Raw genomic sequence first — 118,009 nt, forward strand, 5'->3', positions numbered from 1 at the left:
TACTGTGATACATTTAATATGCTGTTATGCCCTGGATCTCAATCATAGGCCAAAACTTTAGAAAAAATTATGAGGCCAAGAAAATGACATTTATTTCTGGCTTGATAGCAGGTAGCTAAGTAAAGGATTTACATTTTTTTGTTGTGTAATACTGCTGAACTAACTGCAGCCACTAAACTCTTCAGTTGTCAATCCACAGGTATATGAAGGGCTCACTAACCACGTACTTGTGCATAAACATTAGAACTATCTGGAAATTTTGAGAAATTTAAAGATTATAGCTATTTAGTTCTTGTGCATTGAGAGTCATGATCCTAATGTGACCTGGAGATATTATCTCTGTAGAGCAGAGACCTCTTTTTGTCTTTGTGACTGCATAGTTGCAGACCCTCCCTCAGTAAAGATCTCCAACGTTCCAAGATTTTTTTAATCTCATTTTGTTAAAATATAATCATCCAATGCCATGAACACACATACAAGCTTTGAAAATAAAAATTATATAACAAAAAATTGAGCCACAGTATAAAGACTGAAAACCTCTCCAATATCTCCAAAAATGAAAATCCCTCCTCAGGCTACCTCCTATGCAGTAAGACCATCCTCCCCTCTCCCCCCAGGAAAAGTCAGTAAAATTACTTTACACAATTTGAAATCAGGAAAAATAATCCTCAAGATGAATTTTCTCTCTAGACAACAGACTCTACCACATGGACCTTCTGGCTTACATATAATAGTGGACATAAAAAACTTAAGTGTCTAGGGTAAACTGTGAGATGTGATATTAAACATAAAACTTTAAAATTTGATATATGGGCTAAAATGTAAGATTTAGAATACATCCACTATAGCAGGATTGCCTCATGGTAGAATTTTGACTTGATCAACCATTTGCTGTTGTTTTTTCAACAAAAGTTTCCTATCTGTATACTATCAAAAGTGTGGTGGATGTCTTATAAACAAGTAAAAAGAATATCTCTGTCTCAAGGAATTTACAGTCTAAGAGAGCCTAATCCTGAAATCTTTATTCACATGAGTAATTTAATCAAGAGTAGTCTCATAGTTCAATAGGCCTACTACTTATATGAATGAAGGTTATTCATGTGAATAAGGGTTATTGACCAGACTTTAAGTAGACAACATGTAAATAAAGGTTAGTCAATGGAAAACAACAAAAGCAATTGAATGAACAGTGTTTGGTAGACATTTTGTCAGGTCTACTGATTTTTTAGTTTGGGGGTATTTTTTGTGGGGAGAGGAAGGATGGTCCAGTGTTTAAGGTGCTAGCCTGGGGCTTTGAAGACCTGGGTTTAAGTCCCTACTCCACCATAGATTTCCCAAGTGACATTGGAAAAGTCACTTAGGGTATGTCTACACTGCAGCAGGGAGCAAGCTTTCCAATCTAGACAGACACTCTCATGCTAGTGGGGCTCAAATCAACACACTAAAAACAGCAGTGTGAACATTGCGCCTTTGGTGGAGACTCTAGTAACCTGAGTTCAGACCCATGGTAGGCTTGAGAGCCCCAATCCACAACGTCCACACTGCTATTTTTAGCACGCTAGTTCAAGCCCTGCTAGTGTGAGTCTGTCTATCTGCACTGGGAAACCCACTCCTAACTGCACTATAGACATACCCTTAAGCCCTGATCATCTGTAGGAGTTAGGCACCTGAATGCCTTTGAGCACCCAGGCCTTTGGCACTATGTGCCTCAGTTCTCCATCTGTAAATGGGGACAATAACACTTCCCTACCTCACAGAGGTGTTGTAAGGATAAATACATTGAAGATTGGGAGGCACATAGCTATTATGATAATGGGAGCCCAGGAGGGTGTAAGGCTAAGGGGGTAACCCCTGACAGAACAGCTCCACTGCTTGTGGGTGAATTCGGGAGAATGTAAGGGTATGAGATTAAACTCAGACAGAAAATCAGGAGTGAAGTCCCTAAGCCAGTCCGGTACTAACATTTTAGTATCTTTCCAGCAACTCCTGCAGCAGATTGGGTACCAGATGTATTGGTACTTCCTCTCCTCTGGACTTCACTGGTGATACCGAGAGAGGGGCCCTGATGCATGGGCAATTTAGGACCTCCATATAATCTGCCCAGGCTTGTGCCCTGGAGAGGTACTCCAGTTTTGACTTGAGCGTCAACACTGAACACATTTATTACCTTTGAGGGCACATACCTATGGTCTCTTGAGATCAAAGGATAGCTACTACTGGGAGCCATATAAGCACCTTAAATAGGCAGATAGATAGCAAAGTTAATCAAAGTTCAGATTAATTTATTAAGTTATTTCTTTAAATAAAAATATGACTAAGTTCTTTAAAAAAAATGCATTACTAAAAACCACTCAGTAGCTACCCACCGCTAAAACAAGCCTGCCTGCCTGCAGTAACAATCCAGTGAGGTAGGAGCAGTGGCAATAAAGAAACGGACAAGGCATTACATTTATTCTAAATTTTCCAGGGCTTACTATAAACAACATGGTGTGAAAAATTATGTATGGAAAGTACGACTGTGTGCTTTCAAATGCCTGGCTTGGACAAAGGAAGGGAAGAGACCATTACCAGGAGCAATGGGGTAAGAGAAAATCCCCATGTGTGTAGAAAGAGAAACATCTTCACTTATTCCATTTGTGTTGCAGTAATGCCAGCCGCAAATGTTCCCAAGTCAAGTTCCAGCAAATCATGAATGGTGACAAAAATCATGAGATTTACACATACTAGCTATTGGGTTCTTTTCATTTTGCCTTCTGGGGCTGGAGCCTTTTGGGTTCCCAGTCAAGCTTTTCTCTGGACCATGGGGGCTGGCAGTTTGTTGGTTTTTAAGGAAAGCTGTGACCTGATTGCAGTAGCTGGGTCTCTAACAAAAACACCCACCGTGGGGAGAGCTGGAAGTGGGGGGCCGGGGGCCGTGCTAAGTGGGTGAGGTTTGGGTGCAGGTGGGGGGTTTGCCAGGGGCTGGAGAGGGGGCACGGGTTGCAGGACAGGGGTGTGGTTTGCACCAAACAGACTCAGTGCAATACAGTGGGATTGTTCCCAGACTGCCCATCCCCACAACACACTCACGCCCCCACAATCCTCCTGCACCAGCTCTCGTGCAGTGGGCAATACACAGTTACCTGCCTCCGCTCCACAAACGGCCGTTGCCCGTTACACTGACTGCACACAGTCCTCCCTCGGCTGTCCCCCCCGCTCCTGACGCCGCCCGCCACTGCCAACCAAACTCCCTGGACCCTCCCTCCTGCCCCCTGGCCTGCGGCTAACCACGACGAGTCCCTCCCAGGGGAGTTGGCACCACCAAGGGAAGCGCGGCTCCTAGCAGCTAGAGGTGCGCGTTGCGGGGGATCTTGTGGCCTCCAGGGGGCGCGCGTGCTTCGGTAGCCTAGAGCCTTGAGCCGCGTCCGCTTCCAGTCCGGGGGAATCGTTACCTGGCAACGCGAACCAGCGGCGGGAGGCAGGCAGAACAGCTTTGCTGCAGCAGTTCGGGTCGGTCTGACAGGAAGAGGCGAGGGCGGCGGGCGCGGGACGAGATGAGACACGGCGGTGGATGTAGTGAGTCACACTCACAGGCTGGGTCGGGGGACTGCTCGGGCGGGCACAGTTACAGAGAATGATTGTTTGCGTTGCAGGGAAGGAGTGCGGGGAGAGCAGTAGCGGGAGCAGTGGCGAGGATGTGGAGCCCGTCCCGCTCTCCGTCTCTAGAGTCCTGTCCATCTGCGAGGAGGCAGGCCCGGGTAAGATTCCTCCTCACCCAAAACGCAGGTACCCATTGGCAACTGCCCCTGGAGGGCACCATGAGGTGCAGTGATGTCATGTCATTGCATCCTCGCTGTGATGTCATCACGTCACCCTGCTCTGACCCCCCCCAATATATTCACCTCCACAGCCAGCTGGGGGCAAATGGGGATCAACCTCTGAACCTGGGGACATGTGGCAGCCTCACCCCGGGTACTAAGGCAGAGGTTCCTATGCAATGAACAGCCCTGCCTGCAGTGGCATAGCTACAGGTGGGCCTGGGCAGGCCATGGTCCACCAGTTTTGAAAGCAGGCCCACCCAAGCGGTTGCAGAAGTTCTGCGATGCTCGGCGTAAGCTATCTTGGCACCTGGAGCGTCAGGCAGCTTAGTTTCTCGGTGGGTCGTTTCCCGAACTTCCTGCTTTTGGTCATGTGGTCAGAAGCCTGACGTTCACGAAGTGCTTGTTTTTCGGTCAGCCCACCCATGTCAACCACAGGCCCTGCCAAAAAATCAGTTCTGGCTACGCCCCCGCCTGGGTGCCACCAAAGCCAGGCTGGTGGAGAGAGACCAGGAGCAGCTCCTGGAGGAGTTATATTATGGGGTTATAGTGATGGAGCTCGGGCCAAATTCCCATGATCACTAGGCATTTTGACCAAAATGGGCAGCAGAGAACAGTTAACAGTGTTGATATTTAAACTGTCATCACTGGTCTTCAGAGTTAACATACCATTGAGATGAAGAGGAGCAGTTCACATCTTTCTCTGCTATTTTTCCAAGCTGCCTGCACACTCAAGAAGGCATTGCTGCATGTGTGGCACAGTCAAAAAGTTTTCTTCGCAACTTAGAATTATTTTTTGTGATGAAAGCTTAAACTCCTCCTTCCTCCCGAAAACCAGTAGAACTTTCCCTGAATACTGGCTCTGTGTGATGTCCTGCGCTGAAGGAATGAGGAACTCATGATGTTTAGGTGCAAATAAAAAGTGAGTGATAACTTAGCAGCCAAGTTCTGAGGAGCATGTTTTGAAGTGACATTCCCCAAGGACTAGAGTGAAACAGGCAAGGGAATTAAAGGTACACTCCCCAGGTTAAAAATATGGTTTTGGCCCCACATTCTCCTGCTGCCCACTGGTCTCACTTGGCCACATGCAATAGGATGAAGTACTCCCCTTCCCTCCCCCCCAGGGAGTAAGCTAACATATTTGTTAATTTTTCCAAGAGAAATTCAGTTAGCATAGAGTGTGGTCTCGGGAGGGTGTCTCACCTTCACCTGATTTGACAGGGGTGGGTTGGAAGGGAGAATCATCCTCTTCCCATCCAAAGGCTAGGAATTTTTTTCTTGTGGAAACAGCCAAACCATCATTAAATCACAGATCTGTGTTCCCTGTTCATGCCAGAGACTAAAATGGCTCTCAGCAGGCCAGAATAGGGAAGGAACAAGCCATTCTTCCTCCTCCCCAGTCTGAGAACCCATGCAAAGATGAATTATCTCTTTCTCATTGCTCTCTGACTAGATATTTTTAAGGTTCCTGCCTGTGAATTATAGATACTATAACTGTAGGGTTTGATGCTTTTTTTTTTTCTCCAGATAATTATACATCAGGAACAGAAGGTCAAATCCAACCACAGTCAGCACTAAAAGTATGCTAATTTGATTGAAATTATTAGCACAAAACACCACCAAGTTTTGAAGCATAATTACTGTAATCTGATTGTTTCAATACATCCATAACTGTATATAGTACTAAAGTTTCCAGCATGAAGACCAATTTGCTGATGTAGTCTGAGGTTATGTAGTTTGCCACTAAATATCTTTTCAACTGCAGTTTTCCTTCAATGATAAGCAGATTTTATACCTTTTTTAATCAGTTATTTGACTATGCCCATGTCTCTTACCTCCTTTTTCCCCTTCTTCCACTAGGTGGGAACACGCTTTCTAAGCAAACTGTACAAATTAGGAACATTTTGCCCAATATTGGTACTTATTCCTGTAGCTCATGCATTCAGTGTATTTGTGAATGCTTGTGATCCAGTTCAGATTCATTCACCCAGGAATTCTTTTTCCAAATGAATCTGAATAGGAAAGGTGTTGGAAACTCCCAACTCATTTCAGATAAGCCACTAAATAGCCATTGGACAGTAAAAACTCTCTCACTAGAACACGAGGCTGGGTACAAACTGGCAAACTAGAATTGAAAAGGAAAATACAAGTATAATAAAGAGAATTGTTTCAACTCATCTCAATCTGTACAAACCCTCTCGACTTTCTATTATTCATTTTTCAAATTTTAGATCCTTCAGCAACAGCTGAAATCATTTCAGGCGCTTCGGCAACAGATGCTGCTGAATGTTAATATGGTAAGTATTGCTAAAATAAAAGGAAAAACCTTTGTTGGGTTTAGAATCAATCTCCTACACCAACTTTTTAGGTACTGATCTGGGTATCTTAACTAAAATCTAAAACCTAACAACTTGTTTTATCAAATTTTGTGCAAAATAAACTAATAGCTCTGTTAATAGTGCATCCTGTGTTAAAAATCAAAGGTTATACTGATTCTCTGAAAACATATTTCCTAATTCTTATAAAATGAATAGACATGACCATTTGAACAGTTTGTATTGCCAATAGCTGAAATATATTTTGTTGTAAGAAACAGGACCCTATTTTTATTATACAGAATTTAAAAAAACACGTTAGAGTTACTTAGCTTATTTTAACTATTGTTATCTTACCGTGCATGTTAAATACATGTATTATCTGCTGAGCATCATACATTAAAATAATTCATAAGATAGTTTATTCTATACATTCTATCTAGGTTCTTGTATTGCACCAATCACAGTGCCAAGAAGGACCTCAAAACAAGCAGTGTTTCAGGGAGAAAGGAGCTGAATTAGAAAAAAAGAGATGGGGCCAAATTCTTCTCAGAGTGGTTTAGCTCCACTGATTTCAAAGGAGTTATTTCTGATCAGTCTAAGAGAGCAGAATTGGACCCACAGTTTTAAAATACCACTTCTCCAAAAATGCTAAGCTACCATTTCAGGAACAGTTTTGTGCCCTTTCAGTCATTTTTAATTTATTTCTAATGTAAAAAAGTTAGGTCATGATGCTGCAAAGACTTGAGAAAGTACTTAACTTTACACACTGTCGTTGACTTCAGTGCAACTACTAATCCCTACCTCTGCCATCCATTTGTATATGCCGGGGAAAAGATGAGTTTAGCCATCTACTCTCTTTTATTCATGTGGAGAGAGTAATCCTTTATCAATAGTGTATCTTCCAGAAATGAAATATTTCTGCATATGCGGAAAGGTGATAAGTAACAGTCAACATGGATTGTCAAGAACAAATCATATCAGACCAACCTAATATTCTTTGACAGGATAGCAAATCTTGTGGATAGGAGGAAGCAGTAGAGATAGATCTCAGGTTTAGTAAGGCTTTTGATACTGTCTCACATGACCATCTCATAAACAAACTAGAGAAAAATTGCCTAGATGAGGTGGGTGCATAATTGGTTGGAAAAGTGTACTTAGAGAATAGCTATCAATGGTATGCAATCAAGCTGGAAGAGCATATCGAGTGGGATCTACCTGGGTCTGGTTCTGTTCAATATCTTCATAAATAATTTGGATAATAGCATAGAGAATACGTTTATAAAGTTCAGGGATGATACCAAATTGGAAGGGGTTGCAAGCACTTTGGATGATGGGATTAGAATTCATAATTATCTTGACAGACTAGAGGAATGGTCTGAAATAAATAGATGAAATTCAATGAAAACAAATGCAAAGTACTAAGTTAGGAGGAGGGAATACAAAATGTGAAATGACGACCTATGAAGGAATACTGCAGAAAAGGATTTGGGGGTTATGGTGGATCACAAACTATATTTGAGTCAACAATGAAATATTTTTTTTTGCTTTTTTGCATCATTCTGGGATGTATTAGCAGGAATATTGTAAGACAGACAAAAGAAGTAATTCTTCCACTCTTCTCAGCAGTAATAAGGCCTTAGCTGGAGTATTGAGTCCAGTTCTGGGCACCACACTTCAGGAAAGATGTGGACGAATTCGATAAAGTCCAGAGGAGAGCAACAAAAATGATTAAAGGTCTAGAAAACATGATCTACAAGGAAAGATTGAAAAAATTGGGTTTGTTTAGTCTGGAAAAGGGAAGAGTAAGAGGGGATATGATAACAGTCTTCAAGTACGTAAAAGGTTGTTATAAAGAGGAGGGTGATAAATTGTTCTCACCATTGAGGACAGGCAAGAAGTAATGGGCTTACATTGCAGCAAGGGATTTACATTAGATATTAGGAAAAACTTCCTAACTGCAAGGTGGTTAAGCACTGGAACAAATTACCTAGGGAGGTTGTGGAATCTTCATCATTTGAGGTTTTTATGAACAGGTTAGACAAACACATAACAGGGATGGTCTAGACCTAGATATTTAGTCCTGCCTCAGTACAGGGGACTGGACTAGATGACCTGTCAATGTCCCTTCCAGTCCTATATTTCTATGATTCTATGCCTTTTTCTGTAGATGTCTTTAAAAGATTAACAATCTCCATATATCTTTTTCAGGTACAATCTGAAATCAGTGAGATACTAAATAAAAATATAATCAACATCAAAACTCCACAGTGTAGCCCAGACAAGCTTCTGATGACCAGCATACCTCCTAATATGGCTATGGTATGTTACTTAACTCTTACCTACAGCTGAGTTGTATATTAAAATATTTTGTTGCACTGCTGTTCCTGAGAATTATATGTTTTCTCTAAAACATTGTAATCAAAGCAAAGGGAAATTCTGGGCACAAAATGTAACCACAGTAATTTCCTTCCTAACATGTCTAATGGTCTTATTTATAATACAAGTTAACCATAATTCTGTTTTAAGAGTACACTAATTGAAGCCTACAAAAACAACCATGTTGGAGGACCTGATTACAAAGGTTGTCCCCCAACATGGTTAAAGCACAGTTCCTTTTTCACTGTAGGTAAGACTTTAACCAGGGCCTCCAGACTATGCTAAAGCTTTGGATTGCATTCAGGGGACAACTCTTGTTGAATGCAGTGGGAAGTGTGTGTCTGTGGGCAGAGTTTGTCTCACTCCTGTGAAGTGCTGAGGAAACAACATTTTACACAGAATTAGCACCAAGTCCTGCTTGCCTTACTAGAGTATAGTCCTATTGAATTCAGTGGGACTAGTTGCATAAGATTTGGCCATTAGCTTGTCTTTCCCCAGCTGCAAATGATCCTAGCGGACTCAACATGCTGAGTTAGCACTTTGAGCCTGATCCAGAGTCCAGAGAAGGCAGTAGAAAGATTTATTGACTCCAGTGTGCTTTGGAACAGGCCTTTTCTAAAATAGCGATTCCTCTCCATAGCTGATAGGATGCTTTGCTTTCTCGGGAAATGGTTAAGCATTGTATGCAATATTAGTAGGCTTCAGGGAGAAAACAGAAGACTGTGACAAGTGACATGAGGCCGATAATACAATTTCTTAAATATGTTGGAGTATTCTGATCTCCCTTTTCCAATTTTCTTGGAAAGATTAACAATCTAAATACAGCTTGCTTTATGTTAAACAGATTGTGCTGGCAGATAAAATCTCTCTCAGTTTTGCATGATATATAGACTTTACAACGAATGTATTGTCTTGTGCAGCCACGTATTGTGAAAATTTACAGCTCTTATAGCATGATTGTTATTGGTTTTTATAGCCTACAGGGAGTCCAGAAACATCACCGTCTAAGAAGAAGCTTCATCTTGATAATAAACTCTGTACCACTCAATCTGTGGAAGCAAATTCTAATATGATCTTTGGAAATGTGTTCAGTGATGTAAATATTTCACATCAGATTTTATTAAAAGCTATCGCAACTGGAAAGATTGAAAACTCATTAGAACCAATTGAAAACAAAACTATGATTGTTCCAAAAAATGATTGTAAATTGAAGGATTATGCCAAATATGAATGTTTTCTACCTTGTACTAATTTGGAGGCTGAAAGTATGGTGCCTTCTAATGAGAACATAATTTTGAATGAATCTAAAGCTCTCATGCCTTTTCTCAAATATGGTGATGAATTTCATTTAATAGACAATTTTGGTTATTTTATCAAGCCATTGAAACAAGAACTTCAAAAGTCTCATGAACAGGAACTAGCACATGCATTTGATTACAGGAAACAGTCTGATGTTCAAAGTAATGTTTTTGATGATATGTCAGAACAAGACCCAGAAAAATCTGCTCTTTTTTTATCAAGAGAGAAATTAAATGTGGACTTAAAATCAAGGGAAATTTCAGAAGACAGTTTGCATATTGGTCTTGATTCCCTTAAAGAAAATAATCTGAGTCTTAGTCAAGAATTTAATAAAGACTCTGATTGTGACAACTCACAGAATTCTGCTCATATAACTTCATGCGATACACAAACAGAAACTGAGAGCAAGAACAAAAACAAAGAAATATACAGCACTGACAGTGGTGTTGACACGTTCCAGAAAAATATATTTTCTAAAATGATAAAAGATAAATTACTAATGCTTGATCACATAGAGAAATTACAGAAAGAAAAAGAACAGCAGCTGCACATCATAAACCAAAGGTTACTAAAGCTTGGAAATCAGAAGTTCTATGAAATCAGAGCTGATGAGTACACTGCAAAAATGGAAGAGTTACAAAATTCCCTGAAAGATTCTAAACTCTTGCAAAAGAAAGTGATGGAACTTGAGAATGAAAGTGTAACTCTCAAGTCAAAAATGAAACCTCTTACTGTTATCATAAAGTCTCTGAGAGAGAGAAATTCACAGTATGAGAAGGAAATTGAGGATTTAGTTGAAGAAAAGAAAAGAATGCAAGTCAGGTTAGTTAAATCGGAAGAAGACAGCAAAGAATGTATTAAAGAAGTGAAAAAGTTGTTAAAGAAATGCAAAGAACTTCAAGACCAAAAGAAAACACTTGAGGGAGAGAGGAGCCAGCTATGTACAGAAAACCAATGTATGATGCAAGCATTAGGTGACTTCAAAATTAATAACCAGAAAGCACAAGAAAATATGATTGCTGTTAGCAGTGAAAAAGATAGGCTCATTGTGGAACTAGAATCTTTGCAAAAGGAATCTTCAGTGTTGCAAGAAGCAAATAAAAAACTAGAGATAAAAACATTCCAGCTTGAAAAAGAAAAGAATTCACTTGAAAAACAACTTGAAAAAAATCAGATTGAAATACAGCAACTGAAAGAAAAAGAAAATGTAACAAAATCTGAACAGGAGACTCTTCTTCACATGATGCAATCACTTAAAGACAAAAAGCTTGATCTTGAAATGACATTGCAGGGATGTGCTAATGCTAGACAAACAATGCAAAAGGAACTTGAGAAGGCCCAGTCAGATAAAGCTTATACAGAGGAGAAACTCTTGACTGAACTTCAAAATACAAAAGCAGAAAGGGATATTTTGAAGACTAACTTGTTGAATATGGACAAAGAATGGGAGAATTTATCAGCAGTAATAGCAAATATAAAAGAAGAGAATAAGGCTCTTAAAAAAGAACTGCAGGAATATAAACAAGATACTTCCAAATATGAAAGTAACATCAGAAGATTGAATGAAGACCACTTACTGATGGAAAACCATCTGCGGACTATAGAAAATGAAAGGGATGTATTGCAGTTTGAACTTCGCCATCTCCATAAGGATTATTTTTATTTAAGGAACCAAATTACTGTTCTGGTCAATGAGCAGCATAAACAGAGTTACATTTCAGGCAGCCAGAAGGGAAAATATCACTCTGAATATGCCACTGAAATTTTTGAAGAAATTTCTGATTACAGGTATACAGCTTTAGAATGCCGTTCACAAGGTATGTGCTGTACTTTGCAACATCTTACTGAACAAGTGTTGTTTTAATTTTAATTTACTCAGTTTGAGCACCAACTAACTTTTTAGGTAAATTATGTCCCAGAACAATTGCCAGGCTGTACATTGGTTTGAGTTCCCTGCTTAGGAAAACTTTAGCTGGCTTCCAGACTGAGCGTGGTAAGTTTATGGAGGGATGGTATGATGGGACAGCCTCATTTGGCAATTAACCCATCTTTGACTACTAGCAGTAAATATGCCCAATGACCTGTGATGAGATATTAGATGGGGTCTTTCCGTGTGTCTGGCTGATGAGTCTTGCCCACATACTCAGGGTTTAGCTGACTGCCATATTTGGGGTTGGGAAGGAATTTTCCCCCAAGGCAGATTGGCAGAGGCCCTGGGGTTTTTCACCTTCCTCTGCAGCATGGGGCAAGGGTCATTTGATGGTGGATTCTCTGATGGATTCTCTGTATCTTGAAATCTTTACACCATGATTTGAGGACTTCAATAAATCAGTCATATGTTAGGGGTCTATTACAGGAGTGGGTGGGTGAGATTCTGTGGCCTGCGTTGTGCAAGAGTTCAGACTAGATGTTCAGACTAGATGGTCTGGCCAAGGCGCTGCTGGGCCCATATAGTGGGAGAGGAGTGGGGGATAGATACGGGGGTGGGAGAGAGAGCAGCCGCTGCTGCGCCACACAATTTGTTCTGCTGCACTACACAGCTTGTTCCGCAACCTTTCCACAGACCATGGGTGGAGCTGGAGAGCCAGATGAAAAGCTCAGACAGGCCATAGTTTGCCGATCCCTGCCTTAAAGTCTATGAGTTTGGGGGGAGGGGAGGTTAAATCTGAGGCCAGTTTAAGTCTTGGTTGCTTAATTATTGAATTTTTTCTCTCCAAAAAAGAGATTCTACATTGTACAGACACAATTTTTATTATAATAAAACAAAACCTCAAAGAGAGCCTGATCCAAAGCCTATTGAAGGCATAGGAGTTTTTCCATTTACTTTAAATGAGCTCTGGATTCAACCCTGCATTGTGCTTGGGTTTTTTTAAATTGTCCTGAAGTGTCTCTTAATAGGAATTACTTCCACTATTTTAAAAAGAAAATTGTCTTTCTTTTCCAGGTAATTCCAGTTAAACTGCAACAGTCTCTTGCTTCAGAGAAATTGTAATAAACATTCTTTCTTTTAAACCAATTACAAATTCTGCTATTCAGTTATTTCAGTTTTCCAGTTAAATCACTTCAACAAAAGTTCTTTTTTTGTTTGAAGTTTCACAATATAAAATTTCCCATATGCTTTTTGGAACACTCGGCCCTTGGCTGTATTTCAGAGATTCATAAGGGCAGTTCCTCAGTAGGTGCAAATTGTCACAGCTCCATTGAAGTCAATGGAGCTATCAGAATTTACCCCAGTTGTGGATCTGCCTCCTCGATTTTAAGACAAAAAAAAGCATTATAATCTTCCAGTCTGACAAACTGCCTAACATAGCCCACAGCATTTCACCCAGTTATTCCTGCATCAGGCCCAATTACTTGAATTTGAATTACATACGCATCTGAACATATTGTTTAGAAAGATATCTAGTCTTGCTTTATGGTTAACTATGACCAACTAATATTTTTAAATAACACTGACTTTGTTTACACCAGATTTGAAATGATTTTTTAAAAATATTTTAGTTGAAACATGTTTTAACATATTTGCTAATAAATTTCACTTTTCCACTGCAGACATATCCCAAGAGAGGGCCATAGATATGTAGGGACAAGGGAGGGGGGCCTGTGGAATTCCATTACTGATGGATACTCTTGTTACCTTAGGGAGTTGTGAGAAGGAAGAGCATCACAGAAATACCACACATAGGCTATTTAAGCTATGGGGTTGACATAGTCTCTGTGTAGTAGTGGCTGTACAACCTGAATGGACTATAGTTTAAATTCTTAACCCATTATACCTTATTTTTTGAGGGATTATTTTTAGTCACCAGTATATAGGGTTCTGTGTAATAAACCCATGAGAGAAAAATAAAGCAAGGTAAATAGAAACTGGAGTCCCCTAAATCCCCTCTAGAGACTCATATTCACCATACTTTTTCCTCATGTGGCGCAAGTTACACTCATTTGTTTCCATCTACCACAACACACAAAAATGAGAGAGAGGATATCTAATGTTCAGTACATGTATCAAGGCAGGTAGTGACCTTTTTTGTGTGAATAGATTTACTTCTCATAAAAATGTGAAATTAACAGATGTGTCCTGAGGTAGGTCCAGTGTAGGCACGTGCTGTAAAATCATAATACAGCCCAGTTACCACAGCTTAATTTGGACCAGCAACACACCTGATAGTCTAATCTGGGCCACTTGTGCAGAGATTGCTACTCATTTAAAATGGTGTGTTGGACAACTGCGGATTAAAGGAAAAAAATATCACAGTCACTTAGGTTGTAAGATTTTCAGGGTAGGGACTATCTTATTTGTTTGTACAGCACAATTAACCCATCCTGATTTGCACTGTTGAGCACAACTATAATATAGATCCTACTAACAATGGTAATCTAAATCAAAGACTCTGAATTTAGGCCACCAGAGGTGAAAGCTAATACATTAACCCAGTGTGCCATTTACCCTGATTTTCCCCATGATCCAAAACTTTAAATGTTGTGCAAGTGCACTGGTGGATAGAGGAAATTGCTTGTTCAGAGAATTCTATTAGAGGTAAGTGTTCGTCGCCACCATTACAACCCAATATTTAGAGCTGAATGTGAAAAAGGAACATTTATATACCTGATTTATAATATTGTACTCTGAATATATTTTAGCATCCTTTTTATTTGTGTACAATATTAGATCAGTTAATTAATGGAATGACTAAGAGGTGGATCAAAGGGTTTGTCTATGCAGTAGGATAATGCACTGTGTAGGGTTGTGGCTTCTAAAATGTACTACTGTGCTGTGCATTAATTAGTCAGTGTAGACCCTGCTTGTGCATTTTAATGTAGTGCTGTTTAAAACAGTACAATGTTAAAACACACTAGAGAACCTTTAGTGCACACCAGCATGGTCTAGACAGACCAATTAATGCACAACATGTTAGTGTGTTTTAGAAATAAGCCCTCCCCCTCACCCTCTGCTACAGCACTTTATCTCAGCACATAGACAAGCCCAAAGTCTTCCTGTTCTGATGTTAACATCTCTAGAACATCATATTTTTAAAAGAAAAGATTGTTTGACCGGTGATAGACAGTGGTGTTATGCCACCATACTGGGGACCCAAATTCAGAAGTGACTTTAGGATTTTCATTCCTTGATCACTGAAATGAAAGGACAATTTTCATTGCAAATAATTCTGTTGAAAATATAGAGTAACTCCATTGACTTCAGTGGAGTTGGTCCAGATTTATAGCTGTGAAATTGAGATCAGAATCTGGGCCAAGTGGTGCAGTAAGTAGGTGACTGGTTCTGTCTTTAATGGGAGGATGCAGAGAAAATGACATTATTATATTATTTATTTGTATTACTATAGCACCTTATGTCTTCTCCATACTAAATAGTTAATGGAGCAATATTTAAAGGCAGCTTCTGAGGAAGTCCTGCATTCCACTAGGGAGTACCATGACACTAGGGAAAGATGAGCTTGTATAATTAGCAGTAGCATACAGAGGGCTTAACCAGAAGTGGGCCCCCATATAGTAGGCAATTAGGAATAACCCATTGTTCTAGGCACAACACAAACACACAGGAACACACATTTCCTGCCCCTGAAGACTTACAACATAAAGGGGAAGTCAGTCGCTCCCATGACAAGCATATGAGCGTGGCCCACATTCTTGACAGCTGTGAAAATCTCTACTAACAAAGTTCAAAAATTAAGCTTTAAAAAGTTTAATTAACTCTTCAATGTTTTCATTTGTTAGAGAATGGAAAGATGGCTGAAATACGAAAGAAGCTAGAAGAGGAAGAGTTACAAAAAGAGAACATGTTAATGGATGAAAAGAAACAATATAGTGCTATTTCAGTCAGCTGCACTACATCTGTAATCGAGTCAAGTTTTAGAGTCAGGAAGACATAAAGTACAATTTGCTCTGCTATCTAGCGATTCTGAATCTAGAGAGTTCAGCAATGATGAATACACCCAAATTACTGGCCATATATCATTCTGATATTTCTTATGAAGATGACAGCAAAACGTCACAGGACAGCACTATCTCTAGTACCGGTTTAATAATATAAAAACTTTGAAATTAAAAAAGAAATAAACCATGATTGGTATTTTTGGACTGGGAAAACACCAAAACTGCCATACAAATTAATATATATAAATACTGGTGCATCCAACCTCACAGCTACTTTGATCTCAATGGTTATTTTGCTTAAGTGAAGACTGAAAGATCTGGCCAATACTTTACTTTTCATTTTCATACTATTAAATGTTGAAAAACATCATGTTTAGTCTGGTTTTTAATTTTTTAGCTATTACTCAGTGAATAACAAAGTGGTAAGATATCTTGAGAATCCCTTTTAGTACTAAAATGAGTCTTCTAAATTATTATATATATAGATAGATAGATAGATACACACACACACACACACAAACATATTTTTGTAACAATTTATATAACTAAATGTTCAATGGATACTTTGTGGATTTTTGTAATAAGTTAGCTTTGATATACTAACATACTATTCTGAATTCCTGGGACCTTATAGAGACAAGATGGTGTTATGCCAGGCACCGCTGATCACAGCTGCCTGCAGGTTCTGGATACCAGGTGAGAAATAAAAACACGCCCACACTAGGTAGGTACACTTATCTTTAATCACGGCTTATGCTCCAAACAGCCACGGGAGACTCTAGGGCACGCTGTGGAGCAGGCTGCTGGGGGATTTTGCCTTGCAATCCAAGTGGATTCATGGCCGAGTCTCATTGCGCAATTTGCATTTCAAGCTTTTATACAGCATTCTCTAGGGAACAGCAAGCATTGGCTAATTTACAGCACCTGACCTTGCTTCCTCACTTTCCTCCTCTTTTGGAACCACAGACAAATTCACACGGCCTTGCACAGCCTGTTTACCAAGCTGAGCAGTGCCTCTTATCAAACCGGTTCTGACCAGGCCCGTCAAGCCCCTATCTCTGTCCAACGCGTCACAAATATCTTCCGCGGCCTACAGATGGGTGAGGTACAGTAATATCTTTTATTGGACCAACTTCTGTTGGTGAAAGAGACAAGCTTTTGAGACGCACAGAAAGCTTGTCTCTCTCACCAACCAAAATTGGTACAATAAAAGATATACCTCATCTGCCTTGTGTCTCTAATATCCTAGGACTGACAGGGCTAAAACTACACTGCATTGGACTTTATACAAATTCCAGATGAAGAATTATGTTAAGAAGGGTTAAAATTTGTGTTTGTGGCCTCAGGTTATAAGAAACTGATTTTTTAAGATGACAGACTTTTTCAGTTTTTTCTTCTCAATGGAAGTGAAGCCAAACTGCCCTCAAGAAAGATGACAGCACCTTATGCTGTCAGGAGGCAGAGAGAGGAGCACCATGAAATGAAGGTGAATGGAGGTGGGGCCATCTTTGCTAATGACAAGTTGTGGCCTCAGTCTCTTTGAGAACAATGGGAGATTATCTATTTTGAGAAGGGCATTTTAACAGACATACTCAAGAGATACCAGGTACTTTTGAAGAAGACTATCCAAATACAATGTGTATTGGCTTGGTTAAGATGAACATCGAGCTTTATAGTTTCTAAAGGGAAATACTGATCAGATCTTTACCTGGGACAATATTTTATCTCTGATTAATAAATGTTGATGTTCATCTCAGAAGAGGTAATTGCTGCTTATTGATGCCACCACCGTACCATTTGTATAAAAACTTAAAATACAAAAGATACTTCTTAGTGTGTATGTTTCATGTATTAACTGCTCCAACAATACAAGTAAACTATAAAATGTCTGTATAAGGTACAGACATATTAATTTGTATCAATATAGTTTAATTTCACACTTTAAACATATATAACTTGTAAATAATTTATGCATTTATTTTGTTTATATATTTGTAAAATATAGTCTCAAACAGGATACAATTAAAATCTGGGTTCACTTATTTGACTGAATTCTATCTTCCACAAAACTTTAATTTACTTCAAATGCCCTTTATACACTGAATTATTACAGTTTACAGAGTCCAAGAAGTATATTCTTTATCCCACTGTTCAAAGCTAATATGACATCAAGTGTGCAGTCTTGTAGTTTACGGCATTTAGTGATCTGAAATTGAAGTGAAAAGAAGCTTCCATTAGACGTGCCAATCAAAAGGATATTCAATCGAAAGATAACTTTTGCTAAAACAAAACTGTGGCTCCAGTACCACAACAGGATCGCTACACCTATGGAAAGTCCCACTGATTTCAGTAGTGCTCTGCACAAGTGCAGGAATCCACGCTAGCAAATCCAATTGTAGGATTGTGATCTAAAAATCAGAGCATTAGCTTTTCAGGTGGAAAAAACAAAGACTTGTAAAGCAATATGAAAGGAGATATTGTGATAAAATATTTCTCATTGCGTTTCTTAATGTTTATGAGTTACAATTTTTCATAGAATTAGTTTGGTCTCACCATTATTTCCCAAAATTCAAGAAAAGTAATAATATGAGAAAATAAATGAGACTGTGTTCTTTAGACTTCTTTAGGATGGAATACATGGGACACAGTTTGAAATACTATATTTCATTTCTCTCTGTGGTGGTTATGTCAGATTTAATAGTTCTTTCTGTCTATTTCGGTATTTCCAAGGAGCCCAATCAATGGCACTACCAGTTACCCATCTTTTAAGTTTGAGGCATAGTCTAAACATGGTCTTTGTAACTGATTTATTATTGTGATTAGGGATTTGACTTTTTACTGAAACAGTTATATTGGTAGAACCCCTAGTGTGAATACAGTTATACTACTAGTATAAAGATGCCTTATACCAGTTTAGTTTATGGAAAGGGGAATAAGATATACTGGTATAAGGCACCTTTATCTAGTAAAACTGCATCCACAGTTGGAAGGAGAGTGGGTATCACTTTAAAGCAGTACAGCTTTTGTGTGTAGACAGGCCTCAGTTTCAATAATTTATAAAGGTAAATGTGGAGCATCAAACCGCTTCGGGTTTGGCCTTATCAGTATAAATATAAACTTAAAACTTGCTCTGCAATGCAACAGGGCTGTTCAGCTACAACATCTGGACAAGGTAGTAAGACAAGGGCAATTGGAAGAGCATTTGGTGGGAGGAAAGGATGGGGAAGAATATTATATACTTTCAATCTGATGTTTAAAAAAAATCTAAATCACAAATGTGAAACACATTCCTATGTGTCAAATTTTCAAGAGTGTACAGATAATCTGGAGCTCCCCTACAATGTTGTACCCTACACAGGTGTGCATGCAAAAGTCATATTTGCATGTGTAGTTAACTGATCTGTATGCAAACGTTAGGTGCTTGCTCTTGAAAATGTTTTGCAATGAGAATCTAAAGAACACAATCTAATTTTTTAATTTACTCCGACTTCTCAAGTTTTGACAAAATGAGAATTGAGACCAAATATATTTTAAATATAAACATAACACAAGAACTTAAAGAAACAGAATGTATATAAACATATGCTAAAAGAATGTTAACGTTGCAAAGTAAAGCACTCATACATTAGTAATTGTCAGACTCACAATTTAAATACCCATTATACCAGGCTGCACTGGCTTTGATTAGCCTTATTACAGGTTTTATGTTGGCCACCAGAGGGAGCCCAGTTTATTCCATATATACAATAGAAACAAAAAAGCTTTATTTTTAATAAGATATGTCCCTGATTCTTTGTATGTTGTAGTTAAATGCAGAGTATGTCAAAAGAATTAGAATACAGCAGATCAATGATATCACATTGTACAGCTTCTTAAAGTCAATAGGTACATTTTAAATTAATCTGAGTATATGAAAGAGTAGGAACAAACTTTCATCTATATGTTTCTTATCCTTTTGTCTAATTGTTCAGAAGGGAAGGGAAAACTACTTATTTGTATTTAATTTCTAATTTATTAATTTTAAAAATTCTTACTATTTTATAAACTATAAACATGAAATATCAAAGTAAATGTAAAGTGCTTACCTTGTGACATTTAAAGCCATTATACTTGTAGATAGTCTGCTTTTTGATCCAGGAGGAGGATGAAAAATCCGTCCTTCTTTATTAGTTGTGACAGGCTTAGAATATTTAACCACGTAAGGATCAGCAGAATGGGAAGGATAAGGATCAAATGTTCCTGCTTTCATACCCCCTGACTTGAGGGGGGAAAAAAGAACATAAAATGCTAATTTACAATATAATTGCTTTTATTTAGTTATTTATTTCATACAAAGATAACCCAGAACACTGCATGGCAAATCACATCCTACTATGTACATATCAGAAACCATGTACCACACAGGTTTAAAGTCAACAGGAAACTGTTAAGAAAATTTAAATAATTACATTGGTGAATTCTTGATCTGAGAAATACTTTTGTATGTATCCTGGACTACGAAGAAAGAATCTTAAAAACATAAAGGGTATTGTAAAAACAAAAACAAAACCATTTTAAATGTAGGGTTTTATTGTGGCAAAAATGGAACCAATAGATCACCACTGGTTCCCATCAGTACAGCTCCAATAGTACCAATAGTGAAAACTGTACCATATGGCAGGGTTGAAGCATTATTATCAGCATGTTGCCTAACCATGCCCAGAGCACTAGACAATATGGTGGTAGAAATACCATTGGCTGGTCTAACCAGCTCTCCAACTAGAACAGCAGTGAGAAGGGCCACCTGTGTCCTAGTGTTCTCAGGGTTGGGGAACCTGAACATTTCTGGGTCCAAAGGAGTGCTGGGGGAGGGATTGCCTCAGATGGGCTACCTTATTTTATTCCTATTCTTATGAGCTGGGTGAAACCTTGCTATGGGTCGAGTTAAAATCTCATTGATATTGATAGGTGTGAACTCACCCTTCATTTACCATAACTGTAAGCATAAACCCCAACCTAAGACAAAAGGTGTGTGTGAACCTGCCCAGGAGCTTTTGGCTGAGTCTTGTTTGGGTAGAGGGTGTGTGGGAAGAGACAGCACACAGAAACGGAGGACAGACAACAACAGAGAGAGATGGAGAGGCAAGAAAGCCAAGTAGGAGCCTGTAAGCACAGCATGACTCTGGAAAAAGCTAGAGAGAGAGCTTTGGGTCTGGTGTTAGCTAAAGAGGTGTGGGGTCGGTAAGCTAAGAAATTGCCCCTTTTGTCTTGGTTCCTTCTGCTTTCAGAAACACAGGATTTTGTACATTCCTTGTAAATAAATAAGAGTGTATCAAGGAAAATACCAGACTACATCAATTTCTATTTCCAATGGAACATCCCCAGGACCCCAAACTTTGACTAGCTGCTCTGGTCGAAAAAGGGCGACACCACTAATAAATTTGATTAACTGTATTTTAACAATTGCTCTGTGCAGATTTTAAAAATAAGCTACTTTCAAGTAATTTGGAATATGGCTATATGACAAAGTGACTCACCAGCCAGTGTGCCACCTAGTGGCTGGATGCAGCATTGTCAGGGTTTTCCTCTCTAAACTTGCTGACCCACCATTCAGATCTGCTTGTATCCTTCTGTAGTTTGGTGACTCAGTCCTTTTTAGCCTCATCCTACTCAGGGATCAGTCAGAGTCCAGTCCCAGTAACAGTCCAACTCTAGGCCCCAGGCCTTATGACCCTTGTCCAGGGCCTTCAACAAGCCTTTCACTGGTGGTCTATAGGGGAACCCAGTCTCAACTTCTACCCTGAGTTACAGTCCAGGACTGTAGCAGGCAGTTAAGTTCTGCTTCTTCAGACCTCCTGTTTCTTCATGGGCTCCTTCCTACTGTTGGCTGCCTTTAGGCCTTCTTCCCCAGCCTTTTTCAGGCCTCAAAAGAAAGGTAACAAAAGAAAGGCACAACACAAAAATAGTCCAAATATTACTCTGGCCTCCTTACTTTCAGGAGATACCTGACAAGCCATAGCCTGGCTCAGTGTCTTCAGGGCTATTGTTCAGTGTTTGCAGGAAGCCTCTGCCAGCTTCATCTGCAGTGCTCCTTTCTGAGAGGTAGTGGGGACAGGTCTGTCCACATCCTTGGGAGTAGACCCTTCTGAACTGGGCTTCTCCCATTTAAGGCTCTTCCTTCTAGACTGCCATGCCTTGCTGGTGCGGCTGGTCTGCCTGAGGCTAATCTATACTTAAAATTTAGGAAAAATCCACACCCGAGTGCCACAGCATTGCTGGCCTAAACCCCCAGTGTGGCTAGATCGACAGTGAGTTACTACAGCAATGTAAGAATCCCTTTTGTTGCTGTAGTAACTTCCCCAGCTATGCCACTGTAAGCCCCGCAGTGTAGACAAGCCCTGAGCCCAAAGTTACTTTTTAGCCCCTTTTTGCATGGTGCAGGGTTTTGTACACTCTATCACAGATCATTTATAGTTTCTGGTTTTGTGTAGGATCAAAGTAGATTTCATTCCCTTGTAAATTAAATCACAGCTGACAAAGAAAACTCAATCATACCATACATAGTTCTGAAATTGGAGAGCATTTGCAACAAAAGACCACCGCACTGCATTTTAAAATTCAAAATGATCTGGACAAAATGGAGAAATGATCTGAAGTAAACAGGATGAAATTCAGTAAGGACAAATGCAAAGTACTCCACTTAGGAAAGATTGCACACATACAAAATGGGAAATGACTGCCTAGGAAGGAGTACTGTAGAAAGGGATCTGGGGGTTACAGTGGATCACAAGCTAAATATGAGTCAACTGTGTAACATTGTTGCAAAAAAAAAAAAAAAGCAAACATCATTCTGGGATATATTAGCAGGAGTGTTATAAACAAGACATGAAAAACAGGGTTACTTACCAGTAACTGTTGTTCTTCAAGATGTGTTGCTCAGATCCATTCCAATATAGGTGAGTGCATGAGACCGTGCACGGGTTCCCGGAACTTTTTTCCCCTTAGCAGACCCCGTAGGGTCAGCTCTAGTGTCCCCTCGAGTGCCGCGCACACGCCGCGGTACATGAGGCACTGCTGACCCCACAGCCCCTCAGTCCCATCTTTCTGCCAACTCCAACAGCAGGGACGGAGGGTGGGTGTGGAATGGATATGAGCAACACATCTCATAGTGGGACGTGAAGGTGTGCACCGACAACCAGGCGGTAGCTTTGCAGATGTTCTGCAGGGGCACTCTCTCCAGGGAATGCCCCGGGACTCCACCCAAGAGATAAACCGTCACCTCTTAGGCCGATACACAACCTGTGTAAAAGGTTTCCTCCTGCCCAGCAGAAGGTGCTGGACCCACACCGGGCAGGGTCTCACTCCCTCCATGAGTCTCAAGAGAACCAGATTGAGATCCCAGGGAGGCACCGGGTCACGGACCTGCGGATAAGCCTCTCCACCCACTTGAGGAGTCTGACCGACATAGGATGGGAGAACAGGGAGTTCCCCTCTAGCGGCTGATGGAAGTCCGAATGGCCGCCAAGTGAACCTTCAACAAGGTCAGCGCCATACCCTGGAGCCTTAACTGGAGCAGGTACTCCAGGATCGCCTACTGAGGCAAGAGGCTGGGCGGAATGCCCCAGGACTCCGCCCAAGAGGTAAACCGTCACCTCTTAGGCCGATATACAACATGTGTAAAAGGTTTCCTGCTGCCCAGCAGGAGGTGCTGGACCCACACTGGGCAGGGTCTCACTCCCTCCGTCGGCCACAGGGCCTCTGGGCCATGAGGTGCAGGGACTCCCTGTCCGGGTGCAACAGGCGACCATGGGCCTGGGAGAGAAGGTCATGCCGCCTAGGGAGCTCCATGGGCGGAGCGATCGAGAGGTCCAACAGCATGCTGAACCAGAGCTCTCGGCCAGGCCAGAGCAATAAGTGCGATGCCTGCCTTATTCCTCTTGGTTTCCAGTAGGACTTTGGGCAGGAGCAGAATGGGCGGGAGCGCATACATGAAGGTCCCCGCCCAGTTGGTGAGGAATGCATCGGAAATCGACCCAGTCTTGCCTGGAGCGAGCAGAACCTTGGGCACTTCGTGTTCCAGGCTGGTGCAATAGGTCCAGTTGGGGAACACCCCACTTTCGGAGGGTCGTAGCCACCACCACGACTGGTCGCGGCACCCAGCGGTGGGGTCGAAAAGCCCTGCTGAGGCGATTAGCCTCGTCGTTCCTCACTCTAGGGAAGTGAGAGGCAGTCAAGTGGAAGTCGTGCCTCATGGCAAGACCCACAGACAGGCCGCTTCCTCGCAGAAGGTCAAGGAGTGCGCTCCTTCCTGCCTGTTTCTATTAACCTAGCTGCAGTGTTGTTCGTCAACACCTGCACCACCCTGCCTGTCAGGAACCGGAGGAACATCCAGCATGCTAGGCAAATAGCCCTTAGCTCCTTCACGTTGATGTGCAGGCACCTGTCCTCCCCCAACCAGAGCCTTTGTGACTCAAGTTGGCTGATGTGGGCCTTCCGTCCCACATCCAAGGTGTCCGAGATTAGGGTGACCGACGGAACCAGTTCCCTGAACAGGATGCCCTTCAACATTGCCCTGGGCGATCTCCACCAGCCTCAGGAGCCTAGGATGAGCGGGGGAACTGTGACCACCCAGTCAGTGGGTGTTTCCTCGGCACATACACCGAGGCCAACCATTACGTGCGGGCCACTATGTGGCCTAACAGCTCTAGGCGGCGCCTGGCTGTTGTCATGAGGCATCAGTGCAGCTGGGAGATGATAAAGACCCTAGCCTCGAGACGTGGCTGAGGCAGGTCACGCCCTCCTGCACTTGGAACCTGGACCTGCCTTGATCAGCCAATCGTCCAAGTAAGGGAAGATTTGCACGTCCTTTCGCCTCCGGTGGGCCGCCACTACCGTCATACATATGGTAAACACCCCTGGAGCCAAAGACAGGCCAAAGAGCAGGGCTGTAAATAGGTAGTGGGAGCCAGCCACTGTGAAGCAGAGGAAGCTCCTGTGGCTGCGGAGGAGGGACCCATGAATGTATTGCGCCCTTGAGGTCGAGGGCTGCATACCAGTCTCCTGGATCCCTAAAAGGGATTATGGAGGCTAGGGAAACCCTGCGAAACCCCAGTCATTTGACATGTTTGTTTAGATGCCGCAGGTCTAGTATGGGTCTCAGACCCCCCTGTTGCCTTGCTGAACCCTAACCATTGCTTCTGTGTTGAGGAGGATGTCCACCTCCTGCAAGAGGAGTTGCTCGTTGGGGGTGGGGGGGTACAGCGTAGCCCCCAGAGATTATTCCGAGGACCCAACAGTCTGACGTAATCTTTCCCCATATGGGGTAGAAGGCCTTAACTTGTTCAGGATAAGGGCAGGGCAGGTCCAGGAGAGCCGTAGGGTGCCACCCTAGGGTGCACCATCAAAACTGTCTCCTACGATTGCCCAATGCCCTGGGGGGCCCTTGCTGGGGGGCTGAGGACAAACTGGGCGCTGATTCCGTCCTCTAAACCCCCTAATTCTGTCTCTCTTTGTAGGGTTGAAAGGGCCTAGGTGAAGGTCTTGGTCGCTGCTGCACCTGGGGCCGTGACCATCGCCTGGGAGTCTGAGGCGTGTACCGGCCCAGGGCGAACCGTGGCCCTGGAGTCCCTCCGACTGAGCCGCCTCACATCGGTCTGATTGGAGAAGAGGCCGACCCATAGTGGGAGGACCTGGCTTGATTACTGCATCTCCTGGGACAGACCTGAAGGTTGCAGCCACAAGCACCTCCTTGTGGAAAAAGGCGGAGGCTATAGCCTTACAGGAGCGTCACTGGACGTTTGGAGCGTTTGGAGCGCTGCTCTAGCCACCATGATTCCTTCATCCAGGATTGTGGTGAAGTCTACAGCCTGGTCCTGGGGCAGGGCCTCAGCAACCGCCTGAGGGAGTCCCACCATTTAAAATTACATCTCCCCAGGAAGGCCTGATGGTTGGCAGTCCTGCACTAAATTTTTCTCCGAAACAAATCCCAACCTTTCGTTGTCTTTGTTCTTGGGAATGGAACCAGGCAGACCTTGCCTGTCCTGCAGGTTGGTTGCATCTACCACCAGGGTTCCCAGGGCCAGGTCAGTGAACAGTTACTCGAACTCTTCGGCCAGCCATAACACTTCTTTCAGCCACCTCTATGTAGGGGTGACTGAGAAAGGGGTTGCCACAGGGCCTTAACAATTTTGAGGACGCTATCGTGGACTGGTAGGGCCATCCTTGCTGGAGCAGCCGCCACCAGCGCATTAAAGAGGGTATCAGCCTTCACTAACTCCTTGACCTCCAGTCCTGAGTTAGAAGCTACCCTCTCGAGCAGTCCCTGGTGCACCCTGAAACCCTTCAGTGGCGCCATGTGGTCCTGTGAGACTGTCTCATCCAGGGAGGGGGAAGAGGACTGCCTAGGGACGTCCTGCAGGTGTTCCCCTGCCTGCCGAAGGGACCATAGAGGGGCCCTCCATGGGGTCCGATTCCTCGTCCAAGGAACGTAGTCTATGGGCCTTCTGTGTCGGGGCACGGACTGCACCCCTGCTGACAGGGTGGATTGGGGCCCTGGTCCCATCTGGATGCCCCGTTGGGCCCAATAAGGTCATTGTCTCAGGGCCCAAACCGGGGCTGACTGTGCCACCTGCTTTGATGCCCTATGGGGGCGTCGGCTGTCCCGACGACTGTTCCCCCTGTGGGACCCCAAGCCACTAGACAGGCGATGCCATGGCCGTCCTTGGCCCCGGGTGCTGTGGCGCGCTGGGGACCAAGTTCTCGTCGCCTCCGACGTGGAAGATGACAAGGACCGCCTCCGTCACCGCAGGCGGTGCCCATGGATGGAAGCGCACTGCGGAGAGCTCTCGGTACTGGAGCCTCGGTACCAAGGACGTCAGCGGCGCCGCTTACCCCTCATTGATGGAGACCGGTGCCGCTCCGCAATCCATGGTGCCGAGCCTAACTCCGGTGACCGGGTTTCGCATCTGGGCCTGCGCGGTGGGGGGTCCTCGAAAGGCGACCGGGGTTCCACACTGCCTCGGTGCGGCAAACCCCTTGGTGCCAAGGCCTCCGACGATGGCAGGGTTCTGCACCACCTCGGTGCGGGCGAACTCCTCGGTGCCGGAGATCTGGAGCAGGAGCCCAAGTGCCGCCTGGCGGACCTCGACCAGTGCCGCCTCTTAGCGTGCGCTGCCTCCGGTGAGAGGGAGACTCCGGCGAACTCCTCGGTGCCAAAGATCTGGAGCAGGAGCCCGAGCGCCGCCTGGCGGACCTCGACCAGTGCCGCCTCTAAGCGTGTGCTGCCTCCGGTACCAGGGACCAATGTCGGCACCGAGAGGGAGATTCACTGATGCCGACCTGGAACGACTGCTGGGGGAGCGTCCTCGCTCTACACCCGGTGGCCGTCTGGCGGGAGATCTTCCTCCCCATACTGGGGATCTCCACTGCCCATTGGGGGGACTCCACGTGGGCTTGCTCTGGGACACAGGCCCCTTCTCCCTCGGCGGAGGGCGGGGGCAGAGGTGGCATAGGCAGGCCAACAAAGCTTTTGCCGCCTGAGAACCTCTGGTGTCAACGGCATTGGCAGGGGCACTCTCCCACTCCCAGGAGTCGGGGGAGGCTCCCTGATCAGAGATGCAGGCACCGGAAAGGACTCGACGGGCCGTGGCTGGTGCATCTCCGCCCTTGACCCTGCCCATACCCATGGCGCAGGGGAGTGTCTGTGCTCCACACGCTCTCGTCAGCGGTGCTGAGTCGAGTCCAGTGCCAGCGATGCCCTCTGCACCGAGATGACGCTCGGTGCTGAGGTGGAGCAGTGGGCGGAGTGCTCCTCCATAAGAGCAAGGCTTTTAACCTGATCTCTCTGTTCTTCTGAGCCCACGGTTAAAAGCCCTGCATATTTTACACTTGTCTTCTTGTTTGCTCTCCCCCCAGGCACTTAAGGTACCGATCGTGGGGGTGGCTAAACCCAGGCAGCCAGGGCATAGCCCGGCCACTCCAAGTCCCTGAGGGACTTCTTATCTAACTGCACTACTTAACAACTACTTAAAGCTAACTAAAGTACTTCGAATAACAAAGGGGAATGGCACTTGCAGAGAGCAAGGCTAGTTCCATGCAATCATCACGGGCAGAAAGAAGGAACAGAGGGGCTGTGGGGTCGGCAGTGCCTCATGTACTGCGGTGTGTGCGTGGCACTCCAGGGGACACTAGAGCTGACCCTACGGGGTCTGCTAAGGGGAAAATAGTTCCGGAAACCTATGCACGGTGGCGTGCACTCACCTATATTGGAATGGATCTGAGCAATCACTCGAAGTAGAAGTAATTCTTCCGCTCTACTCTGTGCTGATGAGGATTTAGCTGGAGTATTGTGTCCAATTCTGAGTGCCACATTTCAGGAAAGATGTGGACAAATTGGAGAAAGTTCAGAGGAGAGCAACACAAATGATTAAAGGTCTAGAAAACATGACCTTGTGAGGAAAGATTGAAAAAATTAGGTTTGTCTTCTGAAGAAGAGAAGACTGAGGGGGGACGTGATAACAGTTTTCAAGTAGATAAAAGGTTGTTAAGAGAAGGAGGGTGAAAAATTGTTGTCATTAGCCTCTGAGGATAGGACAAGAAGCAATGGGCTTAAATTGCAGCAAGAGAGGTTTAGGTTGGACATTGGGGAAAAATTCCTAATTGTCAGGGTGGTTAAGCACTGGAACAAATTGTCTAAGGAGTTTGTGGAATCTCTATCCTTGAGGGTTTTTAAGAATAGGTTAGACAAACACCTGTCAGCAATGGTCTAGTTATTACGTAGTCCTGCCTTGAGTGCAGGGGACTGGACTAGATGACCTATTGAGGTCCCTTCCAGTCCTACACTTCTATGAGTCTATGATTTGGAGACCTGGGGAAAGGGTTGGAATCTGGGGCTACCATGGCAATTATAACAGGGATAACGGAGAGACAAGAGAGAACATATGGGGGGAATCAAATCAGTATCATAGATATCTGTATACTAATGCAAGAAGTATGGGGAATAAGCAGGAAGAACCTGAAATGCTAGTCAATAAACCCCTTATAGGCTCTCATTCTTAAAATGGGCCCTCAGTGCCTCCCTAATCTGTATGGCCCCCCACTGCGGCCCTCTAATAGCTCTAGCATATGGCTGTGCATATGCAGTTGAAAGGCAAACCGCCTCTGCGATCCACCCAGGGGCAAGGTTTTCACCTGTAGCTTCACATAAATTATGGAGCACAGAGCAGGCAGCTATAACCACAGGAATATTATTCTCATTTAGATCCAGCCTGCCATAAAAGCACCTCCAGCATGCCTTTAACCTGCCAAACGCACATTCAACAGTCATTAGGCACCTGCTCAGCCTGTAATTGAAGCGCTCCTTGCAGCTATCCAGGTTGCCTGCGTATGACTTGAACTTTCTACAAGAACATCATCAAATATTTGGATTTTCACATTTTTCTACAGCAGCTGGAGAACAGACTCACCTTTTTAGAAGGAGAACTTGGTTTAAAGGGGTTTGTAACTGGCTTTTCTGGGGCTGGTTTCTTAGCTGGTGCCAAAGGTTTGTCATCATGATAAGGATTCATGTCAAAATACTCCCGAGGATAGAGATTTAATCTGAAAGGCCCTCCTTTAACCAAACGCTGATGGTCTTCACGCACCTTCTGTAAAATAAGTAATTTTGAAGGTATCAGCTTGGCCATTTTTACCTCAAATTATTCTGATTAGAAAAAATAAAAAGAGGTGTAAATTCAGTCTTGAGGAAAACTTACTTTTAGCAATGTATTTAATGTAATTTCCTCTGCTAATGTTAATCCTGGCTTCCACATATACATTAGGCACAATATAATGCATAATGGAGCAATTCATTGAGCACAACAAATGCTAGGAAACTATGACACACTTAAAGAAGAATTTAAAGATTTCTTAAAATAAGTAAATTTAAAAACTCTTTAAGATTGCTAATTAATTAATTGATTAATTGATGGACACATGGTATGTGTATAGACTTTAACATTACAGATACAGTACAACCTTGCTTATTCATGCTAATGATGGGGAGCAAATTTTCACTGCTGAATTAATAAGAAACAAATCTTGCCCTCCTCTGCAGGACAGAGGTACCTATGGCAACAAAAATAATGTGGTTCTACTGCATGAGGAGAAGGCAGGATTTATGGAGTTATACAATCGGTGACACAGCTTTTTTTAATTTAAATTTAGAGTTTGCAAGATGTGCCAGAATGACAGCCCAGGAGAATTAGGTCCTTTATTTATGCTCCAGCTTCACCACAATGACCAGCTATGGGTTGACTTATAGAGACCAGCCATCTCTAAGGCCAAAAGGATACTTCCTTTTCTAAGTCTATGCAGTCCTTGATACTTCTCTTTTGTGTTTTATTTTGAGAGTTGAGCAGAGAACTTGGGTGGAGGCCACTGATGATTCATTAAAGTTTTCTGACAGTGTGAAACTGAATCGCTCAGGATATCTCCTCCCTTATTTGTCGTCACACTTGTATTATATTACCTGCTTCTAACCAGAGATGAACCCCAAACACCCCCAGACTTCACAGAGCTCCTTTTGGATCTAAACTTTGCAACTTGGGCCCAAACTATCAAAAAAAATGTGTAGCTTGAGTCATTCAAACTAACAAAAAAGTAACCTTTTCTAATCCAAATGTAAACCAGTGGCACAGAAAATCCCATTCCTGATGCTGAAACCTACGATAGCATACATTTTTCCCCTCCAAATCTCAATTTAACTCCAAACATATATTAATTTGTGATAGAAATACAAAGCTCTAAAGTACTTATTCCTATGGCAAAAAAACCCTCTTTCAGCTATCAGTTTTCCCCACATATGATGAAAATAGAATTAATGAGACTAATAGAGGTAAGTATAGTAGCCTTCATATTTACTAAGTTATACAGTAAAATACAGATAATATGTTCTGTGTTTGTACAGTCCCTAATACAATAGAGTCCCAATCTATGACTGGGGTTTCTAGGAGCTACCACAATAGAAATACAAATAAATAATCATAATAATTTGGGTCTGTTTCACTCTCTCTGAATTTGATACTTTTCCTCAAATCCTTAGCCCACTACACAGCCTGAGTAGTAGGACTGTGTGCTGGGGTGACTAAGAGGGAAAATAAACCATTTCTAGTCTTAAGAATATTTTTAACAAAAAAAGGCAATTTATCTGCAGTCTAGTTGGTAAATAAATAATACTGGTTGTTTTAGGCTAAAAGAAATACCATAGGAAAGGTAAACTGTTTGCAAATAGTGATTAAATAAATTTACTGAATAATTTTACCTTTGCATTCATTTTTTCAATGTCATACACCTCACTTGAGTGTGGATACTGTTTTCCTATAGTGAGATTTGGATATCTGTGTAAAGAAAATTAGTAATGGTGACCTCAAAGTTCAGCATTTGATTAAATACTATTCAGGAAACTAAACTGAATGTTTTACCCATATCCAGTTCCTGCCTTTCCAGGACTTGTGTAAAGGTTCTTTCCAGGAGGAGCATATGCTGCTTTCCCTCTTAGTTGTGCACTGAAGAATGGATATGGACCACCTATAGTTCCATAATAAGTGCCCACTCCACATCTGAAATATAAAATAAATACATAATACAATAATAATAAGTATTCATACTGATAATAGATTCATAATTAGTACCCATTCAGTACTTTACAGCTTCAAAGTTCTCAAATTATATTAATTGCAAAACAAGCAACTAACTTTTTTGGATTAAACATATAAAACTTGAGGTTCTGTCCATTCGGCATGTACAACAATGATCCTATGCACAAAGTATGACAGAGGCACACAATGGGAGTAGATGGGGTTAAAGTTTAGGGGTACCTTTATTGTGCTTGTCAATACTTGTCAATGTTTGCCGTTTGGCTTATTTGCTTTAAATTTTCTCTTAACATGTTCCTTCTTTCCAGTTTTTTTTTAATGTCAACCTTATATTAAAGGTTTTTTTAAGAAGATATTTACAACCTTATCTATATTTTACCAAATGTATGTGTCTTTGAACTTCCTATTGTATGTTTTTCCAACACTTTTTAAGAACTAAGAATACCAGGCCCAGGTAGCCAGTGTCGTCTGAGGAATTTCCTGATGTGGGGCTTAGGATCACTGCAAGGAATTAGCTTTAACTGCACGTCTCCAATATGCCTTTTATTAAAGGGCATTCGGGCTCTGACACTTGTTTTATAACAGACCCCATCAGTCATGTAAACATGTGAAAACAAATCTTAATATATAAAAACTTCCCCCAGTATCCCCCAAACTAGTGAAAAGCATTCCTCATCATTAAAGGCAATGGCAAACAAATTTGGGATTTTGCTATTAGAGAAAACAACAGTTGGAAGAACTTCCGGGAAAAAAAAAGTGATAAATAGCTAACTACAATTATAAGAACCATTTTCAGTTGTTTATAACTTTGCCAAACTTTAGATGTTCAGAATGACATTTTCCATGTTGAGTGTCTGCTTAATGCTGATTTTTTTCTAGACAATTTCAGCCAAAATGGTTGAGCCATTATGGAGAATGCGGCTAGAGAAAGATAAATTGTTTTGATACATAGCCCATTTTCCTAACTACAATTTATTTAAAAAATCTTCAAAACAAATTGATTTTACAGGGCAGTGGAGAGTTGTTTTGCCCACATAAAAAAGTCTGGCTACCTCTTCTTTGAAATGCTCTAATGCCCCCAGGCTTTAGATCAGGGACTTGAAATTTGGCAGGGGGTGGCTTTTGTGTCTGGAATGAACATTTGGTTATCCCCTTTAAAATACACTTGAATTGGGTCAAATTATAAGCCTTTAGAAAACCTGCCGTCTGCAAATGATCACTAGAAACTAGCTAGAGATAAACAGATAAAATCTCCAAAGATGCCATCCTCCCTGAGCATACCTGAGCCACTCAAAGCCCTAGTGCTGACTGGATTGCACATGCACCGTTCACACAGAGTGATTGAGCATGCTCCAGCCCAGGACTATAGGAATTCAGAAAGACTTCCCTCTTAAGGGCGACTCCCAGTTGCTCGAGGCTCCAGTGGGGCTGAGCACTGCCACTGAGAGCAGTAGGCAGTCTCTCCTCAGCTCTCAATTATTCCTGTGCTGGCTGGCACCCAGACAGCATGGTGAGGGAACCTATCTGATTCTAATGCACAGAGGAGAAAATACAGGCCAGTAGGGATGGGGTGGAATAGGTTAGCCTGGTGAGACTTGAGGTGGGGTGGGGGAACTGTGACTGGGAGTTGGAGGAAGAGACTGGGACTGGTTGTGCAAGGAGACAGGAACTGGGGGCACAGGGAATGCTTGGGAAAGGAGAATGGGAGCTAGTGGGGAAATAGAGGCTGTGACTGGAAGCTAGTAAGGGAAACAGAGAGGAAAGAAACTGGAAGCCAGCTGTCTGGGGGAGGGGGAGAACTTAAATCGGTTGAGGAATTGGGGGAACTGGGACTGGCTGCGCAAAGAGGCTGAGACAAGCAGCCAGGGAGGGAATGTTGGGGGAGATTGAGATTAGATAAGGAGCCCAGGAAAGGAGACTGGGACAGGAAGTTAGTGAGAGGGGGAAGGGGAGAGATTTAATCAGATCAGGAGCTGGACGCAGTGGGGACCAGAAATGACTGGGTAAGGAAACTGGGGACAAGGAGTTGGGGCAGGAATGCTGGAATTAGGACTGGCTGGACAAGCAACCTGGGATGGGTGTGGGAGAGACTGGAAGTCTGGAGGAAGACTGGGATTTGGACAGCAAACACACAGGAAAAGAGCAGAACTGTCTGGGCAGAGAGACTGAGGCTGGGATGAGAAATCTCAAGTGTGGAGACTGAGACTGGGAAGCCAAGGAGAATGGGACTGGAACAAGGAGGCAGGGATGAGACGAAGAGACAGGACTGAGACAGGTTCAATGGGATGGGGAAAAAGGGATCGAGCTTGGGAGAAACAGGCTGAGAAGAGTTTGTGCCAATTGGAGCACACTGCCCTCCAGAACCTGGAATGGAACCCAAGATTCCTCTGCTACATGGATGGAGTTTGGAGGAGGCAAACATGACCAGGCGGGAGGGGGCTGCTGCAGCCCATCTGCTTGCCTCCCAGCTGGGAGCAGGGACCGGGCGGGAGGCAGGCTGTGCGCCGGGACCAGGCAGGATTCGGCTGCTGCCGTCAGGGTCCCGGCTTTGTGCTGGGACTGGCTGGGAGGTGGGCGGCTGCAGCTCACCTGCCCGCCTCCCAGCTGGGAGCAGGGACCCTTGCTCCCCCAAATTAAGCAGTCAAACTCTGCCTATGCTTTGCTGTCAGCAAATATTAATGCAACCTACTGACAAAATGTGTCTCATCTCCTTGTAGTCCACACAGAGGATGACCACTTACTATTGCTAACAGTTATTCCACTAGCTCAAGTGGCAGAGGTCTGTGTGGTGGAGCTAAAGGCTCCATCCCTATCAAGGAACCAAATGGGCGTCAATGTGATGCCATATGATGAAATTTCTATTTTTGCAGTTTTCTTTTAAAGCCCTGAGAACTTGCACACAAAAATACTATGTTAAAAGAACATCATTCAAGTTGCAAAGTCAAGCACTCAAAAGTTAGGAAATTTCAAAATTAAGGTTCCCTGTGTATCTTTAATTCACCTTCCTTGTGCATAATCTTTAATTACATGATTGCATACTATTTTTAACATAGGACTCTTACTGCCCCATGGAGTACAGAGATGAATCTGCTTTGTGGATGAACCAGAGTTGTGTAGTAAGGGATGCTATTTTCTGTTGGATCTGTCTCATTTGTTGCAGCAGTTGGAAATTGTGTAGTGAGTGAGACAAGGAATTTCAAGAAACAAATGGAGGATCTCATGGTTAAGACAACTGAATGCTGCCCTCAAGAACTGGATTATAATAGTCTCTGCCAGAGTTCCTGCATGATGTAAAGCAAGTCACTTAAACCAAGTGTTTCAGAGACAATCACTAATTATGTTTCTCATTTTCTGGGTTCCCAACCTGAAACCCTGCATCTGATTTAAGTGCTGAGCCCTCACAACTGCAGCTGAATTCAGTGGGAGCTGTGCTTGAATATATAAAGTGCTATACATTGCTAGGACCTCATTTTTCTGAGTCCTTAAATGTCTCAAATTGGGCACACAAAATTAGTGGATACTTTTTAATCTTAATCTCTCTGTGCCTCTGCTCCCCCTCACCTCACAGAGGTTTTGTGAAGTTAAATTCATTAATGTTTGTGAAGCACATCGATAATATTATGATAAGCGCCCAACAGAAGCTCATGAGTAAATTAATAATTCTGTCTTCAATAGTGGGTTTCAATAGTATGCAGTAAATAAGGCCTAGGGCACACACTGAACAATGAGAAAACAACATATCAAATTGCTGTTCGTTACGTGAGCACTGTCCAGCTTGTGCACTAAATGAGGCAGGGGTCATGTGGAAAAATGTGATTAGGGAAACACTGTACTATAATACATAGTGTGCAAGGGAGCCAAATTAAGGCAGTACAGGCAACCTTCCATTGACTTCATTAGACTTTAGCCCAGGGCTAGGTGTGCATGGCAATTAAATCCTGTTGGGCTGGGATGGTTGCTATAGAAAATATCACAGTTGACAGAAGTGTCTGAGAGTGAGTGAGTCTACCTTAACTTAACCTACCCCTTCTCTGCCCACTAAAGACAGCAGAGGCATATACACACCACCTCCTATGTTCCCTTTGTTGGCAGTGAATGATTCCCCTTTCATAGTCAACTGTACAGCTCCTATAACTACCCCATTTCCAACCTCTCCAGTGGAGAGGGTATGGTGTGAGGCTGATCGACTTTGCACTGGGGACAGGATGGCTTCAGATCTCAGTGGAGGAATGGGACAAAAAGATAGCTTAAAACCATCTTTGTACACCCATGGCACTGCACAGCTTGGACGCAAGCCAGGGGCTGGGCTTATTATTCCACTGTGATGCAGACCATGGTAGATATTGATGACAAATGACCACACGAAGTGTATGATTGGCAGATTTTCAAGCATACTGAAATGTACAGGAAAAGGAAGCAAAGGACGCTTGTTCCCACTAGACCCCATAGCCATTAACAGAGTCTCAGCCCCTATTATTCTTTGATGAGGAAGCCCCACTTGCTCTCTATACTTTCTGACATCTGGGGGATACTTTTGAGCAATCTTCCATTTGAAAAATAGGAAAATCAAATTACAGACCAAAGTGAAATTAAAGCCCTACTTCTATGGCTAAATTCTGGTTGTGTTTTAATAAATGGATTGGATATTTTATATTTTTAAATGCAAACAGTTTTTTCCCTGCCTGCCTGTATTTTTTTTTTAAAACCCAAAGGCAGGAAAACTGCTCAATGCAGCAACTGATACATGAACTCTTGCTTTAACTGTAATTATGTTCAGACAGATAACTATTTTCATCAAATGCACTGCAGGCTATTTATATCTCTGTATCCTGTGACCAATTCAGTCATAGAGGTGTCATCCCATGATGTTTCAATAGGTGGTGCTTTTATTCTGGTGGTACCCCTCTGTCTCCAGCATCGCGAACTAATCATACTATAAAATTAGGTATGATTAAAAACTCCAAGATAATGGAACTCTGGCAATGGAAATGGAGAAATTCAGTATGATTCTGTTAGTCCCATTTTGCAGCATTCTTAGCTTCACACAATATTCTGCTTCAGATATTTAATGTCTCTCTCCAAGTTTATGTTCATTATCAGGTATATGCACGTCAGTAATGTGTTTTAACACTGCTTCTTTATCATGTGTTGTACATATCTTCTCATAAAAACAATACTGTACTCTTGTTAACAGTTAATTATAAAAAAGTTGTGACAAATTATTTTTAATACAGCAGGGTAAAAAAACAGACCATGCCTTTTCCCAACACTTACGGGAGTTTGACTCCATTGCTTGGAAGGAAAGCTTTGCCCATATTTTTCTTTGACTCCGCCAATCTATATCGCCGCCTTAGTTGCACAGGGTTGGAGTAGGCTTCACCTTCGAAAACCCTCACAAATTGAGGCTCAAAGTAACCTGCCTGAACAGCTGACAACATTTTGGTACCCCCTGTTAACATCTGTTTGTTCTTGCTTGCAGCTTCATTGAAAGGGCCTTTAAAACAAGTAAGCATTATAAATATTTATTTAACTCTATGAAGTCTCTTACTTTAAATTTAGAAATTAGAAAGGAGCATTGAGTATGGATGGTTCAAAGGGGCTGGTAATGCAATGCAGAGCCTTTCACCTGTAAGTCACATGTGCAGGTTGGTAGTGACTGATTGCTGATACTATATGGCAGCTGTTCAGTAACCTAATATTTGGAAAACAAATTGGTTGACTCAGTCAAGTTTCTAGTGCATGCATCCATAACACAAAAAATACCATTACAATTAGCACCTTTTGGAGGGAGGCCATAACTATTCTGCACTAACATTTATCATTGTCTAGCAGTGTATAATTTGATCCAATGGCTGGAAGTTGAACCTAGACAAATTCAGACTGGAAATAAGGCGTGATATTTTAAACAGTGAGTCTAATTAGCCATTGGAACAATTACCAAGGGTCATGGTGGATTTTCCATCACTGACAATTTTTAAATCAAGATTGCTAAAAGGTATGTTCTAGGAATTATTCTGGGAATGTTGTATGGTCTGTGGTACACAGGAGGTCAGACAAGATGATCACAACTGTCCCTTCTGGCCTTGGAATCTATGAACATCACTTCACAAGGGCTGACTTTTACTGAGGGTCAAACTCTGTCATCCTTACTCATCATAAATAATACCTTACTCCACGAGTAGTTCCAATGAACAACAAGAATGAGGTTGAACGAATCTATCCCTAAGTAAAAAATAATAAATAAAAGTTCTGTGTACGCTGGTCAAATAAGAGCAAAGAAATAAAAGGTTATCGCTAAATTTAAAGTACTGAGAACACAATCTTGCAACAGAAGTGCCAGTTGAAGCAGCCACACAGAAAAAACTACTGCTCTCAGCATCAGCAGTAGGTAGTCAGATGTCAAGAGAAGATAAGGCTTTTCATAATGCCAGTTCAATTTTAACATTACATATGTAAACAAAGATAAATGAGGAGGAAAACTGTGGAGCAATTTACTGTCATATTAATGCTGTTCTGCAGTTGAGTGTCCCAGCAGAATATTCAAAATAATTAAGATTATTTGCATCTTGACTGACTTAAGAAAATTGGGACTCCAATTTCCTTATTTTCTTCCAGTAGAACTGGCAAACAGTTTCAAAGGCCCTAATTTCTTAACATGTACATTTCAAAGACGGTAATTATATGTTATACATATCCTATAAAGTAATCTACTTTACCTGTTTTGTCTCAGGGGTTTCATAAATTTTAATTGGTAGCCTGTTTATCTAATTTTACATAATTTATTGACACTTCTCAAAACTCAAGCTATTAATTTAAATCTGAATCATAAAGGCCTTATAAATTGAAAAAACGCTGCACAGTTTTGGGATGTGCAAACCCTGGAGGGCTACACAATCTGTGAGTTGACATTTCCAAGGGAAAGAATGCCCAATATGAAAGGCCAAAAGAATAAGTATTTATGTACCATTGTAAAAGCCTAAAAGTAAATCTACTTGCAATGTCTCTGCATGGAGCAGCTGGAACCCTACCCCTACCTATATCCCATGGTATGGTGAGAAGAAGCCATGAGAAATTTCCACAATTATGGTAGAGAAGGGGGATGAGTCACTGGAGATGACACCTACTCCCCACTAGCTAGTAGATAATTTCAATTGTATATTTGATCTGTAACTTGGACAACAAAATGCTGCATATATTATTATTAATCTTAATACATATTTTTCAGTTTTGCCAGGTTTTTTATTCCCTCTCTCCCCATTTATTGTGACATATTAAGCAGACCTCTATTAATAATAGATTGTGTTTACTAAAAAACCAGATTTCTCTAAAAGGACTATATTAAACTAGAAAATAGGGAGTCAGTAGAAAGACAGATTAGACGGACATATCCTTTAGATTGGATTAGACAGATTATCCTTATTGCTAATATGGAAATATCCTTATTGCTAAAATGAAATGTACTTACGCAAAAAATGTGAGATGTATCTATCACCAATGGTAATATACTCCATTTCACTGAAGAGGCCAATCCTCTCCATGTCAGTTTTTCCTTCTCCAGGCATGGTTGGTTCTGTGTGACAGTTCACTACACTAGAAAATGTAGATGTTTCTTATGATCACTTCTTTTACTGCAAAAACCTACAAATAAAGTTACAATCAAAGTCTGCAACAAGTTTGAGCATTTAAAATAAAATGTTAACATTATGATACTGAGATTCTTTGGTTCAAAAGTATGTTTCTATTGTATTCACCATGTTACATTATCTACAAAGTAAGTCACAGCTGGGTGATGATGATGAGAAGAGGACTGAACTGGACTGTGTGGGAGAAAGCCAGCATTATCATGTCCTTTGAAAAACAAATTTAAAACCAATATGAGACAGAGACCCACATTCAACAATTATTAAAGTCTCTGAGTCAGAATTTGGTAACGAGTACCCTTAAAATATTGAGATTGAGGATCTGAGTAATACAGATCATTGGTAAGGATACGCAGAATAGCATCTGGTTTAGCTTTCTGGATTACCTGCAACTGTGCTTTGCAATCATCCTTGGTTAACGCTGGGCAGGGGTAGTGCAAAGAGGTGTGAAACACAGGACCCACACTTTGGCCTCGTCTACACTAGCACTTATGTCGACAAAACTTCTGTTGCTCAGGGGTGTGAAAAAAAAAAAAACCACCCGAGTGACATAAGTTTGTCGGCATAAGCGCTAGTGTGGACAGTGCTATGTTGGGGGGAGATGCTCTCCCACCAAGACAGCTTCCACTGCTCATTTAGGTGGTTTATTACATTGGCAGGAGAGCTCTCTCCTGCTGATGGAACTCAGGGTATGTCTATACTAACAGCGGCAAAGTTGCTGCCATCAGATTGATCTTTCTGGATTGACTGAACAGTCAGTGTAGACCCGCTGAATCGATCAGGAAGTTGACACAGTAAATCCACCCCCTCAAGTGGCACAGTGCAGTGAAGACAGCGCACAGAAGGGAAGCACAGCAGTCGACGGGAGTTACATAGCTGCGTAGCTTGCGTAACTCCCATCAAATTTCCAAGTAAATGTAGACCAGGACTACACAAGTGCTCTTACAGGAGCACAGCTGGACTGATACAGCTGTGCCGCTGGACTGATACAGCTGTGCCGCTGGAAGTTTTAAGTATAGACTAGCCCTTAGAGTAAATTATAAAAAAAGGAGTTTTGGGATCCCTTATGCTGAGAAGTGCAAATTCCCACTGACTTAAAAAATGTAAATGATTGATGCTAACGGTAACTATGGGTGCTCAGCTCTTCTCAGGATCAGTTCCATAACGAGCATACAAAGAGACTGAGCACTACATTAAAAATACATATATAGGGTGTGAACTGTTCAGTGGGTAGAATATATTTTATCTGCCTCTCAGGTATATTGAGCCATTTAATTTATTAATATTTGTAAAGCACTTTGGATGGAAGGTCATGCAGAAGTGCAACGAACTGTTAAGAAAGTAAAAGTTGCTTTTAAATGATGACGTAACCAGTCATATATAAACACACAAATATAATTGCATCAGTTTGCATAGATGTAAATATATTTGCGGAACGATAATTACATCAGCGAACAATCAACACACAAGTATCGTGACTGCACATGTTTACACCAACAGCATTACTGCATACATTCTTGCGTGCAGTTGCATGATTAAACACGTTGCATGGAATTTTCATCAGCACTATTGACTGGCTGGTTAATCGCCGAGGTCGAGGTGAAACCCGTGGAGAAGAAATAATCTGCTGCAGCAGCAGCACAGGTACTTTAAAGAGGAGCACACATCTCTCCGGGCTGAGGTCTGCTCTCACACTCACCGTCACCTGCTGCCTCACCCACCCCCGCTCCGCCGTCAGCTGGGTTGCAGGGGGTCAATGGCAGCCTCCTCCTCGCGCATCCCCAGGCGGCGGCTTCTGATTCTGACACCCCTAGAGCTCTTTGTTGATGCAGTTGCTCTGGATTCGGGAAAGTCCAAAACAAGACCAGCCTGACGTTTCGGCGTTGTCCACCTCCCCCCATCTGTCGAGCCTCGTTGGTACAGCCCAGAGGCTGCAAGCGCCACGTAGCGGACTTGCGCGATACCGCGCCGCATCTTGTGAATTGTAGTCCCCTCCTCCACAATCCTGCCCGCTAGTGCCTTCGCTCACATGACCTGCAGCGGCGTTCCTCCTTCCCGCCCGGCCTGCGGCCGCCTTTCCCTTGCCGGAGTGACGCGTCAGACTCAAGACGTCGCGGCGCGCGCAGAGGAATCGGCCTCTTCCAAGCCCCCCCCCCCGGCGGAGCGGGGGAGGGGCGGATGCTCACGATGCACGCGGGGTCGCCCCTCAGTGCGGCGCTGACAGACGTGGTGAGTCGGCGCCGTCCGCCTGCGCGCGGCGGGGGGAGGGGGGGTAAAACCGAGCCGGCGGCCGAGAGGGGCAGCGGATGCGGTGCGGACTCGGCCCCGCTGCTGGCCCGGGGCTGGTGCATGCTGGGAACTGCTCGCCCACGTGTGGCGCTCGTGGTCGAATTCCTGTTACCTCGGCGGGGCCAACGACGCCCGAGCCGCGGCCGCAGCCTACCCGAGGGCAGGGCGGACCGGACCGACAGTCGCGGCCGGTAGCTGTCTGCGTCACTACCGCCCCGCCCCCAGCCCTGTGGGCGGGTCTGTCGTGCCGCCCCGCAGCCCCGCGCCTGTCTGCTGCCGCCTTGGTTCAGCGCCTCGCGCCGCCTCCTCTTGTCCTGGCCTGCCGCCTGCCCGCCGTTGGATGGGCGCCTTGCCGCAGGGCGGGGTCTCGAGTCCATCGCCCTGTGTTGCCTGCCGAGCCTATCCTCCGTGGGCTGCTTGCCAAGCCCCAGCGGGGAAGCCGGGCCCTGGGGAGAAATGTGGGGCCCGGGTAGATCGTGTGCCTTGTGGCCCCTCCCATTTCACTGCACTGACGCAGGCGCTAACGGCCCTTTGAGTGGGCCCCGAGGTCGAGCCTAGGTGGGATTGGCCTCCCAGCTGGCCAGCCCTGGGGGTAAAAGTTTTGGCGGGAGGAGTTGAGGAAAATAAGTCACTGGGAGGTGAGGATAGGGCAGTGTCTGTTGCTGATCAGGGAATTCACCTAGGTCTCCTGAGTCCCAGACCCGTACCCTACCAACCTCTGTAATCCCCTTCTCAAAAGCCACTAATTTTCCAGTTCTGTTCTCCTGTTCTGAGCCTCCTCCTTATGTTGTAACCATTGAATTTAAACATCAGTCCCGCATGGAGTGCCACAGGGTCAGACCCCTGGCTCCACATGCAGCCCCTTTAAATTCAGACACCTGTGTGGATGGAGCTTTGCAAGATCAAGGCCTTATGGTATAAACGCCTAAAGACAGATTTTGTCATTTGACATGTTTGAAAGTGCCTTGCGCACCTGGTAGCATATAAATGTGTGTTGCTGACTCCATTGTTGAAATAAATTGTGCTACTTGAAGGTCAAATTTTTTTTTTCTTTTAAAGGATTTTTTTTTAAATGGCCACCGATGTAATGAACATGTGGGTTGACTGTAACTTTATCAAGAAGTTTACTTTATTGGGCAGTTCAATTGCTCCATGGAAAGACTGGAAGCTTTAAAGCTGAGCTACATTTTGACACTGCTAAAAGTACAAATGGTGGTAATGCTTCAGATACATTTCCCATGTGCACATTATCTTTCAGTAGTAAGTTCCTTCTCATGTTTCCACTTAGAATGTTTTTCAATGGAAGTCAGATGTGTTATACATGGAATTGAAATAAAACAACCAGAATACAGGGCTAGCTTTGAAGCTGGAAGTCTCCCACCCCTTGTCAGCAAAGAGAGATGTGATGTTAATTATGTATTTGCAAATGGTCTTACTTTGACTACTCTTTGCAACTCTTTAGGAACAGCTAACTGGCAATTCTTCTGTATGTTCACTGAGCCCTGATGAGTTCATCCTAATGTAGTTGCTGAGACTGTGGCTTCCCTCCCAAAATGAACGCTTGAAGAAGGAAATAGAGGGGAAATTTCCTGTTATCTGTGGTCCCCAAATTGGGGGAGACCCTCCCTAGGGGGGCATGGAGGAATGTTTGGGGGAGTGTAGCGGGACCCAGGTCAGCCCCCACGGGAGGTGGGGAGGGAGTGCCACCCACCCCACTCTGTCCCCAGCCATGACCCTGGCCTTGGCTCCTGACCGTGGCCTGGCTTCGGCCTGGGCCACAGCTCTAATTCCCGGGGGACACAGATTGGATAAGGCGGGGTGCAGACCAAAAAAAGTTTGGGGACCACTTGTTACCTGCTGTAGTTTCCCAGCATAGCAGATGGGAAGTACTCAGCTCCCTATCTAATCTGCCATGCTAATCAGCAGAGCAGCCCCGTCCTGCCTTCAGCCAGGAAGTAGAGGGAAACACAAAATGAAATCTAAAACCAAACAGTTTCAAATTTAAAGAAGTCAACAAAAGCTCTTCAGTTTTGCACTGAAGTCTGTTTTGAAGTTTTTTTTGTTGAAGTATGGCAACTTTCAAGTCAGCTACAAAGTGTTCTGGGAGATTGGGGAGCTGGAACTTGTATGCAAACTTGACACAATCAGAGTAGGTCTGAATAGGTATTTGGAGTGGTTATCTTATTACAAGAAGTAATTGTCACTGTTCACACATTCTCACCTTCTAATCAATGGTTGTGAATAGGCCTCATCTACCCTAACTGAACCGACTTTGTTAGCACTTGCCTTCACCATTGTTACGTTACTTACACTTGGAGTGGGGGGGAGGGGTGTGTGTGTGGGTGTGTGCGCACGCGCACGTACACCTCCTATCTGTGATTCCCACTTCATGCATCTGACGAAATGGGTTGCAGCCCACAAAAACTTATGCCTGCAGAAATTTGTTAGTCTTTAAGGTGCTACAGAACTCTTGTTATTTCTGAAATAACTGTCTTATGCCATTCATTTCTATTAACTTTAGAACCCAACTTCTTTTTTTCTCCACAGGTAATTCTGGAAACTCTGGATATACTTTTTAGAATAAGAGGAGGCCTGGATCTGGCATTTCAATTGGCCACTACTGATGGTGTGTCTATAAGAATATCATTGATTCACCTCATAGGAGTGTAAAGTCTGTATAGAGGAGGGTTAACAAACACACTGGATCTAATTATTTCTTCATCTGCTCACCAGATATTTAGGATTCCTCCTCAAATCCTAAAGGATCAGTGCATGAAGATGATTTTATTTTTTGATCTCCCTCTCGTTTCATTTCCTGACAACCTCTTCCTTTCCACTATACACCTTTTATTTAGTTTAAAGCAATACCAAATTCAGTAACTTTAGGTAGCCTTTTTTCAATTTCTAAATTGATATCACTTATGGGATGCATATTGGGACCATTTTTGACTTGCCCCGCACTCCCATAAAATCTTTATGGAAACCCTGAAAAATCAAAAATGGTTTTATAGTAAAACTTGCTTAGAATGAATTCAGGTACAGCAAAACTCCATAAATAATGCAAAATTAATTTCAGTATAAGGACCATGGTCACGGTAATCTATACTACTTGAGCTCTGTGGTAGGCCATGCAGGAAGATGGTGTATACAAAGCAGCCATTCAGAGGCATCTGCACCTCTGTGTTTAGTGGTGCAGGATTCTGCACCAACCCTAAATAATCACACAAGAAAAGAGTATTGTGAGGGACCACAGAGTCAGCTCTAATATGGATATAGTGGCCTGCATGGAGGCTGCAGCCCCTATTTGAACTTGTGATCTGGGACAGAGGTGGTGAATAAGAACATAAGACCAATGGTCCATCTAGCCCAGTGTCCTTTCTTCTGACAGTGGCCAATGCCAGGTGCTTCAGAGGGAATGAATAGAACAGGTAATCATCAATTGATCCATCCTGTTGGCTATTCCCAGTCTCTGGGAAACAGCAATCCCTGCTTATCCTGGCTAATAGCCATTGATGGACCTATCCTCTAGTTCCTTTTAAAACCCATTATAGTCTTGACCTTCACAACATCCTCTGGCAAGGAGTTCCACAGGTTAACTGTGCGTTGTGTGAAGAAATATTTTCTTTTGTTCATTTAAACTTACTGCCTATTAATTTAATTTGGTGACCCATAGTTTTTGTGTTATGAGGAGTAAATAGCACTTTCTTATTTACTTTTTCCACACCACTCATGATTTTATAGACCTCTATCATATCCCCCCTTAGTCGTCTCTTTTCCAAGCTGAAAAGTCCCAGCCTAATATCTTCTCATGTGAAAGCTTTTCCATACCCCTAATCAAATTAGTTGCCCGTTAGGGTTCCAATGAAGCACAGTATTCGATCTCTGGATTCCATCATCCCTTTTTTAATTCTTCAGACAAAGAGTTATTACTTGGACTTTGCTTAAAAAGAGGTGAATTTCACACACACTGAAGCAGAACAAAAGCCCCAAATTATCTCAATGCAATGTACTTTGCAGTTTAATATTCTACAAATAGAAAGCCTCTTTATATATAGAAAAGAGGTCATGTGGAGAGAGTGAGGATCTTCACTGAAGGTTTCATTATTTTTTTTTACACAGTTTGTATATTTTTGTGTACTTACTACAGATATCAGTCCCAGACTTTTAATGTAAAATACATTATATGAATGGGGGCCCCAAATAACTTAATCAAGTTTTAAAAAAGGAAATTCATAGCTATAATTGCCTTTGCATAATTCACTCCATTCTGAATACTGGGTGACTTTAACAGGACTAATCAAATATTTAATGACTGCAATATCGGATCCTATATTTGTTCAGCATACAAGTAAAAAGATGGGTTTTTTGTAATTGCCTTTGCTACAAACTAAAATGGAGATCTGAAAGTCAAGCTGTATTCTTTCTGGTTTATTTGTTATCACCAGCAATAAAGATTCTGCAGGACACATTTTGCCTTCACCTATACCTGTACAACTCTACTAAAGACAGTGAGGTTGCACAGGTGGAAATAAAGCTAGAATTTGACTCAGCAGTTGGAATGTGGGCCATGATTCTGCAAAAATTTAAGCACGTGTGTAACTTTATAACTCACTGACTTCAGTGGGACTATATGTGCTTGAACTTTTGCAGGGTTTACTCACACAGGGTGGATTGATTTAAATCACCAAGAGAAAATAATTGATTTAAATCAAGTTTCCCAATGATACTTCTTCACATATTTCTTAAACAATGGTGCAAATCTGATCACTAAAACACATTAATTTACAACTCAATACAGCATTTCACATCTAGGAGGGTATACTTTGTGTAATTTTTTAGATAACTTGATTTTTAATTTAGGAAATAGTACATAATACTCATTATCTGTGTCAAGTAGCAGATGCAGCAGCAGTACATTAGGAATGGTAAGAACTAAATCACACACACAAACACAATAGCACTTATTTTATTAAACTAAATCTTAAATGTTACATAAATATTTCACATTTGCAATTCACATCCTGAATTGCCAGCTGACGGCTGTCCTTTAACTTCTTTTTTTAAATTTCAAATTTTATTAACTGTAACAGATAAGTCATCACAGCACTAAACGTACGCTGTCCTTAAAACTTCTACAACTAGCTCTCATCTTCCCCACTCCCACTGTCATTTTTATTCATAGACTGAAACAGAAATACGAGTTTTCCTGCTTTTCCAATTCCCAGTCGATTTCTTAGCTTTGAATGAATAATACCAAACGATGAAAATATTCTCTCTGTGCCTGCAGAGGAAGCTACTGCTGTGAAAAGTTGGCTTAGCAACTGTAGGAACTCTGTTTCAAGGTGCCTGGCTAATGATTTCCACCAATTCAGGGGAGTGATTTTGTTCAAAACACCATCCGTAAACATGTACTGTTTAAATAGTTCCACTCTAGCCCTGAAATGTATTATGACTGGCATAACTGAGGAGTGATTTTGAGATGCCCATGCCATGGCAGCAGCATCTTCTTCAGAAGTTAGGCATCTGCCTTTACGTCCGTGGTCGAGAATGTTCACAAGAAAATGAGGTGGAGTTAATGTTTGATCCATTCGCTTCTCTATTACCTGCAGTTTAACTTTCTGGCGAGGTATTTCTTTCCTCAATGTCTCTTGAAATGCCTCCCAAATTTCAACAGCATCAGCAAAGCCGGAAACAATTTCTCTGAAGTTTGTTTAAGGCTATGGATATAGGCTGCAGTATACTGATCATATCCTGTACATTCCTCTTTAATCCAATGTTAGATACTTTGGATGAGATACTTCCATCTATTTTATCATGGTTTTCTTCACAAAGCTTTATGAGAATAGGCCAGTTCGTAATAAATTGTTCAAAACAATCAACCACAGAATTCCATCGAACATCTTGAGGGAGAATTAGTTTGGATCCTCCTGTTCTCTTCAGTGAAGCTGAAGCAAAATGGTTGTTAGGAAGTATTTTGCAACTTCAATAACATTTTCGTTTATTCCTGGAAAAGACATACTTCTTTCTTTGGCTAAAAGATGCATTAAATGGGCACTGCAGCCATATGTTTTTAAGGAGCATCCTTCCATTTTTACTTCTAATGTTTGCAGCACTGTCTGTGACAAAACTGCACATGTGACAGTTGAATTTTTGTTCACAGTTTATTACAGCTTTCACTACCACTTCTTTTAAATATTCTGTTGTGAGCATTTTCCCCGATGTATCTATTGTTTCTGAAAGATGTGCAACTCCATCTTCTGTTGTCACACAGGCACATATTACTGGATCATTGTGAACATTGCTCCACCTATCAAGGCTTAAACTAGCAAATTTCCCCTCAGTATTTCTTGCAATACAGTTCAAGTTCCTTCTCATGTACTGTATCTAGCAACCTTCCACCAGTGTTTGCTCTACCAGGTGAAGTGTAGCCTGGTTGTAAGGACTCACCCATGTCAATGAAGTGTTTATTGTTAACAATGCCAAAAGGAGAATTTGTGGCATAAATGAACCGAGCAATCTTTTCATCTACGGTGTCTTGATATTTGCTGGTCCTTACTACAAACCCATCCATGGTGGTGGTTTTACTGGATTATTGAAATCTTTTGCTTGCTACTGATACTTTGTTGTCTGAAATACATTTAATTGCAGCACTCCTGCTAAAAATACCAACGGATGACTCTGAAGTTGTTGCAGATAGACAGTCACAGTCAAAGTCTCTTATGCTTAAATGGAATCCAAAATAATATTTGAATTTTGTTTCAGAATAGTCATTCTTCTCACTCTATTAGTCAGTTAATCATTTACATTTTTTTCAGCAAGGATGCAGCTCCGATTCCAAATTACCAAAAAAGCTAAGACTGACTGCACTTACAGTGCACTTAATTTTGGAGTAAGCCCCATAGAACTCACTGGCACTTCTATTTTTTGAGAAAACAAGTATAGGATGGGATTCCCTTGGGAAAGCTGTGTTATGCTGAAGTAAAATGGGGAATAGATTTATGGCATCACCATTATGGTCTGTGGCCATGATGTTCCAAAATAAGGGGCATGTATTATGTAATATAAAATAAGGAAATGATACCCAATGGCAGCTGGCAATTCTAGAGTTCTCTTACTGCAGCTTTCTGTACTGTATAATTGGGTGATAGATTCTAAACCTAGTTAACTAATTAAACAAGCCATAAGGATTAGATAAGCTAAACTTTTTTTTCTAGCAACATCCAACATAGCAAACAGCTTGGGAATTTACTTGTTAAATCACACTTGTACTGAAAGGCATAGAGAGAGTCTTGAACAATGATGCATTGCAAAGTGAATTATTTAAGTTACTAACCAGTTGATCCACATTGTTCTTCAAACATATCCACATCTTCATCCACATTGTTTTCTCCCAATAAGCAGTTTTCATTATGATGTTTCATTCTTGCAAATAGGCCCTTCATCTCCTTGCACTGCTTACACTTGACACATTTTCTTTTTTTACCCAGAGAAGGAATTTCTTCAAAATATTCCCAGATAGGGTCTATCTTACGCCCAGAAGCCATGACAGTTTTTCTTTGGCAAAAGTGTGGGGGGAATATAGGAAGCTGTGTGTGAACTGAATAATGTTTTCCCTTTTTCTTTCCAATCCACTCCACTGTTCCTTTCTATTCTGCCTCCGTCCTTTGTCTCTGTGTTTAAGACAGTGTCTTAACTAACTCTTCCGCCTTGCTTGGCCCAGATCCACCACCACATAAGCACAGAACAACAATCCTATCCAGCCTGTGTCTTTCTTTGCACATGTGACTAATCTACTGAGAAACTGAAACAGAAACTGAAAGCCAGAATTTTCAAGAAGCAAGAGCTGGTAGTTAGGCTGGACAGACTAGAGCCATTAATTCATTTTTATGAGACTGTAAGTGTAGGTTTAGCATGTTTAATGCGATTTAATTGTAACTGTTATTTTTTTAAACAGGAGAGAAATTTAGTATTTTATTTTTTTAAAAATCCAATTTAAATTAAAAAAATCTGATTTTTTTAAAATCATTGATTTTTATCTGCCCTGTATTCACATGAATAAAGATAAGCATGTGTGCAAGTGTTTGCATGTTGGGAGGCTTAGTAGTTAACAGTACCATTTTTGATGTGCGAACCAGAATAGAATCCAGCTCAGTCTTCTCTAGCAGTGTTGGCTCAGCAGGGCTAACAGAAGTAAAAAGTAATATTAGAATTTTGTTCAAGCACAAGAACAAGCAGATACGATTTTTGTACATAGTTTGAGCAGATCTGTTAAGTAAAAATTATCTGGGTAAAATCCTGACCCCACTGATGTCAATGGGAGTTTTGATTTTGCTCACTATGTTTACATAACCATTCAACACTTCCTTTCCCCACCCCCAGGACAAAATTCAACATTTTAACTTTAAATGTACATCTGGTAACTAATAAACATTAGGGAATTTGAACAACACTAACTATATCCTTATTCTGTTTTAGAGACTTCAACGAAAAACACATTACAGTATGTTTTCAGTGATCTGTCAACCAAGCTGTCTTCAAATGTACTGGTATTAAGAATTTGCCATAGTTCTGTGTACATATGGCCTAACAGCAGTATGAACACAGTTCCATCAGAACTGACTGATGATTCTGTTTGTAAGGAGATAATACGATTTATTCAGTGAGTATGTTTGAAAAAATAGGAATATCATAATTTTTGTAATAGATTAGCTTCATACTATTAGTTTTTCTCTGTTATTATTTCAGATTTGACCAAGAAGATGAGACTAAACGAAAACTAGCAAAAAAGAAGGATAAAAAGTTACAAAATACGGTATATATTACATCCGTATTAGCAGCTTATAACAAACAAAATGCTCTTTTCTGAAAAGCTGATCCATACAGGCAAACCTTTTCACCCACACAGAACCTCACTGAAGTCAAAAGAGCATGCAGAAATGGGCCCTTAGTATTTAATACTTTTAGCTATCTTAGCTCAGTTATTTGTTTCTAGCCCCTGACACTGTTAAAAAATTCATCTTCCTTTTAGCTCTCTTCCATCACATATAAGGCCCTGGACAGCCCCAATATTTTGTTTTGGGGTGCCTAACTTTTGCTCTCCCTGGAGCCCCTTCTGGTTCATGGGTCTTCCAAATCCATTTTTTTCTTACATTCCTTCATGGTGCATGTATTGTTGGATATGGTGCTATTGATGCATGAAACTGTCATTATTCTTTGCAGAAGCAGATAGTAAATGTAGACCTTATGTTGGAAATGACATCTCCTTTGGCAGCTCTGGCCCCAGTCATTGAAAGGGAAAACAAGAGACACCACTACATTAACATGACCTTGCCAATTGATGTTGTTCTGTCTGTTTCTCCAGAAGAAACATGGAAGAGGTAAGTATAATATATCTAAGGTTGTATTTTTGGGTTTTCTTTAGTTTGTTTTTATGAGGTTTGTGCTTTCTAAATGAAATGGCGTATACTAAAGCTACATCTGCTTACAATTTAGCAATTTTTAATAAAGTATATTACTTTGGGTAGAGTAGAGAATAAAATTGAAATCTTTTCAGAGTGGTTGAAAGCACTCACAATTGATATTCCTTGGTTTAATGAGTATGATCTTGTGACATCCCCATTATCTATAATGAATTCAAAGTTTATGATAGTATCCAATTTTTGTGTTGAAGCGGTAATGGTATACTTGCATTTTATTTCACATATAGGTTTTATTATCATCTAGCATTATGTTATTTAATGTACATTAGGGTTTTTGGAGCTAATCAGCATTTAACATATATAATGTCTGATAATTATGCCAACGCTTCATCATCATACAAAAAGAAATGCAGATTGCTAGGAAAATATTCAAAAGTTATTATGCCAGATTGCTTTAATTACAGTAAATACATACAGATGTGTGTGTGAGAGAGAGAGAGAAAGGAATGTTTAGTAAATGCTCTAATTTATGAGCATCTAAAAATGCTTTAATAAATAATCAGTACTGCTCTTAGGGAATCACACATGCACCTGGACATGCTGAGGTGGAAAACAATACAGAAGTGGTAGCCACAGCATTCTTTACTTGGGACTTGATTCTGCAATGTGCTGAGAACGCTGGGTGCCATCTAGAAAAGCGTTTAGGCACATATCTAACTTTATGCACACGAGTACTTCCAATTCAGCTTGGGTGCTTTACTGAATCGAGGCCAGATTACACAGTACATTCTGAGTCACTGGAGTGTAGCATCTGTGTATATACAGACTGTGAACCAAGGCTCTGCCCATATCTTCTGGTATGAGTTGAAGTAGGGATGAGAGCAGCAGGTGCATTAAACTGGTTGTGGAAATGTACAGCTATGAGAATGAACCAGCATTGCTCGTGTTCTAGTTCTAAATATTTTCCCTTATACTTCATAGTGTACGAAATCTCCTGGTGAATGCTATTCACCAGCAACTAACTGATATGGAAAGATGTATTTTGAAATATATGAAGGGAACATCTATTGTGGTACCTGAACAATTTCACTTCATGCTACCAGGAAAAAAGCACCTTGTAACAGTCTCGTATCCTTCAGGCATTTCAGATGATCAGCTAGAGGCTTATAGAAAGGTAAACCCTATCAGTTTGTTGCTGTAGACCAAATATTGACAGATCATGATTCCTAATTATGACTGAAACAGAATACTGAACATATATATCTGATTTATTGAAACATATTTTTAAAGTGTTCATCGGAGACTTTTCTTCATAAACAGAAGTTTATGGTAATTTGTATAGGGGAACTTATATATGTTTATATAGGAATTGATTAATTAAAATATAGTGAAGGTCTCCATTTACATGTACTTGTATAATAACTGTTCAGTTATCTCTTATTAATTGTGATTTTACTCAGTTGCCAGATTATATTTGAGATTTTTTTTTTAAATAGAATCTGTTCAAAATGTGAGCTCATTTTCTTTAATTTGTAACAATTTGTCAGATAGACAAATGGTTTATTTATTCTTAGTACTATTTAACATTGTATATGTATTATTTTTATAAAATTAATCTGTTTTTGATTGCACATTTTGCTATTCATTTCTATTTGTAATTGAAGCCCAGGTCCTGCAAGGAGCTCCAAGCAAATGGGCCCTGTTCACTTCAGTGAGTCTCTGCATAGACATGGATCTATTTGCATGGAGTTCCTTGCAGGATTGGGGTGTTGGTGTTAAACATACATATTCAATATTGATTATTCTAGAGGTTTTAATATGTAACAATTTTTAAACTGCTATATTAAAAACAATATTCGTTATGTAAACTTAACTGCCATTTGGACTAATTTTTTTAAAGAAACTTGAATTATTCTCCTGTTCGTTATCCCTTCATTTTGATTCTGACTTGCATGTAGGAATTACATGAACTGTTCCATCTGCCATCTGATAGACCATATTTAAGAAGAGCAAATGCTTATCACTTTCCAGATGAACCACATAAAGATGGATATCTTAGAAATCCACACATACATCTTAATCCACCTGGCATAGAGGCTGGTATGGTAAGTTTCACTTGAGGCATTTATAGGAAAATGGTTCTTATTTTACATAAATCTTGTTAAAAGAAGTGACTGTTACATCACAAATCTGGTGTCAGACCCAACGCTATGTTTTCCTTTCATGCCATGACCACAGTAGTGTATTTACTTGACTAAAATTTCTGACTGTATGTGAGACAGCTACTGAAAACTAAAATTGAGTAAGGCCAAGAAATTAACCCAGAATTTCATTCTTTGGCCACCCTATTTAGAGATGCTATTATCTCTAGATAGGCTGACAACATTTCACAAGTTGGAACCATAAACTGAACCTGGAAGCTCAGGATTTTTTTCAGTCATAGTAAGGAGAAATTCATTTTATTTTTAAAATGTTTGGAAATTGTGGTCTTTCCTTCCAGCCATAGTTTAACTGGAGCAAACCAGAGCTATAAACAAATATTTCAATGTGTGTACCCTTATAAGCTATTTTGACAGCTACAGCTAAACCACAACAGTGAAAGGTTTGGTCTTCAAAAGTCTCTTCCAATATTCTCAAACGGGTCTACAGAATGAAACTCTTTGAGAACCAAGCCCTGAAGAGAGCTTGTGAGACAGTCTCTCTCAGACAAAGTGGTCTGCAGAATAAAAAAGCTGGAGAACCTTTGGCCTCTATGTCGTGGATTCTCAGTCTTGGATTTGTGGTCACCTTGTCCTTTCTCATTCTATTAAATGGGAGTTGTATCGCAGTTGGAGGTCCGAGGGTGATCCTGGTATAGAAAAGTCTCAAAATATGGAAAAAATTGAGAACTACAGGTCTATGCTCATTCTTCACAATCTGCTCTATCTGGCAAGACCCTTATAGCACCAGTCTTAATTGAGAGACTATTTGCTGAATGTCCTGTGATGATGGATGAGACTCTCAAGAATAGCACTGATAATCTTCATGAATTATAATCCTGAGAGGAGTTTATTGGGGGGAGGGGAGAAATTGAGGATTTTGGCTCTTTAATTCTCTTCCTTGTCTCATCCTATCTCTTGAGAGACACTTAAACATATCATTAAAATCTGCCAGGGAAAGACTCAAGAATGACTTTTATTTCCATTGTAATTTTGATTGTATATTTTTGTTTAATGTATGGTAGCAGAGAGTGATGTGGAATTTATTATTGTTTTTTAGATCTGCTCTGGCAAAATACTAGGGCACAATACTCTGTTGTTAATTTTGTGATTGCTACTTGTTTTGGTATGTGGAAGGCACTTTACAGATGTAAGACCAGGTCTTGGCCTCAGAGACTTTACAATCTAAACAGATACTGCAAAAAAATAATGGCATGAGACCTCGGGCAGTGAAGGGGAAGAGACAACATTAAAAGTGGAAAAGGACTTTATATTGCACTTATCTTTTCATTAAGGTACCCCAGAGGCCTTGGGATATGGATAAATAAAATGATTAATACCTATTATTGATAGTACAAATCTTGATATTAGAATAGGAGTTTTCTAAAACTCCCTATCTTTGCGGCTGCTGTCGTGTCTGTCACTCCCTCCTGTGGTTCCTGCTGCTATATATTATGCTGCTTTGGCTGTAGAGACTGCTGTGAGCAGTACTGTAGTATTAGGGAAAGGACAAAGGGCTAAAAGCAGCAACACTAGTAGCTAACAGGAGGAGGGGACTGGAAAAAAAAGGCATGCTCTCTTGCATCATGTTTCCAAAGGATACATTACACAGTTGAATCTATGCTATTTATAGTAGTTTCCAGTGTATTGATACAGAATAACTGTATCAGGTCAAATTTGCCCCAAATTTAGGTTACTGTTTAAAAAAAGAAATTTAAATAATTGATAACATAGCTAAGGAAATAAATGTTTTAGAATATTGGATATTGGTGTCCCTCCAACATTGATTTTTTTCAGTTGTATATAATGTCTGTTGACAAGGAAATTGTTTGCCTTTCCTTTGCAGCTTTTACATCTATTCCAATTTCTGTCAACTCTGTTTTAATACATATGTAAATCTGACTATGTATTTTGTAACCAGCTTGGGCAAACATCTTTACTTATGTTGTGACAGTGTTCTGATAGCCATTCCTCTGCATGGGGCTAAACATTCTACCAAGTGATTTAATTGTCTTAATAACTAGATGTTACTGTGACCTGTTGATTTAATTCAGAGTGATTCAATCAACACTGCATTTGGCATCTGTATTCTAGAGCATGATCCTAACTGTCTGTACCACCACTTCACTGGCCTCTAGGATTTGCTAAATTTGAATTCATCCCCTAACATGCATCTTCAATATGCCAAGTAAAACATTTTAAGTGTCCCTGAATTTACAGAAAATTGCTTACAAGTCCTATGACAAGATATCACTAATCCAATTTAAAAGGATGACGATTGAATTGTAAAAATGCACTTTAAGAATTTAATCCTTGTTTTTTAAAAAAAATAAATAAACCCAAAACTTCAAATTATGTCTTGGGTATGGGAAAGCAAGAAGTCTCACAGCTGATTTACAAATCCACTATTCTTCTTGTGAGTCATAATTTGAAAACTAACATACTGCAAGTGGCAAAATCAAATAATGAATATTCAGCTTTTGAGACAACAGCCCCTGAGATACAAAATTGTTTTGTCTTCTCTTTTTCTGTACAGGTGTATTTGGTACATGGTGTATATAGCTATCACCATTATATGCAGGATCGGATAGATGATAATGGCTGGGGCTGCGCCTACCGGTCTCTGCAGACTATCTGTTCATGGTTCAAGCATCAGGGTTACACAGAGAAATCTGTACCTACACACAAGGAAATTCAACAGGTACAGGACATTTACACAAAGAAACAGACTGCATTTCATGTGTATTTACTGGATTCCTCTAGAAAAGTCAGTTAATACTATAGAACTGATTAAAAGTACTGTTCCATTGATTTTAATGTGCTCTACAGAATGAACTCTTTTTTTTAATTCTAATTTATGCTGCTTTTTTCTAATCCATTCGTAATTACTATTCACATTTATCTGTAAGACTTCTGACCATTTTTTCATTCAAGCTACGTTTACTGACATTTATTCCCCAGCTGGTGTTTGAGAAAAGAAAATGTTTCCAAAATAGACAGAAAAAAATGTTACCATTTTTGGATCTTTTGTTTCACTAAATATTCAATCATACCTATATGCAGTAAATGTTTGTCTGCTTTTGACAAGTTAACTTCCAAAAATATTATGGTATATGAAAATTAAGTGGATATTATAGGTAGAAATTATATAAATGTCTATTACATACTTTCTTTTTTTCTTTATGGGTTGTGTGTTACAAAGGCGCTAGTTGATGTTGGAGACAAACCAGCAGCATTTGTTGGTTCACGGCAGTGGATTGGCTCTATTGAGGTACAACTTGTGTTGAACCAGTTATTAGGAATAACTTCAAAAATACTGTTTGTCAGGTAAGAGTAAATATTTGTTTGTTTTGTGTCTCAGTGATTAATTTTTTTATCGTGGAAAGTGTTGTGGTGAAGAATGGATCACTTAAGAGACTATCAGTGGTAATAGGATTGTGACTATGGTCGCTGGGGGACCACACTGAGATTGCTCACTCAGGGCAAACTGCAATGAGACAGATGATCCCCAACATTGGTGGTTATTCTAATAATTATATTCACCAAGCCAGCAACAAAACAATTTCTGTAATACCTTAGTGGTTACCCAGAAGCCAAAAACACAGTTCCCTTAAAGCAATTCAGCTTTGGGCTCCCACCCAGACAGCCAAGTCAGATATGACGAGGATTATTTAAAATCTAATTCATCATGTATAAAGTTCTACCAACCCCAAGAGATCAGACACAATACCCACCAAGTCAATGAATATTTCAGATCTTACCCCAATACAGGCTTATTGCCAATTATTAACTAAACTAATATTTCTTAAAAAAGAAAAGACAGAGTACCGGTTAAAAGATCATTATACATACAGACATGAATAAAGTTCTTAGGTCAGTTTATAGAGATTAGCTCAGTTTATAGAGATGGTGAGCTGCTAAGTTGCAAAAAGTTCTTTCAGAATGAATTCCTCAGGTTATAATCCAATAAGCAATCCAAGTTTGTTCAAATTCTTCCATAAGAATTAGCAGGGTAGTCCAGATTGGAGCTGGAGACCCCTGTCTTGCAACTCAACCTTCCCCTGATCAAGTTTAAGGAGATCTGAGATGATAGGAACAGAGCCCTAGAGTTCTTTTATAGATCTCTGGCAGGCTATCAATAGCCTCTTGACAGCAGGTATTCCTTGGGTGAAGAATAGGTAATACACTTTTGCTTTGAAGTAAAACCTCTTATTTTCTAAGTATACACAGGTAATTAGTTGCATTCATCAACATAGAGTAATTATCCATTAAGCAGTTCATAGACAGTTTACTACAAACTTCAAAGAAAAATATAGACAATGATATTATTACACCCAAGTTTTATCTAAATGTTAATATCCCCTTTTGAGCTTGGAATCAATAGATATAGTAACAAACAGGAATCATCTGGTTATATTATTAACCTCTAACAAGATATAGGTAAACACAGACAAATACAATCATTATCTTGCAGTTCTCTAACAATACAAGTCTACATTTCAAAGCTCTAATCTACATTTGAAAGCTCTAGGGTATATCTTCATTGATGGTAGCAAATTTGCCACTGTCAGATTGATGCTTTGGGATCAATTGAGTGGACGTGGAGACCCACTCAGTCGATCCAGAAATTGACTTAATAAATCCACTCCCAGAAAAAGAGTAACGCTGCGTTGATGAGAGGGCATTTCCCGTCGGCGCAGTGTAGTGGGAACACCGCACTTATTAGAATTTAGGAAGTCTACAGGAAGCTACATAAAATAGTTTGCATATCTCCCATCGACTGCCGCTGAATTTTGCAGTAAGTGTAGACTAGGCCTTAGTCTATCTAATATGGCTTTGTTAGCCATTTATAAGGAATGGCCCTAATTACCATTTATATACTTCTCTACTATGTCTTTAAAAGTTCAGTTTGGGTTATTTAGCTTGCTAGTTGCTTAACCCTTTCTGGCTCAGTGTTACAAGGATATTCACCCCAATCCTGCAAAGACCTTCCTGCAGGTGGCTCCTGCAGCCATCCGCACTGAAGTAAGTGGATCTGTGTACAGGCACAGGTCATCTGTCTGTGCAGAGCTCTTTGCAGGATTGGTCTAAGTTTTGTGGATAAATTGTATAGTCAGTTGCTTGACCACATTTTGGTTCGTTATGAGAGATATTCAAGAGACCAAATAATATGGTACAGGCAAAAGGTTCTTTATAATACCAGTCTCAAAAGAGCAGTCCCATGCAGCGATGTGACATTCACCTTATACTGAGGGTGTACTCTCCGAAGCTATGCCCTTAAAGCCATTCTTCTATACTCTACATCTTTACCAGAGAAGGGTATTATATACGTCATATAGTAAGTCAACTTTTTGCCCTGTTCGTTCTGTTACCATGGTATGCCCTGTGTGTTCCAGGTTACGATGCACCCTTATCTTTGTTTTGAGTACATGCATTCCAGTTACTAAGGGTGATGAAGGCACCTCCTAGGTTTGTGTGAGCAACTCTTTTCCTGTTATAAAGAAATAATAATCTGATACTTTAGAGTTTTCCTGTCTGTTCAATCCAAGATTTATGTCAGATAATGCAAGGTGTTATGGAATACTTAGTGGTGAGCATTATAACAAAGGTTCAGGTCAATCTAGACTATCTCGTTGCTATACTATATGTATATAATATGTATATAATACGTATATACTATATATACTATATAATATGTATACTTAAATGTTTAAAATATATGTATTGCATATGGTTATCATCAGCATAATATATATGTTTGATAGCTAGTGTATGATAGTCAGCAGTTTGTAATGACTGGAAATTGGTTAGTGACCAGTTCAGTGCGCAGTGTATAGGTGCTCATGCAAACAATAGATTACACTGCACATACACAGAAAAATAGGTTAAGGGAGTTGAAAGACAGCTCTGACTCGAAAGCCAGCTGTGACTCACAGGCCCTGAGTGGCTCAAGGGGGAATGTTGCAGCCATTGAACTTGAGCACTGCCCAGGCTCTGTGAGTTTAAATCCAACTCTAAACAGAAATCTGAAATAACAAAGGAGGCATGTTGCTGCAGTCTGCCCCTGGCAACGGGTTTTTGTGTTTTGTGTAATCTGAGTGCAGCAAAATATTCAGAAGGTATTGAAACTATTTTTGAAAAGAAAATAAATTAATGAAAATGCTCACTGGTAAGGGAGGGTGTTTGGGATGGATGAGTAGGTGGGAATGGTGGGGGGAGCTTGGGGTGCAGCAAGGAGGGGCGCTTATGGGGATGGGAATGATTGTGGATGTGTGGGTAGGAGAAGGGTTGGGGTGGTTAGATGAGGAGGAACAATGGGGGTTAGCTGCAGCATGAGGGGAGGAGTGGGAGACTGGAAAGTGGGACATGGAACATGTGATGAGGGAACTTGCAGAGAATGGGACAGAGGCTCCTGCCTGCCCCACATCCCCTCCCTGGTGTATGCCAGATGTGGGGCTGCCTCTCTTGGCAGAGTCTGAACCTTTCTGTCTACCTGCATGTGTTTGCCAGGATCTGGAACCCCCATAGACAATGGGATAGTGTGACCTTGGGCAAGTTACTTCACCTCTCTGTACCTCAGTTTGCCATCTGTAAAATGGGGATAATGATGTAAAGTTCTTTTAGATCTACTGATGAAAAGCACTGTATACAAGGTCTATTGATTATTACCTAGCCACAGTAAACCTAGGTGAGAACTACCACTGACTAAATGAACATTAACTCCTACTAACAAACATTTTTCTTTTAATTAAAAAATGTAGGATATTAAATGGCAAAATACTTTATTAATGCAGAGTTAAGGTTGCCTAGTGGTAGCTTGTGCCCTTCCAGAATGTCAAGTTCAGCAAAACTCAAACTTCTGAAAACTAGGAAATAAAATGTTATGGTAAGTGCCCACACAACCTTAACTCTGCCCTCTTTTAACAATGCCCCAAAACGCCCATAACATACAAACTCCCACTCTGCCTTACCAGTGTAATAGACAGGTGCTACCTGAACCTGCTCTATACTCAAACACTGAGCCTACTCCCCCAACTCTCCTAACAACCACTTCATACCATTTTACAACCCCCTTACTTTTGCACACAAGATACCACCTAAACTTATATTTCACCTATCCAACATTAAGTATACAGACCGTTCTCATATCCTACCTCACAAGTGACAATACCTATTACAAGAAGACCCAAGTATTCTACTATTGATACACCCTACACAGTTCTGTATTGAAATGATGCAGACTGGAATCTCACCTCTTTCTTTTAATAACACGCATGGGGGGACCCGAATCTTCTCATATCACAATCACAAGTCTGTGATGCTCCTCAAACTAATCCCCAGACCATTCAGTACTGCTACACCTAACACAGAGAATGCAAATAGAGTCAGTGCAAATAGTTCGCAGTAGCTCTTGCCAGCGCCAGAGGGGCAGAATTAAGGTTTGGGCATTTACCTTAACTTTGCATCTCTGGTTTTCAGAAGTTGTGTTTTGCTGAACTCATCAGATTGGAAGGGCATAAGTTATCACTAGACAACCTTAGCTCTGTGTTAATGAAGTTTATTGCCATTTAATAAGAATGCAGATTTCTCTCTTGTTGAGAGAACCCTGGAGCTGCTTAGATGAGGCTCTTAAACCTTTTTCTTTAAGCTTGCAGTTTAAAACCACCATGAAGCTGTTGTCATGGTATCTTTCTTTTCTCTGGGAAGCACAGCTGCTAATAGGCATCCTTCAGTGGCACTGTCAGAATTGGATAGAAATCATACTCTTCTCTACAAATTATATAGAGGCGGTTGCACCATCCTCTGGAAGCACAAATCTTAAGTTTTACTCCAGTGTGGTTTTTCTGTATTATAAAACTCCTGGTCTTGCTACAATGTTAAGGGGGAATGTAATAAAATATATTTTAAAGCATCTAATTATATAGCATAGATATGAATTTATGTGGCTAAACAGAGAGTAAAAGAGATAAATAGGAAATTAAACCTAATAAAGAGGGTAATGCTAATGTTGTGTTTCTTATACAGCCAGGGTTCTGAGCTAGCTTCTCAGGGAAGAGAACTTGCTAATCATTTCAAAACTGAAGGAACTCCAGTTATGATTGGTAAGCCTTTCAGTACTGAAAATGAATGTTTGTTGGTCACTTCTGTCAAGGTTTATTTTCCTATGAAAATACGTAACTACTTAGTGAGCGTATACAGAACTTCTATGTATCGAGAACAACCCAAACATAAGAATGGCCACACTGAGTCAGACCAATGGTCCAACTAGCCTAGTAACCTGTCTTACAATAGTGGCCAATGCCAGATGCTTCAAAGGGAATGAACAGAACAGGGCAGTTATTGTGTGACCCATACCCTGTTGTCCAGTCCCAGCACCTGGTAGTCAGAGGCATGGGGTTGCATCCCTAGACATTGATGGACCGATCCTCCATTAACTTATCTAATTATTTTTCAGTTATACTTTTGGCCTTCACAACATCCCCTGGCAACAAATTCCAAATGTTGACTGTGCACTGCGTAAAGAAGTACTTCCTTTTGTTTGTTTTAAACCTGCCTGCCCCTATTAATTTCATCGGGTGACCCCTAGTTTTTGTTTTATGTGAAGGGGTAAATAACACTTCCTTATTTACTTTCTCCACATCATTCATGATTTTATAGACCTCTATCATATCCTCCCTTAGTCATCTCTTTTCCAAGCTGAACAGTCCCAGTCTTTTTAATCTCTCCTCAACTGGAAGCTGTTGCATACAACAGCTTAACGTTTTTTGTTGCCCTTCTCTGTACCTTTTCCATTTATCTTTTCTGAGATGGGGTGACCAGAACTGCAGGCAGTATTCAAGGTGTGGTTGTACCCTGGGTTTATATGATGGAATTATGATATTTACTATCTTATCTATCCCTTTCCTAATAGTTCCTAACATTCTGCTAGCTTTTATGACTGCCATTGCACATTGAGCAGAGGTTTTCAGAGAACTATCCACAGTGACTCCCAAGATCTCTTTCTTAAGTGGTAACAGCTAATTTAGACTCCATCATTTTGCTTGTATAGTTAGGATTATATTTCCAATGTGCATTACTTCACATTTATCAACATTGAATTTGATCTGACATTTTGTTGCCAAGTCATCTAGTTTCGTGATATCCTTTTGTAATTCTTTGCCATCAGCTTTGGACTTAACTATCTTGAGTAGTTTTGTGTCATCTGCAGACATTGCCACCTCAGTGTTTATCCCTTTTTCACTTATGAATATGTTGAACAGTACTGGTCCCAGTACAGATCTATGGGGAACCCCACTATTTACCTCTCTCCATTCTGAAAACTGACCATTTATTCCTAACCTTTTGGTTTTCCATTTTTTAACCAGTTACTGATCCATAAGAAGACACTCCTTTTTATCCCATGACTGCTTATTTTGCTTAAAAGCCTTTGGTGAGGGACCTTGTCAAAAGCTTTCTGAAAGTACAAGTACAGTATATCCACTGGATCATCATTGTCCACATGCTTGTTGACACCCTCAAATAATTAATAGAATCATGGATTAGAGTTGGAAGGGACCTCAGGAGGTCATCTAGTCCAACCTCCTGCTGAAAGCAGGGCCAACCCCAACTAAATCATCCCAGCCAGGGCTTTGTCAAGACATACCTTAAAAACCACTAAGGATGGAGATTCCACCGCCTCCCTAGGTAACCCATTCCAATGCTTCACCACTCTCCTAGTGAAAAAGTTTTCCTAATGTCCAACCTAGACACTAATAGATTAGTGAGGCATGATTTCCCTTTACAAAAAACATGTTGACTCTTCCACAAAAAATTGTGTTCATCTATGTGTCTGATTCTTTACTATAGTTTCAACCAGTTTGCTTGGTGCAGAAGTTAAGCTTAGCAGCCTGTAATTGCGAGGATTGCCTCTGGAGCCTTTTAAAAAAATTGGCATCACGTTAGCTATCCTCCAGTCATTTGGTAAAGAAGCTGATTTAATAGCTGATGATAGGTTATGTACCACAGTTAGTAGTTCTGCTATTTCATATTTGAGTTTCTTCAGAACTCTTGGTTGAATACCATCTGGTCCTGGTGACTTGTTACTGTTTAATTTATCAATTTGTTCTGAAACTTCCTCTATCGACATCTCAATCTGGGACAGTTCCTCAGATTTGTCACCTAAAAGGAATGGCTAAGATGTGGGGATCTTCCTCACATTCTCTGCAGTGAGGGAGATTCCCTGATTAATTGAAGTTCAGGTACATGCCCTAGTATTGTCTTTTATTTGCTCTAAAATGAAGGACCATAAAAAGATGGTTTGGCTGTTACCTTTTCATGGTGGTCTAGGTCCCCAAGCTTAGTGTAGAGTTGAGATCAGTCTGAATGGTGTTCTTTAAATTTGGGAAACTAGTAAATATTTTCAAGTCTGCATTTCAGGGTTGGTGGGCTAACTACTCTGATTTTACAAAATAGTCTGCTCCCTACACTAGCAACTCTAATAGAGAATTGTTTTGTATTGATCAGCAGTAACCCCTTTGACCGTTAAAGAGCAGCATTTAACTGGCTTTGAAAAGCCTTCATTCCTTAGCAAAAAATTTTCATAAACCATATGAACTATTTTAATCATTTAAAATGTTGATAACATAGGTCAGGAAATTTGGGTTTTAAGAACATTTGAATTTTTAGTGATTAATTTGCTGAAGGGAATGGTGCTTTAAAAATAGAGGGAAACTTTTTTTTAAAATCAGATTTAGTATAAAAATCTTCTTTTCATTTTAATCATTCCCCATCCTAACATTTTTAGACAAGGATTAATAGTGTCATCCATATCTGCCTGAACTCTGGATAATACAGACCACCCTGTCATAAGATATAGAGAAAATTACAGAATGTATTGCCTCAACTCCCTAAAAAAGGGTCAGTTCTGACTGACAGATATAGTTGCCTATTTCTTAGGAAGCAGAAACTGCTTTATATGCTTTTTTAACTATTTCTTTTCGCTTTGATTTTTGGCATTTACCACCTTCTTACCCTTTCTGACTTGACAGAATATGGCAGTGGGCCTGCTTTGTCAGTAAGAAGTTCCTTTGATATTTTAATCTTTCTTTCCCTGTTCCCTCTAGAGCTGTCCATGAAGTGCAGCCCACTGATCAGCAACAAATAGAGATTACACTGCAAATTTGCAATATTCAGTCTTGGGTCTCTGTGTTTTTTTCCAAAAGCATCAGTATGAGAGCTTTTAACAAGGGCCCCAGCCTCAAGAATCTGATAGGTTCAATGCATGTGGCCCATTGTAATCTGGATCTCCCAGCTCATCTCTATTCATTTGCCCTGTGAAAGCTAATACACCATCTGCCTACATTTTCATTTGATTCTAGTGCGGCTTTGCCAGTCCTGGTGTAAACCCCTCTTAGGGAACCTCATTTCTGCTTGTAAAAACCCCCACCATCTTTACTGTTTGTCCTGTTGGGGTTAGTTTTACTGTGGTGAATTCTAGAAATCCCAAGAAATTTCCATCTGGATGTGCAGTGTGCTTGACCTTGTTAAGAGGAAGCACCAAAGGCCCCCTCTGCCTTAACTGCAGGCATTCAAGGACCCTAAATTAAACAATTTTTGAAAGTTTTATTTTCCCTCCCCATACTAACATCCCCACCCTTCTGGGTCTTCTGCTCCTTTATACTCCTTTTTGTGTGGTTTCTGTGGCCCCCTCATACTGAACCATCAGAGCAGTACTCTTTGAATGTGGACTATCATGTTCCTCTCAAGGCAACCAGTTGCTGAAGAGATGATTAGAAGTAAACTTGAGGGCTAATTCAGCAGGACATCTCCTCCCATTGTTGTAGACTGGAGTAAGAAAAGCCAGATACCATCCTTCCTGCACCTAATCACTGATTGAGTGAATAGGAAACAGCAGACACCCTGGTACAGAAATTCAGCTCCTTCCCAAGTCCTCAGAGCACCTATTGAAGCAGACAGGCGCACTGGGCAGCACAGAATGGGGATGAGGTTGAGCACCCCCTCAGTTGTGAAAGAACAGGTTCAGGACTATTTAGTGATGGAGGGTAGATAGGTTCTCAAGCTTATTTCTTATCACTTTTCCCAAACTACATGTCTAGTGATTTTTATCCTGTATAGAGGTACTAAGAAAAGAAGCTCATGGCTTCCAAATTTTCTCTGGCAAGATTGTTGAGAGAATTAAGGAATGCTACCAAGCTAAAAGTGGTGCTCCTCCCTCAGACGTCTTGGACCATTCTGGCAGTGTGCTGGATGATGTCCTTTTGGTTATCTTATATTCCATAAAGGATCTTACATAGTGCACTTACCCCACTGTAGTGAAACTTCACTCATAAATCTGTCTGCTAAAAAAGTATTAACATATATGTGTGCAAAAAATAAGTCTGTCAAACTGTATATAATATAAAGGAGCATATATTTTCTCCCAATACAGGTGGAGGCGTTTTGGCTCACACAATACTAGGCGTGGCATGGAATGAGGTTACAGGACACACAAAATTTCTGATTCTAGACCCACACTACACTGGTGTAGAAGACCTGCATGTTATCTTGGAAAAGGTGAGATTTTAACTTTTCACTTAGTTTCTACTTACGACACTAATAAATGGTGATATGGCATGACCAATATTAGAGAGACACCATCACAATTATTTTTAATTGCATAATTTTAATTTCCCTTAAAATTAAACTTGTTTACAAACATGTAGATTTATTTATATCTACCATATATATATAATTGCATGTAAGCAAACTATTTTCAGCCAATTGGATGAATAGGGTCAGTTTATATATAATTCAGTCCTACTGAGATTGCTCAGTCCCTGGATTGGAGAAGTACACTAGTATCACTACAAGGAAAATGCTGATCCCTACCTTTGTTGGCCAGCCCATAGGCCAGGTGAATGTACCATTACAGCATACAAGTACATCTGACCTGTGGAGCTTAATGAGTGAAGATGTGCAGTATCTATTCTGGGCGATTTTTTTTTTTTTTTAAAACAGTAAGAAGGAATGCTCTTTACTCATCCTGGGGACTGAACATCCCTGATGGCACCACCTTGCGTCTAGTAGAGTGTCTCTTATTTATACATGGTTTTATGCAGGTTAATATAAAAATTTTTATAGAGATTTTCTCTTAAATTAGGTAATTATCTTTTGTACTGATACAGACAAGAGCTATGAAGGTCCCTTTAAAAGGAATGCATGCAAACTTCGGGGATACAATTGGGCTCTATGTTTCTAGTCTTTATAGTTTGGAAGATAACCATGTAATACTATCCTCCTAATCTACAGCCAGCTCCAGTTCCTCTGCTGTTGCTCCTAGTAAATCCAAGTAGTAGCAGAGTGTTCTTAATAAGGCTGGTCAGGTTCTGTTTACCCTATAAGTAGATAAGAAATTAAGGACAAGAATTGTATCTGTTTAATTCTGTAGCTGCTCCAGAAAACTTCCCAGCAGGAAGAGTAGGAATTGGAACTATTCAGAGAGGAGGGATATCTTAAAATAAAAAAAAATTGAGGTTCTGGGAATGGCAGAGTTGCAGAATAACACACACACACCATGACAGCAGCAGGCTCCAAGATTGGGAAGAGAGAAAGCTCCTTTTTAGCAGCCAGGCATGAGGAAGGCAGCTTCTATTTGCATCTACTACACTGGGGCTGATTTTGAATGGTGGGAAAGCACTTTGGTATGAATTCCTTCCCAGCAGCTGAGGTTGAATACTCACTCTCCTTCAACCACTTTAGTAGCCCCTCCACACACATTTTGCATCTGCCATTGATTAGTATGGAAGGTTTCTGGTAATTTTTCAAATCCTGAGACTGGTCTAGTCAGACCGACAGAACTTCACGGTTAATTGAAACTTCACATATTCTGATCTTGTTAATTTGTAAATATAAATCCTGCAGCCATTTACATGTGTACTCAACTTTAAGCACATGAGCAATCTCAATGATTTGAATAATATTAATGTGACAAATGTAAGCACGTGTAAATGTTTGCAGAATTGGGACCTAACTTGGGAAGCTGTAAAGTTCCAAGAACACACCCTAAGTATATGCACTATTTTGTTAAAAGTAGACTTCACACTGTTTTTTATAACTGAAAATAAGTGATTTGATTCAGAATAAAAACTTAATAAAAATATACTCTATGATTTGACCTTACTACCTTCAAAATACACGGCAGAAGATAATGTTGCCATTAGACTTCAATTTTAACAGCATGGGAATTTCTAGCTGTTCAATGAGTCAAAAAATTGAATCCTTCCTATTAAGTCAGTATACACATAATGAAAATTACAAAAACTGTGACATATGACAATGCTCAGGGACCAGTCTGCTTAGCACAATTGTCTTAAAAATGGCTTTATTTTGCTTTTTCCTGTACAGGCTTGGTGTGGATGGAAGGGCCCTGACTTTTGGAGCAAGGATGCTTATTACAACCTCTGCCTACCTCAGCGACCAAAAACTATTTAAATTCCAATTGAAAAAAATTATATTAAGCCAGAATTAAAACTTGATATAGACAGAGCTTTATTTAAAATAAATGCATAAACTTTAGAAAACTTTCACTTATTTTCAATTTAAATGGTATTTTGTCCATCAAAACCAGTTGAAATAAAAATGGTACTTGAATTCTTTTCACTGCAATTTAAGCATAAAAAGTCTTCCATTTTGAAGGTTTTTATTTAAAAAGAGTAAATCACATTCAACTGCATTCTTGTATAGATTAGTTTACCTTTATCTCAGTTGCCCAAATTAAGATAATACCAAATCTGTTTTTTGCATTCCAAAAGATCCTGAAGTGCTTTACAAAATTTAGGGCCTGATCCTGTAACATTTACTCACGTAAGCAGCTCTCACTCATATGAATAAAGAGTGCTCTTGTTAGTAAGGTGGGGAGAATTGGGACTTTAAACGGATCCAAACTATCCTTAGGGATCCATACAACCCCTTCTGTAGTGAAGTGTGGTAACTGTTTGACAGCAGCTAGTAACACCACACAACTTGAGAGGTGAAGAATGCTGTTTAACAAAATGTTAATCTACAGCACTTTGGCTGGGAGGAGCCAGAGAGAAGCGCTGTACGTGCTAGGTATCAACTCTGTTTTCCTGTTTACTTGGAGGAAAGATACCTGAGAAGAGACTGCCCAATTATACAGAATCTACAACTGAACAGGTATTCAAACAGTTATGTGAATGTAAGTATTCTAGAAAAATGTCTTCTACAAGAAGCAAAAGTAACCAAGGTTTCCTCCTTCTCAGAAGGAGACAGCAGAACATCAAATATTGAGCTGCTTAGTTCAGACCAATAATGTTTTTGCAGATTTCAGATTCTTCTTAAAGATTCTTTTCAGGAGTACAGGTTTTCCCACTTGCAGTTTAAGATGTGATATCTGTTCAAACAAAGAAAAGCTTACTTTACAAAATAGAAGTCTACATCTCAATTTAATAAAACACTTGGATGTAGTATGGGATGGCTGTTTAATGGATCCATCTCTCTCTACCTAAAACCTACTTCTTAAATAGCCCACCACTGAATGAGAATTCCCATTTCCACTGTGGAATGGATAAACATTTGTATTTTTTTTAAATGGATATAATTTAATTTACAAGCTTAATTTTAAAAAATAAACCTAATTAAAATAAAGTTTGGAATTGATAACTTAAGTTAAGGCTTAAATTTAGAATGATTAAAATCATTTAAATTAAATCCAAAAAAAATTAAGACAATCTTTGCTGCCAAGTTTTAAAGAAAGTCAAACCACTGAACTAATAAGTCTCGGGCTAAGCACCTGGAACTGGAGGGACTTTGTTTTTGGTTTTTAAGTACTAAACAAGCTTTTGACAGCAGTAGCTGCTTCTGCAGGTACAAAGAAAATATTATCTTCTATGCAGTTTATTCAATTAGTTCAGTGTAAAGATCATTCAAAATTAAGAAACCAGCTCAGAGTCAAAAGAGTAGGAATGTGTGTTTTCCTCTATCAATCTATGAATAAAACCCAGGTGTGAGATCTACTAGTTCTAAAATTTTGAACATGGTAATCAGAAACATTGTCAATTCACAAGGTACCGATAATACTTGCTTTGTTTAATAAATAAATTTTAAATGCAAAACGTATTTTGATAAGAGAAAAAGTTTATGTATCCAGCACAATTAAGGTAGTTTCATTTAAGTTGTTAAAATGTTGTTTGTGCATTTAATTGAATTTTAAAATTCCATCCAAGGTAGAGATTGACAAAAACCACAAGGAAAAAATTAATCTAGTAAAAATTTAAGGTTATTCTTGCTTAAACTAACATGTATAAATATAGCATACTCTCCTGGTTAGCAAAAAGAAGCCCCAAATTTAGTGGAAAGGCTTTATTTACTTGCAAGACGTTTTAATGGTTACTAATCAATAAAAATCCACCTTTCTTAAAGGAAAGTAACTAAAACTAATTAAAAGTGATTATTTAAATCAAGGTTTCTTGCTTGCTGATTATTAAAATAGCTTTGATTTAAATCTGTCCACCCTGATCCAATGCACAAAAAAGTCATTTGGCCCTTTACTGGAAAATACATATCTCTTCGCAGCCAATTCTTTTATGCAACATTAATATTTTGACTGAGTAGCAGCCTTACAATGTAGTATATATGGATACATTGAAGGGCCATGCCTCACCACCACTACTACATATATAAATTCAGGTAATATACTTAAATACTGAAATATGAGATTCTGGTTTTAAAATATTCTGATATGTATTAAACACGTCCTAGGCAACTGTCTAATTTAAGTGTAGATTGTCATAAATTACATACCATCTGATCTCCTCCTCTTTCTGTTTGTGGGTCCCATAATTCCACATGCTCGTTTCTGTCCAGCTGAAGCCGCTCTCAGCAAATCACAGTTGTCCTTGAGTGAGTAGCTAGACTGTTCTCTTAACTTCATATTTTGAGTATGTTTAACAGTTCTGAGGAATTTAACACAGTCCAGAAATCCAAAAGCCCATGCAATGTCTTCTGCTGTTTGTCCATCATTATTGCACAAACTGAGACACAAAAGTTAACACGATGTTAATTTCAAATCAATATATAAGATGAGGCATTCATCATAATTCTTCAGTAAAATGTCTTTATTTTAAGTGCAAAAATATTGAAATAGAGAAATGAGCTACCAAAAAACAAAGGAACAAAGAAATCACTAATGTATAATGTATAAGAACAGTATAACCACTAGATGAAATGGAAAGCTCCTCCAACCGAGGAAATGTATGATCAGTAAGCTCTGGTTAGCTGCTATGATAAAGAGGTTTTTCTCTAAATCAAAACAGAAAGACTATGGTAGAGTTGTAAAGTACGTGGGCTATGCATAATAGATACTTGTAATGGTTGCATAATAGATACTTGTAATGGTTACACCATGTTCATACACGCACTGCATTCACGCTATCACAATATAGTCTGAACAGGAAACAAAGTTCTGCATTAACGTACATTTGTTGTTAATGTATGTTAAGATTATAGTAGAATAAGTTACATGAATAACTTTTGTGGGCTAATATTTCAGTTGGTTTAATTGTAGTTTTCGACTTACTCTATTCTGGCATCACTGGCAATGAGTAGAGCAAGACACTCCAAGCTCCCAACTTTAGCTGCCTTATGAATTGGCGCTTCTCCATGGCAATCCTAAATACATAAAATAGAGTTTCACCCTTAGTATATCATACCCACTTAATAAGGCACAGAGTGGATAAAAATTAATTATTAAAAAAAAAAAAAACAATCGGATTTTGATTTAAATTGAATTTTTTTAAATCGTCAATAAAATACTAAATTGCTCTCATTTAAAAAATAACAGTTACAATTAAATCTCATCACAAACATGCTAAACCTACACTTAGTCTCATAAAAAATGAATTAATGGCTCTAGTCTGTCCAGCCTAACTACCAGCTCTTGCTTCTTGAAAGTTCTGGGTTTTCAGTTTCTGTTTCTCAGCAGCCTAAAGTCATGTGCAAAGAAAGACACAGGCTAAATGGGATTGTTGTTCTGTGCTTATGTGGTGGTGGATCTGGGCCAAGCAAGGCAGAAGAGTTAGTTAAGACACTGTCTTAAAGGCACAGAGAATATTTTCATCATTTGGTATTATTCACTCAATGTTGCAAATGTGGCAAAGATGAGAAGATACTTAGAAGAAGAAATGGAAGGATGCTCCTTAACAACATATGGTGCAGTGCCCATTTAATGCATCTTTTAGCCAAAGAAAGAAGTACGTCTTTTCCAGGAATAAAAGAAAATGTTGACATCACAAATACTTCCGTAACAACCATTTTGCTTCAGCTTCACTGAAGAGAACAGGAGGATCCAAACTAATTCTCCCTCAAGATATTGGATGGAATTCTGTGGTTGTTTTGAACAATTTATTAAGAACTAGCCTACTCTCATAAAACGTGAAGAAAACCGTGATAAAATAGATGGAAGTATCTCATCCAAAGTATCTAACATTGGATTAAAGAGGAATGTAGAGGATATGCTCAGTATACTGAAGCCTATATCCATAGCCTTAAACTAACTTCAGAGAAATTGTTGCTGCATTGCTGATGTTGAAATTTAGAAGGCATTTCAAGAGACATTGAGAAAAGAAATATCTCACCAGAAAGTTAAACAGCAGGCAATAAAGAAGCAAATGGATCAAGCACTAACTCCACCTCATTTTCTTGCAAACATTCTCGACCCCAGGTGTAAAGGCAGATGCCTAACTTCTGAAGAAGATGCTGCTGCCATGGCATGGGCATCTCAAAATCACTCAGTTATGCCAGTCATAATGCATTTCAGGGCTGGAGCAGAACCATTTAAACAGTACATGTTTACTGATATTGTTTTGAACAAAGTCACTCCCCTGAATTGGTGGAAATCATTAGACAGGAACCTTGAAACAGAGTTCCTTCAGTTGCTAAGCCAACTTTTCACAGCAGTATTCACTGAAAGAACATGCAGGCAGAGAGAATTTCATCGTTTGGTATTATTCACTCTAAGCTAAGAAATAGACTGGGAGTTGAAAAAGCAGGAAAACTCGTATTTCTGTTTATGAATAAAAATAACAGTGGGAGTGGGGAAGATGAGAGCTAGTTGTAGAAGTTGCAGCCATCAGCTGGCAACTCAGGAGACTGCTGCAATTGCAAATGTGAAACATTTATGTAACATTTAAGATTTAGTTTAATAAAATATAAGTGCTATTGTGTTTGTGTGTATGATTTAGTTCTTACCATTCCTAATGTACTGCTGCTGCATCTGCTACTTGACACAGATAATGAGTATTATGTATTATTTCCTAAATTAATAAAAATCAAGTTATCTAAAAAATTACACAAAGTATACCCTCCTAGATGTTGTGAAATGTTGAACTGAGTTGTAAATTAACATGTTTTAGTGATCAGATTTGCACCATTGTTTAAGAAAAATGTGAAGAAGTATCAGTGGGAAACTTGCTTTAAATCAATTATTTTCTTGGTGATTTAAATCATTGATTTAAATTGCTTTGATTTAAAATCAATCCACCCAGATAAGGCAGTGGCGAGAGATTAACCAGTTTGAGCACCAACACAAACATAACTCTAGATGACACCATCTTGATACAAGTCAGAAAGGTGGGCCACAAAATATATATCCAGTTAAATGCTATTATGTTTTTTTGAGAATATTCTTTTTTCATATAACAAACTACTAGCAGATTACTTGAAAAAATCTGTTGCAAAACCTTTATCTCCTAGAATAGCTTTTATAATGTGTATTCAGAACCAGTTGGGAGTTTTTCAACAAAACATCAGAAAATGCCAATTCATCTAAACCAAAACTGTTCACAAAACAGGTTTGGATTTGACAAGTTTCCTGATTCAGAAATATTTGAAGTTTAGAAATTATCATTATCAAAATGTTTTGGTTTGACACTTCCAAAATGAAAAATTCTGGTTTTTCAATTCAAAATGACTCTTCCTATAGAAATGTAAGCTTTAATTAAAACTAAAAAAAAAAAAAGTTTTTAAAAAGGTCAAAATCAAAGTGAAATGTTTTGAAGTTACCAAAAAACTGACCTGAACTGAAAACAATTTGTCAGTGAATATTTGAATGAATATTTTCATCTTGATCTGAGACAGAAAAAAAATATAACTCTTAAACTTATTTTCCCATCCCTCTAATATTTTCCTCACCCAACTCTGCTACATATCCACATACGCTAATCAACAGCAGCATCTTCCAGCAAGACAGAGGTAGGAGGCAAGAGGGCAGCATTCACAGTGAATGAAATTCAGAGAAAAGCAAAGCAAATCACCAGAATTTTCAGCTATTAAGGTTAAGTGTGACTCTGTAACAGACCTTGACATACATCAGAAAAAAAATGATGTGAATATTCTCAAGACATTGACAGGAAAAAGGGGATGCTAACGTGCTCTACCATGTTTAAATTCAAGGTATAAAGAGAGTTTCAGATTTGACAGAGCTCCTATATATATATATCTACAAAACAATCTGAACATACAATAACCAGCATGAATTTTAAACTACATTTTACATGAGGAAGAGTCTATTCTGAAAGTCTTTACAACTAATTATTGACTGGGGAATGGGTAAGTGAGGTTTCATACTTGTTTGCATGTAATATGTTACCTTAAGCATTCATACAGATGAGATGCAACAATAGGCAACTAGTCTATATCTCATCAAGTCTGTGACAACCAAAGGTTTACATAAACGATATACCTTTCATGCAATAACATGCCTCACTGGACTCAGGCAGTCCGAAAGAAACAAAACAGCATTACTCGTACCTGTTGGTTCAGATTAGCTCCTGTTTGCAGTTGCCAGAGCAGGAAAAAAGCTTGTCCTCCACTAGCAGCCAAGTGAGCTGGGGACTGACCAAAGGCATCTGCAGGTGCATTCACCCCAGTCCCTGCCTCAAGCAGGAGGCTCAAGCCGTCAGTCTACAGGGGGGGAAAGGAAGTGTTTTAAAAATACATTTAGCCCCACGTTGTTCTTAGACCCGAAAGACAAATTACACAGTAGCAGAAAAATCTGAAGGTATCCCCCACTTTTCCCTGCACAGCGAACCAACAGATCAGCTGATGCTTATGTTCCTTTATCACAGACTTCAAAGGGCCAGGCTATTCGCTTTGCTGGACCACAAAACAAAACCCCAAGTCGGGAGCGAAACGCTGGTAAAATGCTACTGCCATCAGTGGCGTTTGGGTTTAGCCGATACCGGTAAAACTACATTTCACACAGCTCAGCACCTGGACTTTTCAAACCGCTCAGCCTCACCTCGGAGCTGCGATCCAGCATCCACATCGTCTCTGTTCGGCTGAGGACTGCTGCGTTTCCTCCCAATGCTCGGGCACGGCGTCTCACGACGGGGCTTACAGGAGGAGAAGCCCAGCACGCCCGTCTGCAGCTCTGTCTGGCCAGTGCATGTAGCCGAGTCAGATTCCGTGCAGACTGCAAGCTCTAGACAAGAGGAACCTCCAGGCTGAAATTGAAATCCCCTCCCACCCTGCTGGGAACCGGCTCCGGCACATACACAAACAGGAGCACATGCCGTTCAACCCGCCCTGCAATGCAGCGATTGGCTGCTTCTGCCGCTTTCTCCAGCCGTGCTGGGCGGGCTCCCCTCGCACGTGTTCAGTGTGCATTGCAAAGGAGGGAGGGGCAGCCGAGAGCTTGTGGCAGGTGGGGCGGCCATGGAGCATAGTGCAGCGCGGCACGTATCTCACACACGCACACGCACCCTTCGCTCTCTGCTGCAGCCGCAAGAGAGGAAGGAAGAAAAACAATTCATCTGGACTAATTGTTTCTATACATAGCTATGTTTCTTCATGCACGTATGCATGGGGAGGCCACTTTTTTTTTTTAATTCTTGCTGTCACACTCATCCAGAAGTCGATGGTTTTAACAACACCCAGAGGTCTCTGAGCTGCTGTGGTTTAATCCCAATTCACGTATCTTTTATTTTAAAAACCTGTGTGCGAGTTTAGGGCTTGCAAAAAAAGGCCGGGGCCCTGGAGAATGAAATACAGACTAGGTGCATAACTAGGTACAGCTGTGCAAGCTTCTGCCTGCTGACCTGCCAATGTGTGTCTCAACTCATGTGGGGAGACCATCTCTCCAAGTTTGAATTAGGGAAAAACTGCTAAGATTCCAAGAGGCAATGCTATTAGCAAGATTGTTCTCTATCTCCCAATTCAAACACTGCCGCTAGGAAGAGGCTAGCTGTGTGCAAGCCCAGTCAATCATTGGACTCTGCTGATATTGCTAACAAGGGATCAGTTATGGCAAACTTATTATCAACCTGAGCTGAGTTTGAACTGGTGACCTATGGAAAGGCCTTTGTCCCAATCTTCAATCACAAACTCATTCCTCTTTAAAAATAAATTTAGCAAAATTAGCACTTTTATTTTCAGATCTTCAGTTACTAAACTATTGAGAGGTTCAGATGTTGTCACAAGCTACAACACAAAATCAAATTATATATAGACCTATCTTCACAGCAATAGAACAGAGCTACAATCACATTCAGAAACAGTTGCTATCAAACACAATTGCTTAACATTTTCAAACATGGAGGCAATTAGCATTCTCAGAGCAGTTCCAGTGTTTGCTGTGGACAAGTTTTGTTGTTGTTTTACTTAAAGAAACCATGCTATAGACTGCCCCAGTCACAGGCTGCTTTTAGCACAGTATTTAAACGCAGCCACGTAACAGTATTTAGTATGGACAAAATACTTACTAGGTTCATGTTTCAAAGGAACTTCCTAGCTTGTCTATACTATAAAACTAATTGTGTCTGGAGATTAAATTACATGGCAGTTTCCCTTTGAATTTAAAAGTTGATTTTACAGTATAGACAGAACTGAACTGTATATTAACCATGTTTCCAATTTGTACTGTAGTCTGGAACTTTTCAGGTCTTAAGACTTTAAAATGAATTCTGTTTTCTTAGCGAGCTTTTTTTTCCTCCATGACACATGCAAGTGGCATACCGTAGGTCTCTGGCACCTGGGGGCCAATACTTGCATTTGTACCCTCATTCCCTGTAGATGGCAGCAGCAGCAATGCCCCGCAGTGGGGGCTGCAGGCCCATTTCCCGCTCTCCCCCACTCCTTCCCCCGCTGTGGGTGCGTCTGGGAGTGGAAATGACTACCTGGGCCACCTGGTAGTGGCGGGGGTGGGGGGAGCATAATGGGCTCTGGTCCATGCGGCTCCCTTGTTGCACCCAGTGTGGGGGCAGAGGGGCCGGGAGGATGCTTGCTCCCCTGGCAGCTGGAGCCCTCAGCTGCCTGCAGGCTTGACCTGGGGTCAGTGCGGTCACTGGCCTGGCCGCCTGCGACAGCGGGGATGGCTCCTCTTCCGAGGGCCAGCCAACACCCTCTGCAGGCCAGCGCCCAGGGGCATGCCCCTGCTCCAGTATGCCACTGACACATGTTTACTTGTTTGTCATGGAAGTTATTCCTGACTATTGACATCATTTTTTAAAAATAAAGATCATTGCATCATTTGTTTTGGAAAAGCAAACCTGAATGGACGTGGTAAACAGATTTTGGAAGAAAAAGTGAAATCTGATCCCTGGGAACCTTAACTGTTCCTTTTAGATAAGTATAGTTTTACAATGCCAATGCATTTATTTTAATAAATAATCTCTCCCATCTTCCCGTTCCTACTTAGAAAATCAACTCACATATTGAAATAAACAGAAGCTATGCAAATTAAGTGGAATACATATGTATAAAAAGGTGCAGAGCTCCAGATACACATGTAATATACTGGTCTCTAGTGCATTTACTTCAATGTGTGACCTTTTTGGTTCTTTCATTTCAGATTGAAATAAACACATATGTGCAACTACTGTATTCAGTCTTTTTTCACATACAAAACCAAGCAAATTCAGTCCAAAACATATTTATGATTTCAAATGCACAGATGCCAGAAAAGTCAAAATGATAGTTTTCACAGCAACCATAACAACTACACTGCAGATGTATTTATCCAGAAGTGGATTAAGGCTAAAGAGGACCTGGGTCACCCCACATTTTAAGGACCACCAATACATCTGCATTGCCCTACAGGTTCTGGGTTCAAGTCATACCTCACCCACAATGTCCCACCCTCCCAGACTGGCAACAACCTACACAACAGATTTTCCTACTAGTCCTGCCAGCTACTCAGGACTGACTCTTCCCTTCTTCCTACCTACAAATCCTTGATCTTCCTGCCAAGCCCAGCTCACATCAGTAGGCACCAGTTTGCATCAGTCAGATGTACTCCTCCTAGTTACTTATATTTCTTTTGATAATAAAACATGGATGCCCAGGATTCTGTCTTAATCCACCCCTACATAAAGTCTAGCACTATATACAGTAATACAAAATTCCTCATGGTTACAAGCCCAAGTTACAGTTGCTGTGGAAACTTACTTTTTAAAAATTCTTATGCATTAAAATTTTCAACTATAATACTGCATTAACATATTTTGCATATATATAAAGAAATGAGACAGAGCATAAGAAATAGCATAATACATGATGTGCAGTTGTATACCATACCCACACACATACCTTCAGTTACCCAAGAAGTGTAGGAATCCAGTATAACTGCCCTTCCTGAAGTGGATCATTGTTTTACAGAATGTTCTTTACATTCCATTTGCTAAATGAAATAATTTTTTAAAAATGTTTTTAGTATGATATTTTAAAGAGCTCTCCTTTAACAAAATCTTAAATTTTATAGTACGTTTAGACATATTGGATCATATTCTTCCTTGGAATAACTCCACCAAAATTAGTGGAGATGAATTTTACAAGTTTGTTGGGAGCCTAAAGTCTGTTGGAGCTACTGAAAAACAAAGCGTTAGCCATCTATATCTGAAAGCATTCCTCTTATATTTCTACTGGTGGCTACTTTCTCTATCACTATGGAAACAGACTGCACTGCCAAAAATGGAATGAGGAACTTTCAAACAAACATCGTTTGAAAAAAGAAAAAAAAAATGGGAGTTTTGAAACAGTGATTATTTTAAAAGCACCTGTCACACTGTCTGGAGTGTTTCACAACAGTGAGCGCCAACCTCAGGGCAGAGGGTGAAAAGCAGGGCAGACACCCCAAACTGAGTGTATGTTCTATATTTAGATTTCACGAACCCAGTAATAAATGTGAACCCCTGGATCACGCTAGCAGTCTTACTATTCAGTCACTTACATCAAAAATCACAAAATATTCAAGTTGCTGTCATACCCAAGAGACCAGTCACTTATCCCAGATCAATTTGTACCTTAGATATCACACCAAAGACAATGCTGGTAGCCAATCCTATAGGAAACTAATCAAGGATTTATTAACTAGCAAAAAAAAATTAGAGACTTATTTACAGGTTAAAGCAGGCAACACATATGCACAAATGAGTTCAGTCTATGGTTCCCAAAGGTGACAGAGATGTAGTAATCTGTCAGCATTAAATATCTTTTAGGGCTAATTCCAGGTTGACCCTGAGGATCTCAGCTTTTGTTTCTTAGCTCTGGTCTACACTGACCTGGTGATTCGGTGGCAGTCGACGGGAGTTACGCAAGCTACGTAGAGTAGCTTGCGTAACTCCCGTCGACTGCTGTGCTTCCCTTCTGCACGGTGTCTTCATGGCACTGCACCGACGGGAACCACGTTCCCATCGACACAGTGCTACTCCACTTGAGGGGGTGGTTTTACTCAGTCGACTTCCTGATCGATTGGGTGGGTCTACACTGATGGCTCAATCGATCCAGAAAGATCAATCTGGTGGCGGCAACTTTGCCTCCGTCATTATAGACATACTCTTAGTGCCAGCCCTTGTCAGAATTCAAACAGCAAAGAGATGAAAAATCTTCTCATCCATTATTTGTATTTCCTATTTCCAGTATTCAAATCAATCAGATGAGGCCTTCTGCACATACTCCATGGGTGGATGGGGAAATTAAGAAAGCTTTTGTCTTACAATGGCCCACTTAATTTTGATAGCCCTCCTGGTTGGGTGGAGAGGCCACTCTTCCAGTCTGAGTTCACACGTTCAGAGCAGGCATTTTTACAATTATAAAACAAACTTACATTTTATCTTGTAGCATGGAATACAGACATTACAAGTAAAATTAATGCATGCAGCAATTTACAAGCATTTTATAGAGTCTAAACACATTCTTCCAAGCCTAACACTTATTTTGAACAATATTAACATATAGGTGACTGGTCTGCTTTCCAGCTATGAATTTGTCAGTGCTCACCTGATGCCTACAGACTTGGCAAGAACTGGCACCTGGTTTGCCAGCATCACAGCACCTTTGCTACATTTTGGTGATATGATGTCCATTCCCAAAGACTGGGAGTGACAGCCAGAAGCCAGCTGCAGTAATGCAAAAATTCTTATAAATGTCAGTGGTTATGGGCTTTAGATATAATTTTTCCCCAATTAGTCTTTTAAAGCTTGCTCTTTTTAATCACTGGGAAAAAATATTGTAACATAAACCAGAGGGAAAACATCTTAAAGCTATATTTCCTACTATTTTTGTGTCCGTCTTTTCATAGGAGTAAGGACCCAAAGACTTGGCTAGGGTATTTAAATTAGTATTTATACATGCAGTTATAGTGGTTACCGGTGTCCTTGGGATCTTTGTCAGACAATTTAATATGTCTTTTTATTATGCTCATTTTATAAATATTATCTACATATAGTAAGGGCTACAATGAAGAGATTCAGGTGGCATCATAAACAAAGAGCAAACCTTGATTCATTTGTCAGTGTCACCAAAACCTCAAGATACAATGGTACTTTATTTCCACAATGTGGATGGATTTATTTAGAAACAGGGCATCTCTGAGCTACCAAGAGACCTTCTCAATGATCCAATAAACTAACAGTGTAAGGTACTTCCTCGTCCGGCTGCTCTTTTCTCGCTACCGGGATAGCAAACCACCGACCCTCCGTCTCGGGTGGACCACACATGCCCAGGCTCACCTCTTTGAATGTGAGGGAAAACAACAGAAAATACTAAACAGAATTTAAGGTCAACCAAAGTTTTTAACATGGAGGGTTCCGAGAACGTCTGAAACTGGGTAACACTGCCTGGAGTGAGGCTTTTGCCACAGCCTTACTTTCATCTACTAGGGCTGTGAATTCCAGCTTGAAGTCTGGTGGTCCTGACTTTGCAAACTTGGATATGGACTCACAAGAGTTAAACGCATATCTACTTAGGATCGCTTGCTGGTTCACAGTGTGGAGTGGGAGCCTCCCAGTGGAGTACACCTTTCTTCCAAAAAGGTCCAACCTCTTAGTGTCTTTGGCATGGGGCCCTGCCTCACATGCCCATTAGCTGCTGCCACTACAAGCAATCCCAGTGGAGGATGAGTATAAAGGTACTCATAGTCCGTGGATGGCATGAAGTATTTCTCTCCACTCTCTTTGCCGTGGAAGGCAAAGAGGCTGGAGTTTGCCATAGTGACTGCATAGTGTCACATATGGTCTTTATTAATGGCAAAGCAATTCTGGAGGGACCCGCAGCGGCTAAAATGTCAACCAAGAGGGTCTGCACTCTCCAAGACCTCCTCTATTTGGAGCCCCAAGTTCTGTGCCACTCTGTGCAACAGCTCCTGGTGAGACTTGCTGTCGTCCACAGTAGGCACAGCCACTGCTCCTGCCACTGCTTCATCTGGGATGATGAAGAAGAAGCTCTGACAGGCACCATGCCCTGTTCTTGCCCTTTGGCACCCAAGGAGTCCCACAATACCAGTTCCACGTCCACAGTGCCAGAGTCGAGGTCCTGCTCAGTGCCGGGCTGGATGCCAGGTTTGGTGCCACGCAATATTTTCCCAGCTGCATGAGTCAATAGGGTTTTGCCCTTGGAAACAAGTGAGAGCAACCATCCAGAGTGTGACCTTGTGCCTGATGGAATGCCCACAGGGTCCAGAATGGCCATTGGGTCAGCATCTGCCATTGGGAAGGCCAAGGCTTGGAGAAGGGTTGTGCCGCCTCAACCCTCTGGTGCCATCTGCTCAAACAGTGCCAGCTCCTTTTTGAGCTGTACGACTCTGCCTTGGAGTTTTAAGTATACTGTTCGCTTCTAGTGACCAGGGTAGGGCAGTGCGGTGCCAGACAGTGCTAGGAGCAGTACCATGGGGAAGGAACCATGGCATCATGGATGGCTCACCCCTAGATGGCACCAGGAGGTTTTTTGAACCCGGTGGTCTGGGGTCCTGGTCTTGATTCTGCCTAGGAGAGAGTGTTGGTACTATGCCCTCTATGAGCTCTCTTGCCACTTCAAAGGTCTCTGGCATGGAGGGTAGCTGCAACCCCTTTCACATCTCTTCCTGGGTGGGGAGTCCAAGGGCACTGGACTCGAAGGATCCCTCAGCAGGACCAAAGTAGACAGTACCACACCTGAGGGTCTGGGACTGGAGTGGCCCAACATGGGTCACACTCTGCTCAAGCCTTCATGCCCAGATGTTTTCGGTGTCGGCAAGCGTCCCCTGTCTGTCTTTTGCTTTTTCTGCAGGACCGGGGACTGAGAGTAGTGCCGAATCTTTCCACATGCAACATCCCTCAGTGCCAGCGAAGCATGCTGCGGCAGAGCATCTCTATGCATAGAATCCTTGCTTGGTACCATATCTCTTACCGACACGGGTGTGCTGTCCACTGAAGCCAAAATGCTGGGTCTTGGTTCCACCGGACTTTGCTCCGGAGGTCAGAGAGCTGCCTTCATTAGCAATTATTTCAGTCTCTGGCTTCTTTCCTTTTGGATTCTGGAGCAGAAACCCCTGCAGATCTTGCAGCGATCCCTCTTCTGATGGGTCTCTCCCAGGCACTTGAGACAGGTTGAATCCGGGTAGTTTCTTGGCATAAGTTTCTTACAAGCCCCACACAGCTTAAAGCCAGGGGATTGAGGCATGCCCAAGTCCTGGGAACGGAGAGGAGGAGAGGAAGACCCTGATAAGCAGGATCCTAAGTACTCTAACTATACTAATCTATGAACTACCACTACTAATGCTAAATCTTAATTCTTTATAGGTACGTATGAAAAAATCCACTGGGGAACAGCTTGCTGAGCAAGAGAAGAGTGATGTTCCAGCAACTGTCATGAGTGGTAAGAAGGACCTGAAGAGGCGGAGGGTCAGCAGGGCCCTATATATGGCACCAGGAAGGCATGACTTCTGGAGGCACCAGAGCCGAGCCTACAGACACCACTGGGGGAAAAACCTTCCGGTGATTTTGCATGCAGCGCACACATACCTCCTGGCAATTTACGTGAGCAAGCACTCAAAGAAGAACTCCCCAGAACTGACAGACTCAGTTTACCCTTGAGAGGACATGGATACAGCCTTCCGATCGAAGGATTAACACCCAGACAATGATTTTTTTTCCAAAACAAGATATTCTTTATTTGTTCAATTGTTCAATACAAATAGATTCTAAAACCAACATGCAACACAATGTAAAACATAGCATACGTCATATAACATACTACACAATAACACAAGTCATATAACCCAATGCAGAGCAATATCAATCATATAGTCATAATATAATGTAACAAAACTTATAAAGATACAATGTAATGCTCATTGGATAACACAATCCCTTTAATACACAATAACAAAATAACACATAACACCATACAATACAATACAATATACTTAAGGTAACACTAGAGTGGTAGGATTCTACACATGGTGATCAGTCATATGTGGAATGGAGGCAGCAGGTTCTTTATTTAAAGCTTTTAAATTATAGTCAACCAGACCCAGTCATCCAGCTTTATTAACTCATTTATGCTCATTCAATCTTATATTTAAAATAAAATCATGCTTGCTTCTTAAGCTTCCCTCTATTCCCTCTGATTTGTTTTAAGGGTCCTTCTCATCTGTCTTTTGTGATTTTTAGCTCTTTTGGAATCTCTGCTTCTTCTTCTCTATCATGTCCTCCTGCTGCTGCTCTACCTGCTTCTGCTGCTCGTTCCACTCCCTCTGCCATCTACTTGCTCTGCTTCTTCTTTTCTGCTCTGTTGCACTCTCACACTCTTCATTCTCCACTCTGCCACACCTGCTCTTGCCAACCTCTCCTCCGCACTCACGCTAAGCCTGGCAGGTCTCCTCCTTATATACAAATTTCTACCCTTTCTGATTGGCTGCTTTTTCAATCCTGGAACTCATTCCGCCAATCAACTGTAAGCTGTTTTGCATACTCCTACTGGACCTGGTTGAGAACTTACACTTTTTATCCAATTGACCCCTCCCTTCAGGTATTTCAGAATGACCTCTGTCCAGCTCATTCTAAGGCCACCATTTTGATTTTCTCAGGTAAAATATCTGTAGCCGCCAGCTTGGATTTTAGCCATGACTGCTTAAAACTATCATAGTTTATTACTTATTAAAAGCTTTTAAAACTAAATTAATTACATTTTTATGTTCACCTAATCACTATGACTCACTGTCACCACCTTCATTATGCTAATTAGACATGCCAAAATTATCATCTTTTCCCCTGCTCCAGCTGTGTGACAGGGAGCTGTTTGTGGTGCTGATTCCTTACACAGGCACAATGCTAAAACAAAATCTTCTGAATCAACACCACAGTTTTGTTGACAAAAGTCAGCTTTTGTTGACAAAACAGTGGAGATGTACACACTGCAATGCTCCTCCTGCCAACTTAACTCTCCTGCTTTGCCGGCCAAATAAAACCACTTTGATGAGAGGCATAGAGCTTTTTGTGGCAAAGTTACATCGACGCAGGGTCAGTGTAGATACTGTGCTTGGTTACATCGCAGTAAATGGCCTCCAGGAGGTGTTCCACAATGCCCATCCTGACTGCTCTGGTCAGCAGTTCAAACCCTGCTGTCCTGCAGACAGGTACCCAGGCATCCACCCCTCCCTCTTTAAAGGACCAGGAATTTTTGAAATTCCATGTCCTGTTTGCTCAGCATGGACTACTCACATCACATCTTTCCAGCTGACCATAGCAGCTCCAGGCACTAAACGATCTCTTGCATGGACTACACTGGAGTTGTTGTATCTGCTGGCTTTGTGGGGAGAGGAGGCTGTGCAGTCCCTTCTCTGCTACAGCCATAGGAACTTCAACACCTATGGGAAGATTTTTCGTGGTATGTTGGATAAGGGCTACAAATGGAAAACACATCAGTGCCATACAAAGATCAAAGAGCTGAGGAAGGCATACCAGAAGGCAAAGGAGTCAAACCATCTTTGTGGTGCTGTGCCAAAGACCTGCCGCTTCTATAAGGAGCTGGATGCCATCCTCAGCAGCGAGCCCACCTATGGATACAGAGCCCTGTGGATACCTGAGTGGGGCCGAAGACAGCAACCAGTGGACTCAACTTCGAGGATGAAGTCATGGACTAGGAAGAGGAATTGGAGGATGAGATGGGACAGGCAACATAGGGTTGTCTGGTACTATGGCGAGCCAGGACCTCTTCTCGACCCCAGAGGGTTCTAGCCGGTCTCAGGCCTCTGCCTCTGGCACACATGATGCAGGAGAGGGGAGCTCTGTTAAGTGCTCATTTTTATATGATACTGCTTGGTTAAATAAGGTAGAGCTGTCCTTTGCTTTGTTATATGCTAGAGGTGGGTTAAGGGATAGAAAGACTAGCTGTGTTTGTGTCTGCTGTATTGTGTGTCATTGTGTATGCAGCTACGCAGTAGGGGCACTGTGGAAAAGTGTGTTAATGCACATTAAAATTTCACATGAATCTTTCAGAGAGACCTCTAAGGATATGTCTTCACCCACGGCAGCACGTTTAGCACCACAGGATCGATTCTTCGGGATCGATTGAATGGAAGTGGAGACCCACTTAATCGATCCGGAAGTTGACTCAATAAATCTGCCCCCATAAAAAGATTAATGCTGCGTCGACGGGAGGGCATTTCCCGTTGGTGCAGTATAGTGGGAACGCCGCACTAATTAGAATTTAGGAAGTCAATGGGAGATACACAAGCTACTCTACATAGCTTGTGTATCTCCCATCGACTGCCGCTGAATTTTGCCGCGAGTGTAGGCCAGGCCTAGGAAACTTTCATGGAGTACTCGCCGATCCTTTGCCAAAGATTCCCTGGCAGAGCTGCTTTGTTTCTTCCCCTACTGTCAGAAACTTTGTCACACCAATCGGAAATCATTTGTACATGGACCAAAGTGGCACACAGGTGAGCAGCACAGGGACCTGGTCTGAAGCCGTATGCATGCAGGAGATGCATCCTTGCTTACCCAAGAGTGAGATATTGGCTTCAATGGCCCCTGCCTGTGGAAAATGGTGGCAGAATTTATAATATTGTCCCTAGTCATTTGCAATGATCCCCTTAAAAAAACACATAGACCCTCTGTACCATCTTGAACGTCCTCCCCCCCAACAACGAGCTGCACTTACCATGTTTAGGCATTCGCTGAGCTGTGCACTTGCCAAGGGACAGTGAGAAAGAAGTGAATTTTACTATTAGGATTCAATGCTGTGAGTGCACTAACAATCATGCCTCTGTTTATTGCTTCTTGTGCTTCTGCAGATGTGTCCTTGAAGGGAACCACACCGACAGAGTGCCCCATGGCACACAGCAGGGCAGGCACCCCTGATTCCTGTTCAGAATTGCAGCTCTTGAAATACTGCACGATCAGCTGCATTGTGTTGCTAACACTTATCACAAGACTAGAGAACCGAGCATGGGCCATGCTTTCAGGCACAGATGACAGGCAAACAGTTTACAGGGGCTGTTAAAAAATGGCGCAAAACATTGTCGGTAGCCCATGGAATGATGGAAGAGAAAAAACTGCCTCATGGGATGCTAAGCCCACACCCACGATGCACTGTCATTCACTCCCCATTCCCACAACTCCTGGCTGCAGAAGGTGGCGAGTTGCACAGTGGGATAGCTACCCACATTGCACTGCTCTCACTGTTGATGCTAGAGTACCAACTGTGGATGCGCTCTGCTGACACAAGGAGCGTTGTAGGAACATGCACAAATGATGTAAATATAGCGGTTTATGATTGTCTGTGTAACTTGCATCAAATTAACTCTGTAGTGTAGACATAGTGTGTTTAAAGATCAGTGAAGCAAGCCTAGGAAAGAGAATGCCAAACTCTTGTAGCCCCAATGGTCACATAGGGCAACATTTCTCAAATACGATCACCATGGCCCCATGCGGCCACCAGGGGCTTTTCTTGTGGCCATGACAGACTCCTGGGCAGAAATGTGGGAGGGGATAAAGCAGCAGCCCCTCCCTGCGGCGTCCAGGGACTCTGGGGGAGGGCTTCTTCCCCTTCCTCCGTCTTCAGTCGAGGGAGTCTGTGGACAAGCTTCAGCCCCCCCTTCCCCTGGTTCACCCTCCCCCTGCACTCCACTGGCTTCAGCCATAGGCTCTGGGGATAGGCTTAGCCACCCTCCCCCTTCAGTCTTGGGGCACTGGCAGCGGGCTCCAGGCTTCAGCTCCTGGGGGCTCCGGGCTTCAGTCCCACTCCCCCATCTCCAGCTGTGGGGCTTCGGCTTTGGGCTGCAGCCCAGGGCAGCGAGGCTTCAGTAGGGCCGGCCTTACCAGGTGCCGTGGTCAAGAGCCAAGGAGCAGAGTGAGCCTGGGGTGCAAGGCTGTAGGAGGGAGCTCAGGGCAATGGGGGGGAAGGGGGAAGCAGTGAGGCCTGGGAGTGATGGGGAGCCCAAGGGAAGCAGCAGGAGTTAGAGACGATGGGTGGGGGGTGGGGTGAGGCAGTGGGGGCTAGAGGCAATGTGTGAGGGCTGGGGGAGGCAGCAGGGGACAGAGGCACCAAACTACAACTATACATTAATTTTATTATTTAGTCTGCAAAAAAATCCCCTCCATAAATAAATTACGATGATTTGGACATGTATAAGTGCATCTTTATTTGATTTTCCTAAAGTTAATTAAATATTTTAGTAAATTTGTCAGAACAGCTACCAGCAAGAGTTGGTGGCCACACACTGAGGCCACCAAAAATTTTGTTGTGAGAACTCCTGACATAAGGTATGTCAATATTGCAATGTAAGCCCAGGGTTAGTGGCACTTGAGTCAGCTGACCCATGTTAGAGAATCATGGGCTTGAGCATCTACACTGATTTTTAACTCTATTTTAAGACTTTCCTAACCCAGGCTCAAACCTGGGGCTTTGGCATCCACACTACAGCATACTGACCTGAGTCAATCCAATCATATCCCAGAGTCCTTAGCACCCTCCCAAAATGAGGCTGCTCTAGCTCTTTGAGTGTGAGGCACTGTGGGAAAACTTTACTGCCTACCCTGCACGTCACAGGCAGTTTGAACAGCCCACTAATGCAGCCTGCCGAGCAGTCATTTTGGTCTGTGCGCTCCCAGCAACCGAAGCCAGAAACATGGAGATGGCACCTTTTGAAGAATTTCTCTTGCTGGCACTTTCACTGCTGTGTCAGGAAATGGGCAGAGCTGCCATGAGGCACTGGTAGACATTTTGGTGGCATTTTCTGACCCACCAAAGGTACCTGATAGATTTCATGATGGAGGAGGAGGAGGCGGCAGAGGAGGAAGAGTATTGTGGCATGGCAGACTTGCACTGGCAGATACTGCTCAGTACACTCATCATACCTACTGATGCCCCCCTACAGAGACTGGCGCTTCTGGCACAGGGCCACAAGCACAGACTGGTGAGATCAAATTGTCATGCAGACCCAGGATGACCAGCAGTGGGTCTAGAACTTTTGCATGAAGAAAGTCACATTTCTCGAGCTTTGTGAGCAGCTTTCCCTGACTCTTCAGTGTAAAGACACACACTTGAGGGTACCCTAGCAGCCCACTTGTGGACAGGCAGTAACCTTCTGGAAGCTGGCCACCCCAGACTTCTGTTGCCAACCAGTTTGATGTAGGAAAGTCAACTGTGGGTAAAGTCACAGCAGTGGTTCCTGAGACAATCAAACCTGTGATTTATCCTGAGATGGCAGGCATTAAAGATATTCCTGAGGTAATTGCTGCTTTTGAGAATGGAGTTTCGTAACTGCATCAGTGCAGTTGATGGGCTTCATGTGCCCACAGTTTGCCCTTTGCAAGGAACACATGAGTACATGATCCACAAAGGGTACTACAGTACTCCATTGTTATGCAGGCTCCTGGACCACAGAGGGCTATTTATGAACATTGACATGGACTGCACTGGAAAAGTTTATGAAGCAAAAACAAGAGTCCTGTAGCACCTTAAAGACTAACAAATTTCTGCAGGTATAAGCTTTCGTAGGCTGCAACCCACTTCATCAGATGCATCCCAGGAAAGCTTATTTGCAGCCCATGAAAGCTTATGCCCGCAGAAATTTGTTAGTCCTTAATGTGCTGCAGGACTCTCGTTTTTGCTGTATACAGACTAACATAGCTACCCCTCTGGAACTTTATGAAGCAAGAGTTTTTCACCATGGATGGGGGAGATTCTATTTCCACCAAATGACATGGTTATAAATGGAATTAGTGTCCCCACCAGTATTCTGGCAGACCCCACGTACCTCCTTTTGCCTTGGCTTATGAAACTACACTCTGATTTCAGGGGCCCTGGCCGAAGAAGGTTTAATTACACTCTCAGAGGATGTAGAATGGTTGTTGAATGTGCTTTTGGCAGACTGAAATTCGACAGGAGGTGTCTACAGACTTGTTTGGATTCCAATGTCATCAATCCTGTCTGCATTACTGTGGCTTGCTGTGCTCTTTTCAGTCTTTGTGAAGCCAGAGGTCAGCCATTTCCCCCTGAATGGACCTATGACAGCAAGGGGCCCCGCATTGGTACACTCAGCCAGAAAGTGCACCCACCACAACTAGGGCTGGCTGCACCTACGCAACAGAAATCAAGGGATGCTTTGTATTCTCACATTATGGATTGGCATTGCCCAAGGGAAGAGGGGGAACAGTACCAGTTAGAATGTGCTTGTGGAAAGTGTCTAATTGATTTGGGGGGAGAGGGAAGGTTTAGTGCTTGGGAGGGATGTATCCTTGATTGTCATGCAATGTACTTAGGAATGACCTGATGCTAAATGGATTGGGAGGGGTGACAATGAATCACAATATGGGTTCACATAAGGAAGTTATTGAAGTGTGAACTGCTGTACTTAACTGTTTAGAAGAATAGTGTTTGCTTAGGGCAGGTCTACACTACAAATTTACAGCGGCACTGCAGCGCTGCTGGTGAGCATGCTGTAAGCCAGCGAGAGACAGAGTTCTCCTGTCTGCTTTACAACTCCACCTCTGCAAGAGGCAGTACAGCGCTGTCTACACCGGTATTAAGGTCAGTATAAGTATGTCGCTCAGGGGCAGAGGCGTCCACAAGCATGTGGGGGGCAATCATTGTCAGGAGCACAGATTTCCTGCATGGCCAGGAGAGAGAGCAACCATCCCCTCTGGGGCAGGGGGTGGGAGGGAGAGAGCGAGCTCCTCCTGGGACAGGGAGAGTGAGCTTCTCCTGGAGCCAGGGTGGGGGTGGGTGGGGGAGAGCGAGCTTCTCCTGGGGCTGGGGCAGAGTGCCCCTTCAAAAGGAGTCAAAGTTAAATTCCTGTGCACACCCCTGCTCAGGGGTATGGAACTCCATATCAGGGGGCATGGAAGGAAGGGGGAAATCAAGGCTCTGGGATACAATCCTCCATTAGCAGGTACACACTGGTAGCTGGGGCTTCTCATCACTGTTGCATTGGTCCTTAGATCAGAAAACCCTCCCATTACTGTAATAATAAACTTTGAGTCAGAAACTTACCAGGCTCAGGGGCAGCTTCTGTCTCCTCTGGGTTTGCTGCAGGCATGTCAGTGAGGTGTTCCTTGGGGTGGGGGGCATCAAACACTTCCTCTGAGGATGGAACCAGACTTTGCTGTTGATCCAGTCCCACAGTCACTTCATGTTCCTCACTTGAAGCCTACTGAAGGCCCCATCAGTTCCCATGTTGGATTCAGGAGACAGAATGGCACCATCCCAGCTGACCAGGTCATTGTGCACCACAGTTAGCTTTGTGCTGGGCACAGGGCACAGCACCTGGTCAAACTCTTCATAAAATGGGCATGAAGTTGGCGATGAAGTGCGGTTCTGGTCCCTGTTCTTGTATTTGCTCTTGAGCCGCTTAATCTGTTCCCTGCACTGGTCACCAGTCTGGAAAATCTGCAAGGCTACCCTCTCTTTAGCTATCTCCTGGTACATGTCATCAAGCCTGGTGCTTTTGCTAAAGTCCACAGTTTTACTGGCCTTGCACAGAAATTCACCAAAATCTGGCTGTGCTCCTGTGACCAAAAAGCAGCGTACCTTGCAAAAGGCTTGTTTTGTTTGGTCTCCATTGGAAAGTTAAATGCAGAAAGCTCTCCAATTGTGCATTTGCTGCTCAGTGATTAGAAAACAATGGGGTTAACGCTGACTCACTGAGCTGCTGCTATATGCCAAGGGGCGGTGGCTTCTATTTTCAATTGGTTTAACTAGAGATTTTTGGTATAGAGAGGACTAAGAAAATAGGCTCATGGGATTGTGAGATACTTCTGGAAACTCCCAGGACACTGCATCTGTACTGCAAAGCAATAGGGCTTGAACACAGGCTCCTGGCTTGACTCAGGCTCAGACCCTCCACCCCAGCAGGGTCTTGGGACTGAGCTCTGGATTAGTGCAATTTGAGTGTAGATGGAAAGAGGGTTAGGCTTGAGCCTGACCATGGGACCGGACTTACAATGTAGTGTAGATATACCCATACAGCCTTTAGAGTTCTACAGTGTGGCCTGCAGCTGCTCTCATCTTTAATACAGATGCAGAAAAAGAACATGATCTGCAAAGGTGATAACGCAGCATGAAACCTGCAGTACAGCCAATAGGTCACTGTGTCTCTGGCAACTAGTAAGGGTAGAGAGCTCACTATGTCAGCACTGGTCTGCCATCTGTAGCAACCCGGTGAGCAAAGACCTCAGCACTCCCCAACCTTTCTTTTTACCACTTTGGGTACTCCTTAAGCAGCTGAACCAATTTTCACTTCCTCCCATAAGGAAAGAACTTTTCTCATTCCCCCCAGGCCCTCTCCTGGGTTTCCCCTATCTGTATGGTTTGCTTATCAGTCAACTTTTTAACAGGAACAATTAAAATCTCTACCACTTATCTATGCAATACCAGCCACTATATCAACTGATACCTGGGTGGGCTCTCCACCCTTCCCTAGGGGTTCCCCACAAGCTAAGGTGTGACTGTGCAATTTGCATCACAATCACATTCCTCCACTCACCTCCCACATTTGACCTGCTGCATGCATGGACAACTAGCCAACCCCCCACCCTTCTGGCTACCCTTTCCATGAGGAGCCACTGCTTTGTGGCAGCACCCGATAAGCTTCACCTTACCCTAGTAAGTGTAAATAGGTGTAACTCGGCGGGGCCGCGCCTGGGGAGGGTCCCCTAAACTCAGCCCACTTGGGGGCTCTGCGGGGCAATCTGCCCTGCTCCGAGCCGAGCCTAGGTTTGGGGCGAGGACAGGGCAGAGCCGCGAGCGAGCGGGGTCCGACCCCAGGAAACCCCGCTGGCGCCGGGCCCCCACCCACGCCTGGCTCCTGCCCACCCCGCCCGTCCAGCATCCGCCCGCGCCGGCAGCTCAGCATCACCAGGGGGCGCGCGGGGGCTTCCAGCGGCGGCAAGGCACGAGGCGCTCGCGCGCGGCCACCCGAGCGATAATCGTTGCCTGGCAACGGGAAGCGGCCAAAGGGAGTCATGGGGAGGCGCGTGGGGAGCCGGGCGGGCGGCGGCCGGGATGGGCCCCGGCGGCGGCGGACACAGTGAGTCACACACGGGGCGGCCGGGCGCGGCCCCCTGCACGCTGCGACCGAGCCGGGCCCCGCCCGGGGACACGGGGCTCCGAGGGGGTCCCAGCGCGCGGCCGCGACTGGCGGGTGCCGCGGCGAGACCCCCGCTGCGGCGGGCGGGGTGGGGGGGAGCGCAGGGCGGGTGTGAGGGCGGCGCCCGGGCGCGCGGGGCAGAGTGACCCGCCGGCAGAGTTACCGGGGCCCGTTCTGTTGCAGAGGCGGCGCAGCTGAGGGCGAGATGAAGCTGAGCAGCCAGGGGCTGCCCGGGACGTGCAGCTCCGAGACTGTCCTGCAGACCATCTCCGGGAGCCTCAGCGACTCCGAGCTGAACAGGCAGCAAGGGGCGGAGAGAGGTAACCGCCAGCGCCCCCCGCCCCTCTCCTACTGGAGCTGCCCCTCCAGGGAGAGCGCCGGCCCCTCCTGCTTTGCCCTGGGGCTGGGCGCTCCTAGATCAGCAGATGACCAGGGCCCCCGCGGGCAGCTGCTGTACCAGGGTCCATCCAGCCCACAGCTGGCCACGGAGGGCTGGAAGTCTGGACTCCTGAAGTTTGATCCTCACAGCAAATCTGCACTTAAAACGTCCAGCAGGACAGCTATATGGGTACAGCTGGGCTGCTGTAAGAGCGCTTGTGTAGCCGCTTTATGTAGACAGGGGGAGAGCTTTTCTAGCAACATCATAAAACCACTTAAACAAGGGGCTATAGCTATATCAGTGGGACAGGGCTGACATAACCGCTGTCCATACTAGCACTTGGGCTGGCAAAACTTATGTGGCTCAGGAGGTTGTTTTTTCAGTTAGGGCTGCTCTACACTAGAGACTTTTGTTGACCAAAGTCAGCTTTTTGTGCCAAAACAGTGGTGGTTTACACACTGCAATCACCTCCACCTCTGCCAACCCAAGTCTCCTGATTTTGCAGCAAAATAAAATCACCTCGATGAGAGGCATAGAGCTTTTTGCACCAAACTTTTAGCGACAAAGTGTCAATGTAAACACTGTGCTTGGTTCTGTCATGGTAAATGGCCTTCAGGAAGTGTCCCACAATGCCCATCCTGATCCCTCTGGCCCTCAGTTTGAACTCCACTGCCCTGCAGCCAACTGCTGTTTCCCCTTTAAAGTCCTGGGATTTTTTGAAATTTCACTTCCTGCTTTGTTGGCATGGAGAGCTTGCATCTCATCTTCCCAAACGACCATGGCAGCACCACGCACCAAATGCTCTTCCACTTGGAGCACATTGAGGCTTCTAGATCTAATCAGCATTTGGGGAAAGGAAGCAGTGCAGTCCCAGCTCTGCTCCAGCCAAAGGAACTTAGATACATAATGGTGGAGAAGGGCTATGAACAGAACTCACTGCAGTGCCATGCGAAAATCGGTTAGAGAGTCAAACCGTCACTCTGGTACAGAGCCAAAGACCTGCCGCTTCTACAAGGAGCTGGAAGCCATTCTCAGTGACGACCCCACTTCCATTGCCAAAGGACCCTTGGCTACCTCCGCGGGCCTGGAGGCAGTGGACACCGACACAACCCCGATGAAGAAGTCATGGATGAGGAGGTTGAGTTGGAGGACGATGCAGAACAAGGGACTGGGTCATTTGCTGACATGGGGAGCTAGGAACGTTTGAGCCATTTCCAGCCCTCCAGCTTTGGCATGCAGGATGCAGGAGAGGGGAACTGATGCTGCTTGATTACATGAGGTACAGCTGTCCTTTGCTTTGTTGCATTATACAGCTAGTTGAAGGGATAGAAACGCACAAGAGTAGCTGTGTTTGCATGTGCTTCCCATTCCCCTGTGCAACTAGGCAGTGCAGCGGAGAAGTGTTGTTAATGCACATTGAGATTACATGGCAATCCTCTAGAGAGATCTCTAGGAAACTTTCCTGGAGGTACTCGCCAATTCTCTGCCGGAGGTTCCTTGGCAGAGCTGCTTTGTTTCTTCCCCCTGTGCCAACTGGCAGTCACTTGTGCAGGGACCAAACCAGCACACAGGCAAGCAGCATAGGGACCCAGTTTGAAACTGCTCGCATGGAGGAGATGCATCTTAGCATCCCTGCTTACTTTCAGGAGTGAGATATCCACTTTTATGGCTCTCGCCTTTTGAAAATGGTGGCGCAATTTGAAATTTTATCCCTATCTACCTGCATTAGTACCCCAAACAACTACCCAGAACCTTTTCCCCAGCTTTGTGTGTCCCCTCTCCCCAGGCACAACTCACCATACCCTGGTTGCTTGTTGAGCTGTGCGCTTGCCAGGGGACAGTGAGAAAGGTGTATTTTACAGTAAATAAACATCAGTGCTGTTATTGCACTCACAATAATGTTTCTATTCACTGTTGTGCTTCTACAGATGTGCCCTTGATGGGAAAACCCTCCACACCTGCTGAGCGCCTGTGGCTGCTAAGAAAACCACCATAGAGGAGATGTTCCAAGAACATAGAGGAGGAAAAAAAAAGAAAAAAGGGTATGGAGACACACTGTGTCCGAAAATCAAAAAATTGATAGACAGGAAAGGAGGAAAAACCAAGAGTGAGTGATAGCAGATCACCAATGCATGGTAAAAGCCATGGAGGAGCAAATGGAGATGCTAGGGTCACTCATAACACTGCAGATGAATTCATCCAGAACGATAGCTAAACTTATACCCAACTGTCACAGTTCACAGTGCCCCTCACTGCTTTCTCCCCTCCAGCCCAGCTTTTTGTGTGTGTTGTAAATAATTGTTATTTAATAAAGACATACTCTGTGAAGAATAAGTTATCTTTATTTGTCTCTTGCACACAGTGGTTGCACCTCAAATTGATACACAGTGCAAGCTAGATAGCAGTCATAGCATGGCACAGTGCTTTTTACAAAGACACCTTATTGGGGCTTATTGTCAAAGCAGTTCCTCAAAGCCTCCCTGATTCGACTGGCCCCCCCATTGTGCCCCTCTAATAGCCCTGACATCTGGTTGTTCATATTCAGCTGCAAGGCAATCCACCTCTGTGCTCCACCCAGGGGGAAACTTTTCACCCTTCATAATTATTATGGAGCACACAGCAGGCAGCTATAACCATGGAAATATTTTCCTCATTTAGGTCTAACCGGCATAAAGGAATCACCAGCAACCTTTTAATCTGCCAAACACACATTCAACAGTCATTCGGCACCTGCTCAACCTGTTATTGAAGCGCTCCTTGCTGCTATCCAGATTACCCATATAAGGCTTCATGAGCTATGGCAGTAAGGGGTAGGCTGGGTCTCCCAGGATCACTAGGGCATTTCAACATCCCCCAGTATAATATTTTGGTCTGGAAAGAAAGTCCCTGCTTGCAGCTTCCTGTACAGGCCTGTTTTCCTGAAGATGCATGTGTCATACACCTTCCATGACCAATCTGTGTTGATGTCAGTGACATGCCAATGATGAGCCACAAGGGCCTGCAGTGCCATAGAGAAGTACTCCTTTTTATTGATGTATTCCGTCACAAGATGGTCCAGGGCCAAAATTGGGATATGCTTGCCATCTATTGCCTCGCCACAGTCAGGGAATCCCATCATTTCAAAGCCATCCACTATCTCATGTACATTTCCAAGACTCTCAATCCTTCGTAGCAGAATGCAATTAATAGCCCTGCACACTTGTGACAACACAGCTCCAATGGTGAACATCCCGACTCCAAACTGATTAGCAACCAACCGGTAGCAGTCTGGAGTTGCAAGCCTCCATACGGCGAGTGCCACATGCTTCTCCACCAAAGGGGCAGCTCTCATTCTGGTGGACTTGCACCACAGGGCAATGGTGAGCTCCTTACAGAGTTCCATAAAGGTGGCTTAGCACATTTGAAAGTTCTGCAGCCACTGTTCATCATCCCAGACCTGCATAATGATGCGATCCCACCACTCAGTGCTTGTTTCATGCGCCCGAAAGCATTAATCCAATGTTCTTTGTTTGCATGGCACACAGCAGGTCAAGCACCTCGGATTCCAGTTCCGATTGGGAGCTCATGATATACTGCATGACCAGCTGTGATGTGTTCTGAACACTGACGACAACACTCGGTGCTCTAGCATTTACTGGAGAGCAGTGCAGGATCCATCCTTTCAGATAGAGATGGTGGCGCTCAGGAAATTGGGGCCATTGAAAAATGCCATGAAAAGCAGTCGGAAACCCATGGAATGACAGGACGGAAATCACTGCATCATGGGATGTTGAGCCCGCACTACCCATGATGAACTGTGATCCTCTCCGCCTTCCTACAACCTCTAGTGGCACAAGGTGGCGAGTTGCACAGTGGGATAGCTGCCCACAGTGCAGTGCTCTCACTGTCAATGCTAGAGCACCAAGTATAGATGCACTTTGGAGACACAATAAGTGCTGTGTGGACAGGCACAAGCATTGTAATTACATCACTTTTTGATAATCGCTGTAACTTGCATCGACAAAACTTTCTAGTGTAGACAAGGTCCCAGACTTCCCCCCACATCCGTGTAGACAGTGCTATGTCGACAGGAGAGCTTCTCCCACTGACATAGCTCGCAGAGGTGGAGGAATTATGTTGTCTGGAGAGCGCTCTCCCGTTGCATAAAGCATCTTCACCAGATGTGCTACAGCGGCACAGCTGCACTGATGTAGTGCTTCTACTGTAGATCTGCCCTAAAGCGCTACAGCGGTGATTTCACTTTGATTTCATCACCTAGGCCATGTCTATACTACCACTTATATCAGCAAAATTTATGTAGCTCAGAAGTGTGAAAAAAACACACCCCAAGTGACATAAGTTTCACTGGCATAAGTGGCAGTGTAAAGAGCGCTATGGTGGTGGGAGAGCTTCTCTCATCAGCAATGCTACCTCTGTTTGTTGAGGTGGTTTTATTATGTTGACGGAGCTGCTGTAAGCTTGCTAGTGTAGACATGGCCTTCGAGTGTTGAGGAACTTGAGGCTTTATTGTCCGCAGAGATTAACTTCAACCAGTTGTACAGATTTATACATCCACCAGATTAATGTTGACTCAAGTGAAAGAGAAGTCAGTGGTAATATTCACAAAAGCAAAAAGTCACTCTCTATATAGTGCATACAAATAAATGACTTTGCAAGAACATTATGTAGGTTGCAAAGTCAAGTGCTCAAAAGTTAGGAAATACTAGGTTATGGTTGTCTGGATAACCTTTCTCGTCCCCCTTGTGTGTCTATTCCATGCACTTAATGAGGCAGGGGTCCTCTAGAAAAAACATTGTGCAATTATGTAATTAACTACTATCACTTAATGTATACACACAAGGGGCAAATTACATGGCAACTGTAAACTTGGCATTTCCTAACTTGAAAACATAGTTAATGTTGTTTTCAAACAGAGTTTTTAAATGTAATTTCTTAGGTTTTTGTTAATTTTTACCTTTTTCCTTTTTAAAAATGTACTACCATTCTGCAATATTTTCTGTTTTTTTCTCAAACTCTCAGTCTGGCCTTCATTTAAACTAAAAAAAAATTATAGACCTTATGATTGCAGAGAAAAGCCTGGTAACTTGAGTGTTGCCTGAAGGGCCAGAACCAATAAATCTAATACAAAGAACCCAAAGTGTATTACTTTTTAAAGTCTCATGATTTTTAAACCAATCTAAAAAATGTAAGTGTTTTTGAACACTTTTAGCTTGGCAATATTGGGGTGAGTTTGTTCCCCCTTTTTTACTTTAAATGCTTGCAGAAAATATAAAGGTTCTGGAAGAAGAAAAATGGAGCAGAATATTCAAGGGGAATAGAGCCATTTTTTCATTGTATGATCTTCCTATTTCTTTTTTCCCCCCTCCCTTTTCCTGTTCCAGTTTGATGTGGGCTCTCTTCTTCCCATTCCTATGCACATTAGCAAAAAGAAAAGGAGTAGCTAAGTTAACTGGATTGTTCTTGCTCCCTCCCATTTTTTGTTGTTTTCCTCCTGTTCTCTGATCCTACCAATTCTTCCATTTTCTGTTAAGTCAAAAATAGAGATTTCACCCTATAGTTAGTAAAGTGAAATGTAATTGATTAAAAGTTCAGTTTGTTCACAAAACGTTGCTATCACCAGAAAAAAATCTCACTCAATTGGAAAAATCCTAAAAGATGTTAATAAGCATATTGTGATTGAGATTTTATTAATAAAAATAATTCTTTGCACTTATGGAGCACCTGACAAATTCAAAATGCTTTTTAAACAGTCTCAAAACAACCCTGGTGTTCATCCTTTCCATATTAGACACAGCCTTGCACAGAAATGAAGTGACTTACCCAAGGATCATATAGCAAGTCAGTGGTGAACCTGGGGAGACCTGGGGTAAAATTTTCAAAAGCACCTAAATAACTTTGGCTCCTGAGGGTCAGTTTTTCAAAGGTATTTAGGCTCATGAAGATGCAGATAGTCACCTAGTGGGATTTTCAAAAATGCTCAAGCAGGTGGACACCTAATTCCTGTTGATTTATATAGGATTTAAGTGTGTAACTTGCTAGACTCTTGGCAGATCCCACTAATTGCATATCAGTATCTTTAAGTACACAAATACCTTTGAAAATCTGTCCCTTGAGTCTCATTTTCAAAGTGACTTTGGCCCAGATCCTCAAAAGATACATTGGCTGCAATGCTTACCCCTATGCAGCCTGCAGCCCAGTGGAGTTTTCAGCCTTGAGCTAAGCATCCCATACAATATATGGAGAGAGTTAGACCCTTAAAGAAGTGATTTTCAAAAGCCAGCCAGATGAGTGGGGAGCCACGTAAGGAAGCCAGGAGAGAAATGCTGAGGAGGGGACATATGCACATATGCAGCTGACCTGGTGCACCTGGCTGATTGGGTCAGAGATAGGCGCTTCCTTATGTTTCAGTTCCCCTGCCGCAGACCTCCTAGAGTAAGGCACCTAAACCAGGTCAGCCACTTAGGTAGCCTATGCCCTGGCATCTGAAACAATATGTCTCCTTCCTCTTCTTTTTCTCAGGTATTGTCTACACTAGCACTTATGCCAGCAAAACTTTTGTCATTCAGGGGTGTGAAAAACACACCCGAATGACATAAATTTTGTCAGCATAAGCATTAGTGTGGACAGTGCTATGTCAGTGGGAGACGCTCTCCCATCGACATAATGTGGCTACATAAATGCATTTACAGTGGCACAACTGTACCGATTCATCTGTGCCGCTGTAAGTTTTAAGTGTAAACTAACCTTCAGTCAGAATAATGTCCAGATCCTGCAAGCCATTGTAAATAGGTGGCCTGTGTGGAACCCCATACACCAGATTGCAAGCTCAGGGCCTACAATGATATTCCCTGATTTGGCTGCCAGTTTTGAAAGGAGTTTGTTGTATTTAAGTTCATTCAGATTTTCTGTTGTTTAGCTTAGATCTTAAATTGTTCTAAACATTAGCAATTCATGTTTACAGTATGGATAATGTTTTTATAAGGGAACTTGTTATTTGTATTATGGTTTTCCACCAGCTGAGATCAGGTTCCCATCACACAAATACATATAGCATTTTTATGGCAAAGTGAATTGTTTTATAATGGTTTAATTATTTTTATTGTAGATTTTTTCCCCTCTGGTATCAAGCAGTGATCGATCTGTTTTAGCTGAATCTATGGAGCATTCAATAAAAAGGGAACATCTTAATTATGTCTGTCAGGGTAAAAAAAAGAGAACTATTATAACTTCAACATGATAGTGTACTTACAATATTGTTGTGTTTAGACATGTACCTATACAGATAGATAGATATCTAAACACAACACATTTTTTTTTTCAGGGAACTATAGTCATTCAGCTTTGTTTGCAAGGGCAGAGGAGTTGTTGGCGAAGAGGATAATAGATGGAGATCCTCTGGCATATTTTCTACAAGGGCAGCTGTACTTTGAAGAGGTTGTACTTTACTATTTATTTTTTAGAAAATTTTATAAAACTGATACTTTTCAATACAATTTCCACATGGAAAAGGAGGTAACACTAATAAATGTTACAAAAGGAGATACATACAAAGTGAAATAAGTAAAAAAATACAAAAATCCTAATCAAACCAGAATTATGGTGCAACTGTGGGAAGCATGCTTCTCTGAGAAAGAATGAGATTCAGAGGGGCAAAGTGGAGAAGGAGGAAGAAAGATGAAGTTACAGATACAGTATTATTTCATATACTCTCAAATTTGATAAATTGGACTCAGTGCTGCTGACTGCACAGAGATGCCAATGAGAGGGGTGTGTGCTTGGTTCCCCTCTTGGAGAAAAGCACCTAAATCCAGGCTACAAGGAGTCTATTTCTTCTTAGCAATCCATGAACAAACCAGCTCCTGGACTCAGGCAGCTTAGGCACTATGGCATTTTTTGTTTCACACAAAATGGCTGGAGGAGAAGGCACTGGTTCCCACCTTATAACTTTTAGCCCAATGGTTAGGGCACTCACCTGGATTTGGGAGACCCAGGTTCAACTCCCACCCTCTCTGCTGAGGCAGGAGGGTTTGAGAATTTGATCGGGGTCCCCTACGTCTAGGAGAGTTCTTTAGTCACTGAGCAATGGCATATTCTGTTTGGGGGAGGAGCAGTTCCCTCCATCCCAACTATTGTAACTGTTTGACTGTGGATAAATGATGAGTGATTGGACCCTAGATCTCCCAGGTGGGTGCCTTGACCACTGGCCTACACTCTCCTTTCCCTTCCCCCTGCCCTCCTAGTGCAATAGCATCAACAGGAGAGACTGAGGGAGCCTCACATCAGAATATCACATATCTCAGTGGTCAGAGCACTCTCCTGAGAGATAGGAGACCCCTGTTCAAATATTTTCTTCCCCTCTGGCAGAAAGGGGGGAATTGAAAGGAGGTCTCCCACATTCCAGGTGACTGCTCTAACTGGCCTAAATGTTATAATGTAGGCACCACTACCACCTCCTCCTCCCTTGGCCAATTTTGAACAGGTCCAGATCTGGTAGGTGACCTCAGCATGCCTACTGAATTGCACCCCTCACACAACTTAGGTGGCCAAATATCTCTCTTCCCCCCATTTGTGAATCACTCTGCAGCTTTGGTGACACATAGGTGTCCAGCTGCCTGTGCTGAGGCAGCAGTGTGTATGCACAGAGGCAGAACCATAGGTGCCTAGGGAACTTTTACCCTGATAATAGAGGCAGCAACTGAGCTTAGGCACCTTAGGTACTTTAAACTTATACCGACTTCCCTAGGTGACTCTGGGTGATATCAGTCTCCTGAGGATAATGCAGGCAGAAAGGAAAGATTTGCTGCAAGCATTGGGGTACAAGCCTGGCTCTTATGCTGCAATGCTGTGTTCCGTGATGATGCCTGCTCATTTAATACTGTGGCGGAAGAAATAAGGCTGCCCTTCCCAGAAACCTTCTGCAAAGGTTAACAGATTACCTACATGAAAGTTTCCTTGAGATATCCACAGAGGATTCTCGGAACATACCTCTGCACATAAATAATCTGTTCTGGGAATAACCGTCCACTGAAGTTTGCCATTACCCAGAAAGACCATCCCCTCAAAAACACAATCTCCTTTTAAGAAACTGAACTGGGGACATAACCGCAAAAATAAGATTTGCCACACACACTCACCACATGTGCTTTCCCCGGCATCTCGATCAGTCTTGCTGTCCTGTGTGTGGCTGGGCTGCTCTAGGTAATGAACAGGTCCTGGCTCTCAGGGAAAATGGATACCCTGTTCTCATACTCATCCTCCTCATCCACAAAGTCCTCATTTGTCCTGGACAGGGATACTTCATAGGTATCGATGCTGTGTGGTGGCACAGTAGTGGGGTCACCGCCAAGAATCGCATGCAGCTCCTCGTGAAAGTGGCATGTTTTGGGCGCAGAGCCAGAATGGTTGTTAGCTTCCCTAGTTTTCTGATAAGCCTGCCTCAGCTCTTTAATCTTAACGCAACACTGCTGCGCATCCTTGTTGTGTCCCTTCTCCAACATGCCGCGAGGTAGCTTCTTGTAGATATCTAAATTTCTTTTGCTGGCTCTGAGCTGAGCCAGAACAGATTCTTCACTCCCCAGACCAATGAGATCCAAGACCTCTAATCAACTCCAAGCTGGAGCACATTTGGGCCGTGCAATTGCCATGAGCAATTCAGCTACAAAGCTCTTTCCACTCTGTGCAAACCAGAAATGGGAATTTAAAATTTCCTGGGGCTTATGGGGAGGAGCTAGTTCCTGTTTACATGGCCATGTTACAGTAGAGTGCGAATGTCCAGAGCGGTCACATGGGATACCTCCCGGAGGCCAATGGCATCTATTTACGTTGCACTTTGCCTACACTGATGGAAATTTGACCCATGGAATTTGACTTCAGTGCTACGCCACTTGCGGAGGTGGTTTTTTTAGGTTGACTATTACCACGCTTTAGATCGGCGGAACTTACGTCCCAGTGGAGATGCATACTTTAGGGGGTCGATGTAAGCAGTGTTACACATTTGTGGTAGTGGAGACAAAGCCTTAGGCTATGTCTGCGCTAACACTTTTGTCAGGAAAACTTTAGTTGGTCAGGGGGTTTGAAAAAAAAAACAAAACCCCACCCCTGACCGACGTAAGTTTTGCCGACAGAAGTGCCGCTGTGAAGATGCTCTCTCGCCATCATAGCTACTGCTGCTCATTGTGGGTGGGTTAATTACACCGATGATAGAGCTGTGCTGGTGTAAGGTCTCTATTGTAGCCATAGCCTTAGTCTTGGTGTGAGATCAGACTCTTAGGCCCCAATTTAGCAAAGTATTTGAGCATTTTTATCTCTATTTGGCAAAACACAAACACATGCTTAACTTTGAACATGTGTTTAGGTCCCACTGAAATCAATGATTTAAAAATTAATGTGATTTAAGTGGATGCTTAAAATTAAGTGCTTAAATGCTTTCTGGAATAAGGATGGACAGCTGAATAGGGAGATTAATTAGGAAGAAAAAAAGGATATCAGAAAATATCTACATATTTTTCTTGTTTCTGTTGTGGCAGTAGCTCCTTGGATTACAAATAGTCGCATCTTTGGGCAGTGTGGCAAACAGAGATGTATCATGTGCTAATTCTTTTTTGTGTACATACATATGCATGCACACACACATGGTTGGAAGTCCTAAGTGGTTCTTTCTGATTAAATATTTTCTGACGTTGACCTAGTCAATGACCTTTTTTTAACTGTTTAAAAAGACTTTTTTGTTCCTTTCAGCCTTTCAAATGCTATATGATTTTTCTCATGTTCACTGAGCAAATACTGTAATTTAAAAATAAATTATATGAAGAGTTAATTTGTTATATATACTCTAATGTTTAATTTTAAGTACTTGATTCCTCGTCTCCTTCAGGGATGGTATGAAGAAGCACTTACACAATTTGAGAAAATCAAGGAGACGGATTTTCAAGCTATGTATCAGTTGGGAGTAATATATTATGATGGATTGGGGACCAAAGACGACCCAGTAAGTCATGATCCAGCTGTCTATATTTAGTTTTTCTTCTAATCTTACTAGATAGTCCCTTACATAACTTTCCTTATTTAATACAACTTAAAAAATTAAAACAGTACAATGTATTATCAAAGTGAAGCTCCAGTCCTGCAATTTATTCCATGCAGACAGAGCCTTGTGTGCTCAGGTGTAGGCCCATTAATGAGTTGCGTTAGGGATCCAGGTTAAAAATTTCCTCATAAAATCTTTTCCCTTGAACAGTATTGTTTTAATACATTTGCAACTCAGGGTATTAGTCCTTTGCCCATGAGGACAGAGACTTTAGGTATGTCTACACTGCTGGCTCCTTGGGGTCGATGCAGCAGGATCAACTGAGTGGGCCGTGAAGACCCACTCATTCGATCCCGGAAGTGCTCTCCATTAATTCTCCACCTCCCAGAAAGAACTAAGGCTGCGTGACTGGAGGGCATCTCCCGTCGATGCAGCGCAGTGAAGATGCTATGGTACGGCAACGGAAGTAAGTTGACAGGAGATATGCAAGCTACATTATGTAGCATTTGTACACTTCTGTGTATTTATACAGCGCCTAACACAGTGGGGCCCTGGTTCATGACTGGGGCTCTGAGATGCTGTTTTAATACAAATAAATAATAATAATTCTAAAAAAATCTCTCTTCCGCCGCTAGAGGGCAGGAATATTATTAAACTGCACAATAACCAAAGGATTACATTGGATTTTTCTCTCTCTCAGAAACAGTCTAATAGGTAAAACAATAAAATAAATGTAACATAACTCTGTTGCTAATTCTCTGCCAATGATGTGTGTCCTGAGGCCTTTTATCCTTTTGATCAAAGAATAGTGACCATTAACACTTCTCTAATACTTATGTGGTTCTGGGAGTGTGTTACAAGTCAGTGTATGGATTTGGAAAGGTGAGAGTCCTCTTCATGATTCCTCTCTCTCCAAAAACTTCAGTCAGGGATTGCATCAAAGAAAAACCTGTAAAAATTACTATTTAATGTATTTATTGGTTAAACTTCATATTCAATACCAAGTCAACAAGAGAAGTAGTGTCTCTTCTTTAAAACCCCAAGTCCTACAAATGGCTTTGTACAGAGACCACTATGTGCACAGAAAGCCCTGCTGACGTCAGTGGAGCTCTGCATAGGCACAGGGGTTTGTTCAAATAGAGCCAGTTGCAGGATCAGGATTTAAGGCTATCATTCAAATTGGTACCTAGTTAGAAGTGTTTTTCTGTCTAGTCCTCTGGGTGGACGAGGGCAAGAAGAATAATTGGATACTAGTATTATGTAGAGTGCCTGTGAACTCTTCAACTCTAGAGTATTATCCTGTAACAAACTATGGTCTGAAATTAGGAATTACTACACAAATTGGCTACAGATTATCAGAATTTTTAAACAAGGAATACAAAAATAAAAAGGAAAACCCAATTTCTATAAATTGACATTTAGGCATGGACCAGAAGATAGTCCATTAATAAGGCCCTACTTGAATTGCAGGATGATTGTCAAATAATTGAGTTGTGGACAAGATATGGAAAAATCACAGAAAAGTAATAATGAACTTTTATTAATTGCAGTGATTTGGAAAAGCCAGAGAAGACCTATTTGTTTAAGAAAAATTTCCTGGAACAATATAAACACACAAATATTATGTTATGCCAGCTAATTTTTTTGATAACCAGACATTTTGTTGCAACTATATTACAGTCATTAATGTTTGGGGCTGACAACAGGCTCCCCACCGTGCGCACGGCTGACAGCATGACCCCGGCCACTATCAGCTTGGATAAATGATGGTCTACTGTACTAATGGGGGAAAAGGTGTGAGTTGCAAACCTCAAAATGTTTGCAAAATTGTGGACTGTGCGAAGTAAGCTAATTAAAATAAAAATTGTGGTAGGAGCCTAATATCGCAAATTAAGTAGGGCCTTATCCATTAAACTATAAAAGTTCCATTGGATTATTACCATTCAGTGTTAGACATGGTCCTGTCCAGCCTCTGAATCATCATCTTGCTCCTCTTTCTTTTGTATTGTATTAGTATTTGCATAAAGGCACCATATAAAGGAATCTTATTTGTTTTATTTACACAAGTAGTCCCATGGGATTTAACCCAGTGCAGAGCATTCTTGAAGTCCCTGAGCCAGATACTACAAATTTTTACCCACACTAGTAACTTTATGCTTATGAATAGTCCCACTGATTTCAGTTGCACTACTAAAAGGCATAAAATTACTCAAATGAAGGATCAGGGTCTTAGTAGGGAGAGAATGACATCTCTAATCCTAAATTTTCTGGTGATTGGATTATATTAAAATTTGACAGAAAACAATGCATATTTTGGAGATGTATCAGATAGCAAAAGTGATGTTGTAATATTGTAAGTGAAACTGAAAATGCTTTTTTCTCCTCAACTGTATTTTTATATTTGCTTCATCTTAAAATTGAAGCATCTTAATTTTTAACCCCTTTTCATAATAATCCCAAGAAGTATCCCAAGAGACTAAAAATGTCAGTTCTAGTAGCATTTAAGTAAACAAATATGCCCTACTACTATCGCAACCATTTTACTTACTTTGGCACTTTAAAAATGCATGTTTCTTGTTTTGCTTTGTTCTTTTCCTGCAGTGAGCTAGAAGAGCAAGTTAAATGTATGACCTTTCATATTGTCAACCACAAATGTATTCATAACACCTAAAGATAGACGTTGACAATTTTTATGCTGCTATTACCACAGCAGAACTTAATTCCATAGTTATATTTGCAGTTTCCTAGTTTAATATCAGGAGCTTTACAACCATTTATAGCTTAGAGCTGTATACATCTAGATTTAGGATTAAGAAGTAAGGCATAAAAGAATCACACAGGAATGACACTGATGCATGTCTGCAGTTGCATTCACTACAAAAGCAATATTCAGTCATTCATATCCATGTCTTCTTCATGATGATCATCCCCATTTACTTTGGATTCTCTTGCTGAATCTCCACTTCCCTTGTTTAAGCACAATTATATTATCATCCTTGAAGATATGAAGGCCCAGATCTATTAGCCCCCAGAGGTTCTTAACAGAATCAGGATTTTGTTGTACTAGTCACAGTAAAAGCGCATAGACCAGGACCTGCCCCAAAGGGTTTGCAATCTAAATAGAAAAGACATTAAGGAATGCAATATGCAATCAGAGTGATGGTTAAAAAATGTTGTTTGTTCCACGTTAACTTGGTCTTGCTTTATGTGTGGTATAGAAGCAAGGGAGACAGTGGGAGGAATGAGTTACTAAAATCATGGGAATAGAAGAAAGGGATGGGTTACTGAGGAGCATAAACATGCAGGCACAGGGATATGGGGAAAGGGAAGAATGGAAAGAGGAGGAATCGAAGGGTGGAGAGAAGAAGGGAGGGCTGGGAAAATGTGGCTGGCAGTGGAGGTACTGAGGGAGAAGGGTAGAGGAAACTGCCAATGAGCAAGAAGAAAGAATGATACTGCTTTTATTGCTCAGAGAGATAGAGACAATGTTGCTTTTTCTCAGCTTTCTGTTTTTGTTAGTGTTTTGCCTGAGTTAGATCCCTTATGGCAGTGGTGATCATCGGTTCCAGATCACTGTACCGCTTTCAGGAGTCTGATTTGTCTTGCGTACCCCCAAGTTTCACCTCACTTAAAAACTACTTGTTTACAAAATCAGACATAAAAATACAAAAGGATCACAGCACCCTTATTAAAAATGGCTTACTTTCTCATTTTTACCATATAATTATAAAATAAATCAATTGGAATGTAAATATTGTACTTACGTTTCAGTGTTTAGTACATAGAGCAATATAAACAAGTCGTTGTCTATATGAAATTTAAATTTGTACTGACTTCGCTAGTGCTTATTATGTAATCTGTTGTAAAACTAGGCAAATAGCTAAATGAGTTGATGTACTTCCTGGAAGATCTCTGCGTGCCCCCCAGGGTATGCGTTCTCCTGGTTGAGAACCACTGCATATGTTATATTTTGGAATAAACTTCAGGACTGGCTTTCTTTGGCTCTTTATACTTTGTAATGTGAGTAGTGAAAAGGGGCTGGCCTTCCTTTTAACGGTGGATTATTTATACGCACTTTTTTAATACTTACATGTGGTATTGACTATTAAATTCTTATAATACTAACATTTCCCAACTGCCTGTGAAGTGAATGCTTAGGATGATGTACTGTGCAGCTGCTGACAGCCAAGACTGACTCAGCTGTTCTTTTCCAGCGTACCATGACATAATATTTTTTCAACATTGCTCTGGGAGATTGTTATTGAGGACACTACAGCTATGTTTTGATATGACATAGTTATGCCAAAGCATGTACTTCCATTAACCTCACTTTGTGACTTAAGAAACTATGTTATAGAAAAATTATAAAAAAGTTAAAAATTGGAAAATTTAATACATTAAAAATTGTCCTAAATCTAATGCAAGTACAAGTCCTTTAAACATTAAAAATTTTGTAACAATTATTTGTTTTTCTTACTCAGAAGTGTGTTTGTAAGAGAATTTAACACATGAGAAATATGCCTGTTTGAGAACTCTGGGAGTCCTCCATTAACCCACAGCACGGGTTCAGGTTGAGGGGCAGTGACAGCATAAGTTTCCATATACTGTCCTGCCAGTACACCTCAACACTTTCCTGGAGGCACCAACTTTGGAGATGAAAGAGTAGTTCAGTCTTCTTCTTTCATGAAACTAATAAGTGTGCCAGTTAGGGAGATACAATTTTATAATGTGAACTGTGACCTCCAAATTCATTTCAGAGGCATGAAACACCATAAGGTAGTTAGTGGTAACTTTTGCATTTGAATTTGTAACTTCAATATGAAAAGCTCCATTATCTTACCATCAGTCTCCTAAGCCATCCAGCCCCACAAGTATCATCATTATATTTTGATGCAGTTTCCTAGATTGGCAGCTGATCTTTATATAAATGCTTAGCTTGATTAGATATACTGTAGGTACAGAAGACATATTGGTTGTTAAATATTACAGTAAACCAATAGTGCAGCCATTACAGATTTTAAGAGTGTAACATTAATGGCAAAAGACGGGCTCAAACCTCTGATGCCTAGATAGTGAAACAAAGATGGAGCTACCATTTAGCCAAGGAATTCAGGAGTGTGTAGTGTTGTTTGTGCAAAATTTGGTACAACAGAATAAATTAGTTTTGTTCAGTGCTCCTGTTGTATAAGGAATGGCTTTGATTTCACAAAACAACTATAACATTGTGAAACTTTTTTAGCTGCTTGGTGTGGATTTTGAATGCTGGTCCTCAGTGGGTACAATGAAAACTAGAGCAAGGAGTTATGATGTGTCATCTTTATCAAACTGACGTTCCTCATGATATCAGTTATTAGACAAGTAGTTTAACTTTCTCACAAAAAATGAGCATACTGAAAATTAGTGTTTGCTTTTTTAAAAAAAAATATTTAAAATGTAAAAATGAGACTCTGCACTATCTTAACTGATCACATCCATACTTTTTAACGTTTAGGAAGTTTTAAAGCTGAAAAGTTCTTTGTGTATAATATGTAATTTACTTTACCTGGAATTTTAATTGTTGTCCTTTTTACCTTCAGAATTTATTATTAAAATCTGTTTCTCTCAAAGGAAAAAGGAGTGGAGTACATGAAAAAAATAATCAATTCTAACTCCCCTAAAGCAAGACATTTAAAATACGCTGCTGCATACAATCTTGGACGAGCTTATTTTGAAGGATGTGGTGTTAACCATTCAGATAAAGAGGCTGAAAGGTAATTTGAGCTCATAATTTCTCCATGATTTGTAAGATACTATGTTGTAATGTTACTTTTACTTCCTCCCTATTCTTTTAGGCTGTGGATTATTGCTGCAGATCATGGGAATCCAAAAGCAAGTGTAAAGGCTCAAAGTACTCTAGGAATGTTTTATTCTACATCAAATCCAAAAGATCTTAAAAAGGTAATGCTGATTTCTGCCTTTTCTGTATCATGCTGCAATGCCCAGATTAATTCTGGATCTGTGAAGAGTTCCAGAAAGAGACTGTTATAGTTTATTTATAACACTATACACTCTATTACTTCTAGACTTTTTCACTCATTTAGGCCCAAATTGATACATATCCAGAAAGAAAATCTCTTTACACTGGTAGTCAAGATTTTCTAATGCAACACTAATTATTAGGAAGTGGGAGCATCAGATCTGAAACTCAAGAATCAACATTATGAAGTGGGATTAAGATTTATAGTTCTTGGTACGTTTAAGAGACAACCAACTGTTGTGGTGGGGCACAGAACTACATGAGTAAAGGAAACAAGTTTAAGTCCTGGAATGGCTCATGCAGATACCTCTCTCAGGCTGCTAGACAGAAGCGCTTTAAAGAAAACAGACACTATGCAAGACAGTTAGGCTATAATCTAGATCAGGGAATGTCTATTTTTACCAGAAACAAGGGTTATGGAAGTATTAAAAATATTTGTTGAAATAAATGACAAGAACTTTGTGGCTGTTCTATAGGCATTTTTCTGGCATTCAGAAGCTTGTGGCAATGGAAGTCTGGAGTCACAGGGCATACTTGGTGTTATGTATCTCTATGGTCAAGGTATATGTCAAAATACAAAGGCTGCTTTGGAGTGCCTGAAGGAAGCAGCAGAACGTGGAAATGTCTATGCTCAAGGCCATCTTGTGGAGTATTACTACAAAAGAAAATGTTATACAAAAGCTGCTGCATTTGCCAGAAGGTGAATTAATTTTAGTTTAGTTATTAGAATTCTTGACTTAAGATCATAGAAGTTAAAGATAAAAACAATTCTATTAGATCAAGTTCATGCTCATGCCAATCAAGCACATATTCCCCTACCAGAGATCTATCAGATTTAACTGCCATACTTGATCTTTAAAAAATGAATGACAAAATAGACAAAATTGAGATCCTAATCATTACAAAGTCTTCCATTATTCAATTCAGCTCTGTCCTCCTTGATCACAGGGAAGCAGAAATAATCACTGGAGAAGAAACTGAGTTTGAAGAATCAAAACAAGATTGTGCATTAAGAAGTATTACCATTTCTCTAAGTTCTTTTGAGTACATTTTAACTCAAGTACATAAAGGATGGGATGGGAGTGTGTACCCTGTGTCTGAGCTTTAGGGTATAATGTAAATGATGTAGGATGTAATGTAAAAAATATCCAGTCTGTATCAACTCCATACTCAATATCTTGTCTCGGTGCTGCCAAAGCTTCATGCAGTAGATAAGCAGAACAACAAAGAGAGACCTGCTTTGTGATTTAATCAGTCATTTCTCATAACCAACATGTTTACCAAACTACATACAAGACATGCCTAGAAATGGCTTCATATATAGAGATGGACAAATAAAGGACTTGAGCAACTTCTCCCCACCATCCCAAATCTAATGTGAACTTTCTTATGAGTTTCTGAAGTGTTTGGATAAGGGTTTGACTCTTGTTTCCCTCCAGAAAATGACAAGTGCTGTTCTCCAATTTCAGTTTCCAGCTGGCCAAAATCCTTTCAGAATATTAAAATGGCCCTAACGGAGTTCCAACCATTGCCCAGGTAGCCATCCATTTACTTGTCAACAGTGTGTGGCTCCCCACATTTCCAACACCTTAGATATTTCTTCTGGGAGCAGGGAAAGAAAATCCCAATGGCTGCCTGTTCTTCCTCAGTCAGATTTCTTTAGGAGGGGCTAGGTTGTCCATATCCACCATTCTGTATCTTTAGTGGCCAGCAGATCTATTCCACTTTCACTCAATCTCCTCACTAACATCAATCTTTTAGGCAGCACTTTATTGTCTCCTTTTTCCCCAGGAGTAGGTAATCTAAGAGTTCCTATGGATCCCACTGCTTATTCACCTGGAACTTCTAAGCTTTCAAGTGGCGGTACTTTACAGTACACCATTATAATGTGTTCTCAATTCAGAAATACTGCTTTACTTCTCCATGTAAACATGATAAGGTGCAATCAAAGAATTTGCCATGCCATAATGGTTTAGGTTCAATAAGGCGTTCTGGTCGAGCCAAGGCCAAGTTGACTGACTGATGTGTTGTTTACACAGTGGGCGAAATCCAGAACACAATGAAGAGGAGAATTATATTTTACAATTTCTATATAACCAAATGTACCATTATAAACCCTCAGATATGGTGTTTGTTAGCAATACCCTACATTACAGATTCAACTTATCAGTTAGATCATTCAGTTTCTGAAGGAAAAAGAGAGACAGGCAGAGAGACTCTACAAGCTATATATACAAACCTCATCCTTCATGTGGTAAAAATGCATCCATTTATGATGATGCTGTACAGGGTCTAAGCAACAAAGAACAAAAAGATGCTGCTGAGAAGGATTACATAGAACTAGGATTGGGAGGATTTCAAGATTTGGATTTCAGGTTCAAGTTCTGACAGTCCAGAAATTGAGATATTTAGCCAAACACACCCTATTTTTATTCATCATTGAACCCACAAAAATCATGGTGGTCCTCAGCCTGGGCTTCTCTTCTTTCACATGCAGTGTAGATAGAATGGTAGCCTCCACTGGCCATATCAATCAGTTGGAGTTTGTCCACTAACCATTGTGGTCCAGCAGGCTATTCTGACAACTAAAGTGCAGCTCGTTAGCTTTAGTCATCTTTTCACAAAGAAGCAGAAGTAGGTTATAGCCATAACTTCTGAAGCAAAATGTATGGTCATTGTGATCAAAGCAATCCCATCTCATTGACACTGTAGATGTTCTTGGGCCAGAAGTCTGCCAGTAATGTAAGCAACTGTCACATCAGGCATCAATATCTTCTTTTCTCCTGTCCCTGCGCAGTCTCATGTTCCTTTTGTACACCAATTTGCTGCACTATATAAAACAGATATACTACTTTTGTAACACCCAAGTCAGTACGACCCAATTGCCCTGCAGATCTGGGCCATTTATTTAATAAGATCATGGCAAACTTCCCCTTTGCATCATTCCCAACAATCTGAAAGAGAGCTCTGTTTTATCCACTTATTTTCAGTAACATCTCAGGATCAGGCCTTGTGTTTGGAATTGGGCTTGGCCATGCGGATACTGTAGCCTTGAAGAATTGTCTTCCTATTCTGTATAGCTCTTTTAAAACTGTGCTTATCACCATGGTATCTTATTTAACAGTCACTAGTCCTTTGCCTACTCATGCTGATGAAGGTATCTTCACTTGGTATTATTTGCATCAATATTCTATTATATTTTGAAAGGGAAGACAAAATACATTCTCTGTTTTTTCTTATCAGAGGACATGAAATATAAGTGGCAAGAGCCAGGCCATTGCTTGATACAAGTTTAATTTTTAATGAGTCGCAACATCTCGTTGTATCTGTTATTTGCTAAAGATGATCACATTAGGTGGAAGAACATTACTGCAGACACATGCAAGTGATTTGTAGAGGATTAAACAGAATCAGATTAACTGATAGTGATTTATAGGGTATGTCCATAGGCTTAATTTAATTTAACTTTTATATTTTAAAACAAAACTGAGTAAGTTTCTCCTTCCTTTTTCTACCAAGGCTGGAACTCAGGATTTGTATTTTCCCTGCAACAATTTGACAGCGCTAATATCTAACACTGCAGGAAAAAGAATCTTTGCTAGGTAGATAGAAGTAGTGCTAGCCTTTTGTATATTTTAAGTGATAAATGTATTTAAAGACACAAACTTAAAAAAAAAATCACATCTTCATCTGAAAATTTTATAGCTAATATTGTATTTTACATGTAACCCTTAGTTTTCTGTAACACTTTCTTCATTTCAGTATGTTTTACTTTGTGCATTTAACAGCTCTTTGCAAGTGGTCAGTTGCACTTCCCGACATCACTCTCACACAGTATTTGGGGACCTTATGTGCATGCTCTTCCCCCGGCCCTTTAAGAGGGTGTTTATCAGTAACAGCAAAGCCAATATTGAGGAGACACCAGGCAGATATATATAATAAAAATCATGAGAGTGCATGCATCAGGCAATACTATTTAAGAAGAGCTGTTTCAAATTTAAGCCTTCAAAAGTCAGTTAAAAGAATTCTCAAAATCCCTTTGAGTGTACTAGCAAAACATGACTAACGGAACTCCAGTTCATTAAAGGTTAATAATGTCAGTTGGGGAACCCCAGAAGATGATGGTTTTAAGCATCCAAAGTCTTCTTTACCTGAAGTTTTCAGGTGTTCCCCATGATTTTCAGATAACAGGATATTGGTTAACCCACGTTAATGATTTGGAATAATACCTATTTTAAAAAAAATGTAAAGCTTTGCCATTCACTCAAGTATTACATTAATTTCCAGTAAACTTGTAACATTTTGACAGAAAAACAATTTGTGTGAAACGCAATTAGTGCAATTGTGGTGAAAATGACCAAAGTGATTATGTATTTGCTCAATATTTAAATATTGTGATGATGTTATCAATATTGAATAATAGAATTAAACTAATTATTATGCTGAATCAAGTTACTCAAAACAGGAGAATCATGTTCACTGCTTAAGTCTGTATGTACATTTCAACCTGTTTTGCTAGAGATGCTGTAAGTTCATAGCATTATCAACAGAATTCCCATCGTAACTGAAACTGGGCACAAAGTGCATGCTTTGACACTGTCTCTTCACTGTTCATAAAGCTGATTCCTATCAAAGCTTGAAATACCCATCTCTAACCTTATGTTGTAAATTTTACTACAGGATTGCAGAAAACGATAACATTGATATGTTAGCAAAGATAACCGATTGCCTTCCTGTATACATAGCCAAAGGGGTTGCTATGGCTACTTTCTACTTTGCTAGATGTCTCCAGCTTGGCCTAGGCATACAACAAGATCAAGCTGCAGCTAAAAATTATTATTCTAGGGTAAGCATGGGGAGGCTTTACAAATTAATGTATGTAGTATAAGAGGAGTGATATTTTGAATTTAAGTTCTTAAACTTGCTGTGTAGTTTCATAAAGGCTCCAACAATATTTACATTTACTATTTATATCTATTACATATAAATATTCTGTATTTCAAAAAATATTAAAGTAAATCCTCTCAAACTACTCAGAATAACCTTGCAGGTAATTTATTTTGGTAGCAAGTAAAATTTCTTATTGTAATCAACACAACAAAGGGCAGGTGAGTAAACCTGTGCCTGGGCTTGTAATCTCATGACAATTTTCCCAAGATGGTTAAAGTGATAAATATAACTGATTTTGTTACTCCATTGTTTGTAATTCCCTCTGAAACTCAAAAGCAGAACTTATTTCTCTGATTATGTGCAAACCTTGATGCCTTTAAATCCCACCATTCTCTACTGATACTTGAAAAAATCATGACTACTTTTTTCTTTTACTTATCTGTACTGTCTCACTTATATTAGCTCAGCTTTGGGGCTCGTGTTGATTAGCCAAGTGCTGCTGCACGGAGACAACACTGTAGGTCCTAAATACAAAAAAGATGCCCCTTTTAAACGAGAATGAAATAAGGTTGTTTTTTTTCAAAATGGATTTAGTATGTGGATGTTATTCACTATATTAGTATTGTAGTACCACCTAAAAGTCACAATCAGGATTGGAAACTGATTGTGCTACATGTAGGCAATGTACAAACATACAGGAAGACACAATCCATGTCTCTAAATGGCTTACAATTTAATTGTATTAGAGGGCTAGTCAAATTTGGGGACAAGAATAGTACTAGTGTCCAGTTTTGTAAAATCCAAATAAGTGGTAATTATGCAGGAATTAAATTACTAACAAACTGAACATGTTAGGTGTGGCTCCTTTCTCACTGAAGTCAAACAGGATTGTAGAACAGGTGTTAGAATTCTTTCAATTATTTCCTTCTGTGAAAGCAGCTACACTTAAAAAAAACCCCTGCTGTTTTAAAAAAAATGAAGCGAAAAGCAGTTTTAAAGCATGGTCACTATCTGTCCACAGAATAGGTACATCAGGGCAACATCAGTGCAAGCTTTCTCACATTGGCCCTCACTGTTTCACACCTACTCTAGAGTGACCATTTCAAGTGAAAAAGTATTTCAGTCTCCTTGCATACTCAGTGCACGTCATCTCTGTTCAGATTGCCAGCAAGGGTGCCAAATGAAAAGATGGGCATGCAGTTACTCACCTCATTTCTCACTACAGAGCCATCAGGTAGTAACAACTTCCAGTCATTAGTGGCTTGCAGCAGATTTGAGCCAATGACCTAGAAGTAAAAGGCCCTGTATCCCAATGGCAGTTTTTTGCAGCATGTATTCCCTGGGGGACAGTGATTGGCATCATCTATTTCTTTTAGCTTTGTGGTTGGAAGCCATTTTGTAATTTAATTGTATACTTATCCTCATTTAAAGTGAAACGTACCCAATTTGCCTGTTGTTCTATATGTGCTCAACATAGATATTAGACCTGTTTAAACCAGGTCCACATTTGGCCCACTCAGTTTTGCAATGGAGATAAAAAAGAGAAGAGAGGGATCACAGAGGATATATGAACAGATCATAGCACTGAGGAGAAACTGAACTGGATTTAGGAAGCCTCCACCAGAAAACTGATTTACTTTTATGGCTTAGTATCAGCTTAAGTTTTGATAATTAGCATTTATATAGTCTGTTACATTTGCAGTGTACTGTACAAACTAAGTTAGATTCCAATTTTGGCTGTAAAATATAACTCATTACTCTCTTTGTTTTCAAAGGCATGCCTTCTGGATCCTGATGTAGCTTCTGACCTTGAATTGGCAGCTAATCATGGGAGAATTTAGAACATTTCACATTTAGGCAAATTCCAGCAGTTTCCAGTCTTGTAGGTTTCACATAGGAGGCCATGTTTATCCTTAGCAGCTAGACAGATAACCACCTATTTCTTTGCTTTTCAACTTTCTATAAATCATGTGAATTATGCAATTTTTGTTGTTTTTAACAAAGAACATTTTGCTGACAGTGATTTTTTGTTCACCACCTGTACTTTACTTACACATTGTAGAGGCAGATTATCTTCCCTTTTTTCATTATATGGAGGCTTAATCATCATGAACTGGGCACTTTACTGGCACAATCCACCTGCATTTATTACGTCAACTCTGCTCTAGATGCTATACAAATCAAGCTAAAATCAACTTGTTAAAAAATCATTGTTAATGTCAATTTCCTTTATTTACAAAAACTAAAGATGTAGAGTCAGCAAAATCTTAGGATTTCTGAAATACTTGTGCTTAAAAAGAAAGTGTCCCCTTTTCATATACATTCTATTTACATATATCATACATTTCAATAAAATATTCTGTAGGAGGGTAATAATTGAAGGTGTGTGCTTTCCTTTACATTTAAATCTTTTTCCTATGTACTTTGCCTTTTACCATATCACTGAAATGCAACAACTGTCTCAGAGATTAGATTTAGCTGGTAGCAGTATAGGGTTGGAAACTGGCATGGATGGTAGATACTTAGTTTACAGTGTAGACCACACCAACCTCCAGTACTGGGAAATCCTATTGACAGAAACTAATTATAAAAAAAATCTACACCTATGCTAGTGCAATGTTAGTGTACATATCTCAAGACTATGACTATTCTTCTTAATCCTTATCCATATTAGATTTTTAGCTATTCCCTACCAATAAAAACTGACATCTCAACAGGCCCCCAAAATAGCCATAAACTACACCGAGTAGCAGTATTACACTGAATCTTCCCCCGAATGAGACTCACTGACTCCTAGATTATAGTTCTTAGAGTGCTTGCTCATGTCCATTGCACTGTAGGTGTGTGCACGCCTCCGTTCATGGCTATTGGAACTTTTTTCCCCTTAGCAGATCCAGTAGGGCCGGCTCTGATGCCCCCTGGAGTCCTGCGCACATGCCGCAGTATATGAGGCGCTGCCGGCCCTATGCCCCCTCAGTTCCTTCTTTCCTCCCAGTACGGTTACTGGAACTGCCTGCGCTTGCTTAATTCCCCGTGTTTTAAACTTTAAACAAGGATTTTTTGTGTTAATTAGTTAGATTAATAACTGTTGTAGTGGTAGTTAGAGATAGTCTAGCTCAGACTTTACCGGGAGCAGGTAGGCTCCGGTGTCATGGCTTCAAGCCACGTGCTTTTGGCGGGAAGACCTTCCCGCTAAGTGGCTCCCACTACCTGAAGCGTGGGGGGGGGCAGCCCTTCATGAGAAGAGAACGGATCGATGAGGCTTTCAGACCCCGGAAAACCCGCCTGAAAGCCTGGCTCATGGAGCCCCCAAGCCGGGTCCGAGCCAACCTGCTTCACCACAGTATCCAGCATGCCCCGGTGCAGAGGGCACTGTCGGCACCGACCTGACTCGGCACCGCGAAGACGGAGTGTGGATACTCCTCCGCACCGTCTGAGCAGGCGGGGTGGAGCACCTACCAGCACCGTCTACTTCGGTGGCCGAAGGGTGGCAAGAGCCTTGTTGGCCTTGCATACGCCACCATCACCCATGCCTCCACGAGAGAGAAGGGGCTGGCATTATGGGGAAGCCCGCTTTGGGACCCCCTGAATGGCTCTGGAGATCCCCGGTATGGGGAAGAAGATCTCCTGCAGACTGGTTTCCTAGGGTAGAAGTCATCCCAGGTCGCGGTCCCCTAGAAGTCATCCCAGGTCGCGGTCACCGGACCGACCTGCATCGAGGCGGTGAGCAAAGTCGCCCGCCCAACACCGGTCTCGATCCCCTGGCACCGAGTGAGGTCCATCCCACCGCTCCAGCAACAGAGTTCGCCCGCAAGGATGTGGCACTGATCCTGGTCACTGGAGACAATCTCAGTACCAAGGAATTCACCAGGCAATACAGGACCCGGTAACTGGAGACAGACGCAGCACCAAGGAGTTTGCCCCCCATGCCGAGACAACGCTGAACCCGGAGGCCGGAGACGGACTCGGCACCGAGGAGTTCGCCCCCCCGCACCGAGGCAAGCCCGGATGCCGGAG

At 41.6% G+C, this 118,009-nt stretch overlaps 5 protein-coding genes across 7 annotated transcripts; 3 read left to right on the forward strand and 2 right to left on the reverse strand.

The window, feature by feature from the left end:
• The first annotated feature begins 3,613 nt into the window (after nt 1-3,613).
• Nucleotides 3,614-16,002, forward strand: CCDC110 (coiled-coil domain containing 110). Its single transcript, XM_067551584.1, has 6 exons — nt 3,614-3,737; nt 5,325-5,377; nt 6,029-6,094; nt 8,324-8,434; nt 9,468-11,607; nt 15,527-16,002. Exons 1-6 carry the CDS (start codon nt 3,614-3,616, stop codon nt 15,679-15,681), a joined length of 2,649 nt encoding a protein of 882 aa, XP_067407685.1. The 3' UTR covers nt 15,682-16,002.
• Nucleotides 16,003-16,254: 252 nt separating this feature from the next.
• On the reverse strand, nt 16,255-40,842 carry CFAP96 (cilia and flagella associated protein 96). Its single transcript, XM_067551638.1, has 8 exons — nt 40,636-40,842; nt 38,762-38,934; nt 36,571-36,790; nt 31,123-31,260; nt 30,963-31,038; nt 29,128-29,307; nt 19,771-19,943; nt 16,255-17,891 (listed from the first exon to the last, which is right to left on the reverse strand). The coding sequence occupies exons 2-8, from the start codon at nt 38,856-38,858 to the stop codon at nt 17,843-17,845; spliced, it is 933 nt and encodes a 310-aa protein (XP_067407739.1). The 5' UTR covers nt 38,859-38,934; nt 40,636-40,842; the 3' UTR covers nt 16,255-17,842.
• A 191-nt stretch (nt 40,843-41,033) lies between these two features.
• On the forward strand, nt 41,034-67,400 carry UFSP2 (UFM1 specific peptidase 2). 2 transcript variants are annotated; one of them, XM_067551636.1, is made up of 12 exons: nt 41,034-41,165; nt 43,773-43,851; nt 49,701-49,884; nt 49,971-50,037; nt 50,445-50,602; nt 51,626-51,818; nt 52,603-52,749; nt 55,379-55,543; nt 56,045-56,169; nt 60,868-60,944; nt 65,270-65,394; nt 67,225-67,400. In XM_067551636.1, exons 1-12 carry the CDS (start codon nt 41,115-41,117, stop codon nt 67,309-67,311), a joined length of 1,458 nt encoding a protein of 485 aa, XP_067407737.1. In that variant the 5' UTR covers nt 41,034-41,114; the 3' UTR covers nt 67,312-67,400. The 2 variants fall into 2 exon arrangements, with proteins under 2 accessions (XP_067407737.1, XP_067407738.1); XM_067551637.1 differs by having other exon boundaries at nt 50,451-50,602.
• Nucleotides 67,401-67,626: 226 nt separating this feature from the next.
• ANKRD37 (ankyrin repeat domain 37) lies at nt 67,627-91,218 on the reverse strand. The gene is made up of 8 exons (XM_067551639.1): nt 91,194-91,218; nt 89,587-89,676; nt 77,422-77,512; nt 74,135-74,317; nt 73,645-73,797; nt 70,415-70,506; nt 69,640-69,869; nt 67,627-68,230 (listed from the first exon to the last, which is right to left on the reverse strand). The coding sequence occupies exons 4-8, from the start codon at nt 74,159-74,161 to the stop codon at nt 68,217-68,219; spliced, it is 516 nt and encodes a 171-aa protein (XP_067407740.1). The 5' UTR covers nt 74,162-74,317; nt 77,422-77,512; nt 89,587-89,676; nt 91,194-91,218; the 3' UTR covers nt 67,627-68,216.
• A 334-nt stretch (nt 91,219-91,552) lies between these two features.
• LRP2BP (LRP2 binding protein) lies at nt 91,553-116,297 on the forward strand. 2 transcript variants are annotated; one of them, XM_067551963.1, is made up of 9 exons: nt 91,553-91,621; nt 91,865-92,001; nt 99,382-99,494; nt 102,934-103,047; nt 108,694-108,836; nt 108,918-109,023; nt 109,579-109,802; nt 113,783-113,948; nt 115,768-116,297. In XM_067551963.1, the coding sequence occupies exons 1-9, from the start codon at nt 91,557-91,559 to the stop codon at nt 115,831-115,833; spliced, it is 1,134 nt and encodes a 377-aa protein (XP_067408064.1). In that variant the 5' UTR covers nt 91,553-91,556; the 3' UTR covers nt 115,834-116,297. The 2 variants fall into 2 exon arrangements, with proteins under 2 accessions (XP_067408064.1, XP_067408065.1); XM_067551964.1 differs by lacking the exons at nt 91,553-91,621; nt 99,382-99,494.
• Nucleotides 116,298-118,009: the final 1,712 nt, after the last annotated feature.

The sequence above is a fragment of the Emydura macquarii genome, unplaced genomic scaffold (assembly GCF_026122565.2).
Source record: "Emydura macquarii macquarii isolate MOO-44397 ecotype Brisbane River unplaced genomic scaffold, CSIRO-AGI_Emac_v2 contig_1363, whole genome shotgun sequence".
Taxonomy (NCBI): Eukaryota; Metazoa; Chordata; order Testudines; family Chelidae; genus Emydura; species Emydura macquarii.

Coding starts and splice junctions, on each gene's coding strand:
- LRP2BP (XM_067551963.1), top strand. CDS start 91,557: ATGGGGAGGCGCGTGGGGAGCCGGGCGGGCGGCGGCCGGGATGGGCCC. Junction 91,622..91,864: donor CCCCGGCGGCGGCGGACACA/GTGAGTCACACA, acceptor GTTCTGTTGCAG/AGGCGGCGCAGCTGAGGGCG. Junction 92,002..99,381: donor GCAGCAAGGGGCGGAGAGAG/GTAACCGCCAGC, acceptor TTTTTTTTTCAG/GGAACTATAGTCATTCAGCT.
- ANKRD37 (XM_067551639.1), bottom strand. CDS start 74,161: ATGTGGATGCTGGATCGCAGCTCCGAG. Junction 73,798..74,134: donor TGCTGGATCGCAGCTCCGAG/GTGAGGCTGAGC, acceptor CCCCCCCTGTAG/ACTGACGGCTTGAGCCTCCT. Junction 69,870..70,414: donor GCCAGTGATGCCAGAATAGA/GTAAGTCGAAAA, acceptor TTTGTGTCTCAG/TTTGTGCAATAATGATGGAC.
- UFSP2 (XM_067551636.1), top strand. CDS start 41,115: ATGCTCACGATGCACGCGGGGTCGCCCCTCAGTGCGGCGCTGACAGAC. Junction 49,885..49,970: donor GAGATAATACGATTTATTCA/GTGAGTATGTTT, acceptor TTATTATTTCAG/ATTTGACCAAGAAGATGAGA. Junction 65,395..67,224: donor TGCATGTTATCTTGGAAAAG/GTGAGATTTTAA, acceptor TTTCCTGTACAG/GCTTGGTGTGGATGGAAGGG.
- CCDC110 (XM_067551584.1), top strand. CDS start 3,614: ATGATTGTTTGCGTTGCAGGGAAGGAGTGCGGGGAGAGCAGTAGCGGG. Junction 6,095..8,323: donor TGCTGCTGAATGTTAATATG/GTAAGTATTGCT, acceptor TATCTTTTTCAG/GTACAATCTGAAATCAGTGA. Junction 8,435..9,467: donor TACCTCCTAATATGGCTATG/GTATGTTACTTA, acceptor TGGTTTTTATAG/CCTACAGGGAGTCCAGAAAC.
- CFAP96 (XM_067551638.1), bottom strand. CDS start 38,858: ATGCCTGGAGAAGGAAAAACTGACATGGAGAGGATTGGCCTCTTCAGT. Junction 36,791..38,761: donor ATACATCTCACATTTTTTGC/GTAAGTACATTT, acceptor CTTGTTTTAAAG/GCCCTTTCAATGAAGCTGCA. Junction 19,944..29,127: donor CAAGTTCTCCTTCTAAAAAG/GTGAGTCTGTTC, acceptor TCCCCCCTCAAG/TCAGGGGGTATGAAAGCAGG.